The sequence below is a fragment of the Haemaphysalis longicornis genome, unplaced genomic scaffold (assembly GCF_048455015.1).
Source record: "Haemaphysalis longicornis isolate Haplotype H1 unplaced genomic scaffold, Haemaphysalis longicornis Haplotype H1 scaffold_41, whole genome shotgun sequence".
Lineage (NCBI taxonomy): Eukaryota > Metazoa > Arthropoda > Arachnida > Ixodida > Ixodidae > Haemaphysalis > Haemaphysalis longicornis.
The window spans coordinates 1870927-2015105 of record NW_027526365.1 but is presented as its reverse complement, the minus strand read 5'-3'; the positions used below and the strand labels follow the sequence as shown (position 1 = coordinate 2015105).

Here is a 144179-nt window from a genome sequence, read left to right as displayed (position 1 = left end):
ATTCCCTCTAGTGAGCACATGCCCACATGGGGGATTGGCCCGCATTTGTAACTTTGGGAATCTACAGTGCCCGGTCACACAATTCATCGCACTGTGAATTTTAATATTAGAAGTTGCAAAATACTGCGTGCCACGTGACACCTGAACGTGATTGCACGGGAGTAGGACAGTTTCGCACCACCCTCGCAGAACCCCGATTCTAGGGAAGCTGTGGCACGTTATGGCCTACTGGCTGACACAGTTACTTGAGAAATGAAAGAGAATAAACTGACGCAAACACTCTACAGCAGAAAAGAAGCCAGCGGAAGTAATTCGTGCGAAAAGAAAAAAAAATCAAAGGGAGGAAAAACACGCAACTGAAACGTATCTGTAAAGAAGTTATTAATAACTATCGTCAAGCCACGGCCGCTCGATGGAAAGGAAGACCTCAATTTCATCGAGCGTCCGTGGCCAGGCTTTCCCCTTCGAAGCACGTAAATAGGCGTAAGTGCCCCAAGGAAATTTTGTATCGAAAAGCACACGAACGATTTCGATAACGTAACCGAGCAGCAATTGTTTTGAATGTGGCGTACTTCCATCACCCGCTTTCTTCTTTTTGCCAGTCGGCCTCAGTCACGTGATTGCATTGAATGCCACCGATGGCAGAAATTGGCAGAAACTGCTTCTTAGGACGAAAAATTTCAAATGAAAAGCTCATTTAACACCTTAAATAAAAAATAAATAAAATTTGTTGTGAAGTACAGACTAATAAAATAAAAACGCGATAAAGTAAAGTAGTTGGATTTACTCCCCCCCCTCGTAGTCACCATTGTAGCAGTGGAGCGAGAGAACGCACTTAAAAATGCGCCTCGCCCAAGTCGCGCCTTCTTGGGGCGCGCTGCCATGGACCGGTTACGTCACCTCAATAATTAACAGATGGCATGAATCGTATTTTTAAAGCGCTTGAACCCCGCCTAAAAACATTATTATGTTACGTGCCGGGATTGTAGTCCGCAGTCCATAGCCCATGTTTCGACCATTCTGAGGGCGTTTACGCGAATTTATTTAGTAGAGAAATCAACTCGAAAATGCTGTCCTCCTTTCCGCATCCTCGCCCATTTCCTGTGGCGTTTTCGTGTGGCGTCAGGAGGAGATGACTTGGCTTGACTGAGCTACTGCGCAGCTCGCCGACCTTCCGGCAGAGCCAGTCGGCCCAGCGTTTAGTTCGCCGGCCGCCAACGGGTCGTCGCAATTCGTTCGTTCAGTTGAAACGAAGCGACGACACGTTTGTGAATGGAAGAATGTGCCTTTTAAGTGCGATGCACTTTATAAGCGACCCTGAATCCGCCGTCATCCGCGCTCCTCCTCCTCTCCCCTAGCAACGGCGCGAGGAGCGGAGAGGAGCGTCTGTAGCAACGGCGCAGCGACGTCACACCCCACGTGACCCGCGCGCGCTCCGCCTCCCGCGCCGTGGCTGCGCGCGCCCGCGCCGGCTCCCGCACCGCTCCTCGCGCCGTGACGTCACACTCCCACGTGACCGCGCGCTGGCGCCTTTGCGTCTGCTCCCTCTCTCCTCGCGCCGTGACGTCACATGCTCTGCAGCTGGCGCGCCTCTCCCCCCTTTAGGTTTGCACTCACCCTCGGCGCGCGCCTCTCCCCTCGCCTGACAGCTCCCCCTCGCCGGTACTGCGCCTCTCAAGGCAATGGCAGAATTACTACGCCGTGTACTCTCGGCGCAAGAAATGCATTCGCACTTCCTCACGATTCCCTTCGGGGAGGTGGGGGCAATTTTTTTTTACTTGGTTAGTTTGTGCACTGTATCAAGCTCCGAATCCAGGTCGCTCCACACAAGCGCTGCACAAGCGCTTGGTACGGTAGTAGGAAAATCTAAGGGGAATTGAAGGCGGGAGAAGAGCCAGCGAAGTCAATATAGGTACTAAGGAAATAAAATCAACCGATACTTTTACCCTGCAGCGCAAAACTCACGAAGCACTTTTTTGCGCTGGGAGAACAAGCGCTGTGGTCAGCAGCACGACCACACATCTGCGACCGCTTTTCCGTCTAAGAAATGCAATTTGTAGAGGTGAGATATTGTGGAAATTTGGGGGGGCGCTTACAGCACGAGCGCTACATAACAAATAGTCACCTAAGGTGTTTGAAATGCTAAAGCTAAATAAAAGTGTATACTGGTTATACATTATATACATTATATTTTCGGCGCTGGCAGCGGTGGCCCGTCGCCGAGTGGTTTGGAGCGCTAGGGATGTTATTTTGAGGTCACAAGTTCGAATCCCCGAGGTTACATTGTCTTTTTTGTGTGTTGTCTTTTTCGTTTCCAGCCGATGTATTCTATACTGAGTTTACAGTTTTTGGGCCAAAACGTTCACTGCTCCACAAACTAGTTCACAGAACGCGCGCAGGCTGACAGTGACGCACTAGCGAGTTCTAGTTGGCGTGCTGTTGCCATAAGCACCAACTGCTTGCGGGCAGTGGGTACAGGCCAGAATCAACAGACCCTTGGCCTGGTGCGAACACGCTTTTTACGATACAGGCATGAGTGAGGCAAGCTCCAAATATGGGGAAAAAGCGCATGGCATTTGAGCGTCTGCGGTAACGCGGAGGGCGTTCATCCATTGCGTAGGCCTCGGCTTGTGATTGCTACGATTCCAAGCCGTCCTGGGAGGCTGATCTAGGGCATTTTACAGCCGACAACATGGCAGAATTGCGGTACGATGATAACCGAGATATCGAGAATGCCCATTAAATGATGCCGTTGGATGTCAAGCATGTTGTTTTACAGAACCGAAACCGAAACTTGTTTGAATGCTAACCTTGGACATCGTCCAATCAAGGTGCATCTCCTCCCGTCGTCAGAGCCTTTAGTTGGTGTGGCCGCGTCAGACCGCGCATGGTAGTTTTCTTTCGCGCTGTATAAAATAATTACCGAGTCGTCAACCGGATAAACGATGAAAAGTGTGTTAATTTCAGCCGGTCCACGCAGTGAAAGCAAAACCGGGAGCTTGACAAATTCACTTCAGTGTCCCTTTAAAGGGGCCCTGCAAGACCTTTTTTTACTTTTTTTGAAATCCTAAATGCTTGCAGAACGTAATCACTGAACACACCCAGTACTTAGATTAGGGGGTCGGAACGTACCTCAGACAAAAAATGCTTCTCTATGCCCATCAGATAACTTGTAAACTCGCTCAAACATTTTTCTCTCTTTCCCGGTCTTGACGCTCTTCGACGGCTCGAATTACGTCACTAAGGCTGTTGGCTGGTTTGCCTTCAGTTGCAGCAATGAACGCTTTTCGATAGCAACTTTAAAGAAAAAGCCACAACAACAACAACGCAGAAACGGAGGGCGTATCTGTTGCGACGAGCAAATCACGCAGTGCCACTCCGGGCTGGCGATAACCATAGCTTTCACAGTGCTTCCAGACGTGAAGTAAACAGTGAAAGAGCTCATTGAAAGTGTTCCAGGGTCGCCTTAACAAAGCTCGGAGTAGGACGCACCCACCTGCACGCGTCGCCGCGGCCCTCACCGTCTCTTTGTCTACATACGGGAAGTGCAGGCCTAGCAAAGATCGGAGGTCAACGTTGTGAGCGTTTACCATCTAGCACAACTCATCGGTACAGCAAGCGGGAAACCGTGTTGTACGTAAACAGAAAAGACATACAATGACTCCATCTCCCCCCCCCCCCCCCCCTGACCTCCACCCTTCCACTTAGTGTCTACAGGTTCACCGTAGGAGTGCTTCTTATGCATGTTCTGTGTAACCGCAGCGATGGTTGAGAGGTACAGCACTCGCCTCGTATGTGGGAGGTACCGGGTTCTAATCCGTGTACCGCCGAGCACCCACCGGTTTCTTTAACGGGTACAGGCGTTCCTGGTCAAGTGCGGACCCTCGAAAGGAAAATTCACGCCTGGAAAGCTGTCTTTACCTTTGCGAGGGGCCCCTGACGCTTGTCCATCTGACGGGGCCCTCGCCATCATTCCGCGTTGCCGAATTTCCGGGGGTGAAAGAGTTGCGGGCGGCTTGTCCTGCCACAGGCGGTTGCAAGTTGAGCGTCCACTGGGAGCATCCACAGTGGCTGTGGAAGTCACCATGTGCATTCGTGTGCCTTGGTGGGGACGGGCTCCTACCGGAAATATAGGTGCAACGACTCCCTGACCTGACGCTCGGCCCTTGTGCGGGACTACAACGTTTGGGAAGTTGACCTGGCTTGTACGGGAAATCAACCCTATTGAATGGGGCGGCTGCAAGAATGGCTAAAATGTTAACGCCAAGTGAATTGCTAATGCTGTAAATAAAAATGGTTGAAATACAAATATGGCACAATTATGTCAAGGTAACGTAACCATGTTGTAATCGCTCCAACCGCCTGTGAATGTTGTGTTTTGTTTGAATGCATTCTCCGAAGCTGGCAGTTGGCATTTCAAAGAATTACGTATCGGCGTTACCGACTAAATGATATCCACGGAAGCAGGTGTGGGGAGAGTCTCCACGCCGGAGAATAATACCAGCGTGTGCTGCTGTGGAGCTAGGCGGATGCAGGGCCGAGGGGTGCACGATAGCCGCTTGCAACAACCGCTTTGGCGCACCGTAAATGCCCGGAGTAGCTCAGTCGTACAGAGCTTCTCTTTTGTAGGATTTGCTTTATGTCACTCACCACACATTCGCTGCTAACAAACTAAAGGCAGCGATTGGCTGCTTGGTTGCCGGGATGCTGGCCCAAGAGCCAGCTTTGCTGTATGTCCCAGTTGAAGATTGTTACTTCTCTTATAAAAATCGAGACCATTCCATTCCCCTTCTATTTCGGGCAAAAGGCCTCTGATTGCATTTCCATTCCGATGCTCCCAGCGTTTCTCCCATTCCATTTAGGGATCTCGAAAAGGTGGAATGATTCCGGAGTCATTCCGATTCCGATGTGGTAACTCCGCAACACTGATAGGTGCCCAGACATAGAGATGTCCTCCTCAATAAGACGGCGGAAACATTAGCGGGTTTCTCCCTCGGTGAACTGCTACTACGTGTATGTCCAAATGTGACAACCTTAACTGGGGCACGTCTTCGGCGATGCCTTCTTTTAAAGGGCGATGCAGCGGTATCTTGTAAAAACCAGAGTATGCTTGCTCAAAATTCAAATGCAATTCATCGTTTTGCGTTTGCCGCCAATATGAAGTGGCCCGCACCGCCACGAGGTGGCGCCTTCGAAAATGAACTTATAATCTTTGAGCAGGTAAAGATTTTCATGATGGACGTGTGCCTGTTTTGTATTCAACCCTAATCCTTGCAACTCTATTTCTTTTAATGTCCCCGTTTCTCAAAGCAAAGAAAGTTTTACCTAACTGTCCCATTCGAACGCTTTCGACTTGAACTAAAAACTTCTGTGCTCCTCTCATTCGGCGCTAGTAGCTTCGGCAAATCAAGGAAAGAAATTTACTCCCTCTTTAATGAATAAATCATGGTTACCGAAAGGCTCATGGGATGATTCCTACAATCATCGCTCTTCTCCCGCCCATTCAGAGTGTATGTGCTCCTTTTTCTCTTATTCCAATTCAAAAGAACACGTTTATCTGATGATATCAATGTCAAGCCTTGGCCGATTCACCTTCAGTGGGTATGTACGTTCCGCCAAAGGAGAAGTAGAAGAAGAAAACGGGCCCGCGGTGGCAGAACTCATTCATTGTAGAATCAGGTCATCTGCCGTGTTAGCTGCCATTTGGCCCTGCTGGATACTTCTGTCAAAGTACGCGGCTTTTGCTCACTGCTTCGCCCGTACCACGTTCTCTCTTCGTAATACTTACTTCCTGATTATATTGCAATTGTGATTTTTTTGCGTTTTTTACTACTGTTTATAACTGCCTCCCTTTTATTACTCTAGTCGTCTACTGCTAATGTATCCTAATATATACATATTTTTAGTTCCCTCTAAAATGAATATAGTTTTTTTCGGTAAAGCACCAATTTCCTGGCCAATACTACTGAGTGGGTATACAAGCCACACAATCAGTACCACCAGAACCGCGCCTCGCTTCTGCGGACACATTTGGCGAAGTTAGTCACCTAATCTTTACAATGGTGTAAATGCATATTAGTGGTGAAAGGAAACGAGAGAGCTTGAACACAGCGAAATAACACAACATATCTGGCTACTCATAGCCGAATCTGGCTCTAAAGAACTCATAAAGAAGACAAGCGCGTGAACACCGCTATGCTTTAGTAGACAGCTCTTTGAATTTGTGCACAATTTCTTTTTATTTTACCTTTGATGATTTATTCCGTATTTTTTCCCCTCAAAAGTGAATACAGTATTCGCCCCGAGATCGACATAGTCAGCCCCTGGCGGCGGCGGGACGAACCGCTCCAAGTGTGGACGGCGATCTCGCGTCGTCTGCTCTAAGTCTGCTCGTTCACGTTGCGCGCGGCGGAAGACTCGAGCTGCACACGATAAAACAGCCAATATGTGTACTTGTCTGGCAGTACCCAATGACACAGTTGCCTCTGCTTGCGGATTTCATGTAGAAACGCAAAAATTAGCGGCCGTGCCGGGTCAATGCGCTGGTTTACTTCCACGACACATCTTCGCTGTTGTCACCGCTCAAGTGTGAGACGTGTTATAAACATTGCTTCGACCCAGTGCACTTTTCTTATCGATGAGTGCAGTCGTCTGACGTTTCGGGAACGTCAAATGGTGCTTTTTGAAGGTGGCGTGGTGGTAATTTCAATGATAAAAGTTCAATACAATAAACGGGTAATAAGCGACAAGACCTGTGCATACCCGTGCATTTGCCTGCCCTTGTAAAATTGCGCTGTCTCCTAATAGAAAGAAGAAACAAACAAAAACAATTACACTGCACACGACACGTGCGCTATCGCCCATGTATTACCGGGGGCGTATGTTACACCCGCAAGCGTCTGTGTGATCGAATTGTTCCCGTACCTTTTCGAAATTGAATGCCATTTTTAAGCCGTCGTTGCTTATACTGTGTTGCTAATTTTACGTTTAATTTAAAATACGTTTCTGTGGATGCGCAAGAGTATTTCGGGAGGCTTTCTTTGTAAAATTAAGCAGGCGTGAGTTTTCGTCTGTCCTGTGGAATTTCGTGTGCCATTTTTATATATCCCATTTTTCAAATCCCGACATGTATTACGTTGTCCAGAAATGCGTTTCACTCAGCATAACTAGATGCCTAATATGGTCACGTCTTAACCTCTAAAGGTGGACGTATGTTTAAAGAAAGTGGAAAAATCGCGTAACATAATGCACGTTGTTGCCCACATATGTGGAGGGTGTGCGCCATGACTCACTGGATTTTTTTAAATTTTCCAACAATGCTCGCTCTCAATACAATTTTGAAAAAGGCGAGCCACAATTCCTCGACAATCTCGGGCCTAAACGGGGGGTTAATCAGTTTTGAAAATACCGGTGCCTACTTGTTAAAGTCCTGCTTTTTCACCGCTACGGAACACGACGCCTACCGTACTTTCAATTGCAAGTAATTCTTATAACCAACGTTTGGCTTGTCGCGTTACATGTGCGTTCTCTTCTCACGGCACTTGGAACGGGCAAAAAAAAAAAAAAAAAGAAATGCATCGAAAACTTTCATCCGTCTCTTCTTTAAGCATTCCTCAATAATTAAATGCCAAGACAAAAGCGAGGTTCAGTTTACAACAACAAGTAGATACCGGGAACCCGTTTCGCTGTTTCGTAATGAGAAAAAAAAGGAACGTTTTACCACATCTGCAACGGGGCAACTTCATTTGCCATTTTTATGGTTCGTAAGCGACAACACACATGTCGTTGTTATAGGCACCTGTTAGATTTTAAAAGGAACAAAAATCGCCAAGAGTGCAGCCGTAACAAAAAATCTACATATGCTCAGTGTCAGAAAGCAGAAGCTTGGTTTGCCCTCTGTAAACCTGCTTGTCACTTTGTAACTCTAGCTAAACATGAGATGCTGATTGTACTGCGCGCGTTAGCAATTTAATTCGTAAGTGCAGTTGCGACGAAAGCCTCAAAAAGTGATATGACACCGTTATTCATCAAACCTGCCTTCAGAGCCGCTAAAATTTCATTGAACTAAAGCTGCGTGTGAAATACCCGTCAGAACGGTTGCATTTATATCTCTGCGCTGGTTAAAATTCAGTAATTGTATGTTGCCTTTCGAACAAACAAAAATATCGCAAGCTCTTAGAAAAAATGTCGGGGCGTTACCATTTCAGGGCATCCCACAAATGTAAGAATGCGTAATGCTACCAGTAAAAGCGATGAAAACTGCTGTCGTAAACTGGATTCCAGAGATCGAGCCTTCCTGATTTGTTGCTTTTTATGCTTTTTCTAAAGGCTCAGAGCCATAGCCTGGGAAGATAGAGCTTGCTACGAGCCAAAGCGTGCAATTTCATTGTTATTATTGCGGCCGTTCTGAGATTCCCAATGGGTCGTCACTTTTTTGGCGTAGTAATGAAAACGTTTTGCCGCTTCTATTCTGTACGTTTGAGCGTTGAGGAACCGAACTACAGCATATCGCTCTTGCGTGCGCACATACGGCGCGAAGAAGGCACGAAGTGCGCCCACACTGTGCATTCTCCCGGGCCGCACAGCGGAGCATCCACACTAGCAGCGCGACGCTGTCGCCACCTACATGTCCTACTCGCGGCGAATAGCCCACTTATAGCGAACCTGGTTTAAACGAAATGCCGGCTATAAGAAACAAATATTCGTTCCCGTTACCATTAGTACACACATTTTTTGTTCAGATATAGGGAAAAACGCATATAACGAAGTGATTTCCGTTTCCCGATGGGTTCGCTATAAGCGAGCGGGACAGTATGTTCACTACCCTCCAGCGCAGAAAGGGCAGCAGTCGCAGCACGACGCTCCCCTGACCTCAAGCGCGCCGATATTTTATCACAGTGCTACACTATCTCTGAAGTGATGCGAATTTAAGAATTTTCATCCAATTTTGTCTTTTATGTCCGTTAAAATGACGTCAATTAGTTGTGAATGCTTGAGACACATTTCCGGACACCATAACTGCGCCTTTATTGGCCATTCCTGTGTACACCCGAAAAATTGTATTGATTGAACCCTGTGTGCGGCTGCGCTCTGATCGATGCTGACCATGCTCAAGCTTGCGCGCTACTTCTGCGGCTGTTTGCGCACTTTTCTCGAGTGTTGATTATCTCCCACCATTCACATGTATTCGCGGCGTTCCTCTCTGCGTGCTATTTGCTTGGGAGAGTTGACACACTGATTTTAGAGGGACGTGTGTACCCCGTTCGTTTTCACGCATCTGCATTTACAGCGAAAGCTCGTTAATTCGAACTCGAAGGGGACCATAAAATTGTTCAAGTTAAGCGCAGTTCGAAAAGTTCGGCGGGCGCTAGGATGAATGGACATCTCGCCACACTGCGCGAAGAGCACACAAAGAAGCGACCTGTGAACTCGTTATCGTGAGTTTGGCGCTACTACACACTTGTTGCGCACGCCACGTGATGGCAGGCCTAGATCAGCGACCGCGGCACAAATAAAACCTGCGATGGCATAAGGCGGAGCATTGGCGCCGGCGGCGCAGCGCCCGCTGCGGAAGCAAAATGAGGTGCCGGAGCAGCGTAGCGCGCGCGCTAAGCTGTTTTTTTTTTCGTTTCATTGTTTTGAATCTCATGTAAATTTGATTTCGTTTGGATTTTCAACACATTGTAATCACTCTGGGACGACTTCATCTTCAAAGAGCGATGCAAAACACGGTTCCCCAATTCGAATCAACCGTTCTAGATACCGATGCGTTCGAATTATCGGGAGTTTTCCCTCCTTGAAATGTACAGGCCTGTGCGGGACCAGGGCGTCAGTTCGAATTAACCGTAAGTTCGAACTAACCGAGTTCGAATTAACAAGCGTTTACTGTATTCGTTTCTCTCTCTCTTCTACGCATCTTTTCGCTTGGTGTTTTGTTTTAATGCGCAAGCACTTTGGTTGCCGCTAATGGGGTTTGGCGGCGGCGACAGCCACCGCGATGGCGTCGAAACCGAGCGAGCGAAGGCAAGAAGACAACGGAGGAGAAAAATGTGGCGACAGAGAGCGGGGGAGGGCAGTATGATGGGCCCGCACGAGACACTCGCCGGAGCCCTGGCGAAAGTGTCAGGGGGAGGGCTGCACGCGCTGCTCTCGCACCATCTCTCTCAGTGTCGCCCGTCGCACATTAGCGAGCGCTACTATTGCTGAATGTTTTTAGAAAAGCATATGCGAATAATATTTTCCCGGTGTCATTTTCCCGAACATATACGGTTCTATTACCCAAATGTGATGATCCGGTTAAACTGCAGTCCGTTAATGGCTACCACCCGATCACGTTAGCGAACGTCGATTATAAAATAAAATTTTAGCGAACAAAAAAACTCCCACCTCCCCTCGCGGGAACCCCTGTGTAGATGCGACGCATGGGGGGTACACGGCATGTTTCCATTGAAGGCAGCGTAGGACAGCGGAGGAACGGCGCTGGAACGATGGAGAGGAGCGGCGCAGGCACCGCGTTTTATAGCGCGCATAACGGCGAGGGGACGCGCCTACGCCAGTGCGTCTGCCGCGGCTATGACGCAACACAATCCAACACAATCCACTTTAATCCAACCCAATCCAAATTCAATCCAATACAATCCAATTCAATCCAATCAAATCCAATGCCCCTCGCGAGAGAGTGTTCGCTATCGGAGAGGAGAGGGGGTGAGCGGCAGAGAGCGAAGCTGGCGTGGCGAGGAGAATGGGGGAGGGGTGGACGCCGACAACAACGACGACGACGCCGATGCCGGATGCAGGGACAAGGCGCGTGAATGAGATGCCTTCGCATCTAAAAGGTTCCAAACAGTCATAACGACCTTAGTTGGGCAACATCAGACGTGCGGCATTAAGGGACGAAGTATCGTCACCAATATCCATGTTGCTCGGAGTGTCTTGGAATGCTGTGATTTGATATGCCGCCTCGTTGCGATGATGCACACTGACCTCGAAAAAGCCTTCGGCAGAGTGTGTCACGAAGTGTTATTCTGTATTATGAAACATGCAAATGTGGGGAAGTGCTATACAATAGAGTGCATATGGCTTTCCAGGGATGTACCATGCAGTTAGTTATAAACAAAAAGGTCAGAAAATGCGTTTCTGTGTTATCGCCAGTTAGGCAAGGTTGTCCGATGCCGCCCCTCCTTTTTTGCATGTTTTTAGAGCTTTTTCTTTAAAAATAATCCAAAGTAATGGAGTAAGGGAATTTAGTTTGAACTCAGGTGAAGTGCGATTGTTGACTTATGCAGACGACGTGGCAGTGTTTGTAAAGAGAGCGTTCAAAAAGTGACGGAGATCACAAAAGATTTCTGCGCATAAACCTGTAGTGCTGTAAACTAGGGAAAATGTTCCGGACTGTGGCACGGAGCATGGCACACCAAACCAGATTTTTTTGAGAACATTCAGTCGTTTCAGGTGCCAAAAGATATCTTGGTGCACCGCTTGAGTGCTACCAAGATAGTAGCAAGCATTGGCAGGAAGAAGCAAGAAGGTTGCCTGAAAAGGCAACGAGGTGGGGAGACCGCAACCTGTCGATGTTCGCTCGTGCCACTGTTTGCAACATGTTCGTCCTGGCCAAGCTATGGTATGTGATGCAAGTAATACACTGTTCGCGAGTAAATGTGCAGAAACTGCACCGTATTCTTGCTGTATTCATCTGGGGTTCCCAATGGGAAAGAACCAGCCGTACGAATCTCTTTCGTAAAGTGCGAGCGGGAGGGGTGGGCTTATCACACCTGTTTTTGCGACAACTTGTCAGCAGATTTATGTTTCTTCGCAATGCGAGTGATGCCTTTCTTCGCACATTTCTACAAAGTGTCTTGGCGGGTTCACTCACGCAGTTTGTTGTTTCTAGTGTTGATGAACGTTACACGTTGAAAGGTTACCTGAAGGAAACCGTTGAAGCTTTGAGACTCCTCGCTGTAAGGTTTTCTCTTGAATACCTTTCAAGTGTTTCAAGAAAACGTCTGTCAGGAGATCTTAGAGATGTTCGTGTTCCAGTACCGCTATACAGAACTATGTACCGCATTGGGCCAGGGCAGGGTGTACTGTGTCGCGTCAAAAAACAGGCAGTTCCAGCATGTATGAAAACATTCTTTTTTAGGCTTCATTCGGGAACTCTACTAGTCAAAACATGGATGGCTGAAAAAGGGTGGTTTGTGCCATGGACAACAGTTTGTCTGTTGTGTACAATACCCGAAACAATAGACCACGTTTTCCTAGACTGCTGGGATGCCGTCTTTTTTTGGGACGTCCTTCAGCGTACCCCGAAAGAAGACTTGCCAGTGACACCGCATGGAATTCGTTTCATTCCAGTAGACAAACATGACAGTGTGCCGTACGATGTGATAATGCTTTTGGGCCTACATGCCATCTGGCTGAGTCGTATGGCGGTGCGCCACTCTGATGCTGACGCGAAGACTGTCAGCAAGTACTTTGCTCAGAATGTCAGTATGCTGAAGGAAGTAATTAATATGCAGTGCCCGGAGCTCACGTGGCTACCAATTTTGGAAGAATTGTCTTCTGTCGATGTTTATGATAGTTTTCGCCCACCAAAGTTCGGTGAGCGAGTTTTAAACCAACACTGATGTGTTTTAAACGAGCATCGTAGTCATTGACGTGACTGTTTGTTCAATATGCAATAAAGAAAAAAAAAACTACGTGCGTGGCGCATCCCAACCACGTGACATTTGCGCGGGAGGTTTGAACACGATTTGAAACAACGCGGTCTGCGGCGGCGACGCGCTGCGATAGCACAGTTGCGCGTGCCGCCGTACGTTCGCTGTTTCATCGCCTCTCGTATTCTTTCAATTTCAAACGCATCTCCCGCTGTACACTGAAGTGACGGGGACCCCTGTTTCGCCAAATGTCGTAAGGTGGGGCCAGAGTCCTAATTGGGATCGTCGGTCATGTCCCAGACCATACCTGAATGGGCGAGCGGCTTGTGCCTGGTTGCTAAGGCAACCGATACACGAGACCGCCGAAGTAGCTGCGCTCTGGCCCGCGATATAAAAAAAAACAACTTGTCGACACAGCTTAGCACGTCTTTGCCTAAGTTGCCGCTTTCAGCCCAGCGTCGCTCCGAGAAAAACCGGTGACGTGACTAAATCCCTGGGAATTCAGGCTAGCAATTCAGGAGAGTAGCGGAAGCAGAAGGAAAGCGCTTGGTCGGCCTTTTGCGGCTGATGTGTTTGCCAGTGAAAGCGTACAGCACGTAACGGCGCCACACACGATCACTTTCTGAGACGCAGCAGATATGCGCCGTCACCGACAAGACTGCATTTCGAACTGTGCACAATTCACTTCACTTCACTTCACTTCACTTTATTTCCTTAAAGACCCCCGAGGGGGTATTACATAAGGGGTGGGTTAACAAATAAAGTTTTTTTATTATTGACAGGGGTTTTCATTGCGAAAGATGTGCAGACAGTTGGTCGAAAAATGTTGCTGGACAGGAAATGGCCACGACGTCGTGGGGAAGATCATTCCAGTCGTATGCAGTCCGTAAAAAAAAGGACACAGAAAAAGTGGTCGTTCTAATACGTGGACGGGCAACTTGAAGTGCATGACGAGTGCGGTGAGATATGCGGGCTGGTGGAATGATGTAGGGATGACGGAAAGGGCTATGAAAAATTTTCTGAAACAGGCAGAGGCTGGAAATGCGACGGCGGACGTCAAGGTTTAAAAGAGCAGATTCTTTTTTGAGGGATGACACACTAATATTATACGCATATGAAGAATGAATGAACCTAGTAGCACGGTTTTGAACTGCTTCAAGTGACTCGATGAGATATGCTTGGTGTGGGTTCCAGATTGCAGACGCATATTCCAATTTAGAGCGGATAAGGGATTTGTACGCCTGCAGCTTGACATTCTGGGGGGCGTGGCGAAGGTGACGTTTCAGAAAACCTGAAGATTTGTTTGCAGACGATATAATGTTAGTAACATGCAGACGCCAGTTAAGATCATTGCATAGGGTGACACCGAGATACTTATATGATTGCACGTGTTCGAGGGCGACGTTAGCGATTGTGTAAGGGAACAAAGAGGGGTTGCGACGGCGGTGGAAAGAGACTGTTTTATATTTGTCGGGGTTAAGTTTCATAAGCCAGGTGTCACACCATTCCTGCACGTGGTTGAGGTCATCTTGAATAGCGGTTTGATCTGTCGGGTTAGTGATTGAGCGATAGATTACACAGTCGTCAGCAAACAAACGGATACTAGAGGAGACATACGAAGCTAGGTCATTAATGTAAATTAAGAAGAGAAGGGGACCGAGAACGGAGCCTTGTGGGACACCTGATGTTACTGGAAGGGGGTTAGAGGGCACTTCATCGAGTGAAACATACTGGGAGCGGTTAGTTAGAAATTCCTCAATCCAAGTTAAAATATCAGTGTGTATATTTAAAGATCTAAGTTTCATTAGCAGTCTCTTATGAGGTACCTTGTCGAACGCTTTTGAGAAATCCAGAAATATTACGTCAGTCGGTAGGTTAGTATCGAGACTTGTGTGCAGATCCTGGACAAAAAGGGCTAATTGGGTTTCGCAAGAGTAGCCCTTACGGAACCCGTGCTGGGCAGGAAGGAAGAAGTTATTGGCGTCAAGAAAGTGAATGATTTGGGAGTAGATGACGTGTTCCATGATTTTACAGGGTACGCTTGTAAGAGAGATTGGGCGATAATTTAGGGGGCTGTCTTTGTTACCTGATTTAAAGACCGGAGTGACCTTCCCCACCTTCCAGTCGTCTGGTAAGTGGCCTGTGCGAAGTGACTGTGAGAATAACAATGACAAAATCACTGAAGAAATAGATTTCGTGTTTTTAAGAATTTTAGAATTGATTTCGTCCACACCTGCTGAAGAAGACAGTTTCAATTTTTCAGTTTCAATTTTCCGATGGAACAAATGTGATAGGCGACATATTAGACAGGATACAGTTCGGTAACGCAGGAAACGGTATATGGGTTTCGTTGGTAAAAACAGACGAAAAGGCAGCATTGAACAATTCAGCGCTGTCAGCAGGACTCATATCATCGCCAGCTTCATTTTTCAATGTAACAGTGCGGGATTCCTGCGGGTTAATGATTTGCCAAAATTTTCTGGGGTTATTGGTTAGAATCTTGGGCAAGTCTGTGTGAAAAAACGAGTGTTTCGCGCTGCGTATGGCGAGCAAATATGCTTTTTCGGCCGCGTAGTATTTATCCCAATTTTGAGCTATAGGTTTTATCTTGGCAGCCCGAAATAATCGTTTCTTCTTATTGTCTCGTTTTTTCAGGGTTTTTGTGAACCATGGTTTCTGACAAGATGCGCGAAATGTGGTTTTCGGTATGTACTTTCTTGCCAATTCCCCTATTTTGTTTTTGAAAATCGTCCAGTTGTCCTCTATTGATCTGTTCCAAAAGTCTGCTTCGAAGTCCGGAAAGAAATTTAGAAGTTCGTTATTTATTGCCTCGTAGTTTCCTTTATCGTACAGACTGATAGTTTTAGCATGAGGCTTGCGGGACAACTGGTCGAAATTCCAGACTGAGTGTATGACCTTGTGATCGCTGATTTCACGAAGGTATGTAAGTGAAGATAAACTGTCAGGTTGTGTTGTTAGTATCAAGTGTAGTATGTTGGCTGAGTTGTTTGTCACGCGGGTTGGCTCCGATACCAGCTGGGTGAGATTAAAGTTCAAGCAGATATTTATGAATTCTTTTGTTTCAGTACTGCTCCCTGTCAAAGCGACTTGGTCTTTCCAGTCAATATCGGGATAGTTAAAATCGCCAAAAAGCAGGACATGCGCGTTGGGTTGTTTAACAGCGAGGTAATTCAATATGTCGTTAAGTTTCTCTGGAAAATCTGGGCTGCTTTGTGGGGGCCGATAGCACACTCCAAGCAGCAGAGTTAGTGGCGTAGAACGAATACGAAGCCATAATATTTCTATGTCAGATGTAATATCAACAACTGAGCACGATAGTGACTTGCTAGTGGCGATTAAAACACCTCCCCCTCGAGCCCCTTTGCGGTCGTTCCGAAAAACGTCAAAATTCGGGAGATCAGCCAGGATTTCTTTGTCCGTAACGTCACTTGACAGCCACGTTTCGGTTAGAACGAGTATATTGCTGTCGGATGACAAAACAAGATTAGATATTTGCTCGCGCTTAGAAAGAAAACTGCGGGCGTTAGTGTAGATTACGGAAGTGGAAATATTTGGACGTAATCGATTGCATGGGCGGTGTGACGGTTGGCGGTGCTTTTTGGATTGCTACGTGATTTCTTTGACGGTTTGTGACATTTCATCGAAGACGTACCGCTTTGAGCCAAGCAGCAACGTTTTGTAAGGGCATGAAAAAGCGGTGGATTTGCTTCTAGCGAAGGCAATGAGGTGTTTCCGTGAATTTTGGACCGAACGAGAGAAATCCTGCCCTATTGAGTAAGTTGTGCCTTTTAGTTTTTTGCCGTTAGACAGGATTGTTTCTTTAGTTTTAAAGGATGTAAATTTTACAATGACCGGGCGGTTCTGGCCAGGCTTGTGACGGCCGAGCCTATGTGCCCTTTCAAGTTCTTTCGGGTCAATTTCAACGTTTAAGTGTTCGCTGCAGAGGCTCATAATTAGTTCGTCGGACTCAGAGAAAGTTTCAGAATGGTTAGTATCTGGAAGACCATAGAATATTAGGTTGTTCCGTCGCGAGCGGTTTTCCGCATCGTCAAACCGGGCCTCCAGCGTTTGAATGTGACGAGCTGTGGCGCCTGCACCGGTCTCTAACGCCGTTATTTGTGTTTGAACGGTTGAAAGGCTTTGGTAGTGTTTTTCGAGCTGCGTTATTCTATTACTTAGGTCACTGATAGTTTTTTCCGTAGTATGCAGTTGCGTTTTTAGGTCTTGCACCTCGGAGAGAAGCGTAGCCTGCCCAGCAGATTTTTTTTTAGCTCATCGAGAAAAACGGCACTATCATCAAGAGGCCCTGGATTGCTTTCAATGTCCCCAGACAGTAATATCAATAAACAATGTATGACATCAATGCATTCGAAGGCCATGCATACACAACACTGTTCGCATTAGGGAGTGTAGTAATCGTAAATGCATTTCTTGCAGTGTGCCGTCTGTGGCACCGGGGTCCCTGCACCAGGCCACGGCTCCCAAGAACAACACAGGTCCCCGACAAACCACACCTTTACTGGTAAAGTCCAAATTCAGGCAGTCCTGCCACACACCAGACCAGTCCCATGCTGTACGCCAGGTCCTATTAGGGGCGAAGCTCCTAAAGCCATGGGTCTGTCCATCCCTTGTGTCTCGTGGTACGTGACCGCCGCATGCTTTCGGAGATGTCGCAAAGTGCGCCGCGTTGCACGCGCAAGAACCGGCTGCAACCGGCAGCGCAAACTCGGCACCGGGAGCGCGAGCTTGTCTGTGTTCGCCAACGGAGGCGCCAGCGCACGTGCACTGCGAGGGGGAGATCACGCAAGAGATCAGGCCACGAACGCAGGCAGTCGTTCTGGGAGATCGAACGAGACGCAAGGACCTTTGCTCGTTTCCTCTCGTCTTGTTCGGGCACAAGTTCGCCCTAAATAAAAGTTCTTTCTTCAAATACGCACTCAGATGTATTCATATGAACCCTACCACGATCCGAGGAACGTGTATAGACTTAGTGTTTGCAAACTTCCCATTGCAGCCAGTACAAGAACCTCTCTCGCTTCATTTCACAGATCATAAAGCCGTCGTAATGAAGGGACCTCGCAATCCAGTCATGACAACGACGAAACGAAAAGAACAAACGAAGAAACGAAACAACAAACGAACAAGAACAAAATAAAAGATCAAAATAAAAGTTGATTTGTACAATGTACGCACACAGTCTTATGTCTTTCTTAATGATGTAATGGGCTAACTTTCACGGGAGAGTTACGGTTACCGATGATCTCCCCCTCTCGAGCTTCGCCCCACTTATCATCATTCATTCCGTGGATATGGCGTGATTTTTTCTTCCTCGTGTCCCACGTCCCATTTTCGTCTTCACTCGCCAAACGGCGGTGACATATCCGTCCCGTGGGATTTTCCACCGCACTCTTGTCCGATTACCACAGCTTTTATCCTCACTGTATGACCACGTTAGAAATACGCCGGGGGACCGGCCTTTATCAAGAAGGAAGCTAGTGAAATACTTCTCTCCATTTCCATTCAGTACAACGAAGATGGCATGAACTCCTGACGCTTGCTCTTGCCCTCCTCTCCATGCCCTTTAGAAGCAAATGAAGCAAGAAGAAAAAAGGTAAGACCCTGATTGGTACGGGCTATTGATCCAAAGAGAGGGGCGATGTTAAAATGGACCCAGACAGCCTGTTGGTGCCTGGACCGGAAGAATCATTTGGTGTCATGTTAGAGTTTCTAAGAAGGCGAAGAGAACAAAGACGGTGCGCTTGTGTGGCGGCGGCTCAAGGCGGGGTGCGTCAAGACGCTGGGCAATCGTGCGTTTATTGTTTCCTGAGATTGGTACGCATGCAAAGGTGGCACGACTGGTGGGACTGACGGGGCAAGAGGGGTGGTATACATTAAGGGAGGACTGCTATAATAGTTAAGTCTCCCCGACGTGAGCAGCGCAATGACTGAATAGACACAGAATGTACAAATCACTAATCATTTGCGGTGTAACGCGGTTAGTTCATGCAACACCCTCTAGACTTTTAAGGCCTGAAGGCTGCCGCCGTGGCGTCACAACGCGGAGGCGGAGGCAGCATCCGGTCGCCGTGGAGGAGTGCATTTAGCATGCACTGTGAATTAATAAAAAGGCTACCTCCGAAGCTAAGCAGGACTGTATACAGCTTGATATATGGAACGGAAAGAGAGTTCGGCTGCACTCGATTTCCAGGCATGCGCTGATGCCTCGACGACAGAGCCTGCCACAGCCTTCTACGCGTCAAGCACAGCAGCAACTTAGGACGCACTGTCACGGTGTCTTCGTGACCCCAGGCAGTGCCCTATGTCGCTTCCAAATTCTCTGCCACGCCTGCTTCTTGTTATCGGCTACGTACTCTCGGCTAGAGAGCCTTCACTTCCTGACGACCACATCAGAACCCTGCGGACGTGTCCCTTCAGTGGGCGTGGTAGAGACGCCGAAACGCAGCATCTCCAAAATCCGTTTTCTTTCATCCTGCAGGTTGGTACAGCTCCATCCTATCATTTTAAACGGTGAAACAATCTGTGTCTGCTTTACGTCCCATGCCCGGCTTCTTATGGCTTCTTCTGAATTGAGACGGCAATTAGGAGATTGGGGAAACATCTGTCGGCACATCTGAACGATGAAGTGAACGGAAGAAGTGGACATAAGTAAACAGAGATGCGAAACAATGATTTCATTTCACCGTCCCCCCCCCCCCCCCGTCCCTACGAAATAAATCTGGTTATAGTTTTTTTATTTACTCCAATATTTGCCATTTCTCTACTGTACTAAACAGCCGCCGCTTACAAGCCCAGGCAAATCCCCCCCCCCTTCCATCGCTTTGAGAGTACGAGCCACTTCATCATTAAGTTGAAGAATAAGATATGAGCAGCCTTCTTGTGAAGTGTTTTGGAAATTCATGGCAAAGCAATGAACAACTTGCTTACTTCGTTAGTGCGCTGAGCTGTCCCCAAGATAATTATCTTATGGAAGAACGCGAAAAGAGCAGTAAATAATAGTGCCACGGGGACTCATCTGCTCTCCATGTGTACTTCTACTATTCTTGAGGTGCTGTTGCATATTGTGAATGCCTTTTCTACCAGAAATCAATCGCATAATGCTTGAAAGTCAATTGTAGTAAAGTTTTCATAAGAATGCAGCGTCAACTTGAGTGTGCAAATCCAATATGAGCCAAATACAAACTTATAATCACCCCAATATTGCTGAAATTCACGGCATAATTTTCCCCTAGCTGACATGTAAACTGTATGACATTATAGTTATGACGGCGCTGCATTTAAGTCTGCTAACAAACCTCCGCTTGTTTCTCAAATTCGTGTTAGGTGGATATGGCTCATTAAAAAAAACGCCTGTGTGTTTGTCAAGCAAAATAAAAGATAGCCAAAATTTTCAAACCACAGAGGAGTATAGATTTTACAGATGCGTAAGCGAGACAAGAGTCGGCGTTGGCATCATAATCGCTGCATCTGCAAAATTGCATTCTCACGTCATTCCCATAAGATTCCCCATCGAGCTTGTTAGCGCTTGCGTTGGCTTCGGCCACAAAGTGGCTTGATGTGCCTGCTATCGCGCGCCAAATTTCTCGTCCACGTTTTGCGACACATTGTATGACGCGTTACATAGTTTTATCATCCGATATCCCTCTTCGCCAATCTTCGTTCTGGGGGAATTTATCTTTGCGGATATACCCGCCGCGGTGGCTCAGTGGCTTAGGCGCAGCGCTGCTGAGCATGAGGTCGCGGGTTTGATTCCCGGCCGCGGCGGCCGCTTTTCTAATGGAGGCGAAAAGCAAAAACGCCCATGTGAACGAGATTTCCGCGCATGTAAAGATCCCAAGGGGGTCAAAACTAATACGGAGCCCTCCACTACGGCGCCCCTCATCGTCCGCGTAGCGTCGGTGTGTTAAACCCTACAATAAATCAAATCTATCTTTATGGATATATCCTGGGGCACTAGTAACGCCTCTGTAGCACGTTCATCTGAAGGCAGAGGGATCACAATGTGCGAGGATCTTAACCTAAGCTAACTAGCAACAAAAGCTACATGCGCTACGTCTTCTTCTTACAACACGCTTGACCTAATCCTCACCACTGCCTCCAACACCATTTTCCCTGTGACCTATCTGAGACGTCTAAGCGGGCATTATTTTCTACACGTAGTATCAAATTTCCTCGGAAAGAGCAAACCACAAAGAAAATAAGGCATTAGGCAAGGGTTGATTTTTCTCCCATCAATGTTAGACTTCAAGCCTACAATGGAAGTGAAAAAATTGCGTCACTTCTGCCACACTTTCCTTAATGCGGCAGTGGCCAGCGAAGCCTCTCTCTCCGTGCATGACACGGAGGCATGCCGAGGCCTTGATAATGTTGCCCGAGGTCGCTTTCTCAACAGGCCGCTGGAGGATTTAAGTGGCACCCCCAAAAGGCAGCGGTCGAGGCCTACTAGAGTTAGAATGGTTAGAACAACGAGGGTGTCTCGATGAAAGCGCTCTCTCCCGCTTGCCAGCTTTTGAAAGTTCAGGTGCCGCCTGCGGGGCCTTGGTGGCAGTGTGACCGCCATTTTAACCCCTCCAACCGGTCACGCGGGCTTGGAGCGGAGTTGTTGTTGTGTCGTTACTCGTTCTCCACTAATTGTTGGCGATCACTTCCATCGCCATGCCCGGGTGCTGCGTGCCGCAGTGCAGAAATAAATCCAGGGGTGGCATGAAACTGTATCCCTTTCCAAAAGACCCGAAGCTTCTTAGTAAATCAAGCATGACAAGTGCCATCCCACCAACGCAGCATTCATTTGCAGCGTAAGCAAACATTTAATTTTTATCGTGCGTGCTAATTTCAGCAGTTAGGGATATCTGGCGCGCCATTATTTTTATTTTGGTTGGTGCGTAGGCAAACGTCGTGCAGCGTACCTTCCAGGCCATTCGCCGCAACGACCCTGCAGGTAGAAAATCCACCATGTAGGAGACCGGTGTCATAGGTCAAATACAAAATCACCTGTTCAGACTAAATCTCTTGCTCTTTGTAGGTCTCCGAATAATACGTTCAAACGCATTGCCGCGGGTTTGCGAGCAGCGTCGTTGCGTGAAAATGTTTTATCATGGCTGCAGCGGTTATTTATTCGTGCAGGCATTCCACAACTCAGTCGACATTTGCCTTCCTCTTCCAAACTCGCAGCGTTTGGGCACAAAACTTATGCTGTTCCTGCCACAAATGTGCAATGATACGAGGCTGGGCCTGTGCTCGCTTTGTGTGAATCGCCGTCTGTACGCCCTTTAAGCAGCGGCTCTAAGATAACAAGTAAAAAAAAAGAGCTACTCCGCAGTGTTGTGTCAGTCTTACCTGATAATTAAATTCGACCCTAGTATGGAACCGCGACTTGGTTACGAAGCTTTTGATTGAACGAAATCAGAAACCCCCGCTATGAAATCCCGGTGCATAGACCAGGTCTTTCGTGAGCTCAGCTGATAAAAAGTTTTGTCTGATTCATTCCTGTTTGTTGCAAAGAGTCATACTTCATGCATAAATGAAGGTTAGGTTTAATGACAGGGACAGACATTCACTTTCGTTTCGTATTTTCTTTTGCAGGCTCACTTTGAACCAAGCTACGAGCAAAACCGTGAAGATGGTTGGAAAAAGCAGAAATAAAATGCAGTTGTGAAGAGACGAGCCACAGAATTCAGTAAATTCTGCCATGGAACGTTTTATGCGAGCTCAGGCCTAATAGCGGCAGTCGTAGCAGGCGACGAGGCAGTTCTCATTCTCAGTGGAGCATTAGCGTTCACTCAAATTTTGTGTTTTCCATGGGCGACCGGAGGACGGAGCACCCTGTCGGGAAAAGCGCTCACCTGTGACCTGTATAGGTGCTCTTGTCCCTACTGCTGGGGAGGAAGCGGTGCGTGGAAATGAGACCTGGCTGCGTTAGTATCTTCCGTTGTCCCCATCACCACACTTCCCTCAACAACTTTTACCGTTCTTCTATCGACGTCCTCGTCGAACATGTCCGAGAGGCACACAAGGGAGACGTAGAATTGAGACGGCGAATGCTCCAAGGTGAGGGAGTGAAGTTCCATCTTTTCACCTGGCACATGTATGCACCGTGGCCTTGACTGCTCGTCAGAGTGGGAGAATATATATCGTATGTCGAGTACCGCGAGTATATGCGCACGAGAATACAGTCAATCTTTGGTGGATATGATGGATTCCACGAAGGCGGCGGCTGTCAGGCGTTATCTCTCTCTCGTAGTCGCCGCTGTGAGGATTCACTCGATACTGCCGTCGGGTCTGAAAACTATAGCCACCTTCTCGCAGTGGTACATGTCGTCTTTCTGCACGTGCCCGAACATCGAAGTTCGCTCGCAAAGAATGCTGTGGAGACACGGGGCCGAAAACAGTTTCGCCAGCTGGTTCTGCGAGGCGTCGTTCGGAGTGCCGTCATACCTCAGCAGGTAGCGGTCGTGAATCTTGTTCCAGCCTCTGCGTGGATAGAATATCTGTCACTATGCCGGGCGTCTCTCGTTGCCTAATGGCTTGTAGCGCCCTCTGGTTAGCGCTCTTAGCCGGCGCCTTGGCGCCGGCTATGAAAGACGAGAATAAAGAAACGAGCGGCGCGTGCTTGGTGCGCCAGCATGGCACGGGCAGTTCGTTTCCGAAAGCCTGCCACGCTGGTACTTTCTCTCTTGCGCTGCGCGGTGACCCCGCGGTACCCGACAGTGGTGACTCCGGACTAAGACATGGCCGACCCCAGCAGCCTCGCGCCCTCGGGCCCTCTTTTGCCTGACGTTTCCTCGCGGCCGCCGGACGTCGCAGTCATACAGCTCCGTCTGCCCACCTTCGTGCGCAAGACCCCACACGTTTGGCTCGCCCAGGTCGAAGCCGTCTTCGCTCTGCACCGCGTCACCTCGGAGACTACTCGGTTTCGCCACTTGCTTTGCAACCTGCCGCCTGAGGTAGCTGATGAAGTGGCAGACGTCATCGGTGCACCTTTGAACGATGCTCCGTACCAGCGGCTCAAGCAGAGTATTCTGGACCGACCCACGGCATCCGAGAGCGCGCGCCTCCGGCACCTGCTAACCCACGAAGAGCTTGGAGATCGCCGCCCTTCCCAGCTGCTCAACACCATGCGACAGCTCGTAGGCGCGAGCAACGTGGACTCGAACGGTGCACTTTTAAAAGAGCTCTTTCTGCAGAGCTTGCCACAGTCCACTCGCATCGTTTTAGCTGCTGCAGGCGACTTGACCCTCGACCGCGCCGCCGAGCTTGCCGATAGAGTTCACGACGCGACTTCTCCCTCAGTCACTACCCTCGCTTCGACAGCAGAGACATCGGCCGTGTCCCGTTTAGAGGCTCGGATCGATCAACTCGCCGCTTCCATTGAAGCGCTTAGGACGTCCTCTGATCGCCGATGCGGCTCCTCCCCACGTCCTAGCCGTCGTTTGTCTTCCCCGGGAGGTTCTTGCTCGCGCAGGCCTCGAAGCTCGTCTATCTGCTGGTACCATCGCACTTTCCAGCACCGCGCCCGTCACTGCACTTCCCCATGCAGCTGGTCGGGAAACGCGACGCGAGATCACTGATGGCGGCATGTGACCTCGCCTTACAACCCGGCCGCCTTTTCCTGGTCACGGATCGCATTTCTGGTGTGCGCTTCCTTGTAGACACGGGTGCCGAGGTCAGTGTATTACCAACCACCAAGGATGACCGAACTTCTAAGTCACCTGGGCCTACGCTTCGTGCAGCGAACTCTACCTCTATCGCCACGTATGGTCTGCGGTCCCTCACCCTAGACCTTGGTTTGCGTCGGGCCTTCCGGTGGGTCTTCGTAGTAGCCGACGTCAATCAGCCCATCCTCGGCTCCGATTTCCTCACCCATTTTGACCTAGACGTCAGCATGCGTCACCATCGCCTGATTGACAGCAAGACGCGCCTTTCCATCCTGGGCGTACTGTCTACTGTCGCTCCAACTGGCATCTGCACGCTGCTTCCCTCGCCGCCGTACGCAAGAATCCTCGAAGACTTCCCTGAGGTTACGAGACCCTGCAACTTAAAGCAGCCGCCCAAGCACAGCGTTACCCACCACATCGTCACGCGTGGTCCACCAGTCGCAGCTCGGCCGCGCCGCCTCTTCGGTGAGCGTCTGGCGACTGCTAAACGCGAATTAGAGCACACGCTGGAACTCGGTATTATCCGCCCATCATCCAGCAACCACGCGTCTCCACTCCATATGGTTCCTAAGAAAAGTGGAGACTGGCGTCCGTGCGGCGATTACCGGGCGCTCAACGCTCAGACTGTCCACGAAAGCTATCCCCTACCCCACATCCAGGATTTCACAAGCCACTTGGAAGGGTGCACTATCTCTAGCAAAGTGGACCTTGTCAAGGCATATCACCAAATCCCCGTCGAGCCTGCCGATATCCACAAGACGGCCATCACTACACCCTTCGGCTTGTTTGAGTATGTGCGCATGCCCTTTGGGCTAGGCAACGCCGCTCAAACATTTCAATGGTTCATTGCCGAGGTGACGCGCGGCCTTCAGGCTGTATTTGCGTACATTGACGACATCCTCGTCGCGAGTCCCACTCCACAAGATCACGAGCGTCACCTCCGAGAACTCTTTGAACGCCTTCAACAATTTGGCCTGGTTGTCAACGCCCAGAAATGCGTCTTCGGGACGTCCGAGCTCGAGTTCCTGGGCCATCACATTTCGGTGCAGGGAATTCGCCCTTTATCCTCTCACGTTCAAGCCGTGAAGGATTTCCCCGAACCTACCAGCCTCCGCCAGCTTCGTGAGTTCCTGGGCCTGGTGAATTTCTCGCGACGCTTTATACCCCACTGCGCCGAACTTCTGCATCCACTGACTGAGCTTCTTCGCACAACCAAAAGCTCCTCATCCGCGATTTCCTGGTTTCCCGAAGCTCAAGCCGCTTTCAACGCTGCTAAACAAGCCATCGCCGATTCGGTACTTCTCATTCACCCGAGAACCGACGTCCCCACTCGCATCATGGTGGATGCATCCAGCGTTGCAATCGGCGCTGTTCTCCAGCAGAGAATCGCTTCCGAGTGGCACCCGCTGGGTTTGTTCTCTCGGAAGCTCCAACCTGCCGAGACGCGCTACAGCGTTTTTGGTCGTGAGCTGATCGCCATTTACGCCACCATCCAGCACTTCCGGCACTTTTTGGAGGGCCAGTCCTTTCACGTTCTTACGGACCATAAGCCTCTGGCGTACATTTTCCGTACAAACTCCTCCAAGTACGTCGCACAGGAACTCCGTCAGCTCGCCTATATATCGGAATTCACGACGGACATTCGGCACATCAAAGGTACCGAAAACGAGGCTGCTGACGCGCTTTCACGCATTACCTCCATCGGCAGTGCTGCGTCTGCTGTGGACTGGGAACGCCTAGCTCAGGCGCAGATTGAAGACCCTGAGCTGCAAGCACTGCGGGACCACCCGGGTTCCCTTCGTCTACAACTTGTGCCTCATCCGTTCGTGCCTGGCTCACTGTGGTGTGACATGTCAGCGGCGGCGCCTCGACCCTTCGTTCCGGCTGCCTTTCGTCGTGCTGTGTTTCACTCGCTCCACGACATCTGCCACCCAAGCATCCGAGCCACGCAGTGCCTCATTACACAGCGGTACGTCTGGACGAGCATCAACACTGATGTCCGCCAGTGGGCCCGTTCGTGCCTCGCTTGTCAGACAGCCAAGGTGACCCGCCACACGAAGACCCCAACGCAGCTTTTTTTGCCACCTAGCTGTCGCTTTGACTACATGCATCTCGATTTGGTCGGACCATTTCCTCCCTCCCGTGACTGCCGGTACATTCTCACCATGATTGACCGCTTTACCCGTTGGCCCGAAGCCGTACCAATTCCGGACATCACGGCAGAAACTGTCGCAAAAGCCTTCTTTTCGACATGGGTTTGCCGTTTCGGCTGCCCCGGCATTGTTACCACGGATCGAGGCAGGCAGTTTGAATGTACCATGTTCACTTTACTGAGCCGCTTGCTTGGCACTAAACACTGCCGCACCACGGCATACCATCCCTGTGCCAACGGCATCGTTGAGGCGGCTCCATCGCCAGCTAAAAAGTGCTCTCACTTGCTCTTGGATAGAGAGCACTGGGTTGATCACCTGCCTGTAGTGCTTCTTGGCCTGCGTGCCGTCCTTCGTCGCGACCTCGGCTGTTCAACTGCTGAACTTGTCTACGGCGCACCCCTGCGGCTTCCTGGCGATTTGTTCGTCCCTATGGCCTCCTCGCCCCAGCCGCTTGAGTACCTCCAATGCCTGCAGGACTGCCTGCAGCACCTGCGACCGGTCCCACCTCGGTCTTCAGACCACCGCATCCTTGTGCATCCCGACCTGACGTCTTCAACACACGTTTTCCTCAGGCGGGACGCTGTAAAGGCGCCTCTTACCCCCTCCTACGATGGGCCGTACCGTGTCCTTAACAAGAACCAGAAGTCCGCCACCATCCTCTTGAATGGCCGCGAAGAAGTCGTCTCGCTGGACCGCCTCAAACCAGCCTACCTCGAAACGCCACCCAACGAACTCCGCGCAGACATCGCAGGCCTACACGCTCCACTGATCGCCCCCAAAACCAACGCCCGCCTGCCTCGCCGTCGTGTCACGTTCGACATTCCGTCTGGCCGGGGGGCCCTGTAGCGCCCTCTGGTTAACGCTCTTAGCCGGCGCCTTGGCGCCGGCTATGAAAGACGAGAATAAAGAAACGAGCGGCGCGTGCTTGGTGCGCCAGCACGGCATGGGCAGTTCGTTTCCGAAAGCCTGCCACGCTGGTACTTTCTCTCTTGCGCTGCGCGGTGACCCCGCGGTACCCGACAGGCTCATGGTAACTTTTAGTGGTGGATCTCCTTCTTCATTTAGTCATGGCATGTACCCACTTCGGGGGATTGGCCAAGGCTTGAGGTATGTCCAATAATTCAAACGCAGTGTCTGGAGTGCCGTCCGACGGCACTCTAGCTGATCGCTGCAGGCAGGGCTAGAGTGCCGTCCGACGACATTCGAATATATAAGACTAGGGTAGCACCGGCCAAAGCGTCTGTCGTTGTAGTGTAGATACTTAACGGTACTGGTTTCCCAGCTCACGTTGGCGAAAAATTCCGGTGTCAAAGACCAGTCCCCATGCCAGAAACCCAAACATTTCCCCCAGTTTACCCCACTAGGGTCGCCACTGGAGTGCTACCGGGACACCGAACCGTATTGGCGTGCCCGAACGCAGGACACACGCGACATGGCAGAAAAGTGGAAAGGAATTTTTCTTTTTATCTTGGCTAAAGAGACCGTTTGTAATTTATTTTTTATAGTCAAAGTGTGGTACGTCATGCAAGTGTTGCATTGTTTGCGTTTGAATGTACAGAAAATGCATCGTGCATTTGCTGTGTTTATTTCGTCATCTACTTGGGAAAGGTGCAGTAGAGATAACCTTTTTCGACGCGTCAAGGAGGGCGGTCTTGATTGATTGATTGATTGTAGGGTTTAACTCGCCGACGCAACGCAGGCGATGAGGCGTGCCGTAGTGGAGGGCTCCGGATTAATTTTGACAACCTGGGGATCTTTAACGTGGCGGGCGTTTTCGCTTTTTGCCTCCATCAGAAAAGCGGCCGCCGCGGCTGGGAATCGAACCCGCGACCTCGTGCTCAGCAGCGCAACGCCCTAGCAACTGAGCCCCTGCGGCGGGTCAGGGTGGTCTTGGGTTGTCGCACCTGTTGGTCCGCCAGTTGGTGAATAGGTTCCTTTTTCTTCGCTATACAAGCGATCCTTTTTTGCGAAGAGTTTGCCAGGTGCGGCTGTCTCAGGCGCTGCCGTAATTGGTCGTATCCAGTTTGCGCATGCATGGGAGGATTTCATAATATTTCAAAGAAGTTGTCATGTCATTCAGGTTTCTGTCAACTCGCTTTTCGATGGACTATTTGAGTACAGTGTCATGTAGAAAATTATATGAAGATGTTTGCGACAGTCTGCTCCCGGTACCGCGATATATAGAACTGTACAAAGAAGGCTCAGGGGAGGATGTACTGAAAAGAGTTAAGCGTATGGCTGTAAAACCGGGGGTGAAGTCCTTTTTCTTCAAACTTCATTTGGAGACACTTACTGTGCAAACATGATTAAAAGAAAAGGGCTTAGATACTCCGTGGGGTACTGACTGCACAATTTGTAAACAACCGGATAGCATAGACCAAGTTTTTATACACTGTTGGATGGTGGTTCATTTTTGGGATGTTATGCAGCGAACTTTACACAAAGACGTCCCACTTAACCCGCATGGCATACGGTATTGGCCCACAGAAAATAACGAAGCAGTCCACTACGATTTAATAATGATCCTGGGCCTTCACAGCATATGGCGGGCGCGCATGGCGTGGCTCCATGGCGACGTGGATGCCCGACCGGCCCGCCAGTTTTTGAGGGAAAGTGTCACGCAGTTCATGGAGGGTCTGAGAGTCCAGCAACCGGTACCAGACTGGTTGTATTTTCTGGAGCCGTTAATTTCTCTAAAGTGATGATTAAATGACAAAGCTTAGCCGGAGGCACGGCTGGTATGTATGTGTCGGTGTGTGTTGTACCACGTCTGTTGCGTGTGGTTATTTTTGTGTTGTACGTGTGTGTTGAAGACTGGCAATAAAGGTAAAAAAAGTCGTTGTAGTGTAGAGGATCAGTCTTAGCGTCTTGATCCCAAAGACAATGGTTCGAGACCAGCTCTTGCCTCAGTGGTTTTTTTTCAGCTCTAAATTGAACTGTAATTTTTATGCCGTAGGTTAGTTTTGGTGTTTTAAATGATTTCTTTGTGTGCGTTAGATTATCTTATGTTATGTTTAGGTTAGATTGCCTAGCTTTACGTTATCTATAGCGATGTAGTGCCAGACGCGGGAATTTTGTCCCAAAATGCCGGTGGACGTTGATATAGTGTAGTACTTATAATACCGTCGGACGGCACTCTAGACATGGCGTAATTCAAGAAGTATTATTTAGCATTGAAAGTTAATGACAGAAAAGTACACTCTTTAGAGGCGGGGCCACTCTTTAAGGGCGGGGCGGGGCCAGTGATTGTACGAATCAGCTAGCATATGTCTTCCGGTAGCCATGATGACTTCCTGAAAGGAGGAAGTATATTTCTTCGGTTGCTTTGCCAAGGCAGCTAGCACCGATTGAAAGAATAACTGAAGTTTTAGTTCAAGTCTAAGGCGGTCGAATGGGACAGCAAGGTAACGTTTTCTTTGCTGTGTGAAATGGCGATCATTCAAACAACTAGTGTTCTAATTATTCAGGTTGATTACACAACAAGCATGCGTCTTTTAATCCAAATCCTGACCTGCTCAAATATAGATTTAATTTTGGAACACGGCACCTCAAGGCTGTGAGGGCCACTTCACACTTACGGGAAACACAAAACGATGGACTCCATTTGCATTTTACGTGAGCATACTTTAGTCTATTGAGGATACCGTTGGACCGCCCCCTGAGTAAGAAATATCTACGAAGACGTGCTACAGTTATAGCTGTGAGATTTGGACATACATTTAGTACAAGACCACCTAAGGCGAAACCCGCTAATGAGTCCGCCCTCTCATTGAGCAGAATACTTGTATTTCCAGGCACCCACCCAACACGTACAGATACAATGTGCTTTGAAAAAAAAAGTGGCGAAATATTTTTAGATGAATATAGTGCTCAGATTTCACAAAGGAAGTGCAAAGAGATAGGGAGTCAGTTATAAATATTACATGCAATACAGAGCTAGGGATTCTTTTTATAGGCAGAACCATGTCCAGTAGTTCTGCCTCAAGTATGAGAGTGTAATCAGCCAATCTAAAAGAAAAACCCCAATCGAGATCCAAAGAACAAATTCGTACTGCTGATTTAGATGCACATTGCAAGCCATCAGTGGCAATAACCACATGATGCGGAGAATGAGTAACGTGTTGCTCTAAAATGCTCTGTAGGATATGCCCAGGAGGCAGCTTGGCATTTTTGTGGAATATGCTGTTGACATGAACCGGTACTAGCTTATCCCCCGCAGATAATGGTTAAATAGAAAAGAAGTGGACGCCAGTAGGGGAAAGAATTGAATTGGCAAACAGGAGATGAGGCCGTCTAAACCTTGGCCACGTCTTCGTCAAGAATGTACGGGGTTGTTGATCCAGAATTGGTAGTGGTAGTTTCAGTGAAATGGTGCGTACCCACTCAGGGGGATTGGCCAGGAAGTGGGCGCCGTACCGAAAGAAATTAGGTAATCTAGTAGATGACTAGAGAAATAAAAGTAAGGAGATTAGAGAAAAAAATGGTAAAAACGAACACCATTTAACAAAAATTGGAATTAGGAACACGAAGAAAGTGGTACAGACGAAGCAGTGAGCTGGGCGCGCATATTCTTGACAAGGGAATCTAGTAGGGCTAAATGATGTCTGGCACGGCAGACGGCCTGATTCCAAGATGAATGAGTGCAACGTACTGCAAAGATCCCCGTGGGAGATTCCCAGTTCCTTCGCCCCGAGTGACAAAATATCTGTAGTAGACAGTGGGAGGTTTAGACGGCTGCATGTACTTTCTACGAATCTTCGTCTCATCTAGGAGAACCGTCGGCCAGAGAAGAAGAAATAGTCGATTGTTTCTGGTTCTTTGCAAAAGGCGAATAACGGCGACAGGGCCAGATTAGAGCGGTGCAAGTAATAATTTCACACGCCGTCCGGCTCGCCGTCTTTGTCATCTTCGTCGCATCGCTCGCGAACCCTCGTCGTCAACAGCTCAGCTAGTCGGTGTTTTAGATGATGACAGGGATGCTCTCGATGAGTTTAGCACGTCCCTAGAAAAGGGGAACTGGCCAGCCCTAGAGTGCTGACTAAGCTGCGGTTGGAGGCTACAGGATTAATTCATTTATTGCCCGGAAAAGAAAATCGGGCATGAAGCATTTGTACTAGGATGAACGAATGAGTGAATTTGTTAATACAGGACAGGTCCAACACCTCGACTAGGTGAAGAAAAAAAACAAGGAGAAAAAATCCCGCCATCTCCACGAAGTGAATGATCATAAGAGGGGCGCACCTAAAATGCTTATCGGGAAAACCGTGAAACATTCGCTCGCACATCATATAAAACCTCGACACGTCAAGCTTAGCACCGCTCCGTTGACAAGCCCGTCGACGACGTCGATGTTTGTGGGGATTATGTAAGGCTTGTTTGGGACGATGAGAATCTCCATGGGTAAGTTGGCGAATTCGGTGTGTGACATTTTAGCCACCTCGGCCGTCGCCTTCTGCAGACCGTCTTGTGTCGCGTACCCCCGGTACGTGTCTTGAGCTCACAGGCGACAAACGACAACCTCTTCTTCTTCCTCTTCTCCTTGTTGGGTAGCAACGAAGGCGTTGAATATTTTGACCTTTTCGGTCAATCTTTGGTTGGCCAATCCCTAGGGGGATCCTGCCACAGTCATCATTAATGTGCCGGATACAGCAGCAACGAGGGACGGGACAGGGCCCGAGCAAGAGGAGCTTCGCCCCTAAAACGTCTATTCATAAAACGAAAAGCGCAGTGAGGGAAAAAAAATTGTCCAGAGGCTGTGTGAGTGTTGTGTGTAATCAAAGTGATTAAAACTGTAGACGTCCCGTTGAGCAGCTGCTACAAATTTAGTTTTTCAGGCTCCAAAGACAATGCAATAAATGTTGCTAATTGCTCCAAATCAAGGTTGTTCTGCTCCAAACACTGCTCCCAGATCTGTTTCAGTTGCCTCACCCCTGATTGTGTCCCTTTACGAAATAGTAACCATCTCCCTGTCACACCCAGTTTTAGGTTGTTGGGTGGCATTTGGTGTAATTTGCAAGACGGTACATGCCAAACTGTCAAAGGAACAGGAACCTACGCGGCCTTACTGCTACCATGGTGGTAGAAACGCCACCATTGTACCGCACTGTCATTTTTGGTGTCTTCAAGTGCCTTCACAAGCCACAGAGACAGGTAGAGATAAATAGATGATAACGCATCCCTCATTATCGTTTGTACATGTTGCGTAATTGTTGCTAAGTAAGAATGGCTAGGATGAGGTAAATGCGCCGAATGTCTGGCGCTTTACGTTTGCATTTATTTCAGTGTGTCGAACCGCAAAAAATACGGGTTCGGTTACGGTTCGGGTTCAGGTAAATTTATTTTGTTCCGGTTCAGTTCCGGTTCGACTAATTCTATCCACGAACCGGTTCGCGAACCGGTTCGGAGTGTTGAACCGGTTCGTGAACCGGTTCAGAACTGAATTATTAGCAAGGCGTGAAAAATCAGTTTTGTATACTTTAAATTCATCAAAACTGAAGTACTTTTTTTCTTCACTCGAACTAGTGGTTTTTTGAAAATGAGCTGCAATACTACTGTCAAATTTGAAAATATTGGACAGGTGTAACAGAAAATGTACCAGCCTCTTTTTCACCCCCCCCTACTGTCATCCTAGAGACTACACAAAGCCGCCGCCAAGAGACATGAGTGTGTTATTTATTGGTGCCCCTTGCGTCGTTTTATTGTACTGCTTAGATGCTAATAATGACTTAAGACATTGCCCATTTTGCTTGAATTACTTCCTTGTTACGTCACTGCTGATGCTGGGTGGCAGAAAATTTGAAAGTTTTTTCGGTGTTTCTCACCACTTCTTGTAAAAACAACTTCCTTAACGAGTCACCAAAGGCAGATCTTTCAAATAAGGCAAGGTAGGGCTTTGTTTTCATGGTCCATTTAGGATCCTTGGCCAAGCATGTAAGATGACGCGGCGGAAAAATATCGCCGACCAGGGGCTGCGGCCCCTTCGTTATCGGGCTTACTGCGACAATCAAGAGCGAATGCTGCCTGCAAAACAATCAACAAAGAAAACTTCCACGTAAAGCGCGCAAACACACGCCCGCGCACACAACATGGCGTTTTATTCGCCTGTGAAGAGCAGCTTTACCTGTACAAGAGACTACCAAAGACGCTAGTGGAAATCAGCGAAACCAAACGTACAGTGCCCAACGCTGGGCACACCTGTCAATTCGAAAGAACACAGTCTCTAGAATTTCGAATAGACACGTATCTTCGCTTACCTCACCCGCCGCGGTGGCTCAGTGGCTAAGACGACGTGCTGCTAAGCCTCAAAAACGCGGTTTCCATTCCCGGCCGTGGCGGCCGCTTTTCTGATGGAGGCGAAAAGCGAAAACGCCCGTGTGTTCGAGGTTTCGGCGCTCGCTAAAGATCCCCAGGTGTTCAAAATTCATCCGGAGCCTTCCACAACGGTGCGCCTCATCGCCTGTGTAGCGTCGGCGCGTTAAACCTCATAATCAATCAATGTTCTCTTTCCCCGTGCAGTACGTTTAAGAACCTTATTTCTCCGGCCCCTTCGCCCTATTTTCCCCTCTTCCTCGTTTCGTGAGGTTCGCCTCGCTTGTATAAAGCCGATGTCTCGAACCAATAACAAACATATGTGCGTCCCTTTCTTCGTGCGTCCCGTTAGTGGCGCTGTTTTAATTCTTGTGATTATGCATGTACCTAAAAGCCAAAATTTCAACACTCTTTAGCTGCTGTAAATAGGCATAGGCAAATGTAGGGCTTGAACCTTGGCTGGTACACAGTGCAACAATCTCGTGGACTGATTGCACTTGCACTGTCCCAATGAGGGAGAAAGAGAGAGCGACAAACGTTTTATTGAGCCTTTTAAGGCCCCTTGTGGGGGCGTGGTGGCAGGCGCACCGGCGACCGCGGGAAGGGTGAATTCGGTGCTTCAAACATCGTGCAGGCTGCCAAGAGTTTGACATTTCTTCTTCCCAGCCTTGCACCCTGCTTGCTCGACCATCAGCAACATACCATTGCAATTAGAAGCCTTAATTGCTATACTGGTGTGCAGTCGTTTCACCATGTTGTGGCTATGGCGTTGTGCTGCTGAGCCGAAAGACGCGGGTTCGATTTCCGGCCGCGGCGGCCGCTTTTCTGATGGAGGCGAAAAGCGAAAACGCCCGTGTGTTCGAGGTTTCAGCGCACATTAAAGATTCCCAGGTGGTCAAAATTAATCCTGAGCCCTCCACTGCGGTGCGCCTCATCGCCTGCCTTGCGTCGGCGCATTAACAAACCTCAGAATCAATCAAGTAATCAAATTGTCACCATGTTGTGACCGTGATGAGCGTGTTCGGAGCGTTTTGATTCATTGAACGGGTAAAAGTGAGCGAGAGATTGCGAAGTTGATGGCGCGTGAAAGAAAGAAGCCCCTAATGACACTTACCACCCGTTATCAATAACGGGATGGTCGAACCGTTTTGTCGAGAACCGGAAACCGTTATTTCTTTTTTCGGTTCAGTTCCGGTTCGGGTTCAGCCGGCTCAAAAAATATTGGTTCGGGTTCGGGTTCAGTTCCGGCAAAAATACCGGTTCGGTTCCGGTTTTCGGTTCGGTTCGGTTCCGGTTCGACACCCTGATTTATTTATCTCGATCGTAGATGTGGCGACGACGTTTCTCGCTTCCGACGGCGCGTTTCGACGAGTGGCGTGCGGCACCACCGCTCACCACCCGTTTCAATTTGGCGCCGCGGTGTCCTGGAAGCAGACGACGCGCCTCCGTTGCTATAGCGACGGGGCGCATGCGCAGAGAGCAGTGGAAGTGCGATCAAGTGCGAAACATCCCCCTCGCGAGGGGCACGATCAAATGCAGAGCATTTCCGGGGGCGCACGACGTTAAGTAGTTTGCGTTACGTTAATGTTGTTGCGTTTGTGGCAACTGCCGACGAGAGAGCGCTCGTCAGCAGTAATTTGAATGAGTCAACGATATAAGGCGCGTTAGTCGCGTCCTATTCTGTGTCGGCTTTGTGGCGCAGTCGGTAGAGCACCATGTACATTGTGTTCCGCCCGCAGGGTCGAGGGATCGAAACCTGGCGCCGGATGGTATTTTTTTTATATAGTAGGGACAACGACGGTGCGGACTACGGACGTCAACGCGGGTGACATCGTGAGTTACTGAAATGCCCTGCATTTAAAACGTCTATTCATAAAAGGGGAGGGGGTATGGGAGACAAAGAGATAGGAGCGGTGGGTGGCCATCCTGTTCCGCGAGGCCGCACACAGTGGCCGCCGCCTTCGCCCGAGAGGTCGGAGCTTTCTGGTCCTCGAGCTGGCAACTGCGTAACGCGCTCTCCCATCGCTCTACAGAAGGGGGATGAGGTGGTGGGGGGTTGAGTGGGCACATCCACACAAGGTGCGGGGTCGTGTTGGGAGAGTTACAGCGTGAACAGTTGGGTGCATAGCAGGTTTAAGGCGACGTGGTTGTGGTATGTGCGAGTCTGAAGCCTTCGCCAGATGCGGGCGTCGGAAACGGAGAGCGAAGGGTGAGGAGGGGGATAAGTGCGTAGCGAGGCTCTGTAGTGGTACAGGATCTCGGTGTAGGTTTGTAGGAGGGGGATTAGAGGAGGTGGACTGTGTTCGAGGTTGAAGCGGCTGGCGTCGTCTGGGAGTGCCCGCGTAAGAAGATCGCGGGGCAAGGCGTGAGCCTCTTCGTTCCCAGGGAAGGTGGTGTGGCTGGGTGTCCACACGATGCGTATAAAGGGAAGGATGGGACGTTGGGACAACCATGGGTGGAAACTCAGCCTTGAGCGTAGCGGCGGCCGGTGGCTTGAGACACCGTGAGCCCCGTAATAGTTGGAGTCGTAGTGTGAGCGATGGCGAAGGTTATAGCGGCTTCTCATGCCGTGTTCGTTGATGCTCTTTGCAGGCTGAAAGCAACGAGGGTGGTGGCGTCGGAGCGCACTACGGCCACTGCGAGAGGTTGTTGTCGGGTGTAAGGAGCGACTTCGATGTGGAGGGAAGTTGAATCGTTGCCGTATTTTTGAAGCAGGAGGCGAGTCCGGCGAATATTGTATCTGGGGTGCATATGACGTGGGATGGGAAGCACCCGGATGTTCGCGCGTCTAGATACACCGATTTTGTTGTTTCTCCTATGTTACCGTATGCCGTTACCCACCTCAAACTTCGTGCTCAGTAGCGCAGTCAGTACATTGGTCACTGAGCTGCCGCTGCCTTGCAGTAAATTAAAAATATACGAATATATTGAACTCCCAGGGGATCGTGAAATAGTTCGATATATCGATAATTCAAACTACAAAATAGGCCCATCTGAAGTTTATCTCTAAACTCTTCACGTTACTGAGAGCTTATCGAGATCGCGGGAAGCGGTAGCTTAACGGTTTGTACTTCACAGCACGGAAAATTCGAACCACAGCGCGACGACCACCCCCCTTTATTTAACATGAAAAAAGTCTGAGACTCACTTGCTTCTTCTTCTGCATTATGAAGTTTACAACACTGACTTCAATCTTCCAAGGGCCTGTCCAAACGAGAAAATGCGGCGATGTGCATGCACCGTGGCACAACAGGGGTGAAACTGAACACTGACGCGGGGGAGGGGAGGTGAGGTGTGTGATTCGTGCATGTATTAGGTGAAACCAGACATTCGTGCATGTATTAGGTGAAACGAAAAAAAAACCCAATAAACAAACTGGCAACTTCGTACATCAGCTCATACTTTTGTTAAAAATTCTGTGTCACCTGCGTAATTGACACTTTCAAGTGAAAAGTACGGTGGATTATATTGACTTAGCGGAGCTTTCAAAACTATTTAACAGAAGTAAACAAACGACGTTCGTGCGTATAACATGACAGTGAACGAGGAAACGCTGCCAATAGGCGTAAGCTTGAAAGCAACTAAGAGAAAGCTAGTCGTCGGCAAAGACAGGATGTACGCACTCAGAAATGAGCAGGGTAACATCACGCCAACTTGGACGAGATAGTAAAGGTAGAAGAAAGATTATACACAAGAATACACGCCAGCGACGTTAGACCAGGGGAAACTACTGAGAGTACAAGCTCAACTTGCGATGTCCCACTAGTAACTAAAAAGGAGGTATGAAATGCGCTCGAAGGCCTAAAAATAGCAGAAGCTCCAGGTGACAACGGCATAACCGCAGATTTTTCGAAGGATGGAGGAGATATTGTACTGGAAAAGTTTGCTGTAATATTTCCGGAATGCTTGAAGACTCAGAAAGTGCCAATAGCCCTGAAAAATGGCCGGCGGTTTGAGATGCGAAGGCATCTCATTCACTCGCCTTGTCCCTGCATCCGGCGTCGTTGTCGGCGTCCGCCACTCCCCATTCTCCTCGCCGCGCCAGCTGCGCTCTCCGCCGCTCACCCCCTCTCCTTGCCGATACCGAACACTCTCTCGCGAGGGGCATTGGATTGGATTCGATTGGCTTGACTTGGATTGGATTTGGATTGGATTAAAGTGGATTGTGTTGGATTGTTTTGCGTCATAGCCGCGGCAGACGCGCCGGCGCGTCCCCTCACCGTTATGCGCGCTATAAAACGCGGTGCCTGCACCGCTCCGCTCCATCATTCCAGCGCCGTTCCTCCGCTGTCCAACGCTGCAACGTGAACCCCCTATGCGTCGCAACTACACAGGGGTTCCCGCGAGGGGAGGCGGGAGTTTTTAAGTTTAACGTTCTGATTAATAAGAAGGGATATCCCAAGGACCTCCAGAATTACAGACCCATCAACCTATTCTCAGTTGTTTACAAGCTGTTTACAAAAGTTACAGTTAGTGCGTGGGTGACAGCTTAAATTCCCAACAACCCACAGAGCAGGCTGGGTTTAGGAAAGGGTACTCAACCACGGATCACATCCATGTCGTCAATCCAGTGATAGAAAAATCCCTAGAGTGAACTAAACTCCATTTCATGGCATTTATAAATTATGACAAAGTGTATAATTCTGTACTCACCCAAGCCGTTTTAGAAGCAGTAAAAGACCGGGGAATAGAGGAAACCTACATAAGGCTTCTAAAAGACATATATGAGGGCTGCACGGGCAGGATGACCCTCCCCAAGCAAAGCGATAAATTTTCTATCCGAAAGGGAGTAAGACAGGGAGATACCATCTAGCCAAGACCATTCACAGCGTGTCTGGAGGGGGTATTTAGAAAGCTTCGACTGGGAAACATACGATTAAAGATAAACAGGGACTACTTGAGCCATTTGAGGTTTGCGGAGGGCACAGTCTTGCTAAGTGAGACTGCAGAACGCATGCTAACAATGCTTGAGGAACTACAATCAGAAAGCATGGCGTGGGGCTAAAAATAAGTATGTATAAATATAAAGTAGCGAGGAATAAGCATGCCAAAAGCGTCCTCTTCAGCTTTGAAAACGAAATGCTAGAGGAAGTAACAGAATATAACTACCTCGGACAGATGGTTAGTGCTTACCTCAACCACGAGAGGCGAATCCGGTGCACAATAGTTATGGGTTGGGGATCACTCGGCAAGCACTCTCAAATAAGGAAAAGTAAGCTGCCTATGTCACTAAAAAAATCTACAAACAGTGCATACTGCCGATGATGACATACGGAGCTGAAACTTGGCGCTACTAAACAACTAGGAAGCAAACTTAGGTTGGCTCAACGGGGCATGGAACGAATAATTTTAGGAGCAACACTTAAGGGCAGGAAACAAGCTACCTGGATCAGAGAACAAACTAGAGTAGGAGATATCAGAGTACAAATAAAGAGAAATAGACTTGACTGACCATGTAGTGAGACGCACCGACAACCGGTGGACAATTAGGGTAACAGAGTAGATACCAACAGATGGGTCTATAAGAAGGGGAAGACCATTAATCCGATAGAGAGATGAAATGAGGGAATCGGGGGACTGGAGCAGCGCAGGACAGGAGCGGTTGTAGGACAATAAGAGAGGCCTTCGTCTTGCAGTGGACCTAAGTCGGCTGGTGATAATGATGATGAGATTGCCGCGTTCTGACCTTTCTCGCGAGTTAACTGGCTTAACCGGGTGGAAGGCGCATGATTTTGTCTCTTAGTTCAAAAGTGAATGCTGCAATCTTCATTATTTTTTTCATTGTGGCTACCTCCCCCTCTAAAGGCTTGTGTCATTAAAAGAATTACAACATAGAGGCGTTTGCATTCACAACATTATAATAACTGCCCTGATATCCTGGTAGTTGTTTTTCTTTTTGCTCCTGGGAAGTAGGAAACTGAGAAGTATGTACATGTGTCTATGGTGCTATACAACAGCCCTTACATTTTATGTTCTGGATGATATCGTCAAAAGGAAAGGAATAAGAGTAGGATATGTTGTCCCTTTTATGGGAATGAAATGTTCAGGAATGCCTTTAAATCAGAATCTTACCGGTCAGAACAAGTTATGAAACTGTGCAGTGCAACACAGTGTATGATAGAAAAGAGAGCCCATTGTAGACACCGTGGACAGCTAGTTTTTATTATTTCACAATTGGTTACATTGGCCCCACGCAGCTTGTATAATCGGCTGTTTCTGTATTGTATCTGAAAAGGGGGAATGGCGTAAGTGCTTGCCTTCTGTCTATCTCTGAGTAATGAACAAATAAAATTCACAGTAGTGCCAATAAGGACACCATAAAAAACCAACATTGCTTAATTTTAAATCACTAGCCTTTGGAAATTAAATAAGCTCCGTTCAATCTACAAATACTTTGCTTTAACATAAAATTGAATATGAAAACGATCAGTTTTCTAATACATGAGTAGAGAAGTCAACACAATCAATTAATCATAGGTCCTGGAAGCTGTTCTGGCTGGCGGCCACGAATAGAACAAACGTGATTCAATGACAACATGAATACTCGATAGCAAAGTGGCTTGCGAGTCTCCAGTACTTGTGCTTGTGCAACATACAAAATATTTAACGTTTGCTATTACATTGGTATCAATTTTAGGATCAAGCACTCTTTTTTAATCAATCTTGCATTTTGTCTTTATGGTACATTTAAAGAGTAATGTTCTCACTCCCAACGAAAATGGCTTTTACACCGTGGTGTCAAGAGGTGGTATTTTATGCACGATTATCCCATAGTCCCATCCTGGACAATGTTTTGGATGAATGTAGCTGTTTTTCAATGAAGACTACTGGTTACAGATATACGGGCCAACAAACCCACATAGTAGGGGATTTGTAACTATTATAGGGTGCTAAAAAGCATAAGTACGTTTATAAAGCCTCGCAGTAGCATACACAGCCCTCAAAGAAGCTAAAAATGGGTTAAATAGGTCGGGACTCGTATTCGAAGCATCTAAAAAAAGCCACACGATTCTGAAAAGTTAGTCATGTAAATTGCGCAAGATTTGATGATGGCACTGTTCGTCCGTATTATTTCGTGAGAAAATGTCGTGGAGCATGGACTTAAAGGGACCCTGCAACACTTCCGAAAAACGCTTTCTCTCTTTTCTTGGCGTCTGGAAGCAGTACGAAACCTGCAGTTATCGTCAGCCCGGAGAGACACTGCGTGATTTGCTCGTCGCAGCATATGCGCCTTCAGCTTCTGCTTTGCTTTTGTGGCATTTTTGTTAAGTGGCTATCGAATGCGTTTATTGCTGCAACTGAAACAGCCGGCCAAAAGCCGCTACACCGCTGTAATGACGTAAGGCGAGTGCTCAAAGAACGCCAAGACAGTGAAACAGGAAAAATCTTTCGAACGAGTTTCTATGTTATCTGGCGGGCATTGAGGAGTAATGTTTCGCTGTGGGACTTCGGGACCTCCTACATAAGTACCGGGTGTGTTTATTGACTGCGTTGTGAACGCTTTTGGGATTTAGAAAAAAGTAGAGAAAAGTGTTGCAGGGTCCCTAGAGGGGGTGCCACACTACACGAACGCCGTCGAGCAACTACGTGACGTGTTTCGTGGCAGAGGTTATACATAATAAGGGAGAAAAAATGGGCGAAACATTTTGTCGCGAGAACATGGCGTGGAGGGCGGCGCCGTACAGCGCTGCGCTCCCCCACCTACAACTAAGCCGAAGCTCTGTTTGGCGCGTGGCCTCGCTCAGGCTGTCCAGTGGGGGAAAACTGGTATGTATACGTCGTCCTCTTTAACCATTGTTCCTGTCACTTGTCGTGCCGCCGCGTTACACGTTTTTGGGAATGTGCGGGGTAGCGATTCCCGTACCTTTCGCCGACGAAGACAAAAGCTGCCACCTGTAGCGAGGACAAGTGACGCAAACCATGCTTGAAGGGGAGGTGATATATTTTCGTCTCGGTCACCGCACAGACGGTGGGAGCCCACGCGCCACACAGAGCGTCGCCTTCGTCGCAGGTGAGGAAGCGCAGCGCCATTCGCCACTCACGAAGATTTTTAGCAAGACTGGCGTACATGTTCTGATTTCTGCTGCCAGCAAGCTTGTTTGTTTTTGTTTGCATTTCCGTTTTTTTGCGTTTCTTCTCTGCGTTTTTGCTTTCGTTCCTATGTTTTTGTTCTTTTTCTGTTTTTTTTCTCTTTTTCTTGCATTTCTTTCTTTTTCTTTTTCTCTCTTCCTCAAAATCGATCAAGATGAGCGCTCTGATGCCACCATCAGGAGAGGAACGCCCGCGCTGCGGCAGCAATGGCCGCCCGGCAGACGGGGCAGTTGGAGAGCGCCGACGCGCAGGCGGAGCACGCCACCAGGTGGCCGCACGGCAGGAACACCACGCCCACCTCCGCATCCAGGCACACCTTGCACAGCCGCCGCTCCTTCAGGCGGCGGTTCTCGAGGACCACCTCGGCTGGGTCAGATGGAAGGGGCGACGACACTTCACCTTTGGCAGCCGCACTGACCTCGCCACCTGCGAAAGCCAACCAAGACGGAAATAAAACTGACGAAAGAAAAACGTGGGCTTCCTTTCAAGAAGAAGAAAGCTACGCGCACGTAAATCAACCCGTGCGCGCTGCCTTGAAAGCTTTTGCCTTAATGAACAATAAACCACTGTATCCCACGGAGGACTCAAACGCACTAAACCCGACTTGACCTTTGAAATAAAGTTTTCTCTCTATCTCTTATGATCCTCACTGAACCGGTAGTGTGAACTCTTGAAGTAAAATGTGGACACACAGCCAGGGAGAGGGGGGACAGGTTCGACCCCATCCCAATTTTTTGAATGTCAAGTCTTTCATGGGTACATAAACTCGAAAGTTTTGGTTTGTCTGTTTGTATGTCCCTCGATTCCGCCATCCTGCCAAAAGTAAATCAATTCTGAAAGGAGAAGATCACATGGGCCAAAAATTTCCAAACCACTAAATCTGGTGCTATCATTCTTACTTGTCAAAATTGTGGAGGAAAAATAAAAGTAGCATATTTGGGGCAAAGCATCAACACATAACTGGGATTAGCAGTGCCATTTTACTAAAAAAATAGGTGTGTGATTGATTATTGGGGGACCAAATTAGACATACGGGTTTCAAAAGAATATTTTGACCGAAAATACAAAAAGAGCTCGCCCCCGAGTCTAGATTTCGTGGTGACATTCCGAGCACACCGTAAGGTTCCAACAGGCGGCTCGCGATGAGTGGAACGCCGGAAATTTTAATTGAATTGAGCAAACCTGCACCATATTTTTTGTGCGAGGAGCGAGATGGGAAAGGAAGGGCGGAAAAGGTTGGCGGGGGAGGGGAGAGGGGTATTTACGTTGCTGCGGCGGCAGGCGATTATCGTATTTTGAAGATATCTGCAGCCCAAGTTAGCAGATATGCGGCCATTTTTTTAGGCAGCGTGTAAGCGCATTATTGTGTTTCTTTGTGCAAAACTTGTCCCCCCCTGAACACATACCCCCTCTCCCCAAAAATAGGAAAGCACGAATATATTGTGCCCCAAGAAGCGCGAACAAAAGGAAGGACGCTGCAAGGGGTGTTGTAACTTGAAAATGAGATGTTTATTAAGACTTACCTCAGCCGAACCAGACATCAAGCGTTTTCTCTCGGAAGAAAGAAGGAAAAGGAGTAGGAATAAACTTGATTTAAGCGAGCCTTAGGTGCTGCTGTCTGGGCAATCGCCTGGTGGGGGGTTTCCTCTAGTCCGGCATACCCTGGCCTGTGCTGGCCACCTGGGCCCTCTATACCAGGCTACGCTAGGAGGAGAGGTCGGAGCTGGTCAACTGTGCCACCCACTGCTCGTAAGTAGGTTGGGGATTGGGAGTAAGGGACGGAGTTTGTTTACACCCCCATACCAGATGGTATAGGGTGCCAGGATGGGGGCAGTATTTGCAAGATGCGGGGTAGAGGGTGGGGTACATTGCATGGAGCAGGGTATTGTGGGGGTAAGAGTTTGTAGTCGCCGGAGTATTGTACCTTTGGTTCTGGATAGATGTGGGGGGGGTGCTGGGTATTGTTGGCGCCCGCGCCGGTAGTGGGCGAGTATATCGGCGTATTTTTCAGGGGCGTAGGCGTGAGGATGTCGTCATCTTGTATTTTGTCACCCTCTTGGGAAACGGCCCGGTGTGTAGGCGCGCGGGCGGCGGCGTGTGCCGACTCATTTCCTTTGAGTGTTTCGTGGCCAGGTGACCAGACAATCTGTAGTTCAGGAAGTCGCTTAATTTCTTTTAGTATAGCCAATGCTGGTAGGGAGATTCGTCCGATCAAGAAATTGGAACGTGTCTGTACGAGCGAGTTGGTAATCCATCATAACTTTGTTAAGCGCAGCAAAGAGAACACTGGACGAGGGATACAAGGACGAAGAAATTGCGGCATGCAGCTTGGGAGTTTGTCAGTATAACTGTGTAGTCTTCGCAAGTGGTAACGGCTATGGCGATAGCAAGTACTTCTGCTGTTTCTATAGATTTTGTAACGGTCCTGACCGCGGTTAACTCTTTTCCGCTGGCGTTGGTCACACTGGCAGCGTGGGCAGATTTGTGGGGGTATGGAGCGAGTGAAGGGGAAGTGGTCGTACTGCACATGGGTTGCCCGTGCTCTTGCTGCTCGTCGTGCCTTGTTATAGGTCGGATGCATGTTACGTGGGATTGGAGCCACTCTGGTGTGTTGTCGAATTGGTCCGGGAATGCGTGTCTTCTCGCCTTGCTTTTGTGGGGTCGAATAGCCCAGCCGGAGGAGGGTCGCTCTTCCCGTGGTGGTGAGTTAGAGGCGTGTGAATTGAGAAATTCGGTGCGGTTCTTGGATTTCTTCCCACGTATTGTGGGCGCCCAGTTGTAGTAGCTTGTTTGTTGCCGTTTTAGGGGAAAATCCTAGTGCGGTTTTATAGGCTTGCCGTATCGCGGTTTTAAGTTTGCTTTCTTCGGGGGTTTTCAGGGCTAGGTAAGGAGCACTGTATGAAATACGGCTGATAAGGATGGCTTGGATTATGCGCAGAGTATCTGATTCTTGGAGGCCAAACCTTCGGTGAGAAACTCGGCGGATAAGATGCATTAATTGTGAGAGAGTACGTTGGAGTGGCGGAATTGTTTGGGCACCCGACCCGTATTTCGGAATAGTGAGCCCCAGAATTCAGAGGCGGGGGGGGGGGGGGGGGGCGTTAAGAACGGGTTGAATATTGATGCTGAGTTCAGGATCCGGTATAGAGTTGGCGCGCTGTTTAGGTGTTCGCTTAGACAGTGTAAGTAAGGCGGATTTTTTGGGGGCACATTTCAACCCCCGGGCTTGCAGGTATTGTTGTACTACTTGGATGACACTTTGGAGGGCGCCTTGTTGGTCACCCATGGAGCCCGTAGGAGTCCAGAGTGTGAGATCATCGGCGTATAGGGCGTGTCGCAGGTTGGGGATAGTTGTCAACAGAGGAGGTAGATCTTTTATGCCGATGTTGAACACTAGTGGAGATATCACTGAGCCTTGGGGGGTTTCTTTATGCATAGTTTGGAAAGCGTCGGAACGGAGGTGCCCGATTCCCACTGTTGCAGTGCGATTGGTTAGGAATGAGGCAATGTAGTCATAGAGACGTTGGCCGCCGTTAGTGGAGGCGAGACCTTCGAGGATTGCTTAATGAGTGATGTTGTCAAATGCTCCTTTGATGTCTAGAGCCAGGATCGAGAATTTGTGGTGATTTGTAAGTTTGTCAATGATATCTTCTTTCAGTTGAAGTAGAACATCTTGGGGTGAGAGATGTGAGCGGATTCCATACATCGTATTCGGGAAGTAACCATTGTCCTCGATGTGGGGTGAAAGTCGGTTCTTGACCATGTGTTCTAGGAGTTTTCAAACACATGGGGTTAATCAGATGGGTCGTACATTTTTTGTATTCAGAGGGTTTCCCGGTTTAGGTATGAGGGTTATTTCTGCGTGTTTCCATTGTGGTGTTAGGGACCCAGATGTCCATTGATTGTTGATGTACTGTAGTAGGTTTTTGAAGGGCTATTGGGTCGAGGTTGCGAAGTAGTTTGTCCGGAATTTTGTCTTTTCCCGGGGTGGTGTTTCTTGCGAGGTTACGCACAGCGGCTTTCATTTCGGCTATTGAGAAAAGTTCATCTAACTGTAGATTGGGGGTACTGGTGTATGGTGGGATAACTTGCTTTTGGATTACCGATGTTGCCTTGAGATGTTTCTATAGTTCTTGAATGAGGTGTTGTGCCTGGATAGTTCTGTATCAGTCTACGTAGTTGATGCGCCGTCGTCAATTTCGATTCTTTTGTTCCCATGAGGGAGCGGAGAAAATGCCAGGTGCTACGGGTTCCCAGAGTTCCTTGAAGTTTATTGCAAAACTCCGACCAATTTTGTTGACTTAATTTACGAGCGTAAGTTTCTGCTTCTAGCGTGAGTTTGGCGATGCGAATCCGCAGCTTACGGTTTGTTTTTTGTTTTCTCCATCGTTTCAAGAGTCCGTTTCGCGCTTCCCAGAGGTGAAGCAGGTGGGCATCAATGGCTGGGTTATCTTCAGTTAGCGCTAACTCTTTGGTATGTTTCGAGGCTTGTGTGAAGAGGTGTGCGGTCCATTCTTGTTTATCGTCGATGGGATCACTGGGCGGATTTTCACGAATTTTTTTCCAGTCAGTTAGTCTGGCCGTGCCAATTCGCTGGTGATTGTTTTTGCGGTGTGGGATTTGAAGTTGGATGATGTAGTGATCGCTGCCTGAGGTTTCTTCCAGGCAGGACCACATGGCATCGTTGATTGTGTAGGTGAACGTGAGGTCAAGGGAGGTGTCTCTTGAAACACTGTTGCCGATGTGGGTAGGGCTACCGCAGGTATTGCAGAGGTGGAGATAATTTTTTGAACGGCTTCTTGAAGCAGAGTTCTTTTGCGGTTATTTCTCAGATAACCCCAAGCTGTGTGCGGAGCATTGAAGTCTCCGAGGACAACGAGTTTATGTCCTTTGGTGCGTTGGCGTACGTGTTTTAGTAGTCCGTCAATTCCAGAGAGGGATGAGGTGGGTGAGCTGTATATATTTATAATGTAAGGCTGCTATGCGACTTCCTGCGGGGCAGCAGTTCGATGAATGTGTAGTCTACTGTGGTGGGTAGCGTATGTGCCTGTGCCGTTTCGGATGCTTGGTCTAGGATGGCCGTTCTGGATTTGGGGTCTGTGGTGTATGCTGTGTATCCTCGTAATGCAATGTGGTCGGTGTCAGTTTCTTGTAGGACAATGATGTCAGGTGAATTTTGCTGTGTAAGTGGAAGGAGTGAAGCTTGCTTGCTTCGGTACGATCGTTAGTTCCATTGCCATACAAGTATCGAGGACGCAGGCGTTGAGTCGTGAATAGGTGGATTAGAAGGTGTCATCATCGGATGGGAGGTTAGGGGTTGCGTTCTTGGGGTCTTGGGGAGCGGTGTGTTGTTTGGGCTTTTTATGGGCTTTGCGTTCCGTTTCTTCAATGACGACTAGGCGTTCTTCTAGGGCAACAAAACGGCTGTAAAAAAATCTCAGGACGCCTAATCATTTCTTGTGCGTTGAGAATGCAAAAGCATGAATGTCCGGTTAAACGCCTGAAACGCCTCCTTTCACCTTTTTTGTCGAGGCGCTTTTAACATTACCGCTGGAGAGACCTTGCTGTGCGGTCCGCCCAAACGCTTTCCAACGGCTGTGACCTGTCGCCTAGGCGGTGCGCCCCAGCTCACTCCCTCCGCCGTGGCATCGGAGAGTTGACAACCGCAGTGAACTTCGCTGTTCGTTCTTCCTCTCTCCTCGTCTGTACTATATTGGCGGGGACGACCAACTGTGGCTACTGCGGGGTTGAAGCGAGGCGCTATGGAACTCCTCTGTAAAGCGCCGTTTTTGTCTTAGAGGTGCTGATGCCCGCATTCTATTCAATCTCGCGCAATAAAACGCATAGCCATATAGAGTGCCTCGTTTAATGGAGCGCCTACTAAGCGGCCGTTTTTCTGTTACAGGCTCCAGACGCCGCTTTTAAAAGAGAACCTGATGCGCCTAATTTTCCGTGTATATTTTGCGTCTGTGATCAAAAACTCCCGAGGCTGCAACGTGTCTTCGAAGCGCGAGTCGTTCCCGCCAGGCGATGAAAAGAAATCCCGCCATCTCCACGAAGTGAATGATGATGAGAGGGGAAAGCTAAGATCCTTTTCGGTAAAACCGTGAAACATTCGCCCGCACATCATGTAAAGACTCGACACGTCAAGCTTACCATCGCTCCGTTGACAAGCCTGTCGACGACGTCCATGTTTGTGGTGATTATGTAGGGCTTGTTTGGGATGATGAGAATCTCCATGGGTAAGTTGGCGAATTCGGTGTGTGTCATTTTAGCCACCTTGGCCGTCGTCTTCTGCAGACCATCTTGTGTCGCGTACCCCCGGTACGTGTCTTGAGCTCGCAGGCGACGAACGACAACCTCTTCTTCTTCCTCTCCTCCTTGTTAGGTAGCAACGAACGCGTTGAACGTTTTGACCTCTACGGCCAATCTTTGGTTGGACAATCCCTAGGGGGATACTGCCACAATCATCATTAATGTGCCGGATACAGCAGCAACGAGGGACGGCACAGGGCCCGAGCAAGAGGAGCTTCGCCCATAAAACGAATGTGCCAGTGCCTATCCCCTCATTTGATAAATTTGCGGATGACCGCGCAGGCAATGAACCCGCCGGGACGTTTGCCTTCCTCCCGAAGGGAACTCGGGACTTGGGCCCGAGAGCGACGTACGCACAGCACGCGTCGAGAAAGCATATATTTAATTGGTGCTGTTTAACTTACAGGCCGAAGTGGTCCGAGTAGGGACAGACATAGGCTATAGGGTTCCATGCATTTTTGTTGTGGGTGTACAAAAACTGCTCGCTGCAAAGCCAGCTTTGTCGTTAATTCTCAGTATAAAACGGCTGTGCAGTTAAACCTGAATAAAGTGACCCTCTATGTAACAAAGCCCTGATTTTAACCCTTTAACGCCGGAATTATGAAATAGGCCGCAAAAAATTTCTTTTTTTTTGTGTTTCGGCTTTAAACAGACACCGTGATTACATTCCACAGTTGTATTATCTGGGATGCAACTTAATCGCCGACTTTTAGGTTTGTCGCGAATTTGCGACGACAGGCACTTCGGCCAATATCTGGAATGCAACATTATCGCCTACTTCGTCCTTATCACCTACTTGGGCCATCCCTTTGTTTGGGTTTTTTGCGTTGCAAAAAGATTGGTCTGCTGGACGATGTGATGCAGTAAGCTGTCATCAAAAAACTCTTTGAAATACTCAATAGGTGATAGCACATTGTCTTTTTCAGGAAGAGTGGTATTCCAGGATGGTATTTCCCGCTGTTCTTGACAGTCTGTTTTTTTCCACTTCACTGCCTGTTTGGCAGAGGCAGTTGACAAAGGCACCACGTCACCGTTTTCATCTTCACTGCTTTGGCGGAGGGTCTCCCAAGGGCGCAGCTCGTGCTTGTGCATGAGGATTGTAGTCAACATCGTCGTAATCACTGTCACTAAGTCACCTATCGTCACTGTTATCCTCGGGTGCCAGGCGTGTGCAAATCCCTTTTCTTCCATACAACGATCCGACATCCATCCTCTGCCACAAAATAAAAAAAACCATCATACCTGCAGTCACCGCAAACTTAGGCAGAAAACGACCGTGCCACCGGATGCACCGTGACAAGAAAGCCTGCTTTAAGTGTTGCGCACCGTACTTATTTTGCAGTTATGCGCAGGTAAGCGGCAGCGGCTGTACAGTGGATCGCCTGCTCAGACGGCATCACACTCATGCGCCGATATCTACTTTCTGCATCAACCGGCGCTGCGGCTGCTACATGCGTGACGGGTCATTTTACGCAGCCGTAACGGGGACTCAAGATGGTGAACGCGCAACTCTGCTCCTGTAGGGGATCTATATACAGGAACTCTAGCCCGGTTAACCTTAGGGCCCCACCTTGCAGCATGTGTCCCAAAACAGTTGTCCCCATCAGACCCATTAGGTAGCGGGCGACGCGTTTGGCATTGAAAAAATACAGGCGGCGATGATTTTAACCATTACCCATTCGGGGCAAATTATCTGCCTCGCACGACGTAGACATTTGTGCGTAATTATGACGTATATATTTATTGCATAAAACATAAGGTTATGCAATGAAAATTCCTTGTGTTGTACACGTCCTTGCGAGTCCACTGTTCAATGCACTCTGGATATCTAATTTTTACTCTTTGTAGGGCGTCCGTAGAGCACCTTTTGAATCGCCCTATATAAGCATACCCACAAATCGAGTGTAGATGTCTATTGAATGAATGGCTGACTTAAGTTGAGTCGAAACGTGCCATTTTTTTTAACTTTCGACATTACTTTGTTACTTGAGCTTATGTAGAAGTTTTTTTGTGGACCTTAGCAGTAGTTTTCTGCAAGAAAAATTTGGAACCGCAAAAGTACGAAATGCAGAAGCCAGATATTTTACTGTAAAGGAGTGATGTATAGGTCACTGTAGGCAGCTGAAAGCTATGCCCCTTTCTATAAACACGCAATTTTCATTTGCTGCCTGCGAGTGGTATTTGTCACAGCCAGCTGGCTAGTTATTTCTCACCAAAGATGTTCTCAGGAAGTTCGGGAGGACTTGGGGGCGTCATCGTGGTGCCACTCGATGAAGACTGTTCGACAGGTGTCCTGCCATTTGAAGGCCTGCAGGTGTAGCACATATTCATCTGTGAGAACTGTGCCGCATGGTTGCTTTCCACAATTCTAGAAAGCTCTGGGAGGATGTTTGAGAAGGGAAATATTCTATGCCTATTGTTTTCGGACTCATATTTGTTATTTTTGGTTTCTAACCTCACGTTACAGAATATTTTCTCCAAAATAATTATCAATGCCAGTTTTGCAAGCGAAAAAAATTGGGGCAGCTTTGCTCTAGAGGCGCGAACACTGGACAAACAGCGAAGCTGGCGGCGCCACCTAGTTTATTCTAGGCTCGGGTGAGTTTGTACGTGGAGACTCGGCCACGTTTTCTGCGTGGTTATGCTTCGAGAGTCGGTCTAGTTTTCTCCGTGGTGACGTCGTTGGCCCCCCAAAGAGCGATGAAAATTCACTAATTAAAGTATGTGCATTGTACGCGTGCCCGCAGGTTCTGTGGTGAAGCTCCAAGAGTAGCCAGGGCGACACGGGGCGAGCGTTTGATCCAAAATTTTGAACTCCTTCGGTGGCCACCATGGCCTGGCGCAGGGGACTCTAATTAAGAAGTCGGTTACGCTAGCGCTTCTCGGCCCTTTGGCTCCTTTCATTTTGGCATTAAACTTCTCATTGCACCGTCAAAACTGCACCACTCGTCGCAACAAGCGATAGAGCGAGGCATCCTGCGACGTGTTTCCGAAGCCATGCTTGTACCCCTTGTATCGCGCCTGCCGCTGAATGTTCTCCATGAGGCAGGCCAGGATAATTTTGTCGGCAGGCTTTCCTATTTGTCCCAAGGTGGACGCGCTTTGGGAACTCACGCGCCTCGGGAACTGGCGAACTAGCCGGTTCGTGAACCGTCTTCGCGAACTCGGCGTCTGTAGCGCGAGCTTTTCTCGGCTTCCCACTTGAGGCGCGAACGCAGGTGAACTAACTAGGAGTACAGCACGCGAGAGAGCACGCCACGAACGTTGGTAAGAATGTTCTCGAAGGTCGAGAGGTGCCGGCGCGCGCCATAACGTCGTCGCTCGGCGGGGTTTACCTGCTCATGTTCGCCGGCCCAACCAGCAGCTTAAGCAGCATTCGCTGTTTTAAACAAAGCCCAAACTTTCCCAATAATTTCACCTCTCGGATCTCTGTAAATATTTACCGCTACTACAAGACAAGAAGCACGTCAGAGGGGAAACGATAAAAGTGGGCAAAAAGTGGCCCCTAAAAAATTGCCGCAATCGAAACGCACTAAATAATAAGAGGTCGCATAAATACCGTCGAGGACTATTCCAACTCATCTAAACATTTTTCCCTAAGAAATGGCGATGGTGCAACTACAAAGAGTGGAGCGGTTGCTCCTTAGACCCGAATGACGCTGCCGGACAAAGCCGCACATTCAACAAATACCGCATGCACAAGCCATGTGCACGCCAGTGTCATTGGGGTGGGGACGAGTCAAGGCAAGTTTCGTTTTAGACATTCACTTGCCAAAAATATTATACAGCATCTTTGGGGTTGACAATGACAGAAAAGACTCCATGGCACTTTGAAATGATGGTACCTAAAAAAAAGACATACGTCAGAATGAGTGCGTGCCGTCAGCTTAATGCCCCCTAGTCCTCAAAAAGCAAGGTAATTCCCTACCCCCGGTAGGAGCTGTTGACTTGTAGAAGAGCTGGCAAAACATGAGCCACCGTGTAAGCTGTGAAAGAATTCAAAAGTTGAAGGTATTCACCGGGTTTTATATTCTCTCTCTGGAAGCTACCACCGCTCTGGCCATCGCTATTGCGCCTTCTTAGCCGACAGATGTGCGGTCCTTTAAGTTTCAAACTACCTTCGACACGAGGAAAAGTTGCAGCAGCTTTGCGAAAACGTGCTCTTTTCATAGAAGCAAAGCTGATAAGATTGCAGGACGAATTCAAGTCTTAATCTTCTTTACAACCCCACTAGAGCCTAGCCTTTGATCGTAAATTTATTTATTTATTTATTTATTTATTTATTTATGCATTTATTTATTTGCTTGTTCGTTTCTTTACTTGCTTAAACATACTGCCAATACCTCGCGGGATTCTCGCGGGAAGGGCATCTACACAATACATATCACAGTTTTCGAGCTGGGCTTACACAATCGGCGGTATATACCACACATGACGGGCTCTAATCGACACTTTGAAATATTGTACTGCAACGAAACACAATTTTGCGAATGCATACGTATAACAAAAATAAAATATAGTATACAGGCTTCGATAATACAGGTTACAACATCGATCTGCGCATGAGATTACTGATTTTATACTCTTCATTACAAACCTTCTCAAGGATTGACACTTGCATTGCAAGATGATACGCAGATTCACCAGGAGATAAAAACTTATAGTCACATTGTGTTAGGTTTTTTTATTTTGACCAGCTTTAAAACTCTGTCAAACTCGTGGTACCAGTTAGTGAGTTAATCAGCAAAGACGGTGGAAAGGTGGAAAGGCGGTGGAAAGGTGGTATATATGTTGCCTGAAGGCACGTGTAATATATCAAGTTTCTACCACCTTACAAAAGAATACTCTTATCCTGGTAGTCCAAGATTAAAAAAAAAAGAAACTTACCAAAAAGGTCACCGCCTGGTTGTTAATCACGCTTCTTCGCAAGAATGGGGAAACGCAAGGTACAAATCAGCTTTGTTGATGAAAGTATGATGATGATGAATTAACTTTTTTTGAGTCGAGGTGCTGATGTTAGGTGCTGAAGTATGAGAATAAAAATATTCTGCGGGTAGTGCAGCAGCACTTCGGAGGATATCTTAAAATGACTTTCAAATTCAAGTGCTAACCCCCATCAGCGTCTTGGCGAAGTATGCCTTCTCACCTTGACAGGGCAGGCAGCTTTCGGTGGACCCGCAACAACTCTTCGTTGCCTGCAAATTCTTGGCTCTGTTCTGGTATTTGCCGTACTAGAGCTGCACGCTGGCTCTCTGCGTGGACGGGCTCACGCAGGTAGTACCGCTCTGGTTGCGCCAGGCCCGTCAGCTCAGTGCCAGTATCTTTTTTATCGACGAATGGCGCTCCACACGTCCAGGCGACCACCTGAAAACCGTATTGTTCCCGCTCAGCTCCTTAAGACGAGAGACTGCGCTACAGTTTGTAACACGATTGTATCTTTGTGCCGGGAAATCGGGCAACGTACCGTCATGCTAAAGGCTAGCTAACGCTTGTCATTGCATACATTTGAGACATCCTAGCCTGACCCTGAAACATATTGGGCAAACAACCAGTTTGGCCTGCGCATAAACAAGCAAAGGAGCAAGGCCGCGCAATTTGGAAGAAAGAAAAGGAGGTACCACTAACCGAACTGAGGCGATGCCTGCGTAAACACTTCTCAATGAAAGCCTCGCCCTTGGACAGCAGCACAAACTGGCAGCGGGGAAACCAGCGGGCGTGCTCCTCCCACGGGTCGTCCGAGGCGTCCCAGTTGCACAAGACCCCGCCACAGTGGAAGCACTGGGTGTAGTCCTGCATGCCTGTTCAAGGGGGAAAGAGCGTCAGAGCGTGCGAAAGTAACTGGTGGCCCGCCCCACTCTTGGAAACACGGTGGGTGCTTGGGCAATCCTTAAAGAAATTTTACACGTACGAGTACGTTCATCTGAAAACTCAAAAGTCGTGGTTAAAGCGCCAAAGCTGCATTTCGCTTATGTAGTTCACCAGGGCGGAGCACTATGCTTTATTTAAAACTATCAACCTTAAGCACAGTGATTTTGCATTTTGTATATTAAATCACCCTCAACGCACCTGGCAATGAACGCGTGATGTCAGATAGGCACGGCGCCTAATAACAGTGAAACACGGCACAGTAATGACATTTAAATAAACGACATTGTTGTTGATGTCATCTGGTTTCACCGGATGTTTGGCTTCACCGGCCCTGATTTAAATTCCCGGCCCCGCTTGAGCCAGCTAAATGAAGCCAGAGCCCCACCCAGGCCTGTCACACCTAGCCTAGTCTTCGGTCGGGCCCTGGCGTTTATAAGTGAGCCTGCAGGCGAGCGCTGCCGGGGTCCGTCGTCTGAAGCCCAGGCTTCATCCGGGCCAGGTCATTTCCTTTTAAGCCTGGAGAAGATCACCGTGTCTGAGACAAGGCTCGGGCTTGGACGCTGAAGAAAATTTGTTCATATTTGGTTCAGTGTCTTCGTGGCGGGCAATCAGACGGAGCATCAAGTCTGTACAAGCAAGTCATGAACTGAAATGCAAAAAAATTAGGGTTAAGGAGTGCATGTACTCTAGCCTATAGCAGTGCAAAACACGTGCATGAAAGGACATTTGAGTCAAATGGCTTTTGAAATTTCAAATGCCATTTGAACTGGAAGGAGTCCCGCTGATTTACACGACAATTCTCGAAAGCAGTTGAAAGTTTCCGCGTTCACCCGCCATGTTTTGGTGTCGCCACCGCTGCCCTGTTTCGTCCATGTAGAACTACAAAAAATCATTTTAGAGTTACAATGATTCACAAAGCCCAAGTATTAGTGGTAAAATTGATTTTAACATACAGACACGAGCAAACCATGCACAACGTAGGCAGCAATCATTTTCTTTTTTTTTTTCACCGCCGGTGTTGGAAGTACAAAGCTGCCTTGTAATCGTAGACAATGTGATGGTAAACAAGAGGAAACGAAAAGTGAATAATATCGAGCTTTTCACAAGCATGTCTTACTCGTGAATTAATAATTTTGTAAATACGGCATGCAGAAACTGCGTGCCAGAGTACAAGCGTTCGCGTTTCAATGACTTTTGAGGTTTCCAAAGGTGGCTTGCCGTGCTCCTCTGACTCACATGGCATAGCCATAACACAATCCAGCCTGTGTCGCAAACCCTGGGTTAGCAAAGACATACTGCAAACAATCAAGCACAAAAACCGTCTGACCAAAATGTTCATCACTAGTACAGATCCTCACGTATTCAAAGAATTTAGGCGTCTCCGAAACAAAATGGTTAACATTGTTAGAAAGGCTAAAAACAGCTACTATACTACTATAATAATTTATTTTCTCAGGATATGAAACGATCTGACCTGACGTTAAAGAAAATAAATTCCGTACTTAGCCATTCCCGAAACAGTCAGCAAACTACAACCATTAATTATGAAGGTCGGACTGCATCGAGCTCACCGTTAGCCAATTCTTTCAACGATTTTTTTATTCATCAATTTTCAGACACGCGCTCAGGCTGTTACGATTCAGGCAATACAGCTTTAAACGTGAACACTACACCTGTGTTTCTATCTCCTACCGACGTGCAGGAGGTACGTGGTGCTATCCTAAATTTAAACAATAGTGGTACTTGCGATGTCGATAACTTGCAAATTAGGCCTGTTAAATTTGTTGCAGATTTAATCACGTTTTCCCTGGCACATATATTTAACTTATACTTGTCCAGTGCCACATTTCCCCAAAAGATGCAAGTTTAGAAAGTTGTCTTGATAGTTACACGCGGGGACATAAAATGTCGTCAAGAATTATCGGCCCATTTCAATTCGGCCCGTTTTTTCTATAGTAATGGAAAACCGTTTACACCTTAGGCTATACAAGTATCTTTATAAACACTCATTACTTGGCAATTTTCAACATTGCTTTAGAAAACATTGCTCTACTGAAACTGCCCAGTAAAACAAAAAGAAATGATATTACACAATTTCTTGAATCATTGCTTAACTTTAGGAATTTTTATTGGCTTATCAAAGGCATTTGATTCATTAAGTCATAGAATTTTGGTGAGTAAGTTACGTTCCTACGGTATAAACGGCATTGCTCATAACCTCATGTGACCGAAAACAGTAACGTACACTCTGAACTTAAGTGCATTGAGGCTGGAGTCCCCACGGGAAGTATACTAGGGCCTCTGCTGTTTTCCTTGTATGTGAGTGACCTGCAGTACGCTGTCTCAAGCTCACAAATATCCCTTATTTGCTATGCAGATGATACAACCCTGTTAGTAACCGGTAAGAAAACCGAAGACATTGAAAAAATTTGCGCAGATGTGTAATCACTTCTACTTCCTGGACTGAGCAAAATTCTCTAGTAGTCAATACTCAAAAGACTAAAGCAATACTGTTCCGACCGAAAAATACAACTGTTCAGCCTCACGTCTGCCTTGGTCAATACAATATAGAAATAGCTGAATGTATAAAGGTCTTAGGAGTGTACTTTTCGAGTAATCTCACGTGGGATTGCCACGTTAATGAAATACACAAAAAACTTTGCAAAACAATTAGCTTCATCAATAGAAGTAGATACCTGCTGCATGAGCGCATAAAGCTCTTGTTATTGGCCTCGAGGACATACCGTGGCGCCACCTACGAATGACGTCACTTTTTGGACGCCGGGTCGGGTTGTCGTCTGCTACAAGCGTACAACCCATTTCCTGTGCGTATGCGGCCGCGTGTTTTAAGTGCGAATGCACTTTATAAGCGACCCCAAACCATCCACCGCCGGCGGCGGCGGCGTCCGCAGTGCTCCTCTATATTTAAGAAAGAAACAGCATCCGGCGCCAGGTTTCGATCCGAGGACTTTGCGGGCCGCAGCCCGACGCTCTACCGAATAAGCCACGGACACGACGCTGATATCGGTGTCAGTAACGCGCCTTATATCTTTAACGCATTCAAACTACGTCGTCAGCGGCGTGCGTTGGCGACTCAGCGGCGTTATAGCGGCTTGATAACTGCGTGGTGTACACGTGATACTACAAACCCGATGGAAGAGATGGAAGAGAAGGCGGTGAGGCGGTGGGCTGCGGGGGCCGAGCGCAAGCGCCGCAAGCGGGCCGACAACCGTGCATTCGCACTTTCACATTCTCCCCCTCGGGGAAATGCGGGGGAATTTTTTTTTTTGTGTGTGTCTCTGGTCACCGTCCCCACCCCCCCTCCTCGTGGATTTGATGTGCAAATTACCCAAAAAAGTTGTCTGCAACCCGAATAATTTTGGGCAAGCAATCAGCGACTCCCTTTTTCCCGGCGACGCCACCGCGCCCCACAGCTCGTACGCAGCCAGCTAACGCCAAGGACGATGCAACTGATGCCGAGAAAAGTACGTTGTAATTTCATTATGAAATAGTGATATGACATGTACGAGACTGTGTGTGCAAGGAAACACCTTGTAACAGTGACGGAAGCGCGTCGCTCACTTGTGATCTGACCGCGCGTACTGCTCGCCTTGCCGGGTAAATGAATGACTACGTGAGAACGGTGATCGGATTGCTTCGCCGCTCATGCTTAAAAGTGTTGCTATGATGCGCAGTTTGGGTTAAGCAGTGCATATTTCCCCTACAATGCTTTTTATAATTATTCCCGGATTTGATTAGCTGCCGTAGCCTGTACTCTGCACGACTGACATGTTTACTTTTTGCGACAACTTGTCCACAGTGTATGAATGGTATGAACGCGAGTTTTCAACTCCTTCGAGGGGGTTTGGACATGGCTATATTTAGTTTTCATTAGGACTTCGGCGTGAGAATGTATAATTGCAACGTGGGCTCTTGTCTGTTTACAGTGAGCCTGCCTTCCTCTAGCATCAATTTCGAGACTCACGATTGCTCACAGAGGCGAGGCTGTGTACGGCGAAACAATTCGTTAATGATTTGGGGTAATCGGGAGTTTTAAAGTAGGAGAACCGAGCAGTGGGGGCCCCCCAAGTGATAGGGGAACCCAAACGCAACACGCACGCCCTCGACGAGAGGGTGTCCTCGAACCGCTTGCCGCCGGCTTCGGATGCACGTAATTGAATGTTGGGAACGTTAGGCTGAACGTCGCGGCAGATATTTCATCGCCGCTATCGTTACAGTTGCGAATGAGAGTCCCTAATACAACTTTTCACTTCACTGTCACCCCCTTTCTTGTATGTGTAACTTTGTATCCGCGGTAAATGACGTTTCAAGCGATCGATGATCAAGATACCTGCCACAGCATCGGCCGATGCTTGCGCGCAGGCATTACCTATATTCTTCGGCCGCTCGCCGCACCGCGCGTGAACGGGCCGGGCCGCGTATTCCCAAACCATATCCCGTAGGGGCCCAGGCCGACCACACCCCCTAAGCAGGGGCGCAGACAATGAGGTTAAAAAATTGCAATTTTTTAACCTCCTTGGACGCAGCACCGTGACGTCTCTACCTATATGTGCGCGACTTCATGCGAGGTGGATTTTTTTCTTTTTTACCCCTCCCCTCGTTTCGGCTGCTTTGCGGGCGGCCGATGGTTTCACTCCGTGGGCAACTTGTGTTGTACTATTTATATTTTTATTCCTGCTATTTCTTGTTTATACATTTGCATACTTTTTTGCGTGTGTGTGGCTTATAGTTGACGCACGAGCTGTGACACAATGCTGGCGAATTAAAAGGCCGGACACTACAGAAATATATATATGTGGTAGCTAAAAATGCGTCGCAGGAAACAGACACAAACTGCTCATCTATACCCATCAGTGGATCTCTAAAAGTGACAATTTTTTGCCGCTATTTGGACTCCCAGATAACTATCGCAAAAATAGTGCGCCAAGGAGATAACTTTTTTACTTAGTTTTATCTCTGCTGGACTACCGTGACTTCAAGCTCACGGGAAACTACTCATTAGTCCCAGCGAAAAGAATATACGTATCTGAGTGAGTGTAACACTGCATTAAATGAGAGGCCATGGGGCCCTGGGGGAGCAAGGATGAGGAGAAAAGGGGAAGGTCACAACTCGCAGAATGAACACAGTTGCAGTCTTGGGGTCCTAATCGCAAAATGAACACATTAAAGTCAGTCAGTGGCAGCAAAACGCACAGTTCACACTTAAATGTACAGTTGACACTGTGGACAATGCGGTTCACACTGAAAACAGTGCACGCTGCAGACAATTCACACTGTATACCGAACGGGGAGGTCGGCCAGGCTGCTACACCAATTTGTAGAGTCTGTTTTCAAGGGCGTACTCGGTAATTGCTTCTAGTGCGGTGGGATCGTCACTGACCCGACTAACATGTTCCTGTGCAGTCGCAGAGGCGGGACCTAGAGTTAAAAGCTGGTGGCAATTACGGTCGAATAATGGACAGAGCCAAATTAAGTGGTAACGATTTGGTGTGCCTTCCCGATTACAGTTGGGGCATCAGCGCCATTCGGATACTGCTGGAGCTGTCTATTTATAAATAACGTATCTTATGCCGCAAAATCTCTGTGTGCATGAAGCACAAATTGTTAAAAATAACGAATCGACATTGGCAACAGCGTGAGTGGTAGCACGCATGATTACTGATATCAAACTCGGCCTGATGGCTTCAGTGAAGAGACTGTGGTCAAGAGAGAGAGAGAGAGAGAAATACTTTATTTGAGGCCAGCAGGGAGTGGGAGGTCGGGATGCGCAGAGCCTCCACATCCCACCCACGTTCACGACGTCCTCGGGACTAGGCCCCGCCGGTGTCGGCGTGAGCGGTGCGCGAAAGGTACTCGGGAGTTCGTCCCTTTCCCCCCCGTCTGCGACTCGCTCCGCTTCTGCCTGGCGAGAGCAGCCTCGAGCTGCTGGACGGCTAGAGTTTGTGCGTTCAGGTCCGTCGAATAGACGGCACTCGTTATGGTGTCCGGCAGCCGGCCGTAGAGGTCGGCAGCTTCCACGGGGTGCACTGCACAGTCCCACAGGATGTGGGCCAGAGTTGCGCGATGTTGCCCGCACACACTACACACGTCACTGGCGTACACGTCCGGGCACACGTGACGCGCGAGCGCCGGCGTGATCACTGACTGTGTTTGTAGTTGGCGTAGTAGCACTGCCTGCTGTCGTGTTAGTTCCGGGTGGGGCGCTAGCCCTGTACAGAAGACATATATCAAACTCCTCGAGTACTTCAGTTGCTGTACAATCCAACTATTACTTAGCCCTTGGTTGGTATATATTTTCGATATTGTTTCCCTAAATTGTTATGACCAGCAGTGCAAATTATGCAGAATTCATGACCGAATGTAAAACGTGTACGTTTCAGCTGGTGTCTTTCTTATCAATGTATCACCCTTGCAAGAACGATTCACACATTCCATTGCTGTTAACAAAATGTTAGTGTTTTCCTTAGTGGCACTGTTCCTGATAAAGAATAATGCAATGCAGTTAATGTCAACGAAATTCAATGTAATAGTGCTTATGAAAGTGCCAAAATGTAGCAGCTCGTGCAGCTGTAATATTTCGCAAGAGTAGGACAGTTTGTTAATGTAGTCATGGGTAATTGGCTGCCTTTCTTGTAATCCTTACCTGCAGCACCGAATCGTGTTTTGAGGTGTGTATATAGTGAAAGAGCACCCAACTCAATTGTATACCCTTCTGTGTGCTGTAGAATGAGCTTTCAATGAGGGTGTTTGCTTTCCGGACCGTGTATAATTGCCACATGCGCGTGAAAGCGTCCATCCGCGCGCGCGCACTTCGAGCACCGAGTCGAGCGCTTATCTAGGAACACGATCGGAGGCCAGCGTCAACTTGCAAGAAGAGCGCGGAGAGATCAGCGGCTCAGGTACAAAAGGTTAGCTCCTGCCACATGTGCGTCAGCTTCCCCAGCGCCGCAGGCCAGCCCCGCCCACGGAGCGAAACCATCGGCCGCCTGCTAAGCAGTCGAAACGAGGGGAGGGGGAAAAAAGAAAAAAAAATCCACCTCGCATGAAGTCGCGCACATATAGGTAGAGACGTCACGGTGCTGCGTCCAAAGAGGTTAAAAAATTGCAATTTTTTTAACCACTTTGGCTGCGCCCCTGCTTGGGGGTGGGGTCGGCCTGGGCCCCTACGGGATATGGTTTGGGAATACGCGGCCGGGCCGGCGATGCCGGGACCGACCTCCGGGGACGGTCCGCGTAGATCGCGGCACATATTCGAGCATCCCTTTGAAAACCACAGCTTATGGCACTACCTCGCACAGTTTTTCACCACTCTAACATCCACATTCACCGCTGTCGAATTACGTTTCCGCAACTAGTGTCATTTTAAAAAGCGGCGACAAGTTGTTGCTCCCGCGACTTGTGTCGGTTCGAGCTGCTCCGTCGGCCGTGCGGGCAGGCACGGCGGGTGCGTGTGCTTCTGCGAGCAGTAAACGCTTCATGATTTCCTGCTTTATACATTCGTTGCAAACAAGGGAAATCTAGAAACTTAGCTTGGCGATCATCGTGGTCTACATTGTTGATCGGGGAAACGAGCCGCAACTTACGCTTCGGTCGCATACGTAATACACCACCACGCTCAAGTTGTTTGCGGAGAATGTACCACAGTTGATAGGGTTAAATCCCCATGACGTCAAACTGCGCTCGACGGACTGAGAATTAACTTCAAACGACGGAAATTAACACGAAAATACTTTTAGAACGCGCTTCCTAAGCGAAGGGTCACGCGCTGCAAGTAAACTGTGCAGCAAGATAGGAACGGTGATCCTACAAGTGACGTCAAAACGATCGCAGCGCCAGCCTCTCCAGTGGTGGGCCTCGCGGCCAATACCATTCCATAATCTCCCCTCAGCTTGGTTATGCGCACCTAATTTGGGGAACGATTACAAAAAAGAAAATTAACAAGTTGTTACTTTTACAGAGAAGGGCAATGAGAGTGGTAGCAAATGTTTCTTTTTATTCTCGCACCCAGGAATTTTTTAATGGGCACCGAGTAATGAAAGTAAATCACCTTTACTGCTACCGTTTGACGTTGTCTTACTGCGTGGCAAATAGGAGCAATAACTTGTTTTATAATGACCTATCCATGCCACAGAAAAATCTCACTGGCACGACACATGTTTCCCGGAGACGTGGTCTGTTCCGACGCCGCGAAATAACTATGCTTTTCAATCGATAACTTATACACTGCCCCATCTATCAAATAAATTTACAGAGAACGCTACAGATATATGTCGCCTGCCAAACAACCGTTTACGAAGCGTATTTCTGTCGTCTGACCGTGTCATTTCGGATTGCTTGTGGTCCTTTTTATTGTTATTATTTGTATTGGTGTACATTTTTGAAATGAATTTGTCCGAGAACAGTTTTTTTTTCTGCCATAGTGTAAAACAAGGAACGTGTATGTAAGCGTGCGACTATCCCTCTGGTCGACAAGGTTTTCTTTTTTTCTCGTGTACAACAATGCTTTTGTACAATGTACAACAATTTTTTTTTCTCTTCTGAGAGGACGTTTTCATAGTAGGTATTAGTCTTTCTTGGTGGTGTTTCTTGGTGTTTTCCTGGTTAATTCGCGATTATCTTTGCGTACAGTACTGCTATTTTGGTTTTTAAGGCGTCAGTGAAGACGCTTTGATAAAATGTATTCTTTGGTGTGTTTTACAATGCTGTCAACACAGGGGCATCCACCTCGTCAAGCTACTTCCCACAGTAACTTTTTGCGGCTGCTCCATCCTTTCGTTGGAAAGGAAATAAAGATTTGATTTGATTTGATTTCAGCCAATTGTCTTTGAAAAACGTCGTGTATAATCAAAGGTGGCATTTGAGTCAAATGACATGCCGTTCAAAGGAATTCGAAACGCTCGTGTAGTAGGGGTATTATACCGTCTGCTGTTCACATAATAACGACGTAATAACAGCTCGTATTCTTACACGCGAGACACCATCACCTTCGTTGACCCGATTCTTGGCAACTTCACGTGGTTTTCGCAGTCACAAGTTGCAATCGCTGAAATTTTCTGCTCCACGTTTGAATCCGCGAGTTTGTACGTGCCTTTAAATACTTTACCTGCAGTGGTTGCTCAGCGGTGGTGCTTCTTCTGCACGCGAGTTTGATTCCCGACCACGGCAGCCGCATTTCCATGGGTGTGACATCGAAAACACACCGGTACATAGACATAGGTGCACAGATCCCGGTTGTTTGAATTAATCCCTTCCCCGCTAGGGAATTCCTTGTAGTCGTATTTTTAGTACGCTCTATCCCAAAATACGAAATGTTGATGCGCTGAATGAAATTACACTAATACTGCACTATAGTGAGTATCAGACTTTCCAGGCACAGGCCTCCACCCTGGCCAACCACCTGACCTCCATCGGTGGATATGGGGACCCCACCACCACTCCCTCCTTGTGTTCCTTCGCGAAACGGGAGTTAAATTGTACCTGTCATGTAGTCTTTATGCCATCGGGTATCCTATCGCAATAAAAAAAGACCTAGCAAAACACGTTTTTAAAACAATGCGTGCAACTAACATGAATGCGTAAAATAAACTCGGGACATTCCTCTTAATGCTCTTTTCTACACTTCACGTCGGAACTATTAACGGCCTTGCCCATAAATTCAAAACCGAGCCGGGCCCAGACCCACGGCGTCGAGCCCGAGCCCGGCCCAGGACCACCCGTGCAGTGCTCTAGACTCTGCCTCTACGGACGCGATCGAGCGTCGCATGCACCCTCGACAGGCGCGGTAACTTTTGCCTCCACTCGCGTGCGTTGTAAAAATGAGTGTGGGGAATTGCAAGGTGGGAAAAAGGAAGTAAAAGTAAATGGTGGGGTGTAAATGCTTATAGCGGTGGGCCACTGAGAGAGCGAATGGCAACCCATCTCGCTGATGAAGCAACCAAACGTGACCGCGCTATTGCCGTTGAAGCACAAAGCATGGTTGGCACGGCGTTGGAAGGGCGAGCAATAAATTCCTTGTAGGGGACTTGTAAAGCCGGATAAATGTATGCGTATTGTGCTGAGCACAAAGTCCGCTAGGGGGAAGAAAAAGACACGCACGCATTTTTAGATGGCGAATAATGTTCAAGTAATACCTTATTTTGCTCACTGGATCTCCAAGACACCTGTGTGGCAGGTGCGGGGAGGGCCTATCCGTAGTTCACATCCTCATTGCATGCAAAGCACACGACATAACAAGACGCAAGCACGTCCCTCAACTCTACAGACAACACATTCCGCTACACCCAGAATTCTCTGTATCAGATAATCCCATGATTCCTCTACAACGCACCTTTAAGTTTCTGGCCGAAATCAAATCTTTAACCTCATTTTCTACCACGCGTAGTCATTACCTGGCCCTCTACACCAGCCGCCTTCATTGTCTTTAGTTGATTGCAATTTTTATCTTAATTACCGATTTTATTATCATTTCCTCTTCTCTGTCTTTTAGCCAGTGCTTTTTGGCGCTCTTTGCCCTAGCTGGCCTTGCGCCACAAAAATCAAACCATCATCATCAATACCTACTTTCAACATACTCAATAGTACTGTACTAGAGAACCATTACTTTTGACGGCCAGGGAGAAAAATTAAAATGAACTGGTGAATGGCTGTAACTTATATTTCTCGGCCCTGTATTTCTTGTCTCTCGGAGTTTCTCATGTTTTGAGGTGCCTGCATTCCTCGTAAGCGAGCTCGTTTGTCGCGGGCACTTGTGCTTTCGGCTTGGCCGCACGCCAGTTTTCAACACAAGATCAACTGTTTCTTGGTTAGCGGTGGGAAAAATCGGACTGCTTCCATCGAACACATCTACAAGCCGCTGTTGCGTGCACAGGAAACAGTGCTGTGACAGAAACCACTAACCAATGCAGAAGAATCCGGCCTTGACCAGTTCGAGGGGCCCCTTGGGAGACGTTTGCGGCCACTCATCGAAAGATCGCATACGGGCGTCGGGCGACGATTGGGAGGGATGCTTGGGGCCCACCACCTTCTTGACACCCAGGATGCAGAATAACTGGACCAAAGCTGCCTTCGGCTGCACTTTGCGGGGACTGCGGAAAATGTGCGAATATACACGCACAGACGCACACTTCGATCAGGCAAACTGAATCCGGGCAAGAAAGCCTACAGAAAAGCAATGCCGCTCCTTCGGTGTGTGCATACCTTACCGGCATGAAAGGTTTGCTTTGAAAACATTAGAAAATATAGCAAAAGCACTGCCTCAGAGACGCCTTTTAAACGCGATAGCAGTATTATGCTCGTTTTTCGATTATTTTTCTACGCTATCAGCCGTGCTCATAACGCGTCCACGGATATATGCAATCGCTGCCAAGCGGAAGCTGCAACCAGAGTCCTTCAATGCTTTGAAGGACTCTGCTGCAACTAAGGCAGGCAGGTGCGAGAGCTCGCCTGATTCTGGAATACGGCTCAGCGGCCCCTGGAGTGTTACAAAGAGGACAATAGTATTACGGTAAATATGAAAAGAGTATAAGTGCTTTGTACTAACACACGCCACTCTGTTGCTGCAAATAAAGGGGCTGCAAAAAAGAGTGGGGTGGGCCATCGCATCTAATAAAGGCCCCTCTATGCCTGACGCGAAACGACGGGACGCCATTTTGTACATAGAAACGTTTCCGCGCGACCCCATGAATCTCTACAGAAAATTGTAGATCAAAGCCTGCACTAGGGCAGCCAACACGTCAGAAAATAATTCATTCGATAAAACTTCCAAAGCCATGAAAACAGAGTATAACGTATACGCCGGGATGTACGAAAGTAGGATGGCAACACTTTTGGTAGTGGACTACCTTGACAATGTTTTATGGGTACGCGACCCTTGTACACGGAAGAATCGAAGAATCACAAATTCGAGCCAGAGCCATCCTCTTGAAAACGCAACTTGATAGTTGTATTTTCTATAGTTGTGATGAACTATAGAATAAATGCATAAAAATTGCTACAGAATATAAATTTGCAATTATACTTTTCTTTAGGCAGAATACCTAAACGCTTCGGTCAGACTCTCCTGTCCACAGTGAAGAAAGTTCCCCACATCTCGAATTCGGACACGAGGGTCTTGAACGAAACGAGGCAGCCGAGCAAAAAACACAGGAACTCCCGTACCATGCATCTTGCTATCACGACTACAGCCCTGCCCACGTTGAAAATTGTGGAGAATGTCTCCCCATCTTAGGCCTAGGACTACGATCCATTCCCGTAACACAAAGGGTCGCAACGCCGAAGAACGCAAAACCGTGGGCAGGAGAGACCATCTTGCCGAAGTTTTGCCTCATTACCTTACCATAGGGTAAGGTAGTTTTGTATGTGCAGGTCACCAACAACGTTCCACAGAAAACATTACGCTGTGCTAGCTAACATGAGGTGGCACACGGCATTTCATTTCGACAAATTTGCTGTGTACGTTCCAAGTTTCGACAGGCACCATGACATGCTCTCGTCGGTACTTCAGGGAATTAGGGCATCGAGGTTAGCGTTTAAACCTGTGACGCACAGCTTGGTATGCGATGAAGTTTACTGAGCCACATCATCAACGTCTACCCTAACTTGTTTGACCGGCGCAAAACGTCTGCTATAGAAAACTTCGAAGTTTAAAGGACGAGAGAGAAGGATGCACGAATATATTCTTGAATATGGGAGTCCTATAAGGGCTTCCTAGAAATAGCCAAATGCATCATTCTCCTTTAAGGAAGCTGGAAAGAAAGTATTATGCGAGCTTCAGAATCACCTTCACTGCCAGCTCCCTTCGAAAAAAATAATTTCTGAATTTCTGCTGACATTTTGTTCAGTTTTGTTCTTATTGATTCAACAAAAATTCAGCAGAAAGAAAGGGTGATCGAGTTTACACATTATTAACTGAACAGAATTTTTGTTGTAGTCTGCATCATGATTTTTCTTGTGTGGAGTTTTGCTGACTTTTTGTTGTATTCTTAGTGACGCATGATTATTATTTGTAGGCAAGTCATCAGCAAACGACGCTGTATACTATCTGCATGCGTCTTTGACATGGAAAGCTAGGTGTATTAAAACGTTATCACCCACTGTCCGGCATCCTAAGTCCTGCACCCACTTTCCTGCATAAGCCTAAGTAGGCAGCAGAAACATATTTTTACTCAGTGTGAGTGTAATATAGAAGTTGAATTTTTCAATGCAGTTGCGTTTTGTGTAGGCAGCCAACTCTCATAATGCAACTGTGAGTGCTTTCTTGTACCTGCACAAATTCTAGGTTCATGGTATGCGAGAAGCTGCTGAAAAGTCTTTGTGGCATGGTGGAAACTTGCGACTCAATTTTAAATTGGTTACTACTTACAAGAATTGAAGAAATGAGGACAAAAACACCCTGTTCATTAGCGTAGGAGTTCTTCCTTCGCGACTTGCCCAGTCGACCAGTACCGAATCAAGCTGCGTTGTTGGCGCGATAGAACGGATACTCTAAGAAAAAACGTAGAAAATGGAGCAACTTTCAGTGTTCGTCGGTCGAGCCACCCAGTTTATCCCTCACACCAACAGATTCGTCCCTGAAGCCATACAGGTACAGGGCGAGGTGCAATGTTGCTCCCCCACGTACGGCACCCTCTAAGTCCCCACGGTGATTAACATGGCTGCTCAGCGGTCCCGAGCAGGAGCCGGTCATCGGCATAAACTACTCGTAACCGCTCGCCACTGTTTTGATTTGCGCAAACTAAGTCCCATGTGCTTGAAAGAAGCGCAGTTTGTGCGTAAATATTTCACCACGGACTCTTGTACGTGCCTCATAGAACAGCACTCATCACACATCACCTGCTATGCTAAGCCTAATCTGGTCGGCCCAGATGCTCGGCCAGTTTCTTGTAACCAGTTTCAGTTTATCGCACTGTTTCATCACAGCTTGCAACTATAAAGCAAAAAAGCAGATACTTGCAATCATTAACGTTAAATGTTTACCGGTATTGTAAATCGGAAATATTAATCTGCAGTTTTGTAAAATGCGATGAGTCGCACGCCGCACCCAAGCATCAGCATCTCACAGACGGTGGCTATGTATGCATGAAGTGCACGAAAGAGAATGTACAATTCCCATGTCGTCTTTGTTTTGCGTTTGTGTCGTTACTGCTGCGGTGTGTGTACGACGTGGTGGTTATGTTGTTTCATTGCAGGAAATCATGCGTGTGCTCCAAAGATACGCTTCAGCTAGCCACGTGACTTATTTTTTTCCTTTTTTGTGCCACTATACAGGATCTCTTAGAGCAAGAATCATTGAACTGCAGTGAAGCTCTCGTGTTTAATTATTGATGGTATGATCAACGAACGGTCGGCTTTTTCAATAAACACATTTTTAAGCGCAACAGAAACTGAGCACGAAAACCTTTAAACTAACTATTATTAAAAACACAGCGAGCATTCGTAGAAACTTCGAGAAAATATATGACAAAACTCTACTGAATCTCAACTGAAACTCAACGGAAATTCGACGTGATAAACTCAACGAAAGATCAATAAAAGTGCAGTGGCCACTTTTCCGTACAACCACAACAAATCTTTAAAAGAGTTTCAATGGAAATTGATTGAATACGCAACTAAAATTTGTGGAGACAATTAAAACAAATTTTGTATTCAAACTCAACAAGAATATTTCTAGGGGTTGTGCTTGTATTTTTTGAGGGAAGGTGGAGGCTGAAACGCTAACATTAGCAAGTGCCATAGGCTTTGGTGTGGTCATTGTCCAAAAGTAAGACGAATACGAAAAAAATGGCTGTGGCTTGGCACAGTTAACCTTGGATATGCAAAGCAAAAGCTTGGCTTAGTCTGGTTGAGTCTTGGCTTCGCTTGGCTAAACTTTAATGTAGCGTATTGCCGACCACGGCTCAAAGCCCCTCCGTCCCGTGCAACGCTCACAGAAGGAGGCCCGGTGGCGTTAGCCGGAGCGAACGCGGCGAACGCGGCGTTCACTTCACGGCGAACGCCCCGTTCTCTTCGCCAGGCGCGAGAGGAGTCACGCAGCCCGAGTCGACCCAGCGGCGTATGCATGGGACGCTGAGGGGGGGGATCGGCCGCTACCGCGGCGGCCGCCGCCGCTCATATAGGCAGAACGACTGAAAACTATGCTTTGTGCGCAGCTCCAAAAAGCGGGCCCGGCGAATCACGCGATGGGCTTCGAGGGGTGTGTCGCCTGAGGGCGTGTCTCCAGTCAAGGTTAACTTCCGCATCCGCCGCGAAACCTCTTGACGAAATTAGTAAAGCATTGCTTTAGAGGTAATAGCTTATGTCGGTCGCTCGAGGGGAAAAAACGGAAAAAGAATTATTCACCCTTTAAAAAAGCGTGCGTTCCTGTAAATTGATCGTTTTTAAATTCCCCAACAAATGTACGCCACACAATTCATGCAAGCAATAGACCTCCATGCGCTGGACTGGCTAGCAGTCTTGAAGGTGTTCCCTGCTCGACTGAGGTCATGGAGCCTCCACCTGTTTACAGAAACATTGCTGCCGTCTAAAACTGCAGCAGCAAGCACTGGGAAAAATACTGGCTATCAGGTACACCCGTAGGAAGACCGCCCGTGGACTTTGACGAACGCGGTGCGTTTTTCGGCATCGCGACGGAGACCGACCCAGACCCTCAGAAACGCGTTGATTAACAGTTGCACCACATGATAGATCACCTAAAATGACACAGCGACGCAGTGGCGAAGGCCTCGTACGGCAACTTACTGCTCTCAGTTTGAAAACTTGCAACGGGAACGAAGTAATATTCTGCTGTTCCCAAATACCAGCGTGACGAACTACTGCAATTGCATGACCAAGTAGGCCAACACCCGTCTTTTGGTAATCTCGGCAGAGCATGTAGAACATAACAAAAAACTTACAGTGAAGTCCTGCTGCCGTCGAGTTAAACCCCACTCTGCCCAATAAGTTTGGAGCTGCCGCCAGTGCGGAGAGAAAAACCGCGGTGGCGAGGTCTTCAAGACTCCTGTCCAGTATTGGCGCACACTGGAGACGTCTCAGATAGGCTGGAACGACTTTCGTAATCCCATTTTAATGCCTAGCATTCTTTGCCGAGTACCCCCACAGTCAGGCCCGTGTAACGCCGTGCATTTCCACAATAATGGAGATTTCGCGAAAGTTCCAACTGCAATGGCTATAATGGCGTAAATGGAGATAACAGGTGGAACAAAATTTTGAAAAACTAAAAAATAAGAAATATGTAAAATAATTACGGACATAACGTACCGCCTAACGCCCTGCATTTCCACAATAATGCAGATTTCGCTAAAGTTCTAAATGTATCACTTATAATAACGTAAATGGAGATAACTTGCAGGACAAAACTTTGAAAAATAAAAAATACAAATATATATTAAAAAACAACGGAAAATGCCAAAACGTATAACGCAAGGCATTTCCACAATAATGCAGATTTCTCGAAAGTTCCAGCGTAAATTGAGGTAATTCGTCGCACGAAATTTTCAGAATCTAAAAATATAAGAAACATACAAAATAATTACGCAAACTGGCGAACTGTATACCTCCCTGCATCTCCACAATAATGCAGATTTCGCGAAAGTTGTCAATGTAATCATTATAATAATGTAAATGAAGGTAACATGTAGGACTAAATTTTGAAAAATTGAAGAATAACAAACTCTTAAAAAATTACGGCAAATGGCAAAATGTATAATGCATGGCATTTCCGCAATAATGCAGATTTCGGAAAAGTGTTGCTTGTAATCGTTACAATAGCGTAAATTGAGATAATTGGTCGGATGAAGTTTTCAGAAACCAAAAATATAAGAAAAATATAATGTAATTACGCAAACTGGCGAACCGTGTAACTCCCTGAGCTTCCACAATAACGCAGATTTCGGGAAAGTTCCAAATGCAATCGTTATAATGACGTAAATGGATATAACTTGTAGGACCAAATTTTGGACAATAAAAAAATAAAAAAATATAGAAATAACGGAAAATGGCTACACGTATAACGCATGGCATTTCCACAATAATGCAGATTTCACGAAAGTTTCACCTGGAATCGTTTTAATAACGTAAATGGAGATAATTGGTCGGACGAAATTTTGAAAAGCGAAAAAATAAGAAAAAACAGAATAATTACGAAAACTTGCGAACCGTGTAACTCCCTGCATTTCCACAACAACGCCGACTGCGCGAAAGTTCCAAATGTAATCGTTATAATAACGTAAATCGAGATAGCTTGCAGGGCAGAATTTTTAAAAGAAAAATACAAAAATATTACAAAAAAATTACGGGAAAGGCGAAACGAATAACGCATTGCATTTCCGCGATAGCTCCAAAAGTAATCGTCGTAATAATCGTTGTCACCAAAATCGTTGTAAATCGTTGCAACCAAGCATTTAGAAAAACCAAAAAATTTGGCTGAAAAACGTTGACACTCAAGACAAGCGGCATAACAAGGATACGCATTAGTAGATAATTCTCTGAATTTCTGGAGAATTTTTTGTCATGAACTGAGTAGTTCTAGCTAAATACCACCGATCTACTCCACAAAAATTCGTGCGTTTCCATAGGGAACTGCAAGAAACGTCACTCAATTCTTTGTACACAAAGTTCTGTTACGACATGGACGACTTGATGTTTTATTCCTGGACCCCGACCCCGAATTTCATTTGGGCTCATGCCAGGGGCTTTACATTGCAGCCACACAGACTGTCAAACGACGATGGGATGAGATCCTGCCAGAAATAAGTGTCACATTTGCGTAGAATATTCGATACTGCGATGCTCGATAATGTACGTTGCTGCACGCAGAAAACGAAGACCTCAACGCCGACGTCAAATACACCAGAAAGTGACGACATGCTTATAGCTTGATTGCATGGGTTTACTGAAACAACAGTTTAGTGAAGCGAAACGCAATTTTAAAGACGATAATCTTTGTTGTGCTAATAAACACAGAAATTTTGGTCTGTCTGCCTGTCTGTCTGTCTGTCTGTCTGTCTGTCTGTCTGCCTGTCTGTCTGCCTGTCTGTGACTCGTTTCAACCACCCGGCCAAAGTTAAAACGTACTCTGCACAATAGTCCTATATACTCACAACCAAATTTAAATATCTAAGTCCGGTTTAAATGCTATACTTGTTAACATTGCTGATGAAGAAGAAGACAGTACGCAAGTATAAGACAACAAATTAATACAGAAGTGATATTTGCAGTGTTCCTTTATAAAAAATCATACATGCTTGACTTTTGTGAAATGAAATACTTCATCAACTGCAGAAAAAAATTCACTCCGCCGTCGCCTGCTGCTGTCGCCCGCGCCACTATAGATTCTGGCGGCATTTTAAAAACTCGAGCGGCAACAGCAACGAAAGGTACCACTAGCATAGGTCGGCGTACTCACTCGTGAGTACACTCATTTGTACTCATTTGTACTCAAACTCACGAGTGAGTACGATGATGAGTGAGTACACACCCAGAAAAAAAAAGTGAGTATGATGACGAGTGAGTACAGGGGTAAGTCAACTACTCGTGAGTACAGTACTCATGAGTACACTACTCATGAGTATGAGTACTCATGAGTACAGCATTCATGAGTATGAGTACTCACGAGTTTGAGTACTAATGAGTATGAGTACTCATGAGTACACAGGTACTCATGAGTACATAGTACTCATGAGTACATAGTACTCATGAGTACTCATGAGTACACAGTACTCATGAGTACACAGTATTCGTGAATACACAGTACTCATGAGTACATAGTACTCATGAGTACACAGTACTCATGAGTACAATACTCATGAATACTGGTTTTGCGACCGCTTGCACTCTTGATTATGTGCACTCGTGAGTACAGTACTGCAAGCAAGTTTTATCACGAGCTCGAGTTTGGACGCGCGTGTACGAGTCGCAAACATTAGCAGTGCCGCTGTGCAGCTTAACTGCCAAGGATGTCAAAATTAGACAACGAAAACTGCACCTCCCCCCTTTCCCGGTCCATGTTTGGTGCTGTAAGCGTTTCGCGGCGGTCGCTTGCAAAGGGGTCACGGTGAAGAGGGAAAAACGAGGGGGTGAGGGCCCGGCGGGAAACGCGGCCGCAGTTGCTCTTCTACGGCACTTGTTGACTGCCGCAGTTATTTTTGTTGACGCGGCCTGTGAACGCATGGCGGCTTCATTGCGCGTGCTCCCTTCCAGTTGTTTTAGGGGAGAGGTGGTGGAGGCTGCTAACAATGGACGCATTAGGCGTACTGAAATCCCTCTTTTTCGGTTTTCAGAAGTTTCCGTAGACGCATGTCGCGCTGTGTAGTCGTTTTGTGAACCGAACCGCTCATTTCAACAGTCGCAGTTAGTTTACGTAACTCGCGTCAAACCGACTACGTGGTTTGTAACGTTTGTCTCACCGAAATTGTCCGCACCATTTCGCTGTGTGTATTGAAGCGACAATTTGGCTGATGTACGTGCGCTCATATGGTTTTATTAGGTTCCCGTTTTGAAACATTTTGCTCAGGTTCGCTAGTAATATGGTCTCGTGTAGTGCCATTTACAAGTGAGCATACAGCCCCACCGTGCAACCGCGGCGCTGGAATTTGCCCCAGCAATGGAAATAAAATATCCGGGTACACCTAAGTACGTTTGTGAGTTGTGAATCGGACATCATAATATCCAGTTGAACGCGTGAGACACCTTGTTTAGCCTCACATATTTTGTCGCAGAGCTCTGGCATCTTGCCGCTGGAGGAGCGTTTTGCTTTCGAATGGCTTTACTTTCGAGTGGCAACCCCATTCGCCGCTTCTCGTTTATGCCACCGTGTAATGACGACGCTGACGATGATGATGAATTTCGGTGGTTGTTATTCCCCTACCCTTCACTACTGTTTACAGGCGGGCGCACACCCCTCGCTAGCAGCTACTGTCGAGTTTAAGCTCGCACTGTGGGAGGCCTCGTGAAGGAATCGTTTTGAAGTGATGAACGCCAACGCCAGACGCTGGGACATCTCGTAAAACATGTGGATTGCACATAACGACGCCACCGCTTTTTTTGATCGATCGCTGCCAGCTTCATCCGCACTGCTCGAGATAAGAGCTGCAGATTTCCACGGTGCAACCAACCAACTAACACGGCAATACAGTGACGTCAGTGCAAGCTATCACGCCTCCAAAAAACGCGTCTGCAAACTTTGTTCTCGAGTGCACGAAGCATGGCAGCGCAGTTCGACACTGCTGGAACGGCTGCCAAGCACCGGCAGCAACTGGGTGCCCTGCGACCCTCGACTGCGAGCGATACCCCCTCCACGCCCCCCTCCCCCCCTCCCCCCCCGAACACACACGCACACTGTTTGGACTGGGCCATTCCTGCTCAGTCACCACTGTTGCGACGTTGCCCTGCTCAGTCCGTCATCGACGCGGCGCAGAGCAGAGCGATGAAGTTGTCGAGCCGACAGCGATTTTAAGCTGCATTTATATACACTATATACAAAGGTAGCAAGAGTGTTACATGGCTCGCACAAAGGCGATAGCACTTCTCAACTCAGTGCCTCCAATGAAATGCCCCTGCACAGCCGCTGCTTCAGGGCTGGTTTTATCCCCCGGGGTTCCGCCGCAGCCGCGTGCAGTTCGAATCTTTCCAATCAGGACTATCACTTGCCGCAGTTTGAAAGCGAAGGGATTGCGTCAGCCGAGCCACGACAAGAAAGGGAAGGCTACTCAGCGGCGCCGTCTCCAGGGTCTACTTGCTGCATGTCTTTTTCGGGCCGGTCGTCCCAGGCATGATTTGGTGCGGCCGTCTCGATGGGAAAAGGAGAGTAGACTCGGCGGCGCTGTGTGCCACCAAGTCGCGGCACGTCTGCCGCGAGCTGTTTGACCGAGGCGCGAATCGGGCCCACCGTCGTCGTGTCGCCAGGTGCAGCAAATTTGTGTCGGGCGCTCTGGTTAACCGCACACACACGCACACAAAAATAAGTGATTAAGGTCAGACCCGTGGGGGTTTTGACCGTGCTGTTAACGGAAATAGACACAACGACGCGTAGCGCCCCTGTCCTGTCCCTTTCTCGCGGGGGGACTTCCCTCTTTGGCTTTTCGCGCGGTAGCCGGTTTTCGTCTTTCTGTTTATCTGTTACATTGCGGGCTGGCGGCGCTTGCGAGGGGTACGGTTGCGCAATGTTCGCTGAATGCGGAACAGTGGCGGCAGCGTCTCTTTCCAGCTGGTTTTAAAGACGATAGCCTTTCTTTGGCCACTTGAGCGGGACAATGTTGGCCTGTCAGTCTGTCTGTCTGTGTCTGTCATAAAGATAATTTATTATTGCAACTTAATATCACGCCCCGCTGTATACATGGGAGCTACTGGGGTCACCGTTAAGTAGCTTTATGTACATAATGTGCCCTCTCTACAACTGGCCAACTGCCCCGCGATTCAGCCGCTCGGCCAAAAGTTAAAAGAATCCTTAATCGAGGGCTTCATATTGGCAAAATATTCCCTCGCTACTAAAGCTGGTACCATGCTTCCTATTTATCAGCTTTGTTCAACAAAAATAAAACAGGGATATTTGAACCCAGACATAAATACAAAAGTGATATGAAAGTGAAAGTCTCAGGCTACAACCCCGCGCGCTTCGAAGACACATGGAGTCTCGGGAGTTCTTATTTACAGACATGAATTATACACGGAACCGTAGCCATACAAGCTTGGCTAACAGCCGTGCGCTTTCTGACGCTACGGGCGTCGACAGTGCATTATTTATATGTACAATGGAGCACACAACGACTAAACGTTGCCGCGCTTTCGAGCTATTACGGGAACTGTACGTCATGAAACTAAGAAAAAAAAAATAAACACCAGAGCACGGAGTCAGAAATGCATCTGAAGGGCGATTTTTTTTCCCTCTTCGCTGAGCCGCCTCGTTGGCGCGCCGGCACCGGGAGCGCGAGCGTGAAAGTACAAAGAAAGAGTGTGCAACCGGTGGCACAAGGCGGCGAAAAATCCGCTTTTTTGTTTGTTTGTTTTGCTGACCTCGGTTAACCCACGCCATCGACCAATGAGAGGCATCCCATTGCCTGTTGCCCTCAGCTCCTTTCCTGGCACCGTGATAGCATCCCTGGAAAGAAAGAAAGAAGCGACGCGCCACCCTGACGCCTTTCCCTGCGTCCCGAACACACGACGGACCGAGTCCGCCGTTCAATCGGTCACGTGATGAGACGTCACGGTCCGCCGCGGTCCGATCCAAAGCAGAGCGCATCCACACGGCGGGCCGGCTGAGCGGTCTGCGAATGGCCGACCGTCTGAACTCACAAGCCAGAAGGGTGAACACAGGCGCCGTTTGGCCGCGACAACATGTTGTAAAGCACGAGCCTGCACGAAACCTTTCATCCCCACAATAACGGCCACCCGCATGCAAGCCGGGCGGGCGTGCTCACGCAGCCGCCGCCGTCGTTCGCATGAAGGCGACACGACGAGCGGCGACGGCGGGGCGATCCGGGCTGCATACGGCTCGTCACCGCTCGCTGGAACCGAACTCTTCCCTAAATTGAGGTCCACATGCGTGAAACAAAGTCATAATCATAGCTAACATCGCACTAGTAAGAGTCAGGACTCAAGAAAAAGCGCGAATGAAGTATGCGTCGCGATTGTAAGCCTAGCCCGTTGCTTATCCAACCGCGGGTGATTGACAGGCTCCTTCGAGCGCTTCGAAACAGCCGCGCTGCCCGCGCTATTCTCTATTGGCGCAACTGGATGCGGCTCCGCCCACGCGACGCGGCCGCTGTTATGATGTCGTGGTCCGCCGTCGAGACTGCGGGCCGAAAAGCCTCGGCGAATATTTGGACCGCGAAGGCCGCGGTCCTGCGCGGTCCAACGGCGGCGCGCGAACTGGTGACGTCTTATCACGGGATGCGCGGACCGCGGTCCAAATAATCGTTTTGGTCCGCCGTGTGGATCGGCGAACACGCAAGCGTTAGCCAAGACGTAAACACATCAGGGAGGGAGTACTTGTGGCGGTTGCGCCGTGAAACTTGCAACTTCGCGCTGAGTAGCGCGAGGTATTGCAGTGTCGTCCGTTCCTCTTTCGCCCGTTCCTCTTTCGTGCTGTCCCGGCGCCGGTCCACGCAGCCAACGACATCGCATCCGGATTTTTAGATATGGCCCCGACAAGCGAGCAAGACGCACGGCGCCCGAAATGCACCATACGTGCCGAACGACCGCACACCAATTATAGGGGAGTGTCCTAGATAAAACGAGGCGCACAGCGCACGAAACGCACCAGAGGTGACGAACGACATCCAACTTGAACCAGTCGAGCTGACCACGGCGAACGAAATGCACAGCGCATGGAACGCCACCAAGCCAGCACACACAGAAGAAACTGCTATTCGCGACATCCTCCGCTCGCGCTGCTGCTATCCCGACTTGGCCAGCGAATGTTACAACCTCAGAAATCACGTGGCCACAAGCAACAAAAGACCCAGCGCACGCGGTTCAATCCTACCGGAACGTACGAGCTCTCAGACACCCGCTGCTTGAGCCCGAGTCCAGCGGACGAACGACATCACACTCGTGCAGGTAGGTCCGTCGACGAGCAACGACACGGCCAGCGCATGCGGCATGTCCGAGCCAGAACGAACAAGATCCCCGGCATCCGCGCTCCGACCGAGACTCACACGATAAACACTATTTCGTACAAGAGGACGCAACCGCGAGCAAGCGGACTCGGGACGAACGGAGCCTGCTTGTATGGGAGAGATAGCGATTATAGCATTCTCGAAACAACGGGCAAAAGACGAGGGCTTGAGCGACGACACGGACACAACAAAAATGACAACGAATGAACCCGATCCAAACGAAGGCATCGAATGCCCTAACAATGAAGTCACGCTTGCGACGCCAAGGAATGTGGGACCGAACGGACGGCACGAACTACCCCCGCTTCCCCACCACAATGGTTTCACTTCCGAAACAACCACGGCAACTGCGAGCACGGAGCCGCAATGACTTTGACCGATCAGCCATGCCACCCTACGAAAACGCCCCGCTACCGCACACTCAACGAAAAGCCAATCGGCTCCCGCATCATACGCAACGCACACGTCAATTCAAGCAACGTCCTCAACACGCCGAACTATGCCATCCCTACACAGCGCAGCTCGCCACCGGACGTCAACGCCCCCACATGCATCAAGCACGCGACGAGTTACACGAACACAATCGCCGACGGAAGCGGCGCGACTAACGCAACGCCGTAAACACTGTCAAGTTCAGGTTTGACGAAGTGAATCCCATGGCACACACACAATAAAAGAAAGCAGATTTGAAATTCACCGAAGCTCAATGAGACGAACACCCTCCTAATGAAGTTTCTAGTATCCGGAACAACAAAAAACAAACGCCAGCATCGAGCATCTGTGAATAAGCGGACAGTGATCTCGATACGAACGGACGTTAATCTACAGAAACGCTTCATTGTGCCTGGGGGAAGGCACAATTCTGATTTGGAGCACGATTAGGAGAGTATCAGCGCGCCTGGAAACGAAAACGGACGACAAAAGCTGCCACCCGAAGACACGCAGAAAACAGCAGTTTACGGCCACGGCCGCACCGACAAGCCCCGAGCTCCCCTGAGCCCGATCCTGTGTTTTTCTAATCAATTAAACATATTTTTTTTTTCTATTTAGTCTTTCATTCGAGATACGACCTAGCTAACAGTGCAGATAAGTTGATTATTCGCGAGTAATACAAATTAAGTACTCATGAGTACAGATTGAGTACTATGAGTGCATAATGAGTAGTACTCATGATTGCAGAATGAGTAGTACTCGTGATTGCAGAATGAGTAGTACTCATGATTGCAGAATGAGTAGTACTCATGATTGCAGAATGAGTAGTACTCATGATTGCAGAATGAGTAGTACTCATGAGTACAGATTGAGTACTCATGAGTACTGGGTGAGTACTCATGAGTACAGATTGAGTACGAATACTCGTGAGGACAAATGAGTTTGAGTACAAGTGAGTATGATTACAAATGAGTATTTGATGAGTGAGTACGAGTGATTTTGTGAACAGACCAGCTTTTTGAGTCTGAGTTTGATTGAGTACAGCGTGAATGAAAAAAATTGTGATTGAGTTTGAGTGAGTTCTTTCTGTTTTGCCGACCTATGACCACTAGATAGGTTCCACGTCCTGCTTGGAACGCGCGTGGAATAGGGCAAAACGGTTTTATATAAGTTGAAATAGGGTGCCTAGATTCACGCGCATCTCCGCCGTACGGCAGCGCTGGCCTCGAGGCACAGGGCCTGGAGCAGTGGAACTCGGTTATTTTAAATGGACTTGAGCAAACCTTTAGCGTGTTTACGTTGGGAGGAGCGCTACGCAAGAGGAACAACATGAGAAGTGAGTGGGAAAGGGAAAGGAGGCGTTTACTCAGTAAATGTCGACAAAGACTGTCGTCTTTTGTCGACCTTTGCAACGAAAGGAGCAGATACGCTGCCAATTTTTTCACACTGAGAAGCCGAGTATGGTACCAGACATCGCGTGTGTGAAGTTCGACACCAATGCGACGATGCTGCTTGGGTGAGAATGGTTCTGCGACAATATTTTGAAGCACAGACAGTTGAATGACGTTCAAAGGTCTGTGCGGGGTATCTAAGGGGTGGAATTTCAAGTTTTGTCTATTTTATGTCCGTTTGAAAGTTCCTTTTTTGAGCCAGCCCTGACTGGCTGAAATCAGACCAGTTGATGTGACGCAGCACACCCATTGGCCAGAGGCCTCGCAAGAGCAACTACGATGCGACTGAAACGGACGCGAAATGGACATTTTCGGAGTGGTCACTGCTCATAATTGCACCCCAAATAGCGAATACATGCCTTCACGACGCCTCACTGGGACCGGGTAGTTCGTGTGATTTCCGTCAAAGCGTTTCTGTAATGAAACCTTCCGGATAAACGCAAGTCATACGGAGTTTTACGCACCCAGGCACAACTAATGTATATGTTTTCGAGAAAAAAAAAACACACACACAACTGACTTTTCAGAAAATAAACTTTTGACGGGGTATTAGCGTTTGTGTCTTTAATAAAGAGCGAAATACAGCTCCATATGCCTCTGTTTTCCGCACACGCCGTAAATGCGGAGTTTCATACGTACCATGATTTATTGTTTCTCTCTGTCAAAAAAAGAGATGAAACAGATGTCGTTTTCAACCTAATACAGTACTCTATTATCGTCTCTTGCAGAAACATGCCCCTGTTTTAATCCCGGTGGTGCGTCACCGAAAAAAAAAAAAAATTCACGAAACCATGCACTCTTGCGCAAGACATATCGAGAAGCTGTTGTAGGTCAGCATTGCCAAATACATGGTTAAGTTTCAGTATCATTGTTTATTTGCATAGTTTTATGGATAGTAATCGTCGTCATTTGCATCGAAGAGGTCCTAAAATTCTTCGTGGCGAGTGGAGGATGCAAAGCCATCCTCAGCATTGTATGCTTCCATTAGCTCATTGTCATCGACTCGAGGCATCGGTGTCGGGATCTGCAAGTCGTCTAGGGAAGTATTGGCACACTCGTAGCCATGTCTTTAAAAGAATGCGGTGGTCTCGGGGACCTCTCCCAGGCGGGTTGTCTCTTCATCTTTAGGATTAGCGCTAGCTTTATTTTTACAGGCACGGTAGCGCTTGACGACAGCGCTGGAGTTTCCTTCGTAAAGCACTGCGCGAGCCGGGGACTTGGCGGTCGCCTCGAGGCACGCGCTGCCGAGCACTGGTCATTTTCTTTCTCTTAGGGGTATTTGCCACTTTTCTTCTTTTTTTTTGCTAAAGCCACTAAGCGTACTGAGGACGCTCGGCGGTCGCCGCGTGACACGAACTCACGACTGCTCCGCACTTTATTGGTATTTTTTCCTGCAGCGGCAATCTTACGGCTAGTGGAAGAGCTCCCCTGTTAAAGAATTTGTATTCCCATCATTCCGTATAGGCGGAATATTTCAGAAGGGATATGGTCAGTTAATAAACATTATTCATTTTTCTCAAGCATTGTATTTTTGTGCTAGTCCAAATGGCTTTGCGTATTTATGGATGCATCAGGACGATGCACGTTTAGATGGTGGTAACGCCGTAAAATGTTCTTTCGATATATAACTTTCTTTTCGATAATGTTTCTGCTGCCTCGTATACGTTTATCTTACTTGTACGGAAAGCAGTGGATGGATTAGTTTCTTCTGGCATGAGGCCATGCCCGTCCATTTTCTCTTATAGAGAAATGCCAACCCCACCATTCCTGGCCTAGATTCTTGGTGTTCGACGGGAAATGTTGTGTATATCGTTGGCTGCACCTGGGTTGGACGGCACTTCAAGGTACGAGCGTTGAGACAGACACGAAGCGCCATTCGATTTGTCGGCTGTTTATGTGCCCGTTCTTCTTTACTGGGTATTCGCAATTTGTGTTTGTATTTATAGTGTATAACTGAACACAAGTTTGCTCAAATGAACTTCATTAAATAACATCCCCCGGTTCTAACACGCCTTACAATATACGCAAAAAGGGACCATAAACTAAACATCCCCTCCGACTCGTTCGGGGCCAATGCATCGCTGTTCGTACATTTGAAGGCAGTTTTACCATATCCGTGGATGGCTAAAGTTTAACTGGGCTAAAATTTCTGCTTAATGTTAGTGCCATTGGCACCTCAAGATACGAGCGTTGAGACAGACACGAAGCGCCATTCGATTTGTCGGCTGTTTATGTGCCCGTTCTTCTTTACTGGCTATTCGCAATTTGTGTTTGTATTTATAGTGTATAACTGAACACAAGTTTGCTCAAATGAACTTCATTAAATAACATCCCCCGGTTCTAACACGCCTTACAATATACGCAAAAAGGGACCATAAACTAAACATCCCCTCCGACTCGTTCGGGGCCAATGCATCGCTGTTCGTACATTTGAAGGCAGTTTTACCATATCCGTGGATGGCTAAAGTTTAACTGGGCTAAAATTTCTGCTTAATGTTAGTGCCATTGGCACCTCAAGATACGAGCGTTGAGACAGACACGAAGCGCCATTCGATTTGTCGGCTGTTTATGTGCCCGTTCTTCTTTACTGGCTATTCGCAATTTGTGTTTGTATTTATAGTGTGTCACGGAGCACACGTTTGCTCAAATGAACTTCATTAAATAACATCCCGCGGTTCTAACACGCCTTACAATATACGCAAAAAGGGACCATAAACTAAACATCCCCTCCGACTAGTTCGGGGCCAATGCATCATTGCTCGTACATTTGAAGGCAGTTTCACCATATCCGTGGATGGCTAAAGTTTAACTGGGCTAAAATTTCTGCTTAATGTTAGTGCCATTGGCTATTTATTTATTTATTTATTTGTTTACTTTAAGTGCTCACCAAGAGCGCAAGGGCCTGCTCAGGTAAATCACTGGGTACATGAATATGGGCACACAAAAGACAACATATAGGAAGGGAAATACTTCAAAATGGGTGAAAATAAATGTGTAGATATATACAAGGAATGAGAGTGAACGAAGAAGCGAAACGTTTTCTGAGCAGCACAGGCTTGCGGGTCGTGTGAATAGCACGCCCCAATCAACACAAACAAGCATAGCAAAGTGGAGCTTCTAGCGCAGAAACCCAAGAACAGAAAAAGAAGTGCATGTTTGACCTCTCTACAACATGTGCATTCAAAATGTCAGTTTTCACGGAGCGTTTAAAAAAAACCATGTCATTGCAGAAACTGTCGACGCAAGATACAAACAGACTGTTATAGGCATGTTGGCATCGGTTAGCTGGTGCCGGGCTCAGTGTTCTGTTAACATGAAAGCAGCCACGCGGCAGCAGGGGTCTGCGTGGCACTCACAGGTGAACAGAGCTTACAAGGCAAGGAGAGTCAAACTTGGAATGAATGCAGTTAAAAAAACACCAGGTCAAGCCTGGAACGTGTAATACATAGCTCATAAAGATTCAGGAGCTTGGGAAGCCAAGCGTGCAGATAAGCATTCGGAGACAGGAATAGGTCAGGTGTTTCACGTGTGAGTTTAAAAGTAGTTTTATGTCCATCATTACACCTAAATCACGCACTACAGTAGCGCGGTTTACGGGAACACCAAACAGAGAGTATGGGAAAAAGAGCGGGGCAGTGTTACGAGTGTATGTTATCGCGATAGTTTTGGAGATATTGAGCTTTAAATAGTTGCTGTCGCACAATGAAGAAGCTGCATTGATATTATTTTGCAGCATTACGTGATCTTCCGGTGAAGAGACCACGCGATAGAGCTTGATATCATCGGCATACTGAGAGAGCGTACAGTGCCTAATAACCGGGTGGATGTCATTAACAAAAATGTTAAAAATAAGAGTGCCCAGTGTCGAACCTTGAGATACCCCTGATATCATCGCGAAAGGCCGGGAGGTGGCGCCTTCGTAACAGACACAATTGAACCTGCCTTTTAAATAAGTGCCGAACCAATTATAGAACTCACTGGATAGACCGAATGCGGCTAATTTGCGAAGCAGTAAGTCATGATTAACCGCGTCGAAGGCCTTGCTACAGTCGAAATATACTGTATATACTTGTTGACGAGAGAGCACTGGAGGGCCAATTTCGCTTAGAAAACATGCGAGATTTGATTCTACTGACCTTCCAGGAATGAAGCCGTGTTGGTTGGGAAGGAATAATGGACGCATTGCTGCTAGAAGATAATGATGCATGGCTATCTCTAAGTCTTTGGAAAAGGAAAACAACAGGGAGGTTGGCCTATAGTTTCTGGGGATAGTGGCAATTCCGGACTTGTGCAAAGGGAAGATTGCACATAATTTGCAGTTTGCTGGAAAATGTTGCTCAACGAGTGACATGCGTATAATGTGACAGAGCAGAGGTGAAAAGACAGCACAACAGCCTTTCACGATGAAGCAGGGAATGCTGTAGCCGCCCCCTGACTTTTTCGAGGGGAGTTTGCGAATAGCGGACACGACATCATTGTCGGTAATGTTTGGCGTTTGCAACACTGGTCCATGAGACTGGAAGCGATGAAAAATAAAGAATTTTTACATTGCACATTGTAGTCCACTGCCGCTGTCAGAAGACGTCGAGTATGTCGAAGAAAAATGACGTCCGAAAAGTTCATAGACGCCTTCTGGGTCAGGCACAAACTTGTCACCATCCTGAATAGTTATGCTATCGCGTCCGTGACGTGTGCGGAACTTAATATACCGCCAGACCTCACGAAGGGAGTGGATAAGAGATGATTCAGTGTAGTAGGCAAATATGTTTTTGTCCCGAGAAAGAAGCTTTGTCGCTAAGGACCGCCATTCTTTGAAGCTTGCGAGAGAAGACGGGTCATTTTGAGCCTTAAACCTCGCAGCTGGGGGTGGTTGTGGTTTGCGACGGGAAAATGAAAGGAAATTCACTGGGGATATTTTGAGCTCGGCAGGGATCTCACCTGCATACAACCCAGTGCCGGGGAAGGGAAGTAGAGGGGGAGTGATAGGATAAAGTAGAAAGAGAGAGAGAGGGAGAGAAAGGTATAAAGAGAGCTGTCAGTCCGGGCACACCAGTCAATCGCTGCACTCCGGGCTACAGCCGCTGCGTGAGGCCGGTCGTCTCCAGGAAGTGACGCAGTTAAGTGGAGACTTCCCGTTGGGTTGCCGCAGGTCCCTTCGGGTACAGAAGGTCCTCCATGTTGGCGCTGGGAAGGCCTCGATGCTGGAGCGCTCGGTGGAGCTCTGCTCTCGGGCCTGCGTGGTGGGGGCAGAAGCAGAGTAGGTGCTCGAGCGTCTCCAGTTCGGAACAGTCCGCACATGTAGGGGAGTCCTTGCGGCCGTGTCGGTGCAGACGCTCCGCCACATTGCAGCAGTTCAGCCGCATGCGGAGAAGCAGGCAGCGGGCGTCCCTGCTGATGCGTGCGGGCAACGGTCTGGGCGCCAGGCCGCTCACGACCCGAGGGTCGGGGTGCATCGTCTGCACCATGCGGGCCAGGGCAGTGCGGGCCTCGTCGAACGCGGTGACGTCTTCGGAGACTGGTGTGCCCTCCTGGTGGGCCTCCCTGGCGCGGGCGTCGGCGTCTTCGTTGCCCCGGATGCCACTGTGGCCCGGCAGCCAGTGGAGCCGCAGGTCGCAGCCTCGGGAGGCCACAGTGTGCAGCTTGATTGCAAGGGAGCGCTCCGGGTAGCCGCTGCTGTTGGTGGGTTGATCGGCCGCGTGCAGCCGCAGCAGGGCAGTCCTGGAGTCCGTGAGGATGACCGCCCCGGGGTGGTTATGGGGCCCCCTTTCGAGGAGGAGGTCGGCGGCCAGGTGCAGCGCTGCCAGCTCCGCCCCTGTGGAGGAAGTGGGGAAGGGCAGGCGGCAGCTCCGGCTGGCTCCCAGCTCAGGCACCACGCACGCAGCCGCCCCCTCGCACGTGCTGTGCTTGACGGAGCCGTCCGTGAATTGATGCAGGTAGCTGCTCAGCTCGTCCTGCAGCAGGACGGCCGCCTCTTGGCGGATGGCCTGGGGTGGTGTGGTCCGCTTGTTGCGGACCCCGCGGAGGGTCGTGGTGATCCGCAGGGCCTCTCCGGTGTCTGGTTGTGGCGCTCCAGACAGGGTCGGTTCAGAACCTCGATGCCCTCCTTGAAGATAGTGAGCAGCGCTCCCATGTGCGAGTTGGGCCGGCTACGGAACCTCTGCAGGAGCAGAGCCCCGTCACGTACGGCCAGCAGACGCTGGATGTGCCGCAGCCCCGTCTGCAAGGCCCGCATCTCGATGGGCCAGGTGCCCGCCTCGGTGTAAGTTCCCGCAACCGGCGATGTGGAGGGGAGGCCCAGGCAGAGGCGGATGGCGCGGCGTTGGTCGATCTCCAGCTCCTGCCAGCGTCGTGGTCCCAGGTAGCCGAGTGGAAGCGCGTACAGCACAGCTGCGGAGGCCATGCCGTGGAACACGCGCTGCGCCACTTGGTGTGAGCAGTCCTTGCCTCGTGACAGAAGCTGCCGCACCCCTTGGAGCACCTGTGCGCTGCGTGCCCGGAGGGCCTTGACAGTGGGCAGCCATGTGAGCCGGCAGTCAATGAGCAGCCCCAGGTACTTCACGGTCAGCCGCCAGGGAGGAGGCCGCCCGTTGAGTGTGATGGGCGGTGTTGCCTGTCAAGCCCTCCATCCTCCCGGGTGCAGCATAAGGGCCTGCGGGTTGGCCTCCGAGACCTGCAGGCCACGGCTCTCGAGGAAGACCGCAACTGCGCCCACAGCCTCCTGGAAGCACGCCTTGACTATATGGCAGTCTTTGGTGGGGCCATGGGTCCAGAGTGCCACGTCGTCAGCATACACCGCCACCTCTACTGGGTGTCGCAAGCCTGGAGGGATGCAGTCGGGGAGAGGAGCCAGCACCAAGTTGAAAAGAAACGGGCTCAGCACGCTTCCCTGGGGCACCCCGGAGCGGATGTCTCGAGGACTGCTGGTCGCCCGGCCTACCTTCACCCGCAGGGTCCGGTCACGCAGGAACGCCCGGATGTAGCCCCCTAGACGCCCCACAACGCCCATGCCGTCCAGGGCCTCCAGGATGGCCCCGTGGGCAACCGTGTCGAATGCCGACCGCATGTCCAGCAAGACCAGGAAGGCCACCTCCTTGTCATGGCGGGCCTGTTCCAGCATCGAGATGACGTCCCCCAGGGAGTCAGCCGTGCAGCGGTGCCCCCTGAAGCCGCTTTGCTGCTCCCGGAAGACGCCGCTGTGGTCAGCAATCCACTCGAGACGGGCAAGGGCTGCACTCTCCATGACCTTCCCAGCAGCCGACGTCAGGGACACAGGACGGTAGGACTCTGGCTCCGTCGGGGGCTTGCCGACCTTGAGAATTGGCGAGATGAGCCCCACGAGCCAGGGTGGAGGGAGGACACCAGTCCGCCAGACCCGATTGAACAGTCGCAGAAGCGGCTCTAACTCAGTCACGTCCAGGTTCCGCAGCATCTGGTACGTAACCCCGTGCATACCAGGAGCGCTCCGCCGCTTGGGGCATCGATTCAGGGCGGCCTGCAGCTCACGGAGCGTGATGTCCGTGGAGCAGAAGGACACCACTTTCTGGTCGTGTGGGGCGGCTGGCTCCGCGTCGGGTGAGGCCGCAGGAACTGGAGGCGGGGTTTGAGCGGCCTTGGCAAGCTGGTCGGCGAACAGCTCCGCCAGGGCCCCTTCTGTGATGCCCAGGGATATGGCGACCGCATGCAGGGGACGCCGGCTGGTGGTGGTAGGCCCCAGCAGAGCCTTAAAGATACGCCAGGCTCTGCCCGGGTCCTTACGAGTGTCCATGGACGAACAAAGCGACTCCCAGCCCTGCCTGCGACGCTGCCGTGCCCGTCGGCGGCATTGGGCGTCCGCCCGCCGGTACTCCGTCCAATCCTCTGGGCGCTTGCTTCGCAAAGCCTTCCTCTGTAGCTGGTTGCGGCGGGCCCGAAGCCGTAGCAGCTGCATGTCCGGGAGTGGCGTGCAGAGAGGTAGCTCTCCCCGTACCGTTGCCTTGTCGGCGCTCCGCACGACTGCAGCGAGGAAGTCGACTTCAGGATCCTCGGTGCATTTGGTCATTTCCTTGCGGACGTCGACCCAGCTAGTGACTGCGTAAGCCCTTGTGTCGGCTCGCTTGCGGTGGTTCCCGGGGGTGACCAGTATGGGGTAGTGGTCAGAACCCCACGTGCTGGCGGCGGTCTCCCAGGAATAGGCGCACCGCTGCGTCACCAAGGTTAGGTCGATGCATGACTGCTGGACCGTGCCACTGCGACGACATGGACAGACAAAAGTAGGGCTGCCGGTGTTGGCCACGTGCAGTCCACAGGTGGTGATGGCGTCTAACAGCTCTCGTCCCCTTCGGGGGGCTCGATGACTCCCCCAGGCAGGGTGATGTGCATTGAAGTCGCCGCACAGTACAGCGTCCGAGCCCAGGTTTGCGCGCAGCCGGCACAGCGCCACGGCGTCCCATGGTTTCTGCGGCCGGATGTAGACGCTGGCCACGGTAGTGTCCGTTGTCCCCATGCGTACTGTCACGGCGGCACCTCCATTGGGCCGTCAGCAACTGGGGCCAGGTCAACAGGAGCACTGTTGAGGGTGGCGCGCACATAGACCGCTGCCCGCGACTTTCCCGGTGGGTGGCTGGCGTCGCGGCACGGTGTGCTGCTGCAAGACCTCAGGCGGCAGCTCGTGGCGCTGAGATGGCACACGTAGCCCGGCAGACGCGGGGTGTCGCTATAGATGTACACTTCCTGCAGTGCCAGCACGTCGAAGGACTCCCGCAATAGGTGCTCAGTCAGCTCCGCGCAGCGGCGGCCTAGGCCGTTGCAGTTCCACTGCAGGTTGCGTGGCCGCTGGCCTTTCCCACTGGGTCTGCTAGCCATGGTGTAGGTGGGCGGGGGGGCTAAGTAGGGCCAAGACGTCTGTGGCCGCCATCCTTGCCGGGTCATCGGCAGGCAGTCGGCCCACCAAGCTGTGCGTCAGGGCCAGGAGGACGGGCATCAGCTGCTCAGGGCCGGGGGCTGCAAGCACAACGACTGGGGCTGCGGGCGGGGCGGGCTGCTGGGCAGTGGCGCGCCTGGCTGCCTTCCGCTGAGCTGCAGACCGGGGCTGCAGTCGTCCCTGGGGAGTCTGTGGGCCAAGCCGTGACTGCTGCTGGGTGCTGCACCGCCTGACCATCTCGGCGTAGCTGGGCTGCGCTGATCGAACCGACGCCTCGACCTGAGCACGGGGCACTGGCTTTAGCGCCTGGGCCATGGCTGTGGCTACACAGCGCTCGTGCTGCCAGCGTGGGCAACGGGGGTCCGTCACACTGTGGCGGCCACCACAGTTGGAGCAGCGGGCAACACCTGCGGTGCACTGTTGTGAGTTGTGTCCTCCCCCACAACGCGCACACCTCACGGTACCCTTGCAGCCGGCCGTCACATGATCAAGTCTCCCACATCGGTCGCACTGGACAGGTCTGGGACGGCAGGCTCTCACGGGGAGCAGCGGCTTGTAGACAGCGACGAAGGCGGGTGGGACCGGTCCCGCAAAGTGCATCACCACTGCACCATTGCGCTGCCGGGACGCTTCACTTATCGGCACATCGGATTTAACGTTGGCCATTATCTCGTCCGACGTGAGTTGCGAGTCCAACAAATGTGCTGCTTCGGACTTTCCATTGACATTTTCGGCGGGGTCCCACCAAGAGCCAGGCATATTAAAGTCGTCAAAGAAGAATTTTGTAGGTTTCCGGTTTTAACTTCTCAGTAAACTCTGTAGAGCTGCTGCAAATAGAGAATTTTCAACAGCCGGAAAGCTGTGTATTTATACGTAAAGTAAACAGTGATGCACTATACCTGCCCTAACAGCCGTTCTGCTATTGATTTTTTATGTGGAAACTATGGAGAGACGCACGTGCGTGCGTGCGTGGGCGTGGCGTGTATGGTGTTGTACGTAGATGAACCTTCACTAATTTTCTCGTCTACTTCTTACCAATACCTCAAAAATGAAAAATTAACCATGTAAAATGTTATGGGCTCTTCTCATTGTTATCATGTTATCATGCTTAATGATGCAGTGCATAGTTGGCACTCCCCCTCCATTTTATTTTACCTACTTATTTTACTGCATGCCAGAAAAGTGCATTTTTATTACACGTCCTTCCTCACTATTCCAAAATACATTTCGAGGTCTCCCTGCTGACTGCTGTAACCAATTCTCGCACTCGCGAGCGTTGCTGGAAAAAATTAAAGCCGTTCCATTTAATGTAAAAGCAGTCGGAAGTGCAGAGCAGTGGTTCGCCTTAATGGGCTGCAGCGCCGTTATTCGCTCATTGCTGCCACCCAATGCATTTCACATTTCTCGCCTTCGCAGTGCTTAGAAAACATGAAAGCATGAAACTGTGCCAGCGGGAGTTCTGTTCTTTTTGTGCTTACTTTAATTTTGTATCCTGGAGCTCTTTTGCGTCATTTCAAGCGCGAAATTCTTTTCTTGCGCGGCTGGAGCCTTTCTGCGGCATTTCGAACCCGCAATTTTTTTTTTCTTGCAGGCCCACTTTCTATCGTAAGAGCCAACCCAAAGAGCGTTCGTAACTAAATGAACGCGGCGATGCCGGTTAAACACAGAGATTTTGCCAGAAATGTGCCTGGAGTTTTTTTTTTCGCTAAACAACAGGGGGATGCATGACAAGCGCCAAAGGTTCACAAGGTACAAATGGTTATGACTATTTAAACCGCGTGGTTTTCAAAGCTTCAGCGTGGTCCCCCGACGACGGTACATCAGGCTCTACTTGGGAACGTTATCTCGCTGTGCCCCCTGATTCCGGGAGTCGCATCGACCGTTAGCGAGCTACGACAAGGCTAGCCCATAAAGTGCTCTGCACCTAAGGGGACCCTGCAACACTTTTTTCAACTTTTTTTGAAATCCTAAATGCTTGCAGAACGAAGTCACCCAACACACCCAGTACTTAAACTACGGAGTCGCAAAGTACCTGAGCCAAAAATTAGCTCTATGCCGATCAGATTACTTGGAAACTCGCTCAAAAGATTTTACTCTGTTTCCCGGCCTTGACGTTCATCCACGGCCGGAATTACGTTACTGAGGCGATGTAGCAGCTTTCGGACGGTTTTCCTTCAGTTGCAGCAATGAACGCTTTTCGATAGCAACTTCAAAAATAAAGCCACAAAAAGATAGCAGAAACGCGAAGCGTTTCTGGTGCGACGAGCAAATGACACAGTGGCGCTCCGTGCTGCTGATAACTAGCTTTCGCAGTGCTTCCAGACGCCAAGGAAAGAGTGAAAGTGTTTATCAAAAGTGTCGAAGAGCACCTTTAAAAGGGCGAGCATTCAGTGCGCCGATGTGAACACCCTCTCCAGCGCTCACCCGGTAAGGCATTTGGCCGCCAGCTTGGGCTCTTGTAGGATTGGGTAACAGAAGTAGTTTTGTCTGTACTCCTGCCGGTGGTGATGTCCGAGCCCCAAGCCGTGCTTTTTGCCCTGGGAAAAGACGTAGCGGCACTGTAAGCACATATTTGAGTACTCCAAATCTTACGATGTTGTGTGACCTACTGCATCCTTTAGAGAGAACTGATTCATGCAGCGCTGTGGCCATGCCTTCTGCCAATGACATACAGTTTACAAATATGGTTACACCTAAGACGGTGCGCGTGTTGCGTATGCACCCCATACACATTTGCCATCTGGGACACCACTTAGTAACCTAATTTCAACAAGAGTGAGGGTAAACACCTGATCTATAGAAGACCTGCACTTAAATTCGGATTGGCGAAACGCGCAACAATGTTGATTTAAATATAGAACAAATCAAAAAGGATACTGAGAATAAAAATATTGCGATAGCCAACATTTCTGTTTACAAATACAAAATTGATTCCGATTTTTAACACCATCAACCATATGGTTAGGGCCTCGCCTTCTGTTATATAAAATCGGTTGTACTCCTTGATTTCTGCGATGTCTTGGGAGTGCCGAAAAAATGCTGGTTATAAAGAACATTACGCCACATTTATTTTTGCATTGCATTGGTGCGACTGGAGTCCTGCCTGAGGAAGGAAAAAACAAGGAGTTCTGTGGCAAACCGTCGAGGACACTTACAGCTTAGTCCAAGCTAAAGTTTAACAAGGATTGCACTTTGAAGCAACCTGGATACTATGGCCGAACAAGCCCATCAAAGCGGTGGGCCTGTTTAGAAGAAAACGCTTCTCACCTTGTCGCCTTCATTGTACTTGCAGAACTCGGCCCGGTCCAGAGCCCTGGGATACAATGTGTCTACGTGACAGTCAGAGAAAGTATTTAAGGGTGCTTGCTCAGTAGCTTTGGGCCTCTGAAAGAACAGCTCATTCCCTTCCGCACGTGCCTGGTGCGGCGTAGGCAGCCCGCCTTTTCCCTGCGTGAGTTTTGCGACATCCTCGGCGAACCACGAGCGTGCGCTTCTGACAGAAACTTTGCAGGTCCTCCGATGTAGACACCGACTTGATAGAGGTGGTGCACACCGGAGATCTCCATTTGAAAGCGGGTATCTCTGGACGAAATGCGGAAACACGCCGTGCGATGTTTCTGGGCCACATGAGGAGGATTTTTTTCCCATGCCATCGACGTCCTCTAAGCCGCCCTGCAAAGAGGACGAAGAACGCAAGTGAAGAAAAGGGATTCATCCCCAGGCACGAGCTTCCCAATGTTTCGAAGAGGTCACTAAACGTATTTCAAACCGGCCGCTGCAATAGTTAGCTCCACGAGAAGGGGAAACTCGGTGTGCAGGGGTCATAACTCTGGTCTGGAAACTTCAGTGTTTGTTTTTTAAACATGAAGTTTTTGTTATTCCAGCTTTCTATTGTTGCTAGATGGTACAGCTGGGCTCCCAACACTACACTGGGCTTAAAACGATCGCGTTGTTATTGACATGCCTTTATATTACAACTACTAAATCGTGCCCTTAAGAAGAGTCACTTGAGCAGCGCCAACTGTTCCAGAAGACGACGCTGTTTGATGTGTGTTGAGTCTGTGAGCAGTGGTATGAAGGAAGCATTCACGAGGACTGTGATTTTGACGAGTTGGGAAACGTTCATGATTGAAACGTTCATGATTGTCGCATTCTATGTCCCCGTAGTTTTTGGCGCTTAAGAAGTAGTTATGAAAATCAGCGTGAAAAAAAAACAAAGCACAAAAAAGGAACGAGAAGGAGACAGTCACCTGGCAAAACACTGCAACTCAAACGGCTGCGTACCAGTTTTTGAAGAAACCACTCTGCCATCGAAACACAGAGATAAAACAACAAGGGAAAAAATCGAGGCCTTTTATATAAGAAGATTATGCCGACCGATGTATAAATATGCCCTCAGTATAGTGCTGCATGGCCGTGAATACGCTCATTTGGCTAACACCCTTGCATGACCACGTAAAGCTGTAGAATACACTTGTGCAGGCCGATGAGTGACTGCGTTTTTGTTTCTGTTTATTCGTTGTAATAATTTACCGCCACATGGGAGACTGATGTATGTATAGTACTAGTGTTTTCTTCAAAATAAACCAGTTGGAAGTATTCACTCCCAAGATGATGCCGTTTGGTGAGGTATGTAGGAAGAGTTGAAGCGATGGCTACGTGCCGAAAAATACAATGCGGTTGAACGACTGCGAATGGATGGGTGCATAAAGCCAGGTAGCACGTGTATCGCTTGGTCAAGTTCTGTATGGCGTCACCCAAACTTTGTAGGTCTTGGAACGTTCGAGGAAGGCTTTACTCCGGAACAGTGTGACCTGGCGGACGTTGAAATAGTTTTTCTGAAAGGCAAGTTAGCAGAACCTCTCCCAATACTGTACCAGTAAATTTATGTTCTCCGCTATTGCTATTACTTGTCATCAACATGGCTTCGTGCTAAACTCGAGTTGATAGAAAGGCGGGATTTATGACCCATCAAGCTCCTAATGAGGGAGCGTTTTTTTTTAAATAATATGTAAACCGGGCAACACGTGCGGTCCTTTTAAAAGCAACGCATTAACTTGGGAGATAACAGTCGACGAAAAAGCCTTACGGAATACGCTCTAGAAAAGACGTTTACATTTTGATGGTCTGCTTTCATTATCAGCGTTTTGTATGCTCAAGGCGCTCATGAGTGCTTACTGAAATTCTTCGAAGCACCAATGTGTTTCAGTGCATAGAGCGGTGCACAAAGAGCATGTCTCGCTTTGCAGTGAACAGCCTCCGATGTGCCCGATAGCGACAGAGCGCTAAACGTCGGAAATGAATTCAGCTACTTTCTCTCACCATGGCAAACCTATAACCAATACCTTCTAGACTGGAAGCCGGAGTGCTGTAGACGACATTGAGTGCTGATGTAGCGGGGCGTAGGTGGTCGCCGCGGCGGCTGCTGATGGAGGCAGCGGGGAGACGGAGAGGGAAGCGGCGGTGGAAGGCGGTGCGGCAGGCGCGGAAGCACACGCTTAAAAAACGTATCTCCGCCAGTTTTCATGGCACCCCCCCTAGATGGAGGCACCTGGCACCATATTACAACAAAAATTAATGTTTCTGATGTGTGGTGATATTTGAATAAATCAGGAAAGCAATTCTCTCTGTGGATCTACAAGCATTGTTCGTATGGCACTGATATTTTAGAAAAATAATTTTATGCAGCTTGAAAACGTTGTCGTACGAGCGCACCATGTTTTACTGCAGAGTACATGTAGTCCCGCAGAAAACCGTGCATGTCAGGTGGTTGCTGGCCCACGTGGGTGCACGTGCGTGCACGTTATGCTGTGATTTCATGGATTTCGTGATTGCGTGGATTTCGTAATTTAATTTTGGCTATCAGCCGTGTTGTGGCGATGGATGGAACGTGAAGTCTGAAGCAACACTATTTTGAGTTCACCATGTCGCACAAGTGTTGTGTGCCGCAGTGCCGCGGCAATTACGACGCGACACGCAAGGTGCGGGTTTTGCGATTTCCCCACCACGAGGAAATATGCAGGAAATGGATGCGCGCTATACCGCGAAAGAACTTCAGTCCGACACAGTATTTCAGGGTAAGTTATGCTGCAGAAGTTTCTTTGTGCTTTAGATTGCAATTAAAATTACACAGCGTTTCTTCTTCAAATAGCCCATGGTACTAGAAGTCTACGCATCACGTACTGAAAATAAAGTTGAATTTAAAGTACGACTCGTATTTTTTGTAGGTGTGCGAGCTGCACTTGCAACCCGAAGCCATCATCTACGAGACTTCGTACGCCGACGATCGAAAGGGCGCACGGTAACCGCGCCCTTGCCCAGTCCCCGTATTCGTCCCGGTGCTGTACATTAGAAATTTTCGTGATCCCCGTCATATATTTAAGAAGAGAGCACAAGCAGAGCAAGCCCGGACTCGAAGCGAAAGCGGCTTGAAGCGGCAGCCATCCAGTCAGCTATCGCAGAATCCGTAGAGATGTCTCGCCGCGAACAAGAGGCAGACAGAATAGCGTGCATTGGAGACTTAGCTTGCTACATGATCAACCAACAATCAGCGTTTTGTCACTGCATCAAGAAGGAGCGGCTCCTCATATTTCACATCGTCAAAGACGAATCTCCTTGGATGAAGTACTCGGTTGTTGTTAAAGCTGACACGGGGACAGCGTTCCACCTTATATAGAATCCGACAACCACGTTAGGGCGCGATTTGTTCGTTCCGGCTACCGCAGATAGCAAAGGGGCCGTCGTGGAATACCTCGACGGTGTCCAGGCTTGAGACACCAACACGGACTAACCATCGAAAGAACACACTAAGGACATTATTGAAGCCATTTGGTTTTTGCTCAATACATTGTCGCTGGCGGAAAAGGACAAACAGTTGACGCTGCTTTCGAAGAGCAAGACGCGGAAGGGGTACTCACCGGAGGTCACAAGGTTTTATTGCCTCCTGTACACAATATCGCCACATGCGTACAAATACATGCGCAGTTATGGCGATATCACAATATCACATCCAGTAACTAGCAGGTCTGTATGTTCCTCTTACGGAATTAATTCACAGGCAGAACTTGAATGTTCTACTTTCTAAGGTTACATGAAGACAAGGATATCTGGCCTGGATGAGCGTCAACCCTCTGCCATGGTGAATCTCATGCCATGGTGGATGAGATCCACATTAGGCCGATCTTCGACTACAAGGGCGGAAACATCACCGGCATTGCGCAGGAGACCTCTGAAGCAACTACTAGCGCCCTGGTTCTTATGGTGCAGAGCGTTGATTATAGTTTTAAAGAAGTTGCTCACGTAGTTCCTATCCGCGGCGCCACAGGAAATATTTTGCACAAACTGCTCATGGAGGTCATGTGTGGTGTTGAGAAGATTGGCTACAAAGTCATTTGTGTTGTGACCGATTAACAGCAGTGTGACCGTAACGCAAATGAGCAGCGCTCGTAAGGGCTAACCAGCAATTCCCCAGCTTTCGTCTGCCCGCGTCCATGCGATCCCAAAAGGCCTTTATTCTTCGTGATTGATCCAGTACACATGATAAAGTGAGTTCGCAACAGCTGGATAAAACGGCGCTATCACCAACGCTCTTTCCTTTTCCCAGAATTCGAACAGCAGACCGCATCTTAAAGGCGTATGCTTTCAGCATCTTCTGGCACCATTGTGGATGTGTACAACATTGAAGTCGGCCAACTACAGTCAAACCCGGTTATAGCGAGCTGCACCATGCGCCGCGATTAGTTCGATAGATCCAATAGCTCGATAGAGCCGAACCCGCCTAGAACGAGTTTACTGTTATGAGTTCGCAACCCCCGGGCCGCGGGAACCTTCCCCCCTCCCCACCTCCATCATCCCCGCATGCAGGAACGAACACAGTAAAATTGCCATTATTATACCCAAAACAATCCATTTATTGCAAATAAAAAACCTACTTTCCACCTTAACTGCCTACTTCGCAAAAACAAGCGGTGATTTTTGTTTTCCCTTTTGGTTTGGCGGTGTCAACTAGCGCAGCATTCTCTACACGAAACATTAATTTCACCAGTTGGAATCCGTGTCCTTCAATATAGAAGAAATATTGGCGGAACACACCCGACTGCCGCAAGCGCTTCATATTAAGCATCGGACGGCTTTCACTCCCGACATACGACGCTTCTTAGGGGCTTTTCAGCAGCACCAGGTGCCATGAAATCGGCGACGGTGTCCGCGTCCGAGGGGCTGACAGTGACGGAAACGTCGTCGACGGCACTCAGGCAATCCTCGAGGGACACTTCTTTCGGCACAACATCGAGAATGTTGGCGAGCTCTTCCGACAGTTCACCGATGCTGCCATCTTGGTCCGGACTGGCTGACTGTGTGGGTTCCGTCGTGAGTCCCGCGCGTCGGAAACAGTTACGGAAAGTGTCAGGCGTCACGTCGCTCCGTGCGAGGCGCAACGTCTCAGTCGCGGTTCTTGCTCCGTGGTCGCTTCCAATCCACATCTTAATCGCCGCTTGGAGACTATGCATTTCGGCGGCCATTGTAGGCGCGCCGAGTTCGATATATCAGATGTGAACTTCGTTATAAGGAATATGTTTCGCATGCATTTCCGTAACTGATTTGGTTTTGTTCGATGTATAGCACAATTTGCTCTATCCGGGTACGTTATAGTCTGGTTTGACTGTACCCAGGCCATGGTGTAAGATACACTTTTAGGTGTGGACACAGCAGCTTAAAAATCTGTCAATTAAAGTTTGTGGCGCCGCGTGTAGACCTTTGATTGAAAGGACATCTGGTGGCAGAACTGCGTGTGAGCTCACACAACGCGATGTTAACGCGTAATTTATCGCATTGTCAAAATAGCTGCGAGAGGTCAGGCGATCTAAGTTCACTTGGACGCGCGCGCAGCTCCTCTGTACATTGGAACATTGGACACCGGCAGTGCCTTTGACAACTTCGCTTCGTCTCCGCTGCTCCGTCTGTGAACTTACCCGAGTGGTGCAACGTCATTCACGACGAAGAAGCATCAGCGTACCCTCCGCTGGTTTAATCCATTTCAGAAACTTGGCTAATTTCCTTGCATGTCGGGGCGTTGCTCCGACAGCGGACGCTCTTTTTTTGCCGCTGCTTCTACTGAGTAGCGGGGGGGGGGGGGGGGGGAGGAGGGGGTGTAGCCACCGGTAAAATCGACGGCGCTGCATTTTTTGCGAGCTCGAAACTCTTCAACATTCAGTAGTACTTCTCCTCCAAGCTCCAAAAAGTTCCCTTTCGAGCCACCGCACTTTCAGAGAAATGCTGACTGCAAGGCAGCATCATGTTCTGCTAGGTTCGGCCGCACAGCACGCATTCATTTGTTTATGATCGCGGGGAACGCTAACTCATGTCACTTTTCTTTGCCAGCAGTTGCAGTACGTACTCAATAAAACATATGCGCCCTATTTTTCTCGTGGCGCAAGCATGAAATCTCACTCGCGTGAGTGCTCGACGGCTACCGCGGCGCACATTCCCTTCGCTTTACTGTTTTCTATCTTCTTTTGATTGTTACCAACACAAAACGCATGCCCAGCACACGTTAAAACACTGGGGCGAGCGCAAAAGCTTTCGCACGATTTTCTTCAAATTATCGTCTGCTCCACCGGCCTGCGGAACCGGCAAAGCCACAGCGAGCAGACATCGAGCAGAGGACCGGTTACAGAAGCTGCCGAGAAGGCCCTACAAGAAGCCGAAAAGAACCGAACACCTCAGAGTGGACGGCGCCGGACAACTTTCTCTGCCTCTGGAGGGCGTTGCAGTGAACGGTCTCAGCGGCGTCAATTTGACGACTTTATCAGAACGACACGTGCGCGTTCGTTTTGCATGCTGTGTCTTTACCTAACATTGTATCTTACACCGTGACTCAGGCATGCTTACACATTGTCGCGGAAAGCCGTGTTTCCGACAAACATCGAAAAACAGAACGTGAAGCTTGCTCTGCAGGTGCTGAACGATACTGTACCTCCCGCTCTTGGAGACATTGGAGAAAAAAACGATCTCTGCCATGTAGGAGGGACCGCCACGTTTATTGAAATCATGGTGAAATGGTGGAAGATAGTGAACGTAAAAACCCCGTCTAAAGAAGCCAGATTAAGAGACAAGTCTCAAGAGCCCGTGTTTTCGCTTGCCAACTGCAAAGTAGATTTCCTCTACAACCTTTTGGACTGGATGGAGGAGTGCAAAGAAAGGACAAAATATTGCGATAGTGGTAGGCTGACAAAGAAAAGTCGTGCTGGTCTGCACCAGACTACGCAAGGTCCCATTGAGATTGCCAGGTACTGCGTAGATGAATTGAAGCTGACCTATGTGCTGCTTGGCAAAATCCAGACCGATTGCATAGAAGATCGTTTAGGCAAATACAGACAGCTAGCTGGTGCTCGATACCATGTGTCGATAAGGCAACTGTACGAGTGCGAAAACGAACTCTGTTTGCAAAGCACGCTGCCGACTGTCGCCAATACTGAAAGCGTCAGTGACAAAGACGAGCAATGGCAGGACCTTGGCAGTGAAGCTAACTGTTCACAACCCGGCTGCAACGTAGTTGTGACCGAAGAAACGCTGTCAAAGATGAAGGGCATTGTCCCTGTTCTGGTGTACGAGGGAGGGTATGCAGTCTACGCGGCCTTGAAAAACTTAAGTGCGACAGGTGCAGAGAAGCATTGAAATTGAACAGAGGAATTTCAGTGCCAGTTGCTGACAAACATTATGATCTCATCAAATCGATGGATCGAGGAGGGCTTGTGCACCCACCAATGTCGATTCTGAATGCTGTGGCACATAATTATGCCTTCGTGGACCAACTTTCGCAAAACGAAGTGTTTTTGAAACTCTCAAACCAGCGGCAAGTTGTCACAAACCTCACGGTGGAGCTGCTGACAAACGACGAGTCGTCCAATTGTGACACTTGCGACGACGGACACAGCAGAGAGGTAGTTTTGAAATATGTGTTATGGTGGAGCACAAACATTCTACTCAAAAACATATGCAGAAGAATGAATGGTGATATTCTAAAAGCGCATTCTGACACAAAAAAAGAAAGTTGCAAGCACTCATAAAAATAGCTGTGGAAGTACCTTTGTAAATAAACTAATGTGGCGTAAATAAACTTGCTGTACATAAGTGCGCTGTAAATAAACTTGTTCAGACAAGATGCTATTAGTCTCTCGAACTTATTTATAAGACATGCTAAACGTCCCGCAACCTGCATAACATATGCTCTGTAATTTATTTACTACCTGCTCAGAAATATATCGCTCGCTGACAATCGCAACTCTGGGAGCGAAATGTGTGGAAAATTCGCATTAGCACCCCAAAACATTCAACCTTTTAATTTTGCTAAATGGCAAATGTTAACGCGCTTGTACGAGTAGTTTAGTTTTGAACAGACTGCAAGGGTTTACATGTAGGTGAGATGCGACTATAACTATCCGTTCGGACTGCTTTGTGTTCCATATATAAGTGAGACCAAAGAAATACGTAAAGAAGACAAACAAGGATAGACAACAATCGATGAAGATACCTGTGTTCCTGCTTACTACCGCGCTGTAAATATACTACTGGAAGCTTGAGAAACGACGTTTCCAAGCACTCCTGGCTAGTTCTTTCTAGCAAGCACGCTTTTTTGCCGGTTTGAAACGGAGAGAATGTTCATTAGGTGAGATTTACTCGTAATTAAATATTTGCAGAGTTATACCTTTTTGGCAGCGGAAACAGCCTCGTCGTTACTTCACAGTGCAGGCTGAATGCACGCCTCCACGGTGACCTTAAAAGACTGGAAGTCTAGAGGCCTGAAAAGTCTACAGGGTGTTGGTAGAACCAAGAACCACCAAAAGAAAAGACGGGGAGGGAAGGAAGGGGGAAGGGCTGGAAGGGAGACACGAAGTTCCGGGCACAAGCTCCCGCAATTCCCTACTCGTGTACTTTTGCGACGTTCCACCCTTCGGATTGTGTTTGCCCTGTGAACTTCTTCCGTGAAATGAAATCTAGGGTTTGACGGACGCCCGTCTGGTCGGGAATGATCATGGGATACGTAAAAAAGACGTTCACCAGACGAGAAAATGATACAATGACATTTCGGCTCAGCGAATGGAGCGTTGTTCACAGCTAAAATCTAAGTGTTTAAATAGGTTAAACCAAGTTACCTCAACACCTTGCGTGAGTGGCGGGAGAATTGTCGTCTTCGCTATTTAGCGTGCTTTTTGTTGTCTGGACAATTAACGATCCTTAATGCCTAATGCATCCTCAATGAGAATCATTATTGATCCTCAGCCTATTTGAACTCTAAGCTTTTAGTGTAAACAAGGCTCTCGTGAGGGGGACAGAAATGTAATTATGTCGTTTTTTTCTTTTGGTCGGTGTCTTTGTTATGTTTCCAAATTCTTCCCTCCTTGCTGTATTTCGTAGTGCACTCATGAACAACACGTGTGCGTGTTTCGAAAGGCCCTTCGGATACCTGTTCGGGTGAGAAGAAAAAAAATGCGTCCGAAGGCATGGCCCAACAGCAAGTCTGGGATCCGGACAAAATGGTCCGGGACAAAATGGCCCCGGACAGTATGGTCCCGGTCAAAATGGTACCTCACAAATCGGTCCCAAGTAGAACCCCCGACGAAATGGCGCCAAGGCAGCTTGAAGCGTGGATGGCACTTTGGTGCAAATTATCGTGGTTAATCAGTTCGCCCATATTAGTTGGTAACTGATGGCGTGTTCTGTTGCATTTATTCTTGGTTATTATTGCTTGACTTTTCCTTGCAAGCAGTTCTAGCAGGGATGTGGCCCGTCCGTCACATGGCGTTATAGTGAGAGCATGTCGGTGTGAAGGGGGTAGCGTGTGAAGAAAGATCCAGCAAGATAGGGAAGCGGGTAGCGAGGCAGGTGATGTTACTGAAGAGGGGGGTGTTATCACGGAGTAAACTCTTGGGGTAGTAAACAGACTTAATGCCCCGACCGCCCCCTTTGGCCCGGCTGATTTATCATGCTCATTTGATTGTATTTTGACTTTACTTACGTATGGAAAAACAGAGGTCATTCTTGTATGTGATTTCACTCTTAGTTTTGACTTAGATTCAATAACAACCAAGTAAGCTGGTGCTATGATTGTGCGCAATTAACCGTCCTACATTCAGATCGAGGTAGGGGACTCACGGTTTATCTATGCTGCGGCGGAGAGCAGCCACAGCGGCATTCTGGTCAGCAATTTCGTTTCCCAGAATGCCACTCTGACCCGGAACCCAGCAAACAATTATTTTAAAGACGAGTGTTTCTCGGGCTACTGAAACCCAGAAATTTTCGTATGTTTGTATGCCTGTTTGTCTGTCTGTCTGTCTGTGTGTCTCGCTTCAGCCACCCGGGCAAGTGAAACGAAGACTCCGCAATAGTTTTATACACTCACAGCCAAATCTAAACGTCTAAGTCCGGCTTATACGTTCATACTTGTCAACATTGTTGAACAAGAACAAGACATTACGCCAGTATGAGACAGGAATATATTACATAAGGGATATTTACAGTGTTCTTTTATAAAAATATTCCATAGATGCTAGATTTTTGCGAAATGAAATGCTACATCCACTGCAGAAAAAAAAACTGTCGCCTGCTGTCGCCCGCGCCACTATAGCTTCTGGAGGTATTTTCAGAAATGAAGCGGCAACATTCATGAAAGGTTCCACTAGATAGATTCCCCGTTCCGCTTGGAACGCACGTGAAAAAGGTCAACGCGGTTGGTTCTATAACCGTTGAAGTAGGGCATCGCGATTTACGCTGGCCTCCCCGGTACGGCAGCGCTAGCATCGAGGCACGCGGCCTGGAGCCCCCGAACGCGGTTATTTTAAATTTTCTTGAGCAAACCTTTAGCGTGTTTACCAAGGGAGGAGCGCGATGGAAGAGAAACAGCACGAGCGGTGAGCAGGAAAGCAAAAAAGAGACATCTACTTGGCAAATGTCGACAAAGACTATCGTCTTTTGCCGACATTTGCAACGAAAGGAGCAGATACGCGGCCAATGTTTTTAGTTTTGAGCGATCAGCAGACGTTAGAGCTTTTATTAGATGCATGAGGACAATATTTTTTGTTGGTTTGAAGGAATGTAAGGCTGCACCACACTTAGTGAGTCTGTAAAGATAATGTAGTGTTTTCTTCTTGTTTGTGTAATGTGTTGTACTGGTAATAGGACACCATGTGTTTCTGCCGTAACAATGCTGCTATTTCCGTGTAGTGTCTTCGTACTGGAAAATTCACGCATCTCCCCGACGTGAATCATGACAACTGGGCGAAGCACTGGGGATAGTTCTTACCGTAACTCACCCGTGAGAGTGCTTACTGCGGGTAAAACAATTTCCAATCCAATCCAATACAATTCAATTTAATCCAATTCAATCTAACCCATTTCAATCCAGTCCAATTTAATCCAATCCAATCCAAATCCAATTCAACCCAATTCAATCCATTACAATCCAATCTAATCCAATGCTCCTCGCGCATGCGCAGCACGGCTCTCCAGGAGCCCACTCCCTCCCTCCCTCCCTCCCTCCCTCCCTCCCTCCCTCCCTCCCTCCCTCCCCCCTCTCTCTCTCTCTCTCTCTCTCTCTCTCTCTCTCTCTCTCTCTCTCTCTCTCTCTTTCTCTCTAACCTTTTGCGAACCTTTTGTTTTGTTCTTGTGAACCTTTCGTGAACCTTTTGTTCACAGATGGTCCGATTTACACGGTGCTGTCTCTCTCTCTCTCTCTCTCTCTCTCTCTCTAACCTCTTGTGTAACTTTTATTTTGTTCTTGTTTGTTCACAGATTTTGTTCAATTTTGTTCACAGATGTTTCGGTTCACATGGTGCTGTGCTGCCCCTCTCTCTCTCTCTCTCTCTCTCTCTCTCTCTCTCTCTCTCTGTAAACTTTGGTGAACCTTTTAATTTTGTTGTGTTAACCTTTTGTGAACGTTTTGTTCACAGATGTTTCGATTTACACGGTGCTCTGCCGTGAGCACAGACCCCGGACGCCGTACATGCCTCGGCCTTAAGGTGCTTCGCCACTAAAAGTTCTGGCCATGTGCAGCACATGCGACAGCTGAAGAAGACTTCGAAACATCGGTGTAGAAGGCGGTGTGTGGGTACTCGTGTTGTAATTGTAGGAAGTGCTGTAGTATAAGTTCTGTGGGCGCTCTTGGTTTGTCGATACGTTTAAAAGAAATATCACGAAAAATTGCTGACCTGTCCCAAGGCGAAACGAGGTCAGCAATAGACGGGCTCATACTCTCCTCAAATGAAATCTCTTGTTTCCCCGCTAGTTCCTAGTTCCTAGTCCCTAGTACGCTAGTCCGTAGTTCTGTATGACACCATCTAGCGGCGCGACTCCAAGTGGGCAGCCGCTTTCGCGTGACGAGGAACACGCACATGAGTAGTGTTTTGTGAAAATTTCGAATACTCTGGCTGGGTCGGAGGCGATGTTGTCGCCATTCTGCCGAGTAATCTGCTCAGGGGCCTTTCTTGTGTGCATTTACGCGTTCCGTCAGAAGTCACCCGGGGAGCGGGTAAGCGAAGATTCCGTAAAGTCCGAGAAGTGTTTTTTGTCGCGAGCGAGGAGTGCTTTCACATGTCAACGCTGTTCTTTGAAGCTCATGCAGGCGGACGGAGTGTTAGTATCTTCCATTTTCTTGTGGAGTCGACGCTTTCGGCACAACGCGCTGCGGAGTTCTTTGCTAAACCAGAAGAAAAAATTTGGGAGGGCGCCTAGATTTTTTCGGTATCTGCTCATTTATTGCTTTTAGGCCAGGTTTTGTGAGATGCTGCACCGCTGGGTCTGCATTGGACGAAGTGTAGACAAACTCCCAGTTCGTCTCGTTGAGCGTTCTGTATAGCGCGTTATATTCGTCATGGGGAAAATCAAAGGAAGAGGTCTTCATCCGCCGCTCATAAGCAACCGGTAATATTACCGTGACTGTGAAAGGTTCATGCCATAGGTCGACCGGGACAAGGGCTTCTCGATCCTGTTTAAGATCGAAAGAAGTCAAGTTGGAGAAAGCGATGTCTGGGACGTTTACGCGAGGTTAGGAGGTAGAGCAGCACATGCCAATCCGACGAATCAGAAAAAGTTAAACAAGTGAGCTGCTTTGGAATAATTGCCAACATTTTCGCCTGAATTCTGCCACTGGCCGGGTACGTTGAAATCGCCGAATAAGAGACTTGTACTTGCCAGGTTGTATAGTTTCTGGGAGGTGCTGAAAAAGAGACGCGAATGCAGGGATGTATAGAGTTGGATGAAGGTAATACACGCCAATGAGTAAGTTTTAAACACGTTTACCCTTCGCATTTATTCCCTGATTGTAGGTCAGAGCGGCGAAACGTAACCCGGGGCTTTCTCCGGGTTGCGGAGAAAGTCCCGGGTCCACCCGGTGTCCACCCGCGTACCGTACCGTTGGCCAGTGTGTTCGTAATCTCTGTCATTGCGGAAGACAGCGTACTCGTCTGGTAAGTAATCTGTGGAATACATCTGGTCTGACAACCATGTTTTGGTAATGCAGTACACGTCATGATCTAAAAGAACAACATTATGAAAGAACTGCTGCGTTTTTGTATGTAGGCCACGTGGGTTCTGGTAGTAAAAAGAAATACTCATGGGAAATGTATGTCGGTTGGCTTCCGCGCTCGGTCTTCCCTCCGAACACCTTCAAATTTGCGTAATAAGCCCCCGCTCGGCCATACTGACGATTTGTTTACAAGGTAAAATAGGCATCGCTGACAGCAGCATGAAATGAGGCGAGCCCGGGTATTCGGTCCTCAACCGCCTGCAAACAACACTCTGGTCTTCGCATACGGCCGTGACGAGTTTAGTCACTGTATACACTGATGTATCCGGGTGAAGACAGGACGCAAACAAGGCTTTCTTGGGGGGCTGACGGGGAACAGTCAATAGCTCACTACCTTCATTCGCCGAGACGAAAACTTCGGTGAGCTGAGTGCGGTGTCGCCCTTTGTTGAGAGCTATTCACAATAATTAACAAAAATGCAGTACCAGTAACACAAATAGTTTTCGCAGCAAAAGTATGTGCAAGGGCACTAAACAAAAAAATGAGCGTATACACTGTACACCTCTGTAAAGAACTATATCTGGATTTCTGAAAACTACAGAAACAAAAATAAACAGCAAACAAAAGCAAATTCGTTTTCGCGCCTCTATGACGAAGTGACCTATGAGAACAATCCTATGTGACCAAATATCCTAATACAAATCGGCGCATGACAAAACATGCGCGTGACAAACAAGCCTACACCCGCATAAAATCATGCAAAAATATGAATCATGCCTTGCCTTGTCATCTTGCTGCAACTCAGCTATTTCCACCACTCACCTAAAAAAGTAATCGCTGTCGTTATGGACGGCGTTTTACGGTGTCGAAGGATTGACTTGGGACCATTCTGTTCGGGTTGGTACTTGGGGCCATACTGTCAGAGACAATTTTGTCCGGGAACATTTTTGTTTGGGACGAAATTGGCCTGCATCATTTTGTCCGGGCCTTTTTGTCCTACACCCCAGCAAGTCTCGATCGAGCGCACTTGTTCGTCTTGGCGGGTTGTGTGTGTTTAGCAGCCGCAATTGCTCATTTGAGTCTTACATGTTGTTTATAAAGACTGTTTGATGTGTCTAAAGTATTATTAAACCGGCTAATTTGTACTTGTTGGTCCCTGACGATAACAGGTGTTCATCAGCTTTTCTTCTGGTCGTTAAAGACGCCGGCTTTCACAAAGGTTTTCCGATTTTTTTTCCTCAAGCAAAGGTTAGCGTTTTCTGTGGTCGGCAAAAAGTATAACATTCCCGGTGATGTGCGGCAGAGAGGAAGAAAAAGGAATATGTGTTAAGCAGAACTAGGCTTTTCGCTTTGCGTGCTTAATCACCTCGGTTATGTGCATGCCATATAGAAGCTTGTATTCTAAGGAAAAGCTCGTAAATTTTTTTCTGCGAAATCCAATTACTGTGACTTTTATTCAAAGGCAATGCTTAGTGCACATTCCAATCCAAGGACTTGTATGTAAGCCTTCCACTACATCCCTGTTTCTTCATTTTCAGACTGTTTTATTGCAACCATGATCTCCGAAGAAGGCGGCGCCAAAATACAGAACCCATAAAAAATTATGGGTAATATTATTATTACTAACAATATTTTATTAGCTTGCGGTGTGTCCACAAATTACGTTTGTAGAAGTTAGTTGAAAAATTAAAATGAACAGTAATTACTCATGCTTTTAATAACAGGAAGCAGCACAACGCTAAGAAATGTGGTGCATGTTTGGTAGCGTTTTTATTAGTGTCAACCTGCATCTTTGTTCCTAATCTGCGCAAATTTTCATACGCACGAGATCTCCAAACATAACCTCCGCCCCCAACGCCCCTACCACCCGTATATTTTTATGACGTTCTTGAAGGTGCAGCGCCACATAGCAATATAAACTACGCTTAACATTATGTCCTTCAAAGCATCACTGTTTGCGTATTCCCAATTTTTCTCTGTTTTCTTTTGAACGTGCAGGTAAGAAGTTATCGCCACTGAAGACCATTAGTACCACTCGAGACAAGGCCTAATTTATCACGCACTCGGCACTACAAAAGTAGTGTTTCACTTAGGTTTTTTTTGTTTTCTTTTCTTTTCACTCCAGGCGCTGGTGAACGTGCTGGCCCGGGAGACTCGGAATTACAGGGAATTGAACGGTACAATGCTGCATCTACGCTAGATACAGAGGTGGCTGAAGGATATTCGTTGCAGGCTTCTGATTGTAATGGCGAAATTGGCCGCTCGGCTTAGGTGTACAATAAACAAATGTCAAAATGACAATCTGTGTCCATACGTGCCGTTCTTTGCAGACGTTCGCTGGTTCCATTCAAAGCAAGGCCGGTTTAGCTTTACACAATAGAGCATATCTCTAGGCGAGAACCTAACACACGTTTTGAAACGTCAAAGCAAAATTTCCTGGCTTGAAAGTTATGAATCCCCCTAAAACATAGCGCAATAGAATTTTCTCGATGTATTTGGAGTTGTACTTAGTGTACAGTAGTAAGATATACAGTGAACTCCCGTTAAAATGACCTGGAAGGGACCATGGTGATTAGTTCGTCTTAGCAGAAGCCCTCCCAAAAAGAGAATCGGTGACACGCCCAGGTGTATGCAAATATCTTGCTTCAAGGCGGTGAATGAAGTAGGCTTACAATGGAGGAAAAAGGCAGAAATATTTATTTTAGTGCGAAACGTCATAGAAGACTGCCTTCAAGTGATCTCCCCTGGTTTTATCCAGTCCAAGCGGCGACGGAGAGCGAACACCCGCTACTTCAAGCGACAACGCAGCTGAGAGAACCAGGAAACTCCACGCTTTCTCGGAGGTGACGCGGTTGGACTCGTAACGCGAACCGACGGTAGGTCACATGCTCCATCTGAGAAACGGCATTGGTGAGGCGAGCTGCTACGTTTGCGAACAAGAAGTCTCCATCGTAGCATTGTTACGCTTTTATCCCCCTAGTTTTGCGCCACTCTTCGTCAGAGACCGGCCACAAAAATAGTCCTCGCGTCTTTTTTGATTTGCTGCCGGCTCCACGGGTTGAAGGGACGGAGAAGTGGTAGCTTATTTTCTCGCTCCCTCCCTTCCTCCGTGGCGCGAACTCACTTCGCGTTCTGGTTTTCTTTACTTTTCTTTCCCTCGGGTTGCGTGAGTTCTCCGCCGCACCCAGCCAAGACTGCCTTGTTCGCTGCTCAGCATCGCAAGCACAGGTGGTCACCCCGAAAGGTGTTCGTCTTAACCGAAGAGGCCCCTCGAAGAGTCAAGGCCCTTCGTATTAAGCGGATTTTTTCGCATTGGGTCTATACAAAACCCAAGAAACTTTCCCACGTTGTTCGGCCTAAGCTAGAATTCGTCTTAACCGAGTTCGTCCTAACGGGAGTTCACTCTATTTCAAACAGTTGTTTTCCTGCATTTAAAATGCATTACGAGGATACTTTGTACGTATTCAATATAGTATTTCTGTGCATTTTCAATGAAATAAATATACATTGACTGCACATTTTTGCTGCACTTTTAATGTATTTTGGCGATACATTTGGACTTCATTTTAAAGCTCTATAAAATGCACATGGAAGTTGGATAAATTAATGCAAACTAAATACGTAGCAGATGCACTGGATGCATTCAAAATAAATTATAAATACGGCTTCTTTTCGTTACAGGATTCATTTGGTGGTTCCGCATCACACAGAAAGCGTAACAGCACGTGCCTCTCCACTCCCATAAATCTGACGGGCCGCATTTATTCATATTTCTGCTACTAACCTTGTGGGTCGCATAACTCTAAGCCGGAGAAAAATTAAAAAACTGAAGAAGTCGTTCGTTTTACATATAACCATGCCGACAGAGTTGGACCTTTAGGAAGGAGTGAATCATTGTCTTGAGGTTGTTACCCACTTTCACGTTATGTGTTCTGCTGTAATCACCGAATCATTCAACCGACACTCACAAGCTTTTTTTCATCGCTCACGGCAAAAAAAGGTGCACCATAGCCGGGGACGGTAGCTATAGTTACAGTGATTGGCGGGTCAGGGTTACCACAAAATTGGGTGTGAAAATTGGCATTAGGCTGAAGCGCAACTGTGTCACTGAAACCTACGAAAATAAATAGTGCCTTCGATGAAATTGTTGGAAAAATCGTAGCGACTCCGATTACAGCCCTGCCGGTACGGCGGAAACGGCATGATGCCGAAGGCGTACCAAAGTTGTAGCGGTATGCGGAGAGGATTGAGATGTCACTGTGCCCCTCTGCAAGGTATCTAAACCTGACCGCAGCTCACCGAGTAGGAGTAACTGGTTCTCATATAGAAGTTTTTTATTTTCTAGCTTGTGATAGGCACCGTCAAGGTTCCGATGAATAGTAACTTCTTACTGCGACGCAAGGGGGCCCACCTTCGCGGAGGCTTAGGGGCGATTCCCTGTAAAAGGAGAGGATGCTGGGCTAGCTCTCTTTGAGGCTGTTCTGGCGCAGCCTTGGGAACAAGCCAAAGTATTTACGCAAAATTCAGGCAAGCTTACACTCACGTGCAAGACCTGAACGGCGAAGCTGTTAAAGGTTAGCATTGCCGGCCACATAGTTAAGTTTCAGTATCATTGTTTATTTGCATAGTTACGGTGCTAGTAATCGACGTCAAATGCATAGAAAATATTCTCGTATTCTTCGCGGTGAATGGTGCATGCAAAGTCATCCTCACTAGTTTACACTTCCACCAGGTCTTCGCCATCGACTCGAGGCAGTGGTGCGGCATCTGCAAGTCGTCTCGGGAAGGTGCGGTACTCTCGTAGCCGTGTCTCCAATTATCCATACTGGTTTCTAGAGAACTCGGCTCCCGCGGTGGCCTCTAGCAGGGAGTCTTTTCATCATCAGCATTACCGCTGGAGTTTACATGCGTGGTAGCCCTTGACGACAGCCCAGGAGTTTTTTTATTTTCTGCTATAGCCACTGAGCCAGTCGGCGACTCGGTGGTCTCCGCGAGGCACGCGTTCACGAGCGCTCACTATTTTCTTGAAATTTGTTCCTGCAACGACGAATTCGGGGCTGGTACAATAGCCCCGCTGTTACAATTGTTGAATATTCCGAGCATTAATACGAGGCTTTCACTCACATTAAAACGAATATTACTGAATCGCATTGCGCCATTTACTATTATCAACTATAGCCTATCTAGGTCCACTGGGACAAAGGCTTCTCCCATTGTCTTCCACCCGCTCCTGTCCTGCGCTGCCCGAGTACATTCTTTGCCTCTGAAATTCCTTATTTCGTCCTTCAGTAACGGGAATGGGCTTCTCGTTCTTCGGGAACCGTCTCTAGGATTTCACTCTCTGTTGGGCCATTAACGAAAATTTGTTTATTGGCTGCAGTTACTTGTGGCATGATTTTGAGAATAAGACTTACCCATCTTTTGTGCGCAACACTAGATAACTTGACGGCGACTTCTGTAAGCTAAGCGTCAAACTGCAGCGTGATTCTTAAGAGCTTCACATACATACGTCGTCCCTCGCTTACTCAAAACGGCATGGCGAATTAACACAAAATTCGCTATGCGGAGAATATAGTATCGTATAGCTTCCGCTCGCGGGTCCGGAGGATGAGACATTCGACCTGGGTGGACACCAGCGCTTGCAGCAGCCGTTCGTCTAATGAAGGCGAAAAACAGAAGCGCCAGTGTGCCGAGTATTCGGCGCTCGAAAAAGTCACCCTTAAGCGGTCCCTCATTTCTTAAAAGTACCTAATTATTTTGCTATGCTCGACTGCGGAGTGCCTCGTACCTCGTGGGCATAGCTTGGCCTCTAAAATAGCCAACGCTGCTTAGAAACGCCCAATTAGCGTAAGTGATGCGAGAAGCAAAAATAGCTCTTTTATCTTCGAAGATCACTACGTATAAAACTAAATTTCCAACGAAAAAGTACCCGAACGTCTGAACAGCTTTATGACTGATAGGATCCTAGGTTGCACTTTTGCTGAGCGTAGCTTAAGCTTGAGAGTGGCCTGCTTAGCACTGCACACAGAAAAACAGTTAAAATGGGGAATAAAAAAAGAGACGCTGCTCACCATGTCGGCGAGGAATTTGTCCTGGTAGCCCATTTTGGGAAGCTCCGCCATCTCAGACGTCCTTAGGCTCCGCTGAAACTCCATTATCGACTTCGCAAAAGCTAAAAAGCAAGAAGAGGACTTGGCGCCTCCATTAGAAGGTCCTTGGACTGCCTGAGAATGTGTGGTCGGGTGGGCTCGCACAAACGGACAGTCGGGACTTTCCTCCCGGTGCCTCTCAGTGACACTGTCCCCGAGGCGCCAGTCTGAAATCACCAGTCCGCACGAGCAGCACTTTGCGCTCAAACCACCGATGTGCTCGAAGCCAGACTGCAAAGAGAAGCGGAAGGGGGAAAAATCTGTAGCGGAATCCTTCACCTGGCAGGTGGTCGGCCTATATGTATTAAAACGGTAGCGTTAGGTCTCTAATATCTGCGCTATACACGGCCATTTCGAGGACCTTCAAGGTCTTCCAACCAATTGTTTATTGATTGCCCCATTGCAAGTATGGTGAACGTCCAACGGAGCATTCAACTGTCATTTGAAAGCCGCCGGGCAGCAGAGGCATTAAAGTTGCGGATAGAGTAGTCGGCTTAGGGGAAGAGACGAATAAGAATGCTAATGGTGACACAAGACGTGTCGGCCTGGGGCCACAAATATTTTCGTTGAAACGTCCAATCCCACCATATATCCCACCACTGAAAGGGTTGATGCGCTCGAAGCTACTGTCACCTCTCAGAACACTTAGTAGAAGGCACTCCTCTGAAAGTTTTACAAACAATACGAAATCAGTTGCAGGCAGATGCCGTAAATTGTGATGACGCAAAAAATAGACCACAACGTTCTAACCGACTGTTCTATGGGATTGATGATGAAGAAAACGAAGATTGGGCTGCATCAGCAGAAAAAAATTATCAAACTTCGCCCTATCAAACTTGAGGTGCTTACCACAAGCAGTCAATTCGAACGAGTGCAAAGGGTTGGCCGTTTTTTCTCCGATAAACAGAGGTCAAGCTAAATTCACCTTCTACAAAGTTAAGCAGAAAGTTCTTTCATCCGCCTTTAAACTTAAATGGTCAATCATGTCAATTGGCGAGAATTTTTCACCATCTACCGGACTAGCAAGGCGCTCACTGGTCGAGTCTGCGAAAACAGACAAAAAATTTAATTGTCAGTTGACAAACTGCGCATAGGCAAAGAAACTTCCGTGTACAATCCTGATTCTGACACTGTTGAGTTATCAACACGATAGCTAAAGAGAACATGTTCGCATGTCCCCACACAACCTCGGACACGTTCTACTACTCGTGCTTTGAAATTATCATTCACTAACATCCGCAGCCTGCTGCCTAAGCAAGGTTATACCTGTTCTTTTCTTGCGGACAGTGACGCTGATATTTTGCCATTAACCGAGACATGGTTACACGAGAAAATAAGCAATAGGGACATTCTTCCGGATAAATATAATCTGTATCGACGGGATCGCCACCAAAAAAGGGGTGGTTGCGTCTTTCTTGCTGTCAAAAAGCAATTTCATCCGTCATCGTCCAAACTGAGTCACCCATCGAAATAGTCTGGGCCTCTTACATGCCCTCAACTAGTGACATCTTAAGTGGTGCTTGCTACCGTCCCGCGATGCTTCCCTTCATTTATTGATGACTTGCCTGAAATTCTTAACCAAACTTTTAATACATTCCGCCGATAAGAAGTTTACCTTCTTGATGACTTCAATTACCCGCAAATTGATTGGCTCTTGTTGTCATCTATTTTTGCAGCTCGCGGGTTTCCTAAATTGGACTCAGGACTTCAATTTCATTCAAATTGCAGACCAACCAAGCCGAGGCTCTAATGTTTCAGAATTATTTTTAACTACTGCACCTCAAACCATAGGACCGTTGTCTTTCCTGGGTGGATTTAGTAATCACAAGCTAATCCAGTTGACCGTGGAAATTCCTACTCCGGAAACAGGATTCAGTAACAAAAAATTTCGCGATTGTAGCAGAGCAAATTACGATGGCATGAACATTGATTTGGATGTCTTCCTGAATGAAGTATTTCTCCGCACATTTAACGTCCGTTCTGTCAAATCCTACTGGCTCCTTTTTAAGGATATATTGTGCACGTTAGTCGATAAATACGTACCTTTAATTACTATTAGTAAGCATAAAACTAACCGATGGTGTCACAAAAATCTTTGAACGTTGAGGAATAAAAAGAAGCGATTGTACAAGAACGCAAAAAATGCACCTTGCGCATCTTCATAGAAAAAATACACGGACCTCCTGAAAGTATATAAGCTTGAGTTGGACAGGTAAATAAACAAGTACGTTACACAGGATCGTCCCTCTATTTTGAAAAACAACAATGGAGAATTTTGGCGAACAATTTCACTTCGCGTTGATGACAATAAAATCTCTTTGTTTGAAGACAACGACACTTCCCTCACTGACAAACAGTGCGTATCCGAATTCAATTCGTTTCTCACATCTATTTTCACCAGGGAAGATCGCTACAATGTGCCCATTGCTACCGACCTTGATTACCCTTTAATGGAAGAAATAGAAATCATCCCTGAAGGCATCGGTGCTCTCGTTAATAATTCAAAAGTATCCACTTCTAGTGGTATTGATAAGATCAACACGAAGACACCAAAAAACACAGTACGAGTCGTTAGTCAAATATTATTTCATCATTTCAAGCAGTCTTTAATTTGAGGCCGGATACCAACAGATTGGAAAATAGCTAAAGTCATTCCCGTATTTAAAGATCCTAATAAAACCTCACGTGAGAACTACCGACCATTTCATTAACATGCATCTACTGAAAGTTACTTGAGCACATCATCGCATCGCACAAATTCAGACACCTCGATAAAAATAAGTAGTTTTACAAAAATCAGCATGGCTTCAGAAAGAGTTTGTCTTGTGACACCCAGTTGCTTGAATTTTTCTCCGAGTTAAGTTTCAACTTAAATATTAACCAAAAAATGGACGGCATATTCCTCGACTTTTCCCAGGCGAGGAACATCGTGTAGCTCACTGTCGCCTGATTTCCAAATGATCAGCTCTCCGTATAGATTCCTTATCTTTATCGTGGTTGCGCAACTTCTTGTTGCTTCGCCAACGATTTACCACGGCTAATGATTCTTCTTCAACAATAACTGACGTCACATCTGGGGTACCTCAAGGCATTGTTGGGCCATTACTGTTTTATTATATGATGATGATTGATGATGATGATGATTGATATTGGTTTTCCCTTTGTAGCGGGGTGACGACATGTCATCTTACCAAAAAGTACTTATATACGTATGTTTTACACTCTTGGTTCAATACTAGCGCTGCTTAGGGCAGGCACAAAAAGCTTATTAGAAACAAAACACTTTTTTTTCTGTTACAGGTGGTGACTGTCCTAGGCAATATTCCCCTTTCTGCTTTTCGTCCACCAGCATTCTAATTTTCTTTCAGACCGCTCGACAGCCTTGAAGTTAACTTCGTCTGTGCTACCACTTAAATCCTAGGGCTTCTGGAAGCCGAATATTTCCCTCATGTAGATTTGGATGGATAGCCGCACATTCTAACACAATGTGCCGCATAGGTTCTGTTTCTTTTCCGCAAACCACGCATACCCCATCATTTTGTGAATACTTCCCCACAATGCTCTTAGTTCGCAAGAAACCTGCTCTAGCCTCAAAAAGCAAAGCACTGCCCTAAAAAGTATCGTAGAAATTTCCCTTTCTGATGTTCAATTTGTCAGCCCTGTACATCTCTAACGACGTTTTAGCTTCCATTTTTTCTCTCCATTTATTCGTTTCAATCTGCCTTGCCTCTTTTTTAGTTACCTTGGCTGTTTTGGATTCACCACTGGTGTTTCCGTATTTTATCGTTAGCCTTCTAGTCTTCCTTAACCACTGCGTGTCCACGCTTTTCAAGTATAGGTACCTAAAAACTTTAGCTGCCCATCTTCGTTGATCCATTGCTCTCAACCTCATCTCAAAACGTATTTTACTCTGTGCTTCTCTAACTTCGAACGACGCCCAGCCCATATCCCCCTGTACTGCTTCGTTAGTGGTTTTTCTATGCGCGCCTAAGGCCAAACGTCCTAATGTTCTCTGGTTCACTTGAAGGCCGGAAAGAACGTCTGATTTTGAGCAGAGTGCAGCGTTCGCAAATGTGAGACCCGGAACCATTACTCCTTTCCACATTCCTCTTTCTACTTCATATTTGTTATTCACCCACACAGCCCTATGCTTCATTATAGCTCCGTTTCGCTTTCCCTTAACCTTAACTTGCTCCTCGTGAGTTCTTAAGTAGTTATCCCCTTCGTTTATTTACACTCCCAGATATTGATATTCCTTCACTCTAGGTAATTTGCCTTGCTGGATAGACACTGGGTCAGTGGTAGCGTTGTTGAAAACCACTATTCCTGATTTTTCTGCACTAAAATTTAACCCGAGATTGGTGGCTTCCTGGCCACTAATATTTATTAGCCCTTGCATATCGGTCTGGTTATCAGCTAAACGAACAATGTCGTCTGCGTATAACATTCCCGGAATACGCTGTTGTACCACTTCGCCTTGCAGCATATGGATTAGGCTAAACCCTACTCTACTTTCTTCCACTTTCTTTTCCAACCCTTCCATGTAAAGCATGAACAGTATTGGGCTCAAAGGGCATTCCTGTTTCAATCCCCGATAGATGTTGACCTGCTGGGAGCATTACTGTCCTTCCCATGCAAGGTCCACTCTATTGTCTTTATAGATTACTTTAAGGAACTGTATTAACTCGTCATCTAATTCCTGGAGTTTCAGCATTTTCCACAGCCGTTCTCTGTATTCGTTGTCATATGCCCCTTTAATGTGCAAAAACGTAATCCATAATGGTCTATTCTGTGCTTTCGCATTTTCAATGCATCGCGTTACGACGAAGAAATTGTCATCCAGTCGCCTGGTTCGTCTAAATCCATTCTTCAGTTCCTCAAGTATTTCATTTTCTTACATCCATGCTTGAATTTCTGAATTTATCGCCTGCTTTACGAATCTATACACAACTGACGTTACTGTGAGTGGTCTGTACGAATCAATACTGGCTTTGTCACCTCTGCCTTTATACAGGGTGTCCCAGCTATCATGCACCAAGATTAAAAAAAAGAGCAATGGCGTTACTTGAAGAAAACCTAGTGCGCCATGTTTGCAGTACTGTGGAGAAGCGGACAGTAATTTTTCCGTTAATTATATTTAACTTATTAATTATAATTAATGATCTAACTCGAGAATTACAGTCCTAATCACTGAAGTATCAATGAGGCACTTGTAGGTACCTACGAGGGGCATCTAACTGCGGTATTTTCAGCGTCGAACTAATTGCGTACTCATTTATTCTGACTGATAAAGAAAACCCGCGAAATATGAAAAATACCACGTGACGGCGCCTCCGCGCGCATTGTAAAGCAGCGTCCCCAAACAAGCTAATTGAAAGCAACTGCTTCGCCTGTCACCCGCCCCAAGAGACAGCGCATCACCTTGATAAAGGCATGCATGGAAGGACCAGCAACAGCAAGATTCGCGGGGCGCGTGTGCAGATAAGGCACAAACTCGGTTGCGAAGCCTTCTTTCTTTCTTTTGTTTATTACATTCTGGCTAACTCAGAGGCAGCCTGTTTGAGGGCATTGCTTTACGAGGCGCGCAAAAGCGCGCGGAGGCGCCGTCACGTGGTATTTTACATATTTCGCGGGTTTTTTTTATCAGTCAGAATAACTTAGTACGCAATTAGTTCGTTGCTGAAAATACCGCAGTTAGATGCCCCTCGTGGGTACCTACAAGTGTCTCATTGACACTTCAGTGATTAGGACTGTAATTCTCGGGTTAGATAATTAATGACAATTAATTAGTTAAATATCATTAACGAAAAAATTACTGTCCGCTTATCCACAGTACTGCAAACATTACGCACTAGGTTTTCTTCGAGTAACGCCATTGCTCTTTTTTAAATCTTGGTGCATGATAGCTGGGACACCCTGTATATTAAATTCATCCTGCTTTCTAGCCAGTCCTCTTGTATTTGTTTGGTTGTATCCCCTTATCTATTGCCCTCATAAACGATTCGTTACTTTTAGGTCCAAGCATGTTTATCAGTTGCATTGGTATTACGTCTGGGCCCACTGCTGTCTGGGGGGAACCTTTTGCTCTGCTTTTTTCCGATCAAGGTTGCTCAAACTTATTTCCCTTTCCGCAGTCTTCTGTGGCGCTGATGTTATCGGTGCAGGCTTCCCTACCACTATTGCCCTAAACTTCTCACTAATCAGTCGATGAATATGCGCCAACGCGTGCTCTCCTTCTAAAAGTTTCCTCTCCTCATCAATCGAGAATTTTTGATCTATCTCGTTTTTTGAGCTTAGTAATGTGACATGGTTCAAAACATTTTGGTAGCGCTTTTGTCCTTCGTCCGTATTTCTGCCATCCGTTGTACGCTTTTCTGCTTGATCTTTGCGTGTACCATTTTCTGCACTTCTGGTTTTTTTCCCCGGTAGATTAACGATTTGTGAAATAAGATTTCATCATGCGTGCAGCCTTTCGCCGATGACTGTATCATTTATCATGTCATTAACACTGCCCACGATCACATTATGTTGCAAAAACACCTTGACCACATTTATTCCTGGTGGAGAACTCAGCAAATAATCTTTAACTCAACAAAGTGCAAAATAATCTCTTTTTTTCGTAAGTATGCTCACGCTGATTTCACTGACTGTATAAATGACGCAGCAATATCTCGAGCCACTACCAACAAATACTTAGGCGTCAATTTCACTTCGACAATTTCCTAGTCCCCTCACATTGCTTCAATCTGCGCAAAAGCATCTAAAACATCAGGATACCTGCGCCGTAACCTGAGGATCGCACCAATAGCCATGCGTAAGTTGGCCAACTATACATTCATCCACCCGCAGCTGTAATTTTCCTGTACTGTATGGTCAGCTCATCAAATTTACTTATTCAGTTTAAATTCATCCAAAACAGAGCCACCCGTTTTATTTCTCGCAACTATAATCGCAATTCAAGTATCACACAGATAAAACTTGACATTCTCTTACAACCATTACAAATCCGTCGCGTGGTCGCTCTTCCGTGTCTGTTTCACAAATACATCCATAGTGATAACCCATCCTCACTCCCCCTCGAACCACCTTTACGCATGTCGTCGCGTTTAACAATCAATTCAGCTTCAAACGTATCCATAGTAAAACGCTTGCATTGAATTCTTCGGCTCTACCTCGTGCCATATCTCATTGGAAGAATCTTCCTGACGCTATGGCTTCTACATCAACCTTTGACAGATTCCGCGAACAACTAACCACATGCGCATTTTTCCTAATATTGTTGTTTCGTATTTGTGCTTCCAACATACTTCATAACTATTGTTTTGTATCTCTGTTGATTCCATCCTTGAATTTTGCTCTCTTTTGCTTGTTTATAAATTTGTCCGGTTATTTTTTCTTAGGAGATGTATAATGATGTTGTTATAATCTTGCTTGATGTAGTTTCCCTTTCCCATCTGTTGGCTATATGTGCCCAAGTTCGTCTTCTTTGTATAGCCCTCCTTACTACATGCTCCATCTAGAGGCTGTAAGGCTTTTCTAACTAACTAACTAACTAACTAACTAAATAACCAGCTAAATACATAAATAAATAAATAAATAAATAAATAAAAAGATATAAATAGATAAATAAATAAATAAATAAAACTAAGAAATAAATAAAAGCTTGCTCTTTTTGCCATGATGAGGCCAAATATAGGGCTTTTGGGTGCATACACACATAACCACCGCCCTCTTAGAGAGTACCAGACAGCACAAAGACTGTTAGAAGCATTTTTGTGGGAAGGGGGAGGGTGGCGAGGGGTCAGCGACACGTCTGTATATTGATTTTGAAGTTTTGACGCGTCGCCGCAACACAGGCAATGAGGCGCGCCGTAGTGGAGGTCTCCGGATAAATTTTGGCCACATGACCCCGGCCTCCACGGCCGGGAGTCAAAACCGCGTCCTTCGGCTCAGCAGCACAATGACCTAGCCACTGAGCCACAGCGGCCGGTGGCGTCTTTATATTGCGTGACATAGATTAGGCTGTCTTCGGAGAGCTGACGTGATTGCTTCTCATTCTATTAAGATCTGCTGTTTTTTTTTACTGCGAAGCACTATATGTATAACCCCCCTCCACACAGTATTTATTGTGGTGAAGCCGATATACTCGGCGCCATTGTGGCGCTCCTCGCCACCGCCGACACCGCTTCCACAACTGTTATTCCGCTCTCTCACAAGCTGCGCAATCGGCTGACAACGGCGGTAGAGCCCTTATCGCGCGTTACCAGAGCAACTTGCCCGCTTTGAATGCCTACGTGAGCGCATAATTGAGGCGTTTTTTTCGTAATGAGCCAGACCCACCTAAAGCGAAATTGAGAAACAAGGGGGAGTTAGTTACCGGACATAAATGCAACGTGGTCATAGCTATTATATGATATATTCTATATGTCAACTAGGCGAAGTTTATGGCCGCATGAAATTAAAACTTACGTCGTACAATCCAGCAATATTGGAGTGATAAGTTTGAATTTGTCTACTATTGAATTGAAACAGTCAAGTTAATGTGGCATTCTCATGAAAGCTTCATTGAAATTGACTTTCAAGCATGGCGCGATTGAGTCTTGGTGAAAAAGGCATTAAAATATACAACAGGGCCTCGAGAACAGCGGAAATATGCATTGAGAGCAGGTGAGTCCTCTCGGTATCATTTGCACATCTTTTAGAATTCTTGCTTACGATAATTTTCTTGGGCATGCCTGAAGGCACTCACGAAGTAAGCAAGCTTTTCATTGCTTTGCCATTCTACTCATATCTTCTTCTCCTAAATGGAGTGGTTCGTGCTCTCAGACGCTCTCAGAGGGGGGAGATTTACCATGGCTTGTAAGCGGCAGCTATTTAGCTAAGTACTGAAATAATAAATATGGGAGTAAAAAGCAAATATAATCAGAATTATTTCGTAGGGACGGGTGAGACGAAATGAAATTATTGTTTCATTTTATTTCGGTCTCAGTTTCGTTTCGTTCACTTCGTCTTCCGCTGACTTCGTTTTCCGTTCACGTCGTCGTTGACATCTGGGGAAAGATCCTTCACCAATCTCCTAATTGCCGTCTGAGTTTATAATACGCCAGCTCCGAAAAGCAGAAAAGCGAAACTACCGAAAACACCCACGAAACAGTCGGAACGGTCAAGCCAATAGCTAACTCCCATTGGGCAAATGGATACCAGGCTCGGTGAGCATGTGAAACTCTTGTGACGTTACCGAGGGGGACTTCAGGCCACCCCGACCCGTCCATGAAGACAAAAAAAAATGGAGGAAGCCCACACTAACGCGTAAGAATCGAAGGTAGCGAAGCTGTACGCGACCTCCACGACCATCACCCGCGTTCAAGTCCCCGATTGCAGCCGATTTTAATCTTCTTTGCTGCCGCAACGACATTTACTCCATCATCGTTGCTATAAGTGTGACCTTTCTTCATTCTTTGGAAGCGATAATCATTGGCCATCATCTTGGAGGGGCGTACGCTATGACGTGTCTCTTTCGTTCCGAGCAAGTGTTGCCCCCATTATGGCGAACGCTGGAGTTTTTTTTTTTTTTTTTGCAAATCTTGGCCAATCTCTCTTACTGGGTATGCTTGGATTGCGAAATGTGCGGCGGGGACGCCGGGAAGCCACCGCTAGGCACGCACACACGAGCGCTCGGGATTTTCTTGGTTTTTAAACTGCCGGGCGGTCGCCGCGAGGCACGCGCTCACGTGCGCGCACTCGGCCTTTTCTTGGTATTTCTAACTGCGGACAGGAAACACTACGATTTGCTACACAGCTTCGCTGTTAAACCCCCTATTCCCTTTGTTAGGTACCGCCGTGCTCATTCAGTTCTTCTTAAAGATCTACATCTGAAGGACTGGCATTGCTTTGATAAAGATGAGCAATACATCCACGGTGGATACATTGATTGGTTGATTGAGGGGTTTAACGCGCCGAAGCTACACACGCGACGAGGCGCGCCGTAGCGGAGGGCTCCGGCTTAATTTTCACCACGTAGGGATCTTTAACGTGGGCTGAAATATCGAACACACAGTCGTTTTCAATTTTGCCTCCATCATAAAAGCGGCCGCCACGGAATGGCGGATAAATCGGGCGAGCTCCAGAACCTTCAGCTGTGGATGGGACATCTAAGCATCCGGCTCATTAGAGTGAGTGTTGGTCATTGCTCCAACGTGCATAAACTGGGATGCCCGAGCGACGCCGCCACTGCCGAGGCAACAGTATAAAGGGCATGGAGAGATTCCTAAGCACACGGAAACCAACTTCGCTTTGAAATGCAAAAAAAAAAAAAAAAATCAGCCACTGCGACATTTCGCCATTATCAATCATAGAACTTTCCTTCGTCTAAAAATGCAAGGAATCGCTAGAGTGTACGTCTTTTTGAAACCTATGAGATCTATTAGACGACGTCGGTAGCTCCTAGGCCTATTTACAGCTGGTGACCATCATGTAGTGTTTAGTGCACTACTTGAACTCAAGTGCTCGGTATATTCTGGCATTACCAGCAAGACGAATCACAGCGGGGCAGTTACATCTTCTTCGTCGCTTGGGCTAATCTGAATGACGCTAAGACGCCTCCCTTTGACATTGTTTTGAGCGAAATCAAGAATTCTTTACTCATTGACAAACGCTAGCTTCGCACTGATTACTAAATTGAAATCCACAAAAACTTAAGCGTTCATTTGCTGGGTGACGATTCTTGTTCTGCTAATTCTTCAGCGTCCAATACGCACGTACAATGCAATTGACAAGCGCTAAATAAGAAAGTAAATTTTTTGCTCTGTGAAAAGCGCAACCAGTTGGGAAATACGCAAAGAGCAGAACAAATTAAGCGGCTTCTGTGTAGTCGAAAAAAAATAGAAAATATTTACTTTCATGCAGAAACCTTTTGTGAAACTAAGTTAGAAACTTTTCCTAGCTGTATCGTTGAGCTGCGATCACAATGAGGAGACTGGAGGTGTAAAAAAATCATGCACCGAAACACGCTGTGCGTACTCCGGCAGACCTTCCTGGGTGTGTTCCGCAATTCTGCACATTCCCACGACCCATCCACGGCCACTGAGGAGACCGAGTGGCCGTGACTCGTTCGTGTCACTTCACTGTAATCGTATTTTCACAACAGCCCCCGGAACATCCGGTACAAAAAACTGCGACACCCGCCACGAATCCCCCCTACACTGTGCACATCACTTCCCTTTCTAAAATGTTGATGAAATTTGTAGCAAAATACCCCGGCCGATGTAGGATTATCCAATGAGCATCGCCGTCCACCAGCTCGGAAAACCAGTGGCTCCAACTTCGAACATTCGTCATCGTGGGGGTGACATTGTGCATGTTCAACGTTTAAGACACTGGTCCGTACTTTTTGGCGATCCGACAGCTTAGGTCGCCAAGATGGCGTACCTTTGATGCAGGAGAGTGATTGTAGTGGAAGTAGTAGTCACCCACGGAATGACGATGGCCCAGGTGTTGAGTTTGCGCCAAGAGCTTCCAAAGCCAGAAAGACACGTACACGGTAGAAAAGCGGAATTATTTTCAACTGTGGGCACGAACCGGCCAATCCCTGCACGCAGCCCGCGCCATCTACTAGTTTTCTTCAAAACCTAATTCTGTTGATTTGAAAAATAACAGAAGACGCCCGCACTGCGGTCTCTGTATAGCCTTCGTGTATAACCGCAGGTTTTGGAGCGACAACCTGGGTTGGAGCCCCCGCAGTGCAATTTATTTGCGAAAACCCGTGATTCTAACAACATAGCTTCGTCAAATTTTCGTTCAAATGTTTAGCGTTACCAAAAAACACACCAAAAATACCGAGCGCACGTGAGAGTGCGCCTTGCAAAAAGCGCCCGGCGTCGTCCAGGCAATTGCGTGGGCTTGCGCAACTTGAGGAGCTCGCAAAAAAAAAACGTCGATCGGGCGGCGTCCGCCAGCTCGATCAGCGAGGACACTCTTCCTGGCGTTCGTGGCGTGATCTTTCGGGGGCTGTTCTTCTCGCCACTTCATGTGCGGTTACGCCTGAAGTGGGGAGCACAGCAGCGGAGTTCGCGCTACCGACGCCGAGTTCGCGAAGACGGTTGCCGCGGGTTCTAGCGCGCGCTAACGCGGTCCGCTTTGGGAGCGACATGAAAGGCTGGGGACAAAACGATCCCGGCCTGCCAGTTGTGGAGAGCTTTCCGTTGAAATTCGGAAATCCTTGCGAAATGCAACAGCCAGGGCTCCGACGCAAACAGGGGGGCCACCAGCTGTGCTGTTTCTCTCCAGCCTTGCACCAAGCTTGGGCAAGCTGCGACAATTTCTTTCATGTAAAATGTTCTTTGGGCTCAGTTATGCGCATTTGTTTTTACATGAGGGTGGTGTGGTATCTGTTATGTCGGGGCAGGGGTGGCTAGCGGTATGCCAACTCGTTTAACTTTCTGCATTGCACCGGAAATTCTTGGGGTGTACCTATCACGAAACGGAATATCGCGCAAGAGAATTAAAACGCGCCAGATGACAAGTGCATCTGCAAGGTTGCTGGTGGAAGAAGGGGAAGTACAATACGCATTGCTTGTAGCGGGATGATAGCGTGCTGTGATAGAAAGCACCTAGACATCTGGTATCGCTGCCTGCTCCTCTCTCAACTCTGTACTGTACCAACGCCATGACGTCCTCCCCCGACAAAATACACACATACATCATACATACATACATACATACATACATACGTGCACTCATATGTACGTACAGGCACACATACATACACACACACATACATACATACATACACACACACTGTGGGCATATCCTAACTGCTAGACTACGCTACTCCATAGTGGCCCAGCATTAGGAATGGAATAACGCACCATCGTTACTCCCTAACAAATACCAGCGCAAAAGATGAAAAAAAGAATAGAGAGAGGACGGCACGGACTCTATTGAACTTCAAACTGGTTTTATTGCAAATGAATCACAACAAATCGATTACCGTCTAATCTGTGAGTCATTTGTGTATGCGTAGAAATTGTAGCTATTTTTCAGACAACCTTATAGAGGCGAGCCTGGCACATGCTTCACCAAGGATTAGAATTGGTTCTGATCCCCCAATTTCGCGTGAGAGGTCATTTTTTGTACTTACGTGTCGTCCTGCTTCTGTCCTTGTTTCACTTTTGCGCTGTTCTATTAGATCATGTACCGACGCGCCCACGTTTCCACGTTAGTTGTTATTCTCGCTTTTCTTGCGCAGCACCGAACTGCGGAGAAAATGCCCATAAAGGGTTCGACCAAGCCATGGCTCTCGCCGCGCGTGTACGTCAGTCACTCTAAATGGAAATGATAGCTTTTAAAGCACAGGGGTTTATTACGTGGGCTACCACGATATAAAATATCACAATGCCCTACACACCTACTCCCTGAGGCCAACACCTGTGGGCGTCTGGCCAATCCCGGCATGGGGTGGCAGCTAGCGTCCGCCTGCGTATGCGCCACACGGTGCTCGCTGAGGTAGAATAAGGGAGCTCACTGCGGTCGCTATACATTTCAAGCCTCCGGGTTTGACTGTTCGGCATTGGTGCTCATCCGCTGACCTTAGATGGCGCGAGCCGTCACAATGCGGACGTAGGCAACGCGCCAATAAAAAGGGAGTGTCCTGAGACTCACGGGACATTCAGGTAACAGACTGACGCAATCATCATAATCATCATATTCATCATTATCATAATCAGCAATTGTACCCCCACTGCAGGGCAAAAGCCTCCCCTATAGATCTCCTTATATCCCGGTCCTGTGCTAAGTGCGACCAATTTATCCCCGCAAATTGTTTGATCTCATCTGCGTATCTAACTTCCTGCCGCCCCCAGCCAGGCTCGCCTCCTATAGGGATCCGTTTTATTACCCTTAATGACCAACGGTTATCTTGCCTTCGCATTTTATGCCCTGAGCACACCCATGTCTTCTTAATTCTTAGTAATATCCTTAATATCCTTAACACGTGTTTGTTCCCTGACCCACTCCGGTCTTTTCTTCTCCCTTAACGTTACACGCATCATCTTCCGTTCCACGTGCTCGCTAAGTCGTCCCCAATTGAAGTTGAACCCTTTTAGTGAGGCCTCCAAGTTTCTGCCCCGTAGGTGAGTACCGGTAAGATGCAGCTGTTACACACTTTCCTCTTCACGGACAATGGTAGGCTGCAATTCGTCATCTGGGAATGCCTGCGGAATGTACTCCACCCTATTCTTATCCTTATAATTATCTCTGCCTCATGACTGGGATTGAGGGCCACTACATGGTCTAATTGGATATATTCGCTTACCATATCCACTGCCTCTGTGCCTATCTCAAACATCTGTGCTCTCTCGAGGCTATTGAGCATACAAAGGTATTTTGTAAATTTATTTTTTATATCAGAGCGTGATGAAAAGTGCATCGTCAGGTTGCCTTTAGTGCATAGTATTGTTTGCCGAGCAACGCTGAGCCGCAACCGTGTAACGCCGGCATGTGCACTAATGTGCAAATATCGCGGAGTTAGCACATTAATTGTCATACTGGCATAAATGAAAATAATCACTCGAACAAGTTTTTAAAAGGCACAAATGCAAAAATGAAACGAAAATTACAAAACCCTACTTAGTAAATCAGAAATATGCGTAGTATGCATGATCACCAAAACCGAGCTCAAACTAAGAAAGAATTATAGAGTTGAACTGAAACACCTTTCCAAACCTTGACAAAATCATCCCTGCATTCCCACAAAAATGGATTATTGATGGAGTCAATCCAGTTGATCGTTATAATACTATACATGAAGGCAGCATGAATATAATACATGAAGGGAGCACAGAAGATGGAACAATGAAAATGTGAATAGAAAAATTAAAGTTTATAAAAGAAACCAATAAATTCAGAAATATGGATCTGAGACATCTCTATCAGAAATTGAACACAAAAAGCCACACACAAAAAAACGACGTAAGCATGAATAGACACTGGGAAAAATTTGCAAGCGTGTAATGCACGGCAGTTGAGCAAAAAGGCATACTTGGTGGAGTCTACACATATAATGCTTAAAATAATGTAAATAGAGGGAATTGGTAGAACAATTGGTTGGAGGCTTAGTGGAACGGAGTTTTGCCACACCAACGCGGTGAAATTTGTTTTCAGAATGGATCCAACAGCATACGAGATCCAGCCGTTTTTGTAACAACAATGCTCTGATAGGACAATGGATGTTGACAGCAGTATGGCTATTTCTAATTACGTAGAGCTTCACAGTGAACTTATAGATTATGATAAGTAACTTGTAATCAAGATCTGCTATATGCGATAATTTTAGAAATTTTCGGAAGTTTTCTCTAAAATATTTGGCGATTTCGGCGGTACTGGTACATCTGCAGGGCCCCCAGGCCGATTTGAAAATAGTTAGATCTTGCTTATGCCACATAAATTGCGCCTGGATCCTGAACATGAACAGTGTAGGTGCTGGTGAGGCAAACGGAGAATGTTTTGAAGACCGTAGTAACGTTAAAACTTTACTGGGCATTGAAGTACTTCATGAGCCTACTATGAATAATGTCCTGTATTTTTTTTTTAACTACATAAAGGAACCAAGGCTTAAGGTATACCATGAAACAAAACAACTTCACAATCCGTACACAATAATACTGTCACAAATCACTGCTTGAGAATTTAGCTTACGTGTGCTTCAAGAACCTTGTGTTATTTTTTAGGAAACCTGTTTGGAAATGTGCAGTTCCTAATACGTACTTTAAAGTATGTTTTGACAGTGTACAAATGCTTTTGCTCATTTGCTGTACACACGTCATGTGGAAATATAGCGGTCCTCGGACGAAGATTGGAGGCCATAGTTTTGATTAAAGCTTTTAGCGTGCGTTTTATGTGGCACCAAGCGCATACTATTCAGGGAGTGAATGGTTGTGCTGTGGCCGTTCACAATGTGCAGGATCAAAAAAACAAATGATCTGATATTTGCACAATCAACGCATTGTCTTCTGTGATCAGGTGCGTTATAACGGTGCTATTTTGCATGTGCCAAAGGCTATGCGAGACAGTACCGCCACTACCGCGTTCACCTGCCTAATAAACGCAGTCGCAAAGTGAACGCAACCACCACCTTAGTGCTTGCATTTAGGTTATTCTCATTTTAAAATTTTCTTAAGATTATTTTTATAACAGTAGTTTTTATGAGTACCTCCGCGTCGTTCCCTTCTAACACAGCTTCTGCATCGAGGACGGGTTGTTGGTGGCGGGGAGAAAAAACGTGGTAAAAGATCGGCGCCGTCATAAAACACTCCTTTGATTTTGCGGAAACTTTAACTGTAAAGTGAACATCCAATAGCCTTGTAAATAGGGTACATTTGTGTTCCTCTGCAAGTGCAGTGCACTAGGATAAAAAAGTATTGACTAAGCACACCAGAAAATAAGCACACACGAAACACCCTTTTAAGTTTTCCTCACCTGCGCGAGGTCCTGTTTAGAGAGATACGCTTCAGAGGGCCAGTTGCGAACAGTTTGGAGGGCCTGCTGCACTGCCTCGCCTGGAACTTCAGACAGCCCCGGAAGCGCACCTGGCACGTCAGGGGCCTGCAGAGGCCTCCCGTCGTGCTGTGGCTCAGTCTGTGTCATGGTGGCGGTCCAGAAGTGCTGCTGAACCGGCAATAGGCCCGTGCCTTCCTTCTTGTTCTGTCCGTTCCTTTTTGTGCTCGCTCCACGGTATGAAAAACGGAATCGCTACACGTCTGCAAATCCCACCTGCAACATCATATGTAGCTCTCTTAGTCACATATAAACTGAGGCATACACCAAGAAATATAAATGGTCTAGGAGGAGGTGGTTAAGGGTAGGCGATCCTACAGAGTACGCTGTGCGGCCCCCCGCCAACGGCAATTCGAACTTCGAAATAAGCGTACTGACAGGCAACGACTGGTAATTCCGATCAAGTTTCCATCTTTTTACGAATGTTGGTCTCACAGCAGCTGCGAATTGGAGCAGTGTAATTTAAGGAAGTTGCTACGGAGATGTTGCTCATCAACATGACTCATCAACATCCACGAAACAAGCGGACCAAGGAGAGCTGCATAGGGTAAGCAACGTGCCCTCGCATCGCAAGCACCTAGTTCAATGTCAAGAAAAAATTAAGGGGGACTTACGAAGTGAACGTACCTCCGAATTGGCGTCAGTTTTAGGAAGAGAGAAGTGCGTTCAATAAATACGTATATAAACTACCATTGCGCCCCTGGTGTGGGTGCTGTACACTGGATCAAAAAGTGCCGGTGCTAAGACAGACATTCAGGGAAACTTCATACTGACATTCCCTGACCTAGCCGGCGTTATCTAATCCTGCTATGTCAATTCATGCACAGACATTTATAACTTCCTCGATTGATGTAAACAAAAGCACACCACAGGAAAAGAAATCTTAACGAGACAAAATAACCGCAACTCTAAAACGTAATACATCAGCCAGTTCCAAGCGGATCATTTCGCCCGCTTGGCTGCTTTCATGTAGGTAGAATGAACACTGAGCTAGCCGTTCCCAACATTCCCTTAACAGCTTTTCTTACATTTCATTGAAATTGTGGTGATGACAGTGTTATATTTCAGCGCTAATTGAAAAATGTGATACTTTCAATAGGCCTCTTATGGGGTGGTCGCGTCAGCACTTTTTTCTTTATTATTTTGTGCCCTACTCCAAGAGGACCACTTTATCGTTCTTGTCTGTACTAACTCATGCATATTTTACTCACGACCTTGAAAATATTGTAGTTCATAAAACTAATTTTGGATTTTTTGTTCACACTCCCCTTTTGTACATTTGCACTGATTTATTTCTACCCAAATATTAACTCAGTACTATTTTTTGCGTGTTGTCTGTTTTTACTGCCTTCTATTTCTCCTGTACACAGTGCATCACCCAAGAAGGCCTAGCGCTGTTGGTGGGCACTTACAGTAAATAAATAATTAAATATATGCTTACCACGGCCAGCTCAAGCAGCCGATCACTGCACAATTGGGATAGCCGAAACAGACCTAAAGGAGGCAAAATGATACAAATTAAAAAGAAGGCAACCTCAACACAGATGAAAATGACACAGACAACACCGATTAAAATGCATCACAAGAAGTTAACGCCAACATGTAACACAAAACCATTAAACGTAGTATTGTAACCACTCAAATTGTCCCAAAGACACGAAACTACTGCACAAATCCCATTAATAATGTATAAACTTCGCATATATATTTCTTGCGAGATAAAAAATTGAGGCAGCTTGCACTAGGGTACCGGAGAGACAACAGAGCTGGCGACCCTTCTTCCCCCGTCGGAGACCCTGCTGTTGCGGGTCACATGGAGTTCCGAACTTGCGGCTGAAAATTCTTCATGACATTAGACTCGTGCTCTTCAACCTCATCATGATCGAAGTTGCCGAGAGAGAATGACTAAACATGTTTATTGTTTCTTATTAAAGAGTCTTTAGGGTGGCCTCCTCATTCCAGGAGTCCATTGGCACGGGCCGCGTCTTCTGCCCTCTCCACCAACTTGCGCTGGACGTCGAGGGAAGAGCTGGCCAAGGAGCTCTCCCAAAGCTCATAGGTGTGGAAGGGATTGGGCGGGTCAAGTGGGCTTTGTGTACAGCCGCCGACCATGTGAAAAAGTGTTCCAGACTCCCCGCAGAAGCGGCACAAACGGGGATACAGGGTGGGGGCTATGTAGTGGTTTCTGCTAGGGTGGGGGTAAGTATTAGTTTGCAGGGCACGAAGTATTCTATCGTGACCCTTGGGTAGTTGTTTGTGCGGTGGGGCGTACGTTTGTCTTTGTAGCCGATAGTGCGTGGTAATCTCATGAAACGAGACTAGAGGAAGCGGACGCAGATCTTCTTCTTCAGGTGCTCGGCTCGTCAATTCTCGAGCTGTGAGATGGGAAATCTCGTTCCCTGAGAGTCCAATGTGCGCAGGGGCCCAGATTATCTTGGCGGGTCTTCTTAGTGGCTTCTGTTGAAGTATTTTAAGTGCAGTTTTCTGTAATCTCCCGCTGGAAAAGTTGCGACAAGCCTGTTGAGAGTCAGTAATTACGGTCTCAACCTGAGTTTGGGTAAGCGCCAAGGCAATGGCCGCTTCCTCGGCGAGCAGAGGGTTGGCTCGGTCCAGTGATACGCTGGTGCTGTGCTCTTGGCCTATAATAACTGTTGCTACTGAGGCCCGCCTTCCGGGATAGAGGGCCGCGTCCGTGTACGCCACGGCAGGATGGCTTCCATACCGCTTTGAGATAGCACGGGCTCTTGCTTCTCTGCGGTCAGCGTGATGCACTGGGTGCATGTTTCGCGGTAGCACAGGTACTGTAATGTGGCGCCTGATATCATGCGGGATGTCTGTGACTTGGGGTGTTGGGTTTTGAAGCGGAATCGATAGTCCAAGGCTCGAAAGGATGGATCTGCCGGTTTCTGTAGTGCCGAATCTTGCCCTCTGGTGGGATAGATGTGCCTCTATGAGTTCATCAGTTGTATTGTTGAGTCCGAGACGAAGCAGGTTGTGTGTCGAGGTGCTGACTGGTAGGCTCAGAGCCTGTTTGTAGGCTTTTCGTATAATGGTGTCCAGTTTCTTCAATGCCGTTGTTGAGAGCAGAGCATAGGGTATTGCGTAAGTAATCCGCGAGATGACGAACGCCTGGATGAGTCGGAGTGTATCGGATTCACCCATGCCCCTTGCCTTAGTTGTTATGCGCTTGAGCATGTGTGTGACGTGCTCGGTCATGGTCTTGATCTTGTTGATTGTTATGCTATTTTTCTTGTCCGCCTGAAAGGTGACGCCCAGTATCTTGATGCTTTGAGCAGGGGTGATAATGTGCCCATCTATGTGTATGGCGATGGTGGGTGTCCCTGAAGCTTTCTGTTTAGTTGGAGACACGAGCAATAGTTCGCATTTTTGAGGGGCGCAGCTCAGCCCGCATGACCTTGCGTAGCCATTCACTACGTCCGCTGCTTCCTGTAGGCGCTCCTCCATTGCTCCCACTGAACTCGTGGTGGACCAGATGGTAATGTCGTCCGCGTAGAGACCATGATTTATACCCTGAATAGAATTAAGTAGTGCAGGGAGTCCTATGAGAGCAATGTTAAAGAGGAGGGGAGATAGTACAGCCCCCTGGGGAGTTCCACGTCCTCCTATTGGAAAGGGGTCCGTGGTGTGGTCCCCTACTTGGAGTATGGCTTTCCGATCTGTGAGGAAAGACTTGACATACTGGTAGGTCTTGACTCCGCAGTCCAGGGTGTTAAGCTTCGCCAGGATGGCCGTGTGTCTTACATTATCGAAAGCGCCCTTTAAATCCAGTGCCAATATAGCTGTCGGGGAGTTACGAGTTGCGGGTCTCATTGCTTCTTCTTTGAGCTGGAGCAGTATATCCTGCGTTGATAAATGGGGTCGAAAACCCACCATTTCTGGGGGCAGTTTTCCCGTGTCTTCCAGGAAGGATTGAAGTCTTTTGAGGATGATATGCTCCAGGAGTTTTCCTATGCACGAAGTAAGAGATATCGGCCGGAGGTTCTGTATACTGGGTGGTTTTCCTGGTTTCGGGATCAGCCGAACTTCCGCGGTCTTCCAGTCCTCAGGTATTGTTCCTTCCTTCCAGATATTATTGAAGTAATTGGTGAGCTCCAAGAGCGACGGGTCGTCAAGGTTAACAAGCATCCTATTAGAAATATCCATTCCTGGAGCTGTGTGTCTTCTCAAAGTCTGTATGGCTGCGGTCACTTCGTGCAGTTGGATGTCTTCGTCAAGCGCCGGGTTTGGTGCTCCTGAATATGGTGGTAGAGGTTCTGTTGGGTGTGTCTGGAGATACCTGTTCTTGAGGGCTGTGAGCAGGTCTTCCATGTCTCCAGGAAATTGGTGTATGATTTTAGCCATGTTGTGTTGGGACTCTGTCTTGCTAACTGAGGAGTTGATCAAGAAGCGGAGGAGCTTCCATGTTTTTGCAGTGGTGAGGTTGCCGCGCAGGCCATCGCATAGAGAAAGCCAGTTTTCCCTGCAGAGAGAGTTGGCGTACTTCGCAGCTTCTTGTGTTAGCTGTGCGATCCGTTTTCGTAGTCTTCGATTATGTCTCTGCCGCTTCCATTTCCGCTGCAAACTAGTCCTCGCTTCCCAGATGTGCAGTAAATGTGAGTCGATGCACGGCGTGGCTGTAGTTGTCTTTATTATTTTGGTGTGTGCAAGGAAATCCTGATGAAGTTGTTTGATCCAGTCGTGTAAAGAGATTTCGACTTGGGTTTCTTCGGCTCGTGAGCGGTTGCTCCGTTCCTCTCTGAGCTTCGTCCAGTCTGTGAGGCGAGCCCGACCTATTACTGCTTTGTAGTCCGATCCTATTGCAGTGGTAGATAGAATGGCGTGATCGCTGCCTTGGTATTCGCCCGTGTGGATCCATTGAACTTGAGGAATGTTTTTCGTAAAAGTCAGATCGGGAGCTGTGTCTCTGGTGACGCTTGTGCCAATGCGTGTAGGCCTACTGTGGTCTGTGACAATCGTGAGGTCTTGAGATTCTATCAGCGAGTGTAGTCTAGTGCCTCTTGGGTTGGTGTATGTGTATCCCCACAGAGGGTGAGCAGCGTTGAAATCCCCCGTAATGACAAACGGGTTGTTGGCTGCTTTGAGTGTCGCTTGTTCAATTACTTGCTGAAGAATAAGTGGGGAGCTTTTAGGCCTGAAATACACATTCAAAACGTACAGAGAGCGGGCCTTCTTGTGGACTTGTGGTATTATTTCAAGTAGAATGACAATTTCTTCGGACTGCCTATGTGGGTGTTGAATCACCACGTATCGTTTGCTGACCAGAGTGTGCAAGCTTTTGTCTTTGCCTGTTTCGTACGTTATGTATCCTGGAAGGCGAGCTGGTGTATTAGTTTCTTGCAGAGCTATAATTGCTGGTATCGTCGTGGAAGAGGAGATGCATTGGGAGAGTGATCCATATTTGTTTTTGAAACCTCTGCAGTTTCACTGCAATATAGTTATTTCTTGTCCATGAGACAATTTATTACTGGGTGGATGAAGGTCCATCTTGATTCATGGGTGAGGAGAGACATGTGGGGTTGGCGTTATCTGTTTTGGTGGTCTTCCTGGTTCGGGTATTGAAGTCGGCTTCCTCGAGAACCTGCACCCGTCCCTCTAGCCTCGTTAGGTGGGAAGTTATTTGTTTCAGTGTTTCCATAATCTGAAGGCTTTGCGCACTTTGGGCTGCTTTCATGGCGTTGATAGCACGCGCCACGTTTACCTGTGCCTCCTCTTCCATTGCGCACGGTTGGAAGATAACGTTCGAGTTATTGTCTGGCTGCAATAGGTTATTCGGCTGCAGGGGTTCTTGGGCTGGTTGTGGCGGTATGGTCACGGCGCGATTGCGCTGTTTTGGGGAGGGAATTTGTGTGTTTACAGAGCTGGACGCTTTCCGGTAGTTGTTTAACTCTTCCTTCATTGCCGCCATGTCTGCGCGCATGGCTGCTATCTCATCCCTAAGCATTGCATTTTCTTCTAGCAAACGTTTCTCTGTTGGTGTGAGGGAGTTATGAGCTTTGGGATCGACAATCTTTGCCCAGCTCACCCGATGCAGCGATGTGTGGGAGTTTTGGGAGCCTTCTCGGTTTCCTCTCGTGGCGCTTGGGGAACGGCCTCGGGAGGAGGCCCGCGACTTGGACTCCGAGCGCAGCCTGCAGCCACTCGAACCCCTGTCGGGTCCTCTGGAGCCGCCTCTCCGCGTTTGGGATCTGGAACGGGAGCGGTCCTGGTTTCTCCTAGGTCGTGGAGACGGGGACCAGGAGTGACCCGAACGGGGGGGCTGGCTATTCCCCACTTGCTTCCGCCGATTCACCGGGGGCAGGAACCGCTGTGGGCACGCCTTAGACGCTGTGGTGTGGGCGCCGCTGCAGAGAAGGCACTTTGGGTGGCAGTCATGTTGGTTGCTTGTCAACGGGGATCCGTATGTCTTGCCCTTGAGCGTTTTCGGTGGGTTGGGGCACACGTCGGCTCTGTGGCCCACTTGGTGGCAGGTGTCGCAGTATGCTACCGTGCGCTTGTACAGGTAGCATCTCGTTATTACTCCAGCGACATAGATGCTGTACAGTACCTTCTTGCCTTTGAACGTGAGCAGGAAGGTGCTGGTGTTTCCCATCCTTCTGCAGGTGCGAAGTTCGTGGTTCGGGGCCACAATGGCTTCTTGGACTTCCTTGGGAGTGTAATTCAATCCGATGTTGTAGATAACGCCCTTGCATGAGTTGTCCGGAGAAACGCCGTAGGACGAATCTTCGAAAGTGTTATTGCCAATCGTGAGTTTCTTGATAGAGTTAAGCGCTGCACCGGTCGCCGGCGATGGAATGCTTACTATGAGAACGTTCTGTTCTTCATCGATGCGGATCTTTATCTCCGCAATGCCACATTGGAGATTGGCTTCGCGTGCGATAGCTTTCGTCAGGTCCATAGGGCTCACCTTACTCAGCTGGAGGCCGTTTCGTGGACGGGTTGCCAGCTTGTAGTCGTCAGCGGGAAGCGGTAGGGTTTTCGGCTTGCGCGCCACGTGTCCTTGGCGGAGGGTCGGTTTTAGCGGCGTCGTGGTAGGGAGCTGTTGCATCTTGCGGCGTTGCGACCGGCTTGTAACTTCTATCCACGGGATGTGGGCATTCTCATCTTTTTCCTCTGGCGGAGGATCGTCGTGAACGTCACGCATTTCCATTGCTTCGTCTTCGGATGGGCGTAGAGACAGGTGGGTCGCATGTCCAGCGGCCCCGTCGAGCGGCCTGTCGGCCATCTACAGAGGTGGGGCTGGCGTGGTCGTTGCTAGGCCTAACGTCCGCTTCGAAATTTCAAGTGGCCGTAAAACTCGTAAAAGTCGACTTTCTGCCCGAGGTTTGGTTCCGGCGCACTCCTGATGACTTTACGTATGCAGTCCGATGGTTGTAGTCGGTCACCAAAAAGATTTCACCAGAAAAATTCAAACATTTCTGGAGCCGAGGCGAATTCAATCGAGGTGGCGGTGATGATGATGATAGCCTCCGTCCGATGTTACCGAAAGATTATGCCAGCTCCAAGGACTGAAGCACACATTATCGCGGATGACATCGTGCTATGGATAGATGGGAGCAGCGGTGCCCACATACAATCGTTACTGCAGACGGCCGTCGACGCGATCGAAGAAAGGCTAGAAGGCATGGGATTGCGTTGCTCCCCAAGCAGTCAGAGCTTCTCTTCTACCAACCGAACAAAACGCACAGAATAAAGCGGCAAAAGAATCACGAAAAAATCAATATCCGAACCAGAGAGGGCGACACAATACAAGACGGTAAGCAAGATCATATTCGCGGGGATTACAATCGAAGCACCTGGCTGGAACGGTGACACTGTCACTCGCATCACAGCAAAGGTGGTGAACGTGACCAGAGTGCTTAAACGCGTTAACACCAAGAAGGGAGGCATGAGGGAGGAGAACCTCACTAGACTCATGCACGAATTGGTACTCTGCCACATAGCGCACGGGGCAGCCTTCCACAAGTGGCTGAAAAGCGAAAAGCACAAGCTAGGCATCCTAATCCGCAGGGCGACAACGCAGCCCTCGCTATCCCCGAAACTAGCAACACGAAGCGTCTCGTCCAACTGAGCATACGCAATAGGCTCGACGAGATCGCTTAGGCGCAAAGAGCCGATCAGTAGGAAAGACTGTCGTCGAAAGGCCGAAGAAAGATCCTGTGCAAACTAGGCATCGGTTATCACGAACAACTGGAACCAAAATTCCGCGGCCCTGACCATCGTATACGGGGAACGCAACATAGCCCCGAGCGACTACAAACAAGCCGTGAGGAACAACGCCAAAAGTAGAATTGCAGTCATTCTGACCCGACAGGTAGATGTTGGCAAGAGCAATCGAATCAAGTGGGTCCCGGTGTACGAAGGCGCAGCGTCGGAGAAGAATGACAACCGCAGCGACGCGGTTCACACCCGAGAGCGAGGACCAACCGGCGCGCCAAAGGCAACGGCCGCCCGCTGTGGTTCAGCGCAAAAAACAGGATGACCAGCTATAACGATTGAACCAAGGCTTTTCGGCTTGCCCGAAGACTTCTCCCGCCGCACTGCAAAGGTCTAAGCAGATCACAGGCCGTGCTGTTCAGCCAATTACAAAGGAGAGCGCGTCCGAGCAAAACACTACTCCCCGGAGTGTACACAGCATCGCACCCTGACGAGAAGTGCAGCGCGTGCGGCAGGGAGACGGCCACATTCGAGCACATGCTATGGGAATGCTCCACAAATCCAAGTGAAGCTAACTCATGACGTATACCGCCGCAGCTTGAGTAAGCAACGCGGAGTGACCACCATGAAACACAACTCTAAGCCGTACAGCAGGTCATCGAGGCGCTGGCTAGGCAGGGATTTAACCTAGCGAGCCGGCAACGGCGAGCTAGCATCCTCGCAGAGCACCCGCCAAGGAGGCGACTTGAGCCACGTCCGAAGCGCACGTTCGCGCTTTACTGCAGGTTCAATGAACGTTTTACCAATCCAAATGTCCGCAGCGTTTAACATCTATCCCTAAATGCACCGCGTTAGCAGGCGCTAGAGACCGAGGAAACCGGCTTTGCGAAGTCCGAGTAGTGCGTGATGTCCTCTTCTCCCCATTTCAGGTGCGGATGACTGAAACCTGCTTTCTCCTGACGTGGCGCAAGCCTGCGCGCAAGATTGGACGACGCCACGCCACCAGACCAAGCTCAAGTTTAAACATCTCTTGTGTTAAGAGCGGCTAAGAGCGCCTCGGTTGCGGCAGTGTGGTGTTTGCGAGCGAGTGAGCGAGCGAACCAACGAGCGAACGAATGTTCACCTGAAAGCAAAGCTAACGCCACGAATAACCCAAAGGAAATAATGCTGTGCGCCCGGATTGCGATGATAGGTCAATCGGCTAGACGCAGGTTTCAGAACCCTTAAGAGAAAGAGAGAGAGATAGAGAGAGAGCAAATTTATTGTTTTCTAAGAAAGAGTCCTCAGGGTGACTCATCATTGCAGGGTTCCTTTGGCACGGGCCGCAGCCTTCTGCCCTCTCTAGCAACTTACGGTGGATAGGGAAGAGCTGGCCAAGGCGTGTAAGCGTTGAAGGAATTGGCCGGGTTAACTTGGTTTTGTGTACAGCCGCGGACCATAAGAAAAAGTGTCCCGGATTCTCCACAAAAGCGGCACAAAAGAGGATACAAGGTGGGGATATGTAGTAGTGTCTCCTAGAGGGGAGAGGGTAAGTGTTGGTTTGCAGGGCGCGAGGTATTTTCTCGTGACACTTGAGTAGTTGTTTGTGCAGTGTGGTTATCGTTTGTCTCTGCAGCCGATAGTGCGGGGTAATTTCTTGATACGAGACTAGAGGAAGCGCACGTAGATCTTCGTCTTCGGGTTTAATAATGCATCACTCATTATCCCTTGTAGATGCTGCGTAAGAAAGTTTGTAATTGTGACTGAGTGACCCCTTCCGCTATTACATAAATAGAGTCAATATTTGTAAACCCCTAACGTGTGACAACTGAATCACCAGTGATTACACGGGAGAACAAGTGTAAGTCCATATTTTTACATTTCGAAAGGCAATATTCCTAGCGGATATACCTGAAGATGCAAACGATACCTGAAGATGCAAAAGCCTCTAACAACATTCAATTATTGTCTACTCTGATTGGCATTCGCTTCTGAAGAACCCGACAGGGAAATGACATCTTGTCTGGAATCACGTGACGCTTTCGGCCTTTCTCAGTAGCATTGAGTGTTAAAAAGTTTTGCACTCTTTCTTTTCGTCCTCGTGTGGAGGAGGAGGAAAAACTTTATTCAAACGCAACATTAGGCGTCGAGAATGTCCCGGGCCAGGTTCACCAACGCCAACTGGTCCGAGAGCTGGTTCGAGGCTAGCCAAGTCCGCCATGTTGAAGGAGGTGTGTGGGGAAAATGTGGGGATTGAATTGCAATGGGGCAGGCGAAAATGCAGTTTTCTAAATTAGCGTATGGTTCGGGACAATTGGGACATGCTGGTGAGTGTCGGATACGGTAGAGGAAGGAACGAACAGGTGTAAGGATGGTATTTAACTGTACGCGTCGAAGAATGCGTAGTTGCGTGGTTGTTAGAGATTTGTCTGGAACAGGAAGTGTACGAAGAGTTTCTCTGATGTTTTTGTAGTGAAGCTTTATTTCTATTTTGTAGTGGAGAGTAGTGTCCCACGTCGGTGAATAAGGCTAGGGAATCCCAGGCGCCCGGTGCAGAAGTTCGCGGGCGAGGTTATGCACAACCTCATTGCCTGTGATTCCAGCGTGACCAGGAATCCACCTCAGTGTGACAGTGTGGGGGCGTAGCTTTGTTAAGGCTTTGCGTAGATCATACTGCAGTTCTTCAGGAATCCTACCCATGTGAATGGCGCGAATAGCTTGCATTGAATCAGTGTATATGGTATATCCTGAGGGGTTAGGGGGCCGTAATGAGAGGTTCTGGATACTGGTAATTATTGGGAGAGTCTCTAGAGTCGCTGTAGGTGGGGGATTAGTGAAAGGACCAAGGGTGTGTGTCACTACTTCATTGCCACTTGCGATGGAATATGCGGCTGCTCCGACGTGCGTCCGTGATGCATCCGTGTAGACTATCGTAGAATCAATTGGATGGACATGATTGACAACGCGAGCACATCGTCTCCCTGGATTGGTATCAGCTGCAACGTTTTTTGGGATGGGAGCTATCCTGAGGTTATCTGGGAGCGGTGCAGGAGGGGTGATGACAGGCAAGTCAATAGGCTTGAGAGCAACTTGGTGAAGGATCCAGTGTCCTTGTTTTGTGCTAGAAAGACGCGCCATTTACCGGTCTTTATGTTGTTGTATAAGATCTCCCAGGGGCAAGAACAACCCCGTAGAGTATAGGCGCCTCGTGTTGTGCTCAAAGCAACGTAAAGAGACGCAGAAACTTTGCACAACAATGAAATTGGGGCATGAATTCGTCTTCCTCGCCTCTCTTCCAGATCTTTTCTTTATTGTGCTACGTCCATGACTCACGTTTCTGTATAGGGTCGTTAACCTGGTATCTATATTTTGGTTCGAACCCGGATACCTTCTGACTTGCAGTGATTGCTTGTGTTCCATAGAATATAGAACGCAAAAAAGAAAAAAAAAGAAGCGTGGCAGGGTTAAAATCACATGATTCTGATAATCCTGTCTGGGTAGCGTTTGGTGTTAATTAGTATACCATTTACTTCGGTACAAGTGTGGAATATAAATACGGACAAGGCGGCCGTAACAAAAAAAAAAGAGAGGGGTGCAGGTTTTTTTTTTGTTGCCCCTCTTCCTGGACGTTTTCCGTATTGGGCTACATACCTGCCTCACATCTCTTTTTTGATTCAATAACCGCCCTATTTACTTCGTCGCGGCCCATATGCGTCTAAAAAAGAACGTGGATATTCATTTGTCGCACGTGCAAAGAACTTTCCCATTTATCGAACCGGCCTACGACGAATGTTCCCCTGTTTAGGAAACGGCCTAACAGCACGCGGCTTATGACGAAACGCCACGGGACGAACGGGCCGTATTCCACGTGTTTCACATGGTAGAAAGCACCTTTTAGATCTAGTGGCAATACAGCCGTCGGGGAGTTACGGGTTGCGGGTCTCATTGCTTCTTCTCTCAGCTGGAAGCAGTGTATCCTGGGTTTACATATGATATCGGAAACCCACCATTTCGGCAGGCAGTTTACCCGTATTTTCCAGAAAGGATTGAAGACTTTTGCGGATGATGCGTTCCGCGAGTTTTCGCGCACGAAGAGTTATTGGCTGAAGGTTTATAGGGTGGATTGCTTGGTTTCGGAATCATCCGAACATCCGCAGCCTTCCATTTCTCCGGTATTGTCCCCATCTTCAAGGTATTCTTGAAGTAATTGGCGAGGTCTGAGAGCGATGGGTCGTCAAGGTTGAGAAGCATCCTATTGGATATGTGATCCATTTTTGGGGTAGCATGTCTTCTGAAAGCCTGTATGGCTGCGTGGGCGTGCCGAGTTGTATGTCGTCGTCAAACGCAGCGTTTGGTTCTCCTGCGTACGAAGGTAGGGGTGCTATTGGGCGTGTCTGCAGATACCTGTTATTGAAGGCTTTGAGCCTGCCCATGTCTCCGGGAAATCAGTGTATGATTTTAGCCATGTCATTTGGGGACTCTGTTTGCTAGCTAGGGAGTTGATGAAGTAGCGGAAAGCTTTCGTGTTTTTGCAGTGCTGAGGATTCCCCGCAGGCCATTGCATAGAGAAAGCGAGTTTTCTCTGCAGAGGGACTTGGCGTACCTGGTGTTGGCTGCGCCATGCGTTTTCTTAGTCTTCAAATTTGCCTCTGCCTCTTACATCTCCGCTGCAAACTATTCCTTACTTCCTGGATGTACAGCCTATGACAGTCGATGCATGGTGCGGCTGTGGTTGCCTTAATTATTTTGGTGTGCGCTAGGAAATCCTGGCGGAGTTGTTTGATTCAGTTCTGTTAAGAGATACCGACCTTGGTTTCTTAGAAAAATGGGCGGTCACTCCGTTCCTCTCAGAGCTTTGTCCAGCCCCTGAGGCGAGCCTGGCCTATTATAACGGCCTTGTAGTGCGTTCCAATTACAGTGGTAGATATAATGGCATGATGGCTGCGTTGATATTCGTCCGTGTGGACCCATTGAACTTGAGGAACGTTTTTCGTAAAAGTCACGTCCGGAACTGTGTCAGGAGTGATGCTTGTGCCAACGCGTGTACCTCTTGTGTGGTCTGTTACAATCGTGAGGTCTTGAGCCTCCATCAGTGAGTCTAGTCTTCTGCCTCCTGGGTTGGAATTTGCGTAGCCCCACAGATAGTGAGCAGCGTTGGAATTTCCTGTAATGACAAGCGAGGTTTTGGCTGCTTTGGGTGTCGCTTGTTCAAATACTTGCTGAAGAATAAGTGCGGAGCTCTTCGGCCTGCAATACAAATGCGGAAGGTACAGCGAGCGGGAGTTCTTGTGTGCCTGGAGTATAGGTTGAAGTGAGATGGCAATGGTTCGGACTGCTTGAGTAGGTGTACCCGGGTTCGGTTCACACCAACGGGTGCGTTTTGTTTTTGGAGTGCAGGTTTTCTGTTCGCGTTGGAATAAATTGCGGCCGCGTTGAACAGCTCAGCTGTTATATACTCGAATGAGATTCCAACTCGGCTTTACAAGCCTGGTATCCTTAACCGCAATCTGTACACAAGACCAGCTGGTCCGTCTTCGTTACAGAGAAAATAAGAAGCACGTGAATATATTCTCAAGTGCCTCTAGATGGCGCAAACTGTCACGTGAATATGCTAAATTGGAAATGCCTATAACCAGAATAAGTCGCAACAAGCCCTCAGGAGCTTGTGGCTGCAAACAATATCAGTGAAGTGTTTGTTCTCCAGAATTCGTCATTGTCAGTTTGGCCTCCCCACATGATTGGTCATGTAGTTCACCTGCGACTATTAGCAACGAGGACAAACATGTTAAAAGGTTGTTGATAAGGACACAAATCTCAAACATATTTCGTTTTTTCTCGGCCGATGTTGTAAGCCTTGCCGCGTCGGCGGTGTTTACTGGCGCGGTGTACGAAAGGGGGACAGAAGGGTTAAATTAAGGAACAGCGTTTCATCGTCAGCGACGCAGAAAAATCACTCAACCAAAAACAGAATGGAGGATTTCGAGGTTTCGAATCTACGCCGTTGCGACAGAAGCTCAGGCTTTATCTCAAAAGCCCACCGCGGTGGCTTAGTAGCTAAGGCGTTGTGCGGCTGAGCCCAAGGACGCGGGTTCGATCGAAGGCGTGCTGGCTGCTTTCCACATGTAGGTGACACGCGAAAACGCACGTATGTTCAGATTTCGACGCACAATAAATACCCTCGATAGTAGAAATTAATCCGCAGCCCTCCACTACGGCGCACCTCATAGGCCATGTGTAGCTACGGTCCATTAAACCCCATTGTCTGCTTCAGACTTTACCTCATAGGGTGCAGAGTTGAAACGGTTGGCCCCTTTGAGCATTGCGCCTAAATAGTTCGAGCCTGCAGTGAATAGATGCCACTAGAAAGATCCAAATTCTGTACCGTTTATAAAACAGGACAACGCTTCCCGGTTTGGACAAGCTTTACAACGTTAACGCAGTTTCGTTGCGATAAAACATGATATTTTTAAGCACCGCTAGCTTTACAAATAGGGAATCAAAAACTGCACCAAAATATTTGGCAACAGGTTACGAGAAAATAATGCGCTTTCTGCACTACGCAACTTCTCTGATTTAAGGGTGGGGAAGGTGTGCGAGTTACTTCGGGTTCACTGCGGCCACAAAATGACGTCAAGCGCGAAGACTACTCCGCAGTCTGGGATACCTACATAGTTTTGCATTGACCGCTCTGATAAAAAAAATATTCAATTCCATTTTTTGATGGAGATATGAAATTTTTCCGAATTAACGGCGGTTCATTACCGCCGTAATGGTATGGGCACAGAGAATCATGCACTGAAGGATAAAGCGTTGATTATTTGCAAACGCACCGCAATAACCAGGGTTCGCACTACTACCGCGAAATCTCGTAAATCACAAGTAGCCTGTCCAAGCACATAGCACAGCATTTTCCAGAAAAATTGTACAACTAAACTATACTATCGCCTTCGAGACGGCCAGGCTCTCCGCAGCGGGTACAAATCAATGGTTTCCCTCGGCAACGCCCCGAGCCAAACCGACTAACGCCACAGCCTGCTCATTCTTCCCCAACTTGAGGAGCGATTTTAAGCATCAACCCACTGGGCATACATATTGAAATTACATTGCGTACAAGTGAGTGAGCTCGAGGCTTTGTTAAGTAAGCCTTGAACATGCGGCATATATAGCCCGGGAAGCATATAACGTAAGTGCTTGCTGAAAGCCGCATGCATTCACAAACACAAAGGCAGTACACATCGAACACATTTATAACTCAATACAGTATGTAATGGTAGGCGACGGATTAGAGGCGAAAACCGCGTCTGCCGAAATCTAGCGTCAGTGACAGGCCAATCTTGAAATTGGGAAGCGAATCAGTCAGGCCATATCCCCCAAGAAACAAATGTCAAAGACGTGCGTCCCTACAATTTCACGATACGTATGAAATGAATTAAGACAATCAAAAGGTACACGGGTCTGATTTTTCTATCTATACACTATTTCTATTCCACACACTCAAGCGCAGTAAACCGGCCGCTCCAGCCTACTCACCGCTACGAAGTCCCGCACACACAACCGCCGACAAAGACCAAAATCCCGGGAAGTGCGGCTGATAGCGCGACAGCGATACAGGAACGCTGGTACGCCCATTCCGGCGATAACACCGTTTGAGTATTGCCTCCGGTCTGAGTAAGTGTAGCCTTGGGTGAGGTGCTCTCCTACGAGACTCGCGGGCTCTTCGACGACCGTTGTCGGCTGAACGGGGGCCAAGCCTACAATTCACTAGACGGTAGCTCACCCAGATCGATCAACAGACTGGCGTTTCCAAATTTCTACTCGCACTGCTCTCTCTGAGCCTGAGACCCGTACAGGATGCCGAAAAAAGACGGCAAGTATCCTCAACCAGGCCACGCTTCCGTGATAACGTCGTTCTAACGTTCGTTACGCGTGCACACTGGACCCGCCGGTAATTTATTGGGTGAATCCCCTCACGAAAACTTCTTTTTTCGCTTTCTTCCCTTGCAGTGACACTCACTGAAGGTATTTAAAAAGTTGTGGTGTTTGTCACGTGTAATAACGTGTCCATTCTCTAGGCCATATTCTGACAACTGGCTGTACCTTTACGCGAATTTATATTAAGAAAAACCCGTGAGAGTGTCGTTTCGGTCCTAATTTCTCTTTCCCAGTTTGGCTACATTTTTTCTGGTGGGATACTGATCCTCCGCATTGCTTCGACAGCGGGGCTCGCAAATCTCAACCACAAAAAAAAAAAAAACATCAAAACGAGGGGTCCGCTAACGGTTCGCGGAAATCGACTGAGAGCTAAACACTAAG

At 48.1% G+C, this 144179-nt stretch overlaps 1 protein-coding gene across 2 annotated transcripts; it reads right to left on the bottom strand.

The window, feature by feature from the left end:
* Positions 1–39951: 39951 nt before the first annotated feature.
* On the bottom strand, positions 39952–143494 carry LOC144137592 (death-associated inhibitor of apoptosis 2-like). Of its 2 annotated transcripts, XM_077669515.1 has the most exons (11): positions 143397–143494; positions 129154–129206; positions 127635–127928; positions 111084–111392; positions 91761–92165; positions 90918–91030; positions 64999–65186; positions 53839–54011; positions 53360–53577; positions 50427–50521; positions 39952–42324 (listed from the first exon to the last, which is right to left on the bottom strand). In XM_077669515.1, the coding sequence occupies exons 3-11, from the start codon at positions 127800–127802 to the stop codon at positions 42074–42076; spliced, it is 1920 nt and encodes a 639-aa protein (XP_077525641.1). In that variant the 5' UTR covers positions 127803–127928; positions 129154–129206; positions 143397–143494; the 3' UTR covers positions 39952–42073. The 2 variants fall into 2 exon arrangements, with proteins under 2 accessions (XP_077525641.1, XP_077525642.1); XM_077669516.1 differs by lacking the exon at positions 50427–50521 and having other exon boundaries at positions 42156–42324.
* Between the last annotated feature and the right edge of the window lie 685 nt (positions 143495–144179).

Excerpts from the sequence above, each read along its gene's own strand:
- LOC144137592 (XM_077669515.1), bottom strand. The coding sequence starts at position 127,802 with ATGACACAGACTGAGCCACAGCACGACGGGAGGCCTCTGCAGGCCCCT. Across the intron at positions 54,012-64,998 it reads GGCCGGATTCTTCTGCATTG|GCATGCAGGACTACACCCAG; the intron begins GTTAGTGGTTTC and ends CCCCTTGAACAG. Across the intron at positions 50,522-53,359 it reads AAGCTGCCTGCCCTGTCAAG|GCCTTCAAATGGCAGGACAC; the intron begins GTGAGAAGGCAT and ends CTACACCTGCAG.